This window comes from Salvelinus fontinalis, chromosome 19 (assembly GCF_029448725.1).
Source record: "Salvelinus fontinalis isolate EN_2023a chromosome 19, ASM2944872v1, whole genome shotgun sequence".
Taxonomy (NCBI): domain Eukaryota; kingdom Metazoa; phylum Chordata; class Actinopteri; order Salmoniformes; family Salmonidae; genus Salvelinus; species Salvelinus fontinalis.
The window spans coordinates 23,065,016-23,209,194 of record NC_074683.1 but is presented as its reverse complement, the minus strand read 5'-3'; the positions used below and the strand labels follow the sequence as shown (position 1 = coordinate 23,209,194).

The 144,179-nt window shown below is 43.5% G+C and overlaps 3 protein-coding genes across 6 annotated transcripts in view; 1 reads left to right on the top strand and 2 right to left on the bottom strand.

Moving 5' to 3' along the window:
* LOC129816507 (E3 ubiquitin-protein ligase SH3RF3-like) overlaps window positions 1–47,382 on the bottom strand; it is a 94,549-nt gene extending 47,167 nt beyond the window's left edge. The window contains exon 1 of one of the 2 annotated variants that reach the window (XM_055871068.1): window positions 46,708–47,382. In XM_055871068.1, the coding sequence (XP_055727043.1) occupies window positions 46,708–47,082 (375 nt within the window). In that variant the 5' untranslated portion in view covers window positions 47,083–47,382. The remainder of the gene's footprint in view (window positions 1–46,707) is intronic. The other variant, XM_055871067.1, reaches the window with a different exon arrangement.
* A 6,805-nt stretch (window positions 47,383–54,187) lies between these two features.
* Window positions 54,188–117,109, top strand: LOC129816506 (tumor necrosis factor receptor superfamily member EDAR-like). Of its 2 annotated transcripts, none has more exons than XM_055871066.1 (11): window positions 54,188–54,462; window positions 74,059–74,123; window positions 89,072–89,194; window positions 97,100–97,281; window positions 99,375–99,460; window positions 108,477–108,686; window positions 109,250–109,324; window positions 110,276–110,348; window positions 113,176–113,449; window positions 113,554–113,614; window positions 115,544–117,109. In XM_055871066.1, the coding sequence occupies exons 2-11, from the start codon at window positions 74,073–74,075 to the stop codon at window positions 115,870–115,872; spliced, it is 1,464 nt and encodes a 487-aa protein (XP_055727041.1). In that variant the 5' UTR covers window positions 54,188–54,462; window positions 74,059–74,072; the 3' UTR covers window positions 115,873–117,109. The 2 variants fall into 2 exon arrangements, with proteins under 2 accessions (XP_055727041.1, XP_055727040.1); XM_055871065.1 differs by lacking the exon at window positions 54,188–54,462 and adding an exon at window positions 56,331–56,549.
* A 23,323-nt stretch (window positions 117,110–140,432) lies between these two features.
* Window positions 140,433–144,179, bottom strand: part of LOC129816505 (5-hydroxytryptamine receptor 1F-like) — a 10,449-nt gene continuing 6,702 nt past the window's right edge. For both annotated transcript variants that reach the window (XM_055871063.1, XM_055871064.1), the window contains 3 exons: window positions 142,994–143,099; window positions 142,534–142,803; window positions 140,433–141,796 (listed from right to left, as the gene is read on the bottom strand). In XM_055871063.1, the coding sequence (XP_055727038.1) occupies window positions 140,938–141,796; window positions 142,534–142,802 (1,128 nt within the window). In that variant the 5' untranslated portion in view covers window position 142,803; window positions 142,994–143,099 and the 3' untranslated portion in view covers window positions 140,433–140,937. The remainder of the gene's footprint in view (window positions 141,797–142,533; window positions 142,804–142,993; window positions 143,100–144,179) is intronic.

Sequence of the window (144,179 nt, the reverse complement as noted above, 5' to 3'; positions counted from 1 at the left end):
AGAAAACGGTGTGACCACCATTTGCCTCATTCAGAGCAACACATCTCCTTCACACAGAGTTGATCAGGCTGTTAATTGTGGCCTGTGGGATGTTGTCCTACTCCTCAATGGCGAAGTTGCTGGATATTGGCGGGAACTGGAACACATTGTGGTACACATCGATCCAGAGCATCCCAAACATGCTCAATGGGTGACATATCTGGTGAGTATGCAGGCCATGGAAGAACTGGGACATTTTCAGCTTCCATGAATGTGTACAGATCCTTGGGGCTGTGCATTATCATGCTGAAACATGAGGTGATGGCGTCGAATGAATGGCACAACAATGAGCCTCAGGATCTGGGGCACTCAGTTCACAACGTTGACATCAGCAAACCGGTCGTCCACACAACGCCATACATGTGGTCTGTGGTTGTCAGGCCGGTTGGACGTACTGCCAAATGCAAATTGCACACTCCCTCAAAACTTCAGACATCTGTGGCATTGTATTGTGTGACAAAACTGCACATTTTAGAGTGGCCTTTTATTTTCCACAAGGTGCACCTGTGTAATGATCATACTGTTTAATCAGTTTTTTGATATGCCACACATGTCAGGTGGATGGAGTACCGTGGCAAAGGAAAAATGCTCATTAACAGGGATGTAAACAAATTTGTGCACAAAATTTGAGAGAAATAAGCTTTTTTGTGCGTATGGAAAATTTCTGGGATCTTTTATATCAGCTCATGAAACATGAGACCAACACTTTACATGTTGCGTTTATATCTGTGTTCAGTATAGATTCAGCCGCAGGACGAATTTTGTTGGGGTGGATGGTCAGGGGGCCGGAACATAATTACAGAAAGTAGTCACACCTCTTGCTTTTTCCACATTTTGTTATGTTGCAGGCTGAATTTAAAATGTATTAAATTGAGATTTGTTTTCACTGGCCTACACACAATACCCCATAATGTCAAAGTGGAATTATGTTTGTAGAATTTTACAAATATATTAAATTAGGAGTAAAAATGTGCTTAACAAGTCACATATTAAGTTGCATGGAATATGTGTGCAATAATAGTGTTTAACATGATTTTTAAATGACTACCACATCTCTGTACTCCACACATCTGTAAGGTCCCTCAGTTGAGCAGTGAATTTCAAACACAAATTCACCCACAAAGACCAAAGAAGGTCACCTATGGGTATATGGGTAAAAAAAAAAATCAAAGCAGACATTGAATATCCCTTTGAGCATGATGAAGTTATTAGTCACAATTTGGATGGTGAATCAACACACCCAGTCACTACAAAGATACAGGTGTCCTTACTAACTCAGTTGCCAGAGAGGAAGGGAACCACTCAGGGATTTCACCATGAGGCCAATGTTGACTTTAAAACAGTTACAGAGTTTAATGGGTGTAATGGGAGAAAACTGAGGATGGATCAACAACATTGTAGTTACTCCTCATTACTAACCTAAATGACAGAGTGAAAAGAAGGAAACCTGTACAGAATTTAAAAAATCCCAAAATATCCACAATAAGGCACTAAAGTAAAACTGCAAAATATGTGGCAAAGAAAGCATCATGTTATGGGTATGCTTGTCAGCGGCGAGGATTAAGAAGTTTTTTAGGATAAAAATAAACGCAATAGAGCTAAGCACAGGCAAAATCCTAGAGTAGAACCTGGTTTAGTCTGCTTTCCACCAGACACTGGGAGACAAATTCAGCTTTCAGCAGGACAATAAACTAAATCACAAGGCCAAATCTAGACTGGAGTTGCTTACCAAGATGACATTGAACGTTCCTGAGTGGCCTAGTTACAGTTTTGACTAAAATCGGCTTGGAAATGTATGGCAAAACTTGAAAATGGCTGTCTAGCAATGATCAACAACCAACTTGACAGAGCTTGAAGAATTAAAAAAAGAGTGTGAAAATATTGTACAATCCAGGTGTGCAAAGCTCTTAGAGACTTACCCAGAAAGACTCACAGCTGTAATCACTACCAAAGGTGATTCAAACATGTATTGACTCAAGGGTGTGAATACTTCTGTATTTCATTCTGAATAAATTTCCCAACATTAATAAAAACATGTTTTCACTTTGTCATTATGGGGTATTGTGTGTATATTAATATTTAAATGTTGAATTCAGGCTGTAACACAACAAAATGTGGAATAAGTCAAGGGATCTGAATAATTTGTGAAAGCACTGTATAATAAGTTGTACACTGCAAATTGACCACAACTTAGCCCAAAAAGAGATTGTATTTGAAAATAACAATACTTTTTTTATACCATGATTACATTGAGACATGATCACATACTGTATGTCTCTTTTTAATTCGTGGGAATAGTTGGGAATAGATGTCCTAAATTAAACTAATTTTTACCTGAATTCCTGGTGGTTTTACATTCTTAGAAATGAATGCTGTCTCGTGATTAATGGATTTGTCCATTCACATACAGTCATTGGCCTAGCTCAACAAGACAATGAAAGTTTTCCAAATCTGCCTGTCCACACTGGGAAGAACCAATAGTGTCAGCCTCTTGGCAGATTTGGGTTCTGCTGTTGTTGATGTCTGTAAGCAGGATGTCTCCCTGCTGCTTGTCTCCAGTGGTCATGTGATGTCAACCTGATGAAAGGACTGCCAGAGTGTATGTCCAATCCTGCTCTGAGACAGATAGACAGATACAGCCCGAGGCTCTAACTGATCTGACAGCAGCCTGAAGCTCTAACAGCAGCCTGAAGCTCTAACTGATCTAACAGCAGCCTGAAACTCTAACTGATCTAACAGCAGCCTGAAACTCTAACTGATGTAACAGCAGCCTGAAGCTCTAACTGATCTAACAGCAGCCTGAAACTCTAACTGATGTAACAGCAGCCTGAAGCTCTAACTGATCTAACAGCAGCCTGAAACTCTAACTGATCTGACAGCAGCCTGAAGCTCTAACTGATCTGACGGCAGCCTGAAACTCTAACTGATCTGACAGCAGCCTGAAGCTCTAACTGATCTGACGGCAGCCTGAAGCTCTAACTGATCTAACAGCAGCCTGAAGCTCTAACTGATCTAACAGCAGCCTGAAGCTCTAACTGATCTGACAGCAGCCTGAAGCTCTAACTGATCTAACAGCAGCCTGAAACTCTAACTGATCTAACAGCAGCCTGAAACTCTAACTGATCTGACAGCAGCCTGAAGCTCTAGGCACAGAAAACAGCACAAGAACACATCTAAAGTCGGAGCTGACGCAAGGCCAGTGTGTGTGTGTGTGTGTGCTCCCTCTCTTTCCACATCCTGCCACTGGCATGAACACCATGCAGAATGACAGATGAGAAGAGAGGGAGAGAGAGAGAGGGGGAGGGATAAAGAGAGATGGAATGACAGATGAGAAGAGAGGGAGAGAGAGAGGGGAAGGGATAAAGAGAGATGGAATGACAGATGAGAAGAGAGGGAGAGAGATGGAATGACAGATGAGAAGAGAGGAAGAGAGAGAGAGGGAATGACAGATGAGAAGAGAGGGAGAGAGAGAGAGGGAATGACAGATGAGAAGAGAGGGAGAGAGAGAGAGGGAATGACAGATGAGAAGAGAGGGAGAGAGAGAGATGGAATGACAGATGAGAAGAGAGGGAGAGAGAGAGAGGGAATGACAGATGAGAAGAGATGGATAAAGAGAGATGGAATAACAGATGAGAAGAGAGGGAGAGAGAGAGATGGAATGACAGATGAGAAGAGAGGGAGAGAGAGAGGGGGAATGACAGATGAGAAGAGAGGGAGAGAGAGAGAGGGAATGACAGATGAGAAGAGAGGGAGAGAGAGAGAGGGGGAGGGATAAAGAGAGATGGAATGACAGATGAGAAGAGAGGGAGAGAGAGAGAGAGAGAGAGAGAGAGAGAGAGAGAGAGAGAGAGAGAGAGAGAGAGAGAGAGAGAGAGAGGGAATGACAGATGAGAAGAGAGGGAGAGAGAGAGAGGGAATGACAGATGAGAAGAGAGGGAGAGAGAGAGAGGGGGAGGGATGAAGAGAGATGGAATGACAGATGAGAAGAGAGGGAGAGAGAGAGAGGGAATGACAGATGAGAAGAGAGGGAGAGAGAGAGAGGGAATGACAGATGAGAAGAGAGGGAGAGAGAGAGAGAAGGAATGACAGATGAGAAGAGAGGGAGAGAGAGATGGAATGACAGATGAGAAGAGAGGGAGAGAGAGAGAGGGAATGACAGATGAGAAGACAGGGAGAGAGAGAGAGGGGATGACAGATGAGAAGAGAGAGAGAGAGATGGAATGATAGATGAGAAGAGAGGGATAAAGAGAGATGGAATGACAGATGAGAAGAGAGGGAGAGAGAGAGAGGATATGACAGATGAGAAGACAGGGAGAGAGAGAGAGGGAATGACAGATGAGAAGAGAGGGAGAGAGAGAGGGAGGGATAAAGAGAGATGGAATGACAGATGAGAAGAGAGGGAGAGAAAGAGAGGGAATGACAGATGAGAAGAGAGGGAGAGAGAGAGGGGGAGGGATAAAGAGAGATGGAATGACAGATGAGAAGAGAGGGAGAGAGAGAGGGGGGAGGGATAAAGAGAGATGGAATGACAGATGAGAAGAGAGGGAGAGAGAGAGATGGAATGACAGATGAGAGGAGAGGGAGAGAGAGATGGAATGACAGATGAGAAGAGAGGGAGAGAGAGAGATGGAATGACAGATGAGGAGAGGGAGAGAAAGATGGAATGACAGATGAGAAGAGAGGGAGAGAGAGAGGGAATGACAGATTAGAAGGGGGGGCAGGTAGTACTCTTGCATTCCGTGGCTCATTACACACACATCATGAAGCTCTAATGTACAACACATTCCCCTGCATTATATCATTACATTAGCTCCAGGGTTACACTATCTGTTGATAAGGTTACGGTTAGGTTTTAGAATAAGGGTTAGGGCTACGGTTAGGCTAAGGGTTAAGTTTAGGGTTAGGATAAGGGTTAAGTTTAGGGTTAGTAGATAGTTAGTTGATATGCTACTGATAGTCTGTATACAGTACCTAAAATTGTACCACAAAGTCCTTCAAACTAGCTTTGGTTGTAGAATGTTGACAACAAAATGTGTAACACTAACATGCACACACTTCTGTGTGTGTGTGTGTGTGTGTGTGTGTGTGTGTGTGTGTGTGTGTGTGTGTGCGTGCGTGCGTGCGTGCGTGCGTGCGTGCGTGCGTGCGTGCGTGCGTGCGTGTGTGTGTGTGTAATGGTATAGTACAACCAGAGTGCAGTCTATTAATCTTCATTAACTCCTTATTGAGTACCTGCAGTCAGCTACATAACTAAAGTACTGCTACTGAACCAGTCAGTCATCTACACAACTAAAGTACTGCTACTGAACCAGTCAGTCAGCTACACAACTAAAGTACTGCTACTGGACCAGTCAGTCAGCTACACAACTAAAGTACTGCTACTGAACCAGTCAGTCAGCTACACAGCTAAAGAACTGCTACTGAACCAGTCAGTCAGCTACACAACTAAAGTACTGCTACTGAACCAGTCAGTCAGCTACACAGCTAAAGAACTGCTACTGAACCAGTCAGCCAGCTACACAGCTAAAGTACTGCTACTGAACCAGTCAGTCAGCTACACAGCTAAAGTACTGCTACTGAACCAGTCAGTCAGCTACACAGCTAAAGTACTGCTACTGGACCAGTCAGTCAGTTACACAGATAAAGTACTGCTACTGAACCAGTCAGTCAGCTACACAGCTAAAGTACTGCTACTGGACCAGTCAGTCAGTTACACAGATAAAGTACTGCTACTGAACCAGTCAGTCAGCTACACAGCTAAAGTACTGCTACTGAACCAGTCAGTCAGCTACACAGCTAAAGTACTGCTACTGAACCAGTCAGTCAGCTACACAGCTAAAGTACTGCTACTGAACCAGTCAGTCAGCTACACAGCTAAAGTACTGCTACTGGACCAGTCAGTCAGTTACACAGATAAAGTACTGCTACTGAACCAGTCAGTCAGCTACACAGCTAAAGTACTGCTACTGGACCAGTCAGTCAGCTACACAGCTCTTACTGCTAATGAACCAAACAATTATAAGACGTTCCTAAGAAATGGACTAGTTCTAGACTGACCCCAGCTCCCACCCCCGAACACCCCCCCGAACACACACACACACACACACACACACACACACACACACACACACACACACACACACACACACACACACACACACACACACACACACACACACACCCTCTTCTGTCCTCCTGGGCTTTCAGGAGAAACCCATTACTGATCCCCACTGGGCACACACACCTCTAATTACTGCACCACAGGCGAGAGAGAGCGGCCTGGTGTGTGTGTATGTTTGTGTGTGTCAGGGCAGCCTCGTCTCCCTGTGCAGCAGTGAGATCCCATCTGCTCCTGTGTCTGTCTCTTTAAAGCCTGATCTGCTAGCTGTTTTTTCTCCTCTCCTCCTTCTCTTAATTTCTCCCTCTCTTTCTCCTCTTTCTCTCTTCCTCCCGTTCTCTTCTCTCGCCTTTCCTCTGTTCAGGAGTAAACTCTTTCTGTCCTTGGAGGGGCACTAGGCACCTGTTACCTCTCTGCTACAGCTACTGGACAATCAGTGTGTGTGTGTGTGTGTGTGTGTGTGTGTGTGTGTGTGTGTGTGTGTGTGTGTGTGTGTGTGTGTGTGTGTGTGTGTGTGTGTGTGTGTGTGTGTGTGTGTTTACCTCCAGTAATAGCATAGTAAATCTGTAATGTTCCTGTTCCAAGACCAGCATTCCATAAAACCTGCTGTTTGTGAAGGAGATCACGTACAGTTGCCCTAATCCCGAGCCCGTCCCTAACACACACACACACTTCATTCAGACATAGTTGGTGATTCCTCACAAAACTAGAACAAAAGAAGACCATGATTTTGGGGATTTTCACGAAATTGATTCCAGAGACGGGTAGGAAAGCTTGTAGACATATATTTGACATTTGTATCTTAAAGCATAATTGAGAAATAATGAATTGAAGTTGATACATTTGTGACATTTTGGCCATACCGATGCCTCCTTTAAGGGCCAATACAGCTGTTTTTTTCTCAATATCAAATCATGTCTGGGTAAAAATTAGGTACTTTACTGTTATTGTTTTCAATTAAAATGGTAAAAAAATAAACCAAAATAGCTTCTAGGCAAAGAGCAATTTCTCAAGAAAGAATTTTGTTAGGACTGTCTGGGAGTTTAGGGAAAGGGAAAGAGGGATACCTAGTCAGTTGTATAACTGAATGCATTAACCTGAAATGTGTCTTCTGCATTTAACACAACCCCTCTATATCAGCGAGGTGCGGGGGGCTGCATTGGTCTGAGTGGGGAGTGGAAAACTGAAAACTAGCTGTTATTGGCAGAGATGTTAGGAACTCTCTTTCTTATTGGTCTAATTTACCTCCTGGTGATGTCACCAGGCAGACAAAAACTCAACCCTACAAAAACAGGCCTTCTCAAAAAGCTCTTACACTAAAATGGAATTATCATAACTTTCACAGTTTCACAGTATTATTCCAACCTCATAGTGTGGAAATATATATAAAACACTGGGAAATCATGTTTTTGATGGCACTGGGCCTTTAAGACTCCATAATGTTTCATCTGTATATGCTACAAAGCAAAAATGTGTGTCATATGTAGTATCCAATCAAAAACGCATCTTTTGACCAATGGGTAGGCATTTAGGTATTTTATTAGTATCCCATTAGCTGTTACTAAACAAAAGGCACACATAGCATACAGTCGTGGCCAAAAGTTTTGAGAATGACACAAATATTAATTTTCACAAACTTTGCTGCCTCAGTTTGTATGATGGCAATTTACATATACTCCAGAATGTTATGAAGAGTGATCAGATGAATTCCAATTAATTGCAAAGTCCCTCTTTGCCATGCAAATGAACTGAATCCCCCAAAATTATTTACACTGCATTTTAGCCCTGCCACAAAAGGACCAGCTGACATCATGTCAGTGATATTCTTGTTAACACAGGTGTGAGTGTTGACGAGGACAAGGCTGGAGATCACTCTGTCATGCTGATTGAGTTAGAATAAAAGACTGTAAGCTTCAAAAGGAGGGTGGTGCTTGGAATCATTGTTCTTCCTCTGTCAATCATGGTTAGCTGCAAGGAAACACATGCCGTCATCATTGCTTTGCATAAAAAGGGTTTCACAGGCAAGGATATTGCTGCCAGTAAGATTGCACCTATATCAACCATTTATCGGATCATCAAGAACTTCAAGGAGAGCGGTTCAATTGTTGTGAAGAAGGCTTCAGAGCATCCAAGAAAGTGCAGCAAGCGCCAGGACCGTCTCCTAAAGTTGATTCAGCTGCGGGATTGGGGCACCACCAGTACAGAGCTTGCTCAGGAATGGCAGCAGGCAGGTGTGAGTGCATCTGCACGCACAGTGAGGCGAAGACTTTTGGAGGATGGCCTGGTGTCAAGAAGGGCAGCAAAGAAGCCACTTCTCTCCAGGAAAAACATCAGGGACAGACTGATATTCTGCAAAAGGTACAGGGATTGGACTGCTGAGGACTGGGGTAAAGTCATTTTCTCTGATGAATCCACTTTCCGATTGTTTGAGGCATCCAGAAAAAAGCTTGTCCGGAGAAGACAAGGTGAGCCCTACCATCAGTCCTGTGTCATGCCAACAGTAAAGCATCCTGAGACCATTCATGTGTGGGGTTGCTTCTCAGCCAAGGGAGTGGGCTCACTCACAATTTTGCCTAAGAACACAGCCATGAATAAAGAATGGTACCAACACTTCCTCTGAGAGCAACTTCTCCCAACCATCCAGGAACAGTTTGGTGACGAACAATGCCTTTTCCAGCATGATGGAGCACCTTGCCATAAGGTAAAAGTGATAACTAAGTGGCTCGGGGAACAAAACATTGATATTTTGGGTCCATGGCCAGGAAACTCCCCAGACCTTAATTCCATTGAGAACTTGTGGTCAAGCCTCAAGAGGCGGGTGGACAAACAAAAACCCACAAATTCTGACAAACTCCAAGCATTGATTATGCAAGAATGGGCTGCCATCAGTCAGGATGTGGCCCAGAAGTTAATTGACAGCATGCCAGGGCGGATTGCAGAGGTCTTGAAAAAAAAGGTCAACACTGCAAATATTAACTCTTTGCATCAACTTCATGTAATTGTCAATAAAAGCCTTTGACACTTATGAAATGCTTGTAATTATACTTCAGTGTTCCATAGTAACATCTGACAAAAATATCTAAAGACAGTGAAGCAGCAAACTTTGTGGAAATTAATATTTGTGTCATTCTCAAATCTTTTGGACACGACTGTATATATATACAAAAGTATGAGGACACCCCTTCAAATTAGTAGATTCGGCTATTTCAGCCACACAGCCATGCAATCCCATAGACAAACATTGGCAATAGAGTAGCCTTACTGAAGAGCTCAGTGACGTTCAACGTGGCACCATCATAGGATGCCACCTTTCCAACTAGTCCATTTATCAAATTTCTTCCCTGCTAGATCTGCCCCGGTCAACTGTAAGTGCTGTTATTGTGAAGTGGAAACATCTAGGAGCGACAACGGCTCAGCTGTGAAGTGGTTGGCCACACAAGTTCACAGAAGGGGACCGCCGAGTGCTGAAGCGCGTACAAATCGTCTGTCCTCGGTTGCAACACTCACTACCGAGTTCCAAACTGCCTCTGGAAGCAACGTCAGCACCAGAACTGCTTGTCGGGAGCTTAATGAAATGGGTTTCCATGGTCAAGCAGCAGCACACAAGCCTAAGATCACCATGCGCAATGCCAAGCATCGGCTGGAGTGGTGTAAAGTTCGCCATCATTGGACTCGCGTTCCTGGAGTGATCAAATCACGCTTCGCCATCTGGCAGTCTGACGGACGAATCTGGGTTTGGCGGATGCCAGGAGAACGCTTCCTGCCCCAATGCATAGTGCCAACTGTAAAGTTTGGTTGAGGAGGAATAATGGTCTGGGGCTGTTGGAATGAGACGTTCGACGAGCAGGTGTCCACATACTTTTGGTCATGTAGTGTATCAATACAAAAACACAAACTATCTAGGTCAAATAGGGGAAAGGCTTTGTGCCGTGAGGTGTTGCTTTATCTGTTTTTTTAAACCAGGTTTGCTGTTTATTTGAGCAATATGAGATGGGAGTTCCATGCAATAATGTCTCTCTATAATACTGTACGCTTTCTTGAATTTATTCTGGATTTAGGGACTGTGAAAAGACCCCTGGTGGCATGTCTGGTGGGGTAAGTGTGTATGTCAGAGCTGTGTGTAAGTTGACTATGCAAACAATTTGGAAATGTTAAACACATTAATGTCCTCAACTTAGCCAAGTGATACTGGCATGCATAGTATTTATATTATCCCTCTGATTACAATGAATAGCTCTGTTCTGGAGCTTAACTAGGTCTTTGTTTGCAGCACTTGACCATACAACTGGATAATGATCAAGAAAAGTGTGGAGAAGCAGAGCTTTATTATTGACAGACCTCTCCCCATCTTCACAACCATTGAATCTATATGCTTTGACCATGACAGTTTACAATCTAAGGTAACAAACACCAAGTCACTTAGCCTGTTGAGGACAGAGGGCACTGTTTTCACTTTGGGGGAAAATCGTGCCCAATTTAAACGGCCTCGTACTCAATTCTTGCTCGTACAATATGCATATTATTATTACTATTGGATAGAAAACACTCTCTAGTTTCTAAAACCATTTGAATTATATCTGTGAGTAAAACAGAACTCATTTTGCAGCAAACTTCCTGACAGGAAGTGGAAAATCTGAAATCGATGCTCTGTTCTAGGGCCTGCCTATTAATGTCCTTGACATTTATTAGTATCGATGCACTTCATACGTCTTCCACTAGATGTCGACAGGCAGTGAGAGAAGAAATGGAGTGTATAACTTGATCTGGGGTCGAATAAAAGCTCTCGGCATGACGTGTCACCAGTTTCCTGTTTTCTGGAGAGCGCGTGAAGGGACCTGGTTTTGCCTTCTGATAAGCTGTCGTTATGGACGACTAATATCTCCGGCTTTGATTTTATTTGATACATGTGACAATATCATCGTAAAGTATGTTTTTTCAATATAGTTTTATTAGATTATTGAAATTTATTTGGGACGTTAGGCGTGTTGCGTTGTGTGCCTTTGTTCAGGAAGGAGAGCTTCGCGCTACTTTGCTAGCTTTCCGTGCTAATTGACTGGAGAAGAGGACATTCTAAATCCAAACAACGATTGTTCCCGCCAAAGGACCCCTTGTACAACATTCTGATGAAAGATCATCAAAAGTAGGACCCATTTTATGATGCGATTGCATTAAGAACTAGTGTATCTATCATTTCCTATACAACATGTATTTTTTAGTAACGTTTATGTATAGTTATTTGGTCAGAATAGTTGAGTGCCATAAAAATAGCCGCACATTCTGGGAAAAAGATGCTACGTTAGCACAATGTATAACCACTGATTTCAGCTCTAAATATGCACATTTTCGAACAAAACATAAGTGTATGTATAACCTGATGTTATAGGACTGTCATCTGATGAAGGTTTATGAAGGTTAGTGAAAATTTATATCTTTTGCTGGTTTATTACCTATCGCTAACGTGCCTATTGCTATCGCTAACGTGCCTTGATGAATGAATGCGGTAGTGTGGTAGGCTATTGTAGTAAGCTAATATAATGCTATATTGTGTTTTCGCTGTAAAACACTTAAAAAATCGGAAATATTGTCTAGATTCACAAGATGTTTGTCTTTAATTTGCTGTACACCATCGATTTTTCAGAAATGTTTTATGATGAGTATTTAGGTATTTGACGTTGGTGTCTGTAATTACTCTGGCTGCTTCGGTTCTATTTCTGACGGTAGCTGTGATGGTAGCTGCAATGTAAAACTGATTTATACCTCAAATATGCACATTTTTCGAACAAAACATAGATTTATTGTATAACATGTTATAAGACTGTCATCTGATGCAGTTGTTTCTTGGTTAGTTTGGTTGGTTCTTGGTTAGTTAGGTTGGCTTTGTGCATGCTACCTGCGCTGTGAAAAATGTCTGTCCTTTTTTGTATTTGGTGGTGAGCTAACATAAATATATGTGGTGTTTTCGCTGTAAAACATTTTAAAAATCGGACATGTTGACTGGATTCACAAGATGTGTATCTTTCATTTGCTGTATTGGACTTGTTAATGTGTGAAAGTTAAATATTTCAAAAAAATATCTTTTGAATTTCAGTGGAATGTGGGAGGAGTTCCGCTAGCGGAACGCCAGAGCCAGACAGGTTAGTCTCCTCAACTTGGTCAACAGCCACACCATTCATTACCTGATTCAGCTGATGTCTAAAGCGTAGGGAATGATTTGTACCAAATACAATGCTCTTAGTTTTGGAGATGTTCAAGACCAGTTTATTACTGGCCACCCATTCCTAAACTGACTGCAACTCCTTGTTAAGGGAGGAGATTATATTGGCTGGGTTAATTGGCAGATCTTCTCAGTTAAATTACCCAGAGCAGCTAATATACATCATGTCTGTTCATCACACTACTGTCTCACTGAGGAGGAAGTTCTGCTTTTATTTAGGAAGAGTGTGAATTTATAGTCGAGTGATGTTATTGTAGCAGCAATGTCACCCTTGACCAACCACTTCCATGTTACATTAACATTATTATAGTGATGTTAAAGTGATATGATTAATCTCAGTCCCCTCCCCTCTGGTTGTTAGGACAGTGGGATTCTGACTGTCACCAGAGCTGGTTGTCATGGTTTCACCTGGCTGGGTTGGTGACTATGGCTCTGCATATATTTACATGTACATTAACACATGCACTGTACCCTGCCTATGCCTGTATTTGCACGTCAATAGTATTCCCTGAGCTGAGGATGTGTGCGTAAGTGTGTGTTCACTTTGTCAGAGGTGACCTCATGGCACTCTGCACTTTCATGAAATGTGTGTGTGCTTCAGTTAGTGATGGATATTGTAAAGTGGTGTTGTGCTTCCCCTCTCCTTCCCATCTGGCAGAATGTCTGTCCATGTTGCCAAAGCAGCCAGTGTCTATAGTGGGAGACTAGGGGTGCAGGTGTGTGTCTGCAGGGGGGGGGGTAATGAATAATAGATGGAAAGTGGATCAATAACACAGTGAATCACTGGGAGCGATTAACAATTTAAGCTTGGCCAACATGGCAATTTGAATTTATAGGATTTATATAATGTTCAATAAATATAGTACCTAACACCAAACTGTTTTCTAACAATGAGTTAGAATCCAATGGTCAAAAGCCCCCCATGGACCCCCACACCCCATCCCACACCAAATATGAGTATATTGTACCAGTTCTCTATGTTGGACAAGTAGTATGGATCTGCGGCTCAGAGTATTGTTTGTTCATCCTATGTAATGTATTCTCAGTGAATTTGGTGGTGTATTCATTTTTTTCTCTTCAGGAAATTGGTGTGGGGGTCCATGGATGGCTTTTGACCACTTCTTTGTATTCCTCATGTCTTACTCATTGTTATGGAAAAGTTCTATCCAAATGGGATGTTAGGTAGTATAATTATTGGATATTAAATGAATCCTAAAAATTATATCAAATATAAATTACCTTAATTTCTCAGTGATCAAATCATATTTCAACAAAATAATGCTTCCGGATTGCCTATCTTTCAGAACAATCTGAGATGTGGGGGTCATGGTAGCTGAACTGACATGGAACAACCCTGCGTGTGCATAGAGCGTCAACATAACAGCGTACAGTATCCCACCACAGTCCACGGCTCAGCAGGGTGTGCGTGTGCATAGAGAGTCAACATAACAGCGTACAATATCCCACCACAGTCCACGGCTCAGCAGGGTGTGCGTGTGCATAGAGCGTCAACATAACAGCGTACAGTATCCCACCACAGTCCACGGCTCAGCAGGGTGTGCGTGTGCATAGAGCGTCAACATAACAGCGTACAGTATCCCACCACAGTCCGCGGCTCAGCAGGGTGTGCGTGTGCATAGAGCGTCAACATAACAGCGTACAGTATCCCACCACAGTCCACGGCTCAGCAGGGTGTGCGTGTGCATAGAGCGTCAACATAACAGCGTACAGTATCCCACCACAGTCCGCGGCTCAGCAGGGTGTGCGTGTGTGTGGGTGAAGCATGTTATGCGTATTAAACTGTGGGATAGAGAGATAGATCGGCGGAAGGAAGAGGAGGGAAATGAGTGAAAGGGAAAACTTGATCAAAGTTTCTCTCTATCCTCTCTCCCCCTCCCCAGTAGGGAACTGGCAGAGCCGTATGCAGCCCAGTGGCTCTCCTGCTCAGGGAAAACATGCCACTGAGACACAGGCTGAGATAGCTGCAGAGCCATTATTCACTCGTATAGAGAACAACGATCTAACACACACACACACGCACCGTCACAGAGTGTGTGTGAGGGAGAGACTAATCGCCTCTCTAATAGAAACCTCATTAGCACAGCTCTGTCCCTCTGAGCCATTTCTGAACCCCTGTGCTGCCCCAGAGTCAGCAGTCAGCCATAGAGCCAGACAGAGAGTGTGTTAGAGTGGACAGGCAGGGAGAACGTAACAGACTGCAGGGTTCTGGGTTCATATCAACTCTATTAAACCTGTTCTTCTCTGAAAATCACTCAGTTAATGACTGTCTGAAGGAGAGAGAAAAGGGACTCATTTCTGAAAGCCTTGTATTCCCACTCCCAGACTGCAAACCAACCGCTAATCAGTAACCGGTCAAAAGTTTGGACACACCTACTGAAAGGGTGGCTACTTTGAAGATTCTTAAATCCAAAATATATTTGGATTTGTTTAACACTTTTTTGGTTACTACATGATTCCATATGTGTTATTTCAAAGTTTTGATGTCTTCATTATTATTCTACAATGTAAAGAAAAACCCTTGAATGAGTAGGTGTGTCCAAACTTTTGACTGGTACTGTATAACCTGTCTTTCGCCATAGGAAACATGAAAATATATTTTCTGGTTTTATGCACGTCTTTCAAAATGCACAAATGCATACTTTTGTGTTTCTATGTACCTCTTTACTTTGAAATGCTAATTGTGTTGTGTGGTGCCTGTCTGCTGAATGGTGTTGTCGGATGAATGTGGTGTGTATGTGTGCACAGACTGCACAGATGAAGACAGAGAGGAGAGAGAAAGAAAGAGAGAGATAGAATATCACCATGTAATGGGTTAGTGACAGTGTCCTGGAGTGAGTTGGAGACTTGGAGCCAGATCTTATGACACATGACAGACTGTGGGTGGTCACAAGACTGCTTAGAGTGCACAAATCAAATCAAATGTTTGAGCAGGACACACACACACAGATCTTCCTGCTGACAGTGAGGGGTGATGATGAGGTCACTGAGGCAGCCGTGCTCCTGTATGTCCTGCTCAGTAGTGTGTGTGTGTGTGTGTGTGTGTGTTCTCCCTTACCCTGACCTCAGCTGCTCAGCTCAATCAGCTGGGAGACAGTCCAGAGCATAATAGAGAGCCGCTTCAGAGTAACACACACACACACACCTGTCACTATGCTGTAAGTGAGACCTGCCCTAAACTGAGTAACAGATAAATAAGAGAAGAGCTGTCTGTGCTGTGTTGTGTACGTGTGTGTGTGTTTCAAAGCGAATAAAGTGTGTGTTTCAGCAGGGGGTAGCCACCAACGTGACCTCACAGAGCCCAGAAAAGAGCAAGGCAATGATATCAACCACAAATATAAATCTATTAATAATGTTTAATTCATCATATGAATAATCATCATATGAATCATTCATCAAACCAGTCAAAAGTTTGGACACACCTAGTCATTCAAGGGTTTTTCTTTATTTTTACTATTTTCTACATTGTAGAATAATAGTGAAGTCATCAAAACTATGAAATAACAGAAATGGAATCGTGTAGTAACCAAAAAAGTGTTAAACAAATCAAAACATATTTTAGATTTGTCACGCCCTGACCTTAAAGATCCTTTTTATGTCTCTATTTTGGTTTGGTCAGGGCGTGAGTTGGTGTGGGCAATCTATGTTTTGTGTTTCTATGATTTTCTATTTCTTTGTTTTGGCCAGGTATGGTTCTCAATCAGGGACAGCTGTCTATCGTTGTCTCTGATTGGGAATCATACTTATGTAGCTCTTTTTTTCCACCTGTGTTTGTGGGAAGTTGACTTTGTTTAGGGCACATAGCCTTTGAGCTTCACGGTTTGTTTTGTATTGTTTATTGTTTTGTCGGTGTCATTTGAGTTAATAAAGAGAAAATGTACGCTCACCACGCTGCACTTTGGTCCGCTCCTTTCAACAGCCGTGACAAGATTTTAGATTCTTCCAAATAGCCACCCTTTGCCTTGATGACAGCTTTTCACACTCTTGGCATTCTCTCAACCAGCTTCACCTGGAATGCTTTTCCAACAGTCTTGAAGGAGTTCCTACATATGCTGAGCACTTGTTGGCTGCTTTTCCTTCACCCTGTGGTCCAACTCATCTCAAACCATCTCAATTGGGTGATTGTGGAGGCCAGGTCATCTGATGCAGCACCCCATCACTCTCCTTCTAGGTCAAATAGCCCTTACACAGCCTGGAAGTGTGTTGGGTCATTGTCCTGTTGAAAAACAAATGAATGTCCCACTAAGTGCAAACCAGATGGACGTAGGACGTAGACGGCGGACGTAAAGGTAACGTAAAGGTAATGGCGGACTGAACGAAGTTATGTAGAGCACCTCAAGATAAAACATAATATTCGAAATATCTGCTAAATTAGACTAAAATATTAGCACTAAATAATCTGGTGGGTGATAACCTTCAATCTGGATAATAACACAAAACAAATCCTAAGACTAGAAACATTTATCGACAAATATTACGAAAACAAGCAACACCCAAACATGACGGAGAATAAGACAGGGGAACCGAATCAAAAACGAAAACGTGACTCCTCAACCGACACGGATGATCTAATATTCTCAACACCGGCAATGGTAAAGGTCGAAACCGATCTGTTAAAATCAATAAATGACAAACTAGGTATACTTGAATTAGTTAGTAAAGATATAAAAGAGTTGAAGGCAAGCCTAGAGATGAGTGATGAAAAAGCTGCGACTTTGGAGAAGGAAACACACGCGCTAAAAGGGACGGTCAATAAGATTGAAACCGAAATGAATGAATTTAAAAAGGAGAACAACGTTCTGAAGGAATGCTTACTGGACATACAAACTAGATCCATGAGAGAGAATTTGGTACTTACAGGTATCCAAGAGAAAGAAGGAGAGGTTCCTGAATCTGTAGTTAGAGAGTTCCTTTTTGCAGCGCTTCAGATTCCACCCGAAGTTATCGATAAGATCCAACTTGAACGTGTACACCGCCTCGGACAGAGAGGGCAGAGGTACAAACGCCCAATCGTTGCCAAATTTGCTTCATTTAAAGATAAAATAATGGTTAAAAGCCTGGGTAAAAGACTTGCTGGAACCAAAATTGGCATGAATGATCAGTTTCCGGAAGAAATTGCAGAACTGCGCAAAGTTCTGTATCCAATTTTCAAAGAAAATAGATTAAAAGCGAAACGAGTAGCTCTCGTCGTTGATAAACTATATATTGATAACCAGTTGTTCAGAGACACAAAGATTACTCCATGGTTATTTTAAAAATTACAAAGTTCTCATAGATGAGGAAAATAAACACAATTCAAGCCCGGTTACTGATTGTAACAATACAATACAAAATATAGCTTTTCTATAAATCTTCACATATAACTAATTGAACACAAGCACTATTTCTACATAGTGAAGATAAATACTAAGTAAACAGAAGGCACAGTATGTGTGGATGGTGTGGTGTGTGTTTATTTTTATTTGTTATGTTTGGAAAGTTGAGTGAGTGAGTAATGAAATAGTTGCATATCCCAGAGCCAGTGTATTGCTGTGGGCCGGGTATGAGAGGGCTTTCAATGTTGTTCAAATGATGGATATACTTTTATAATGAATTATACGTCTTATTTATTTATTGTCCTATCATGGGGAACTACATTTTTAAAATAAATTATATCTAATTATTTATTATCCTATTTTAATGGTACGGTCCGTGGCCCTATACCCTAGACACCCACATGAATGGCCCAGATACTAAGGAGAAGTCCCTAACTGTTTTATGTGCATGCTGTAAACGGTCTGTATGCAGCCAAAATGAGGACAGGGACCATGAGCAGCACTGCCCCCTCAAGTTCCTGACCTGTTTTCTGTTGTTTTGTATGTGTGTGATGGTCAGGGCGTGAGTTTTGGGTGGGCAGTCTATGTTTTCTGTTTCTATGTTGGTTTTGGGTTGCCTGGTATGGCTCTTAATTAGAGGCAGGTGTTTTGCGTTTTCCTCTAATTGAGAGTCATATTAAGGTAGGTTGTTCTCACTGTTTGTTTGTGGGTGATTGTCGCTGTGTCTGTGTTTGTTGCACCACACGGTACTGTCTCGTTTCGGTCGTTCCTGTTCATGTGTTCTTCGTTTCATGTAAGTTCGTAGTTTAGGTCTGTCTAGTTCGTTTTGTTATTTTGTATATTTAGTCAAGTGTATTTCGTGTCTGTCTTCGTCTTGCAATAAAGCATTATGTATTCATCACCCGCTGCGCCTTGGTCTACTAACTGTCCGAAAGACGACCGTTACAGAATATGAATTCGGAGGGCAGAAATTATTAAATATTAAAGCATTAGACCTCTCACTAAAGGCATCAGTCATACAAAAGTTATACTTAAATCCAAACTGGTTCTCTAGTAGATTGGTACAAATGTCTCATCCTATGTTCAAGAAGGGCCTTTTTCCCTTTATTCAGATTACACCTGCTCACTTTCGGTTGCTTGAAAAGGAAATAATCTCCAAAATATCTTTATTTTTTCAACAAGCCTTAGAAAGTTGGTTGCAATTTCAGTTTAATCCACCTGAAAGGACGGAACAAATAGTACAACAAATCTTGTGGTTAAATTCAAATATAGTAATTGATAAAAAAACTGTATTTATCGAAGAAATGTTTAAAAAAGGTATAATTTTTGTGAATGATATCATAAATAGGACTGGTGGAGTAATGTCACACATGCAGCTAACACAGACATATGGAAATGTCTGCTCTACCCAAAATTACAACCAATTAATTGCAGCATTACCACAAAAATGGAAGAGGCAGGTGGAAGGGGATAAAAGTAAGGAACTTGTATGTCGGCCTTATATTAAAGAACATAAATGGTTAAAGAAAAGTGTGATAAATAAAAACATATACCAATTTCATTTAAGGACCAAAAAACTTACAGCTGTGCCATATAAATTGCAAAATAGTTGGGAAGAGATTTTCGATGTACCCATTCCATGGCACATGGTTTATGAATTGATACGCAAAACAACGCCGGATTCAAAACTTCGAATTTTTCAATTTCAATTATTGTACAAAATTCTTGCAACTAATAGAATGTTATATATATGGGGGATACAATCTTCCCAGCTCTGTAGATTCTGCTGTGAGGAGGCAGAGTCATTAGACCATTTATTTTGGTATTGTCCGCATGTAGTTCGTTTTTGGTCACAGGTCCAGGAATGGTTGAAGAATTGCAACATTTGCGTAGAACTAACGCTACAGATAGCAATACTGGGGGATCTGAAAAGCCATAGTCAATCAATCAATAATATAATAATTATTTTAGCAAAAATGTTTATTTTTAATTTACAATCCGTGGAAGCTATGAGAATAGGAAGATTCAAATCTTTTGTGAAGCATCACAGCACAGTTGAAAAATATATGGCAAATAAAAATCCGAAATGGATGATGTTGGAAGATAGATGGGAAAGGTTGAGTGGAGCTGAAGGGTGGGACTAATAACAAGATAAACAATGTAGGGCATACGGGATCTGTGAAATGTGTATAGGTGCGGAGCTATTGTGAAATAGCACAGTTACAAGTGGAAATCAAACTGGATGGACAACAGAAATAGAGGAAGGACTAAGAACAAACAAGAGAGAACTATTATAAAGTGGACTGTGTCTGTAAAATGTGTATAAGATGTATAAATTGAAGGTAAAAACAGAAATGTTTATCAGTTTACTCCAATTGGGGGATCGGTGTTAGGGTTTGCGGGGAATAATAATAAAGGTATACTCTTTAAAAAAAGTATGTATGTCTATGTAGGTATGTGTATGTATATATGTGTATATGTATGCATACGTGAATGGATATATATATTTACCCCCAAAAAATGGGGGATTGGAAATGATGCAGACAATTACATTGGAAGCAACATTCTTTCCGCAATATTAAGCTGATCCACCCCCCCCCCAAAAAAAAAAAAAAAAAAAAAAAGTGCAAACCAGATGGGATGGCGTATCGCTGCAGAATTCTTTGGTAGACATGCTGGTTAAGTGTGCCTTGAATTCTAAATAAATCACAGACAGTGTCACCTGCAAAGCACCACCACACCATCACACCTCCTCCTCCGTTGGGAACCACACATGCGGAGATCATCCATTCACCTACTCTTGCGTCTCACAAAGACTCAGCGGTTGGAACCAAAAATCACAAATTTGGACTCATCAGACTAAAGGACAGATTTCCACCGGTCCAATGTCCATTGCTCATGTTTCTTGGTTCCAAGCAAGTCTCTTCTTCTTATTGGTATCCTTTAGTAGTGGTTTCTTTGCAGCAATTCGACCATGGAGGCCTGATTCATGCAGTATCCTCTGAACAGTTGATGTTGAGATGTGTCTGTTACTTGAACTCTATGAAGCATTTATTTGGGCTGCAATTTCTGAGACTGGTAACTCTAATGAACTTATCCTCTGCAGCAGAAGTAACTCTGGGTCTTCCTTTCCTGTGGCGGTCCTCATGAGAGCCAGTTTCATCATAGCGCTTGATGGTTTTTGCACTTGAAGGAACTTGTCAGAACAAAACTGATTGGCTCAAACACATTTAGAAGGAAAGAAATTCCACAAATTAACTTTTAACAAGGCAAACCTGTTAATTTTGGGGCGGTAGGTAGCCTAGTGGTTAGAGCTCTCGCGAATCCCCGAGCTGACAAGGTAAAACAATCTGCCCCTGAACAAGGCAGTTAACCCACTGTTCCTAGGCCGTCATTGTAAATAAGAATTTGTTCTTAACTGACTTGCCTAGTTAAATAAAGGTTAAATAAATTAAAAATGTAAATGCATTCCACCTCATGAAACTGGTTAAGAGAATGCCAAGAGTGTGCAAAGCTGTCATCAAAGGGTGACTACTCAAAAGAATCTAAAATATATTATATATTGAGTTGTTTAACACTTTTTTGGTTACTACATGATTCCATATGTGTTATGTCATCGTTTTGATGTCTTCATTATTATTCTACAATGTAGAAAAGAGTAAAAATAAAGAAAAACCCTTGAATGAGTAGGTGTGTCCAAACTTTTGACTGGTACTGTATGATGTAAATAATATATTAATATTCAATATTAACAGTATTTGTGTATTTGAACTAGACTAGTACATGCAGCATACTTCTGCTAGCGCTGGGATGAATAATATTTCAAACAAAAAATAACAATATTTGATTATTTCCACATATGACCACCTCCAATGAAAAGCCTTCAAAGTAAAAGGCTTGGGTGTGTTGAGCTACAGTACAGCTGAGCTGTTTTTCAGTGAGAGGAAGAGCTAGCAGATCCAACTGTACCACTCTCACACACTCTCTCCTTCTCTCTGCATATCACTGAACTCAGTTAACACACAAACACAATCAGCAGGCATGTAGCATCTTGTCAGTGGACTGTAGCCCATATCAGAGCTGGGCATTTCTAATGCTATTTACCTTGTCTTTAGTTTGGTTAGAGAGAAAGGACACATAACTGTGTAAACAATCATTCAAAGCACTCAGCTGTGAATTCCCCAAGAGTTGTGTTCGGCTGAGTCGGTATGTGTGTATGTGTGTGCTAGCCGGCATGTGTGTGTGTGTGCATACTTGCTGAAACAAGTACATCTGATTACATCTGCCCGAGACACACACACACTTTTCAGGCTTTTTAAAACCCGTCCACAATTAATAAATTCTCCCAAAATATCAGAGTTGGTGTTGAGAGATGGATTAACACAATGTCCCTGGAAGAGTGTGTGTTGAGTCATATACACATGGAGAGGATTATATGTGTGTGTTTGTGAGAGACAGAGGGAGAGGGACTGGAAATAGAAATAGCTTTCAATGTATCTATTATACAATGCAAACTTGTCCTTGTGCTGACACAGTACCCAAACCCCTACACACCATAACTAATGGGATGACACAGCTAATACAGGACGAGAGAGAGATAGAGAAGAGATAGAGGGATAAGTGACGGGGAGAGGGAGAGAGAAAGAGATGAAAAGAGAGGGAGAGAGATGAAGAGAGAGGAAGACGGAGAGGGAGAGAGATGAAGAGAGAGGAAGAGGGAGATAGATAGAGAGAGAGAGAGAGAGAGAGAGAGAGAGAGAGAGAGAGAGAGAGAGAGAGAGAGAGATGTAAGGCCTAGCACATAAAGGGGGGATCATTCCAGCTGAGGATGTCAGACAGAAAAGGATTAATCTCCTCAAAGCGAATTATAATCTACACACACACTGATTGATTACACAACTCCTTTAGATCATTGCTCAGCACATTGCAGTTCTGGTCGTGGGATTTTATCATAAAAAGCGTGAGGCATGTGTGTGTGTGTGTGTGTGTGTGTGTGTGTGTGTGTGTGTGTGTGTGTGTGTGTGTGTGTGTGTGTGTGTGTCCGTGCGTGCGTGTGCATCCGTGCGTGTCCGTGCGTGCATGTCCGTGCGTGCGTGCGCGTGTGTGTGTGCGTTCGTGCATGCACATGAATGATTATGTGAATAGAATGGATTTTCTATAAGGAGAATGGAAATATAAATAGCTTTCAATGTATCTATTATACAATGGAAACTTGTCCTTGTGCTGACACAGTACCCAAACCCCTACACACCATAACTAATGGGATGACACAGCTAATACAGGACGAGAGAGAGATAGAGAGAGAAGAGATAGAGGGATGAAGAGAGGGAGAGAGAAAGAAATTAATAGAGGGAGAGAGATGAAGAGAGAGAGAGGGAGAGAAGAGAGAGATGGATGGGGAGAGGGGGAGAGCAAAAGAGATGAACAGGGAGATGGAGAGGGAGAGAGATGGAGAGAGAGAGAGATGAAGAGAGATACAGAGAGAGAGAGAGAGAGAGAGAGACAGAGACGGAGACAGAGAGGGAGTGAATGAGTGAAGGAGAGCAGCGTGTAAGCCTGCATGTAACAGGGCCAGTGGGTCAGATAATATATCTCTAGGAAAGAGAGAGAAACCTTATCCCTCTCTTACTGTTTCTGTGATGATGAGAAATGAGTAGAAACATATTACCTCAATTACCTTGTACCCCTGTACATTGACCTGGTACCAGCACTCCTTGTATATAGCCTAATTTTGGTTATTTTATTGTGTCACTTGTGTTATTTCCTTTTTTAATTTGCAAATGTTTCATACATTTTAACTCTGCATTGTTGGGGAAGGGGTTGTGAGTACGTATTTCACAGTAAAGTCTACAGCTGTTGTATTCAGCACGTGACAAATACGTTTGATTTGATTTGACAGTGGTATCATTAGGTCAGGGGGAGAGACAGAAAGAATGAGAGGGGGAGATAGTGGGGGAGAAAGAGTGAGAGAAAGAGAGAGAGACACACACATACAGGGATTTTAATGCAGGGAAACAGATCATCCGCTTTACCTTATTTTTACCAGAATGTCACCTGTGCAACTAGAGCAAACAAAACTCTAGATGACCTTTACTCCACACACAGAAATGCATACAAGGCCCTCCCTTTGGCAAATCTGACCAGAACTCTATCCTCCTGACTCCTGCTTACAAGAAAAAACTCAAACAGAAAGTACCAGTGAAGCTCAATACAAAAGTGGTCGGATGAAGCAGATGCTAAACTACAGGACTGTTTGACAGGCACAGACTGGAATATGTTCTGGGATTCATCCGATAACATTGAGAAGTTTACAACATCAGTCACTGGCTTCATTAATAAGTTCATCGACGAGGTCGTCCCCACAGTGACTGTGCGTACATATTCAACCCAAAAAGCCATAGATTACAGGCATCATCCACACTAAACTAAAGGCTGGTGCTGCCGTTTTCAAGGAGCAGGACACTAATCCGGACACTTATAAGAAATCCTGCTCCGCTTTCAGATGAGCCATCAAACAGGCAAAGCGTCAATACAGGACAAAAATCAAATCCTACTACTCCGGCGCTGACACTCGCCAGACGTGGCAGGGCTTGCAAACTATCATGGATTACAATGTGACGCGAGCCTATCAGACGAGCTAAATGGCATCTATGCTCGCTTTGAGACAAACAACACTGAACCATGCATGAGAGCACCAGCTGTTCCGGTCGACTGTGTGATCTCGTTCTCAGTAGCTGATGTGAGACCTTTAAACAGGTTAACATTCACAAGGCCACGGGGCCAGACGAATTACCAGGACCTGTACTCATAACATGTGCTGACCAGCTGGCGGGTGTAATTTTCAACCTCTCCCTGACCCAGTCTTTAATACCTATATGTTTCAAGCAGACCACCATAGTCTCTGTGCCCAAGAACACCAAAGTAACCTGTCTAAATGACCAGTGGCACAACTTTCATTTTTGACCCCCCCCCCCCCCCATTTTATTGCACTGTGAAACTAAAAGAGGTGTGCTTTAGGACCATGTGGACGCCTCAGAGCAGTCGGGTAGGCTGTTAACCTGTTCACACAGCGGACAGGTTGTGTGAAGGCATAGCTTCTGAAAGGCACGGTGCTGCTGTCTGCAGCTGCTGTCTCTGTGTGTGTTGCGCTTTTTCTCCAAGTTGTAAAAGCAAGCAGAGCAGAAACTGGCTACTCTTTATTTGACTGATGTAGCTGGCAAGGTATCTGCTGTTTGACTTAACAGGAAAAAAGTATTTATTCCCAGTGCTGAGTTAGTAGTGTAACTGACATGTAACGTTAGCTACAGTAATGTATCATCCCCTCTCGACTGAGGTTCTGTCTGAAGAGAATGAACTAGCAAGCTAGTAGCTACCACTGCCAGTTCAGATGTAACGTTAGTCTCTAGCTCTCTGTCAGGTAGCTGTTTCTAACAGCCTGTGTATGAAATGTTTTGTAGCCTTTTTGTCCAGTTTCAACAGAAGTAAATTAACTTGGCTAGTTTTCGGCAGTTGATGTACTATTAGTGCTAGCCAAAAGTTGGCTAATGTTAGCCAGTTAGCTATTATTTTTGCCTCAATCACACTAGACCTGAATCAAACAATGAAACCAGCAGCCAACTGATTTGAGTCAGCATAGCAATGTAGCGTTAATGACCTGTCAGTTTCACTAGCTAATTCCCTACTTTCACACTGTACTTTTCACACTGACATGGTATAAACAGCTCTACAGGCTATACTGTCATGGTGCACAATCAGTACGCAATACTATGCTCATCATGTCTTAGCAGACTCAGATGGTGACAGGTGTCCCAGCAGGGTCAAACAGCGAGGGAAGACCAGTCTATGGAGTTCAGGTGAATTTTGCAGTTTATTATAACAATCAGTGAATGGATACAAAGTTCCATCTTGAGTTGATGGGTAGACCTTCAGTAGCTACTGTCTGGGATCTGGGAATAATGGTATTTTCAATTATTGAACCATTGATTCTACTCTTGGATAATATAATGTATACATTTACACCAAGGTAATTATTTGCCATGCCTCATCTGAGCAGGATCAGATGGTGACAGCGGTCTCGGCAGGTTCAGGCAACCAAGTCCAGTTTGTGTCAGCGCTGAGATGAACATTTGCAGATGCACCACTTTATTCTCTCTGTGCAGCAAACACTGGCAAAGCCAGAACCTTCAAAGATTGAAACTATTTTAAGACAGTCTGACAAACCTCAAGTTGATTTCCAAACTGTATCAAGGGTTGATAGAGGCTCTTCCTGATGATGCAAAGCATGTCAAACAAAAATGTGAGGAAGACCTGGGAGACACTGTTGATGATGATGGATGGATACAGATATGATAGAATGCTCAGTCATGTTCATATAATCTCAGACATAAATTACTGCAATTTAATCCATCCATAGAACATATTATATACCATTGAAACTAGATATCATGCACTCAGAAATGTAATTCCTCTGCTGAAGGTGTATGTTATGGTCTTGTGAACGCTGGCTGAATTCCGTCAGAGTATGTTCTTTAATCTCAGCATTTCTACAGATTCTTCCTTCTCCCTGTTTTTCTTTGCTTGGAAATGTTGATACTGAAGACTGTTTTCAGAAGAAACTGTGTAACCTAGCATTTATAGCGGCTAAGAAATGCATTGCCATTAATTGGAAGGTTGGTTATCCTCCCTGAATGTCACAATGGATGGCAGAAATGTCACGTTATGTATCACTAGATTTGATTTATTACAGGATTAAGGGTATACTGTGCAACTTTCATAAGGTCTGGGTATCTTATATGGAATAGTGTACGACAAAAGTGGTCTGTATTGAAAACATAAGATTTTTTTAATCCAACAGTCGCAAATAGATTTTGTTCCATGGCACACGAGACTCCTGTCTGATTTGCCCCTATCTCAGTGAACTAATACATTGAGGAGGCCACAGGGATGACACGGTCCAAGAATATGGGGGATTGTGGCACAGATGTACAAGGCACGTCTCTCTCCAGAATGCGTCCTCTCCCGTCATTTTGTGGGTATTCATTGTTTCATAACTTTATTGTGTGCATTGTTTGCTGTGTCTATCAATTCCCCATTACATATATCACCAGTAGTAGCCTACATTTATCGTTAATTCCCATAATTTCTCATCTGCAATGTTTGTTTTGTTATGGTAATTTCTGTTCAATGCATTCAATATATATTTGTTATTATGAAATACTTTGAAAGGCTAGTCATGGCTCACATCAACACCATCATCCCAGACAACCTGTGTCCATCCGAGAGATCCACAGATGACGCAATCTCTTGTGCACTCCACACTGCCCTCTCCCACCTGGACAAGAGGGACACCTATGTGAGAATGCTGTCCCTCTCTCTCATTACTGTAACACTACTACTGTAATATAAACCTGGAGTGCATTTTATTACTATAGTACATTACTGGAAGTGGAACACAAGCCTACAGCAAACTAATGCCACACCTTACTGCCATAAAACAAAGTCCTAAATATAACCTCACCACAACACACAACTCCTCCCTCAGCTCCTTCTGACTCAAACTCATTTGCGAGTAATCTGGGGGGTGGGGGGTGTTGAAGAAAGAGTTGAGATGAGAGGGTAAGAGATGGGAGACAAAGAGAGAGAAAGAGGGAGGGGGAGAGATAAGTACAGGGATGAGAAAGAGGAGAGAGAGAGAGAGCGAGAGAGAGAGAGAAAAGAGGGGAGGGGGTTCCAGTTCGTCTAACAGTGTCGTCCCAGATGGAGGGAGCAGACGGACCGAAGACACAAAGCATGCTGGGTACCTCCAGTCACCACAGTGGTAGCGTGAGTCCTCCAAAGAGACACACACAAACAAAAATCTATGCAGATCCCTAGAGATCCACATAGGCCATAAAGTTACCTCCAGATGCTCCAACCCAGGACTCCCAAGTTCCACACCCTGACACAGCCCCCTGTCCTGGGCTTCATAGGACCCTCACCCCCTCTCCTCTGATTTCCCTTTCAGTCACCATGGAGATGGCTGCTAAGAGCTGATATCGTGATGTCATCACTGTGCTGCAGTTGTCCGGTGACATCACTAGCAGGGGACAGCTGAGAGCAGCTGAGAACTAAGAGAAGAGATCAAATGAAATGAATTGGTTGCGTACACATATTTTGCAGATGTTATCTCAGGTGCAGCAAAATATCTAGCTCCAACAATGTAGAAATACCTAACAATATAAAACAATACACACACCCCCCCCCCCCCCCCCCCCACACACACATTTTTTTAAAATAATTTAGAAATATCAGAAAGAGCAATGTCAGAGTCCAGAATATAAATATAGAGGAATGTAAATATACAGTACCAATCAAAGGTTTGCTCATTCAAGGGTTTTTCTTTATTTGGACTATTTTCTACACTGTAGAATAATAGTGAAGACATCAAAACTATGAAATAACACATATGGAATCATGTTGTAACCAAAAAAGTATTAAACAAAAATATATATAATAAAATAATATATAAAACATTCCTGGTGAAGCTGGTTGAGAGAATGCCAAGAGTGTGCAAAGCTGTCATCAAGGCGAAGGGTGGCTACTTTGAAGAATCTTGTTTAACACTTTTTTGGTTACTACATGATTCCATATGTGTTATTTCATCATTTTGATGTCTTTGCTATTATTCTACAATCTAGAAAATAGTAAAAAATAAAGAGAAACCCTTGAATGACTAGGTGGGTCCAAACTTTTTCAGAGGGTGCAGCACCCTCAGCACCCCTACCTCCTGCGTCTATGACTGAGAGGGACTAGACTAACTCAGGAAAACCTCTTCCTTAAAGAGATTCTCTGGTACTTTTGTAAAGTTTTTAGCCAGTAGTAGTTCTGAAAGTAGCACTCACAAGCCAAAAGTGGTCCCCGAAAATTGCATACTATGTCACATACGTGCATGTATGTGCTCTCTCACTCTCTCTCTCTGCTGTGTCCACTGAGCCATTGGGTAAGCCCTGAAACTTCATTGGATAACGCTGGGCAGGTCTCTTGCTAGCTGTCCCTCAAATGTGAGGCTGGCCGTAGTGGGGGTAAATGGCGTGGCACTGTTTTAAGAAAACAGGCGCTTTCAAACTAGGGATTTTGTGACTAATTGAGCTAAGACAGTAATTCTGCCCATAGATTATGCATGTTTAAACTACACATAGACACATCCATCCCAAAGCGGGAAGTATACAAAATACTTTCTTAGTCGCTAAAGTACCGGAGCTTGTCTTTAAGTCGCCTGCAGACACACAAACACCATGCAAACACACACATACACACACACTGATCTATCTCTGGTGCTAAATATAATATTTTCAGTAGTAGGATAAAGCAGACACAGTGTGTGTGTGTGTGTGTGTGTGTGTGTGTGTGTGTGTGTGTGTGTGTGTGTGTGTGTGTGTGTGTGTGTGTGTGTGTGTGTGTGTGTGTGTGTGTGTGTGTATCCAGTCTGGGCAGGAGTCCATACCACCGTGTAGTCTGGGGAAACCACACTGACATCTGAAACAACCACAACTCAGACAGACACTCCCTCCTGTGGGTTAACCCTGACCTGCCTAGTGGGAGGGAAAGGGAGGCAGAGAGGGAGAGAGAGGTCTTAAAATGTGGTCCAATTGTATGTGTGTGTGTGTGTGTGTGTGTGTGTGTGTGTGTGTGTGTGTGTGTGTGTGTGTGTGTGTGTGTGTGTGTGTGTGTGTGTGTGTGTGTGTAAACCAACTCTTGATTAAGGCAGTCATAACCGACATCCGTCCTGGTAGAGACAACTGCCACAACGTACTTGACCTATTATCCTTAAATGAAAAAGGGAATCTTTCATCTAAAGGGACAACACTACCAATATTAGAAGACCAACCTAGACCAACATTTGAACCAGGAAGCAAAGGGAGTCAACAGCCAGACCTCTGACTCCCAAATCGACCCCTAGATAGGTGGTTCTATAGGGCTGATGAGATTGACTCTATCTAGGTTTAGCCTAAGTTATAGTCGTAGCTCACCAGCCAGGTCTCTCAAGATCCACTTTCAAGATTCATCCAGGTACCCAGGACGTCGGGAGATTCCTTCAAAACCAGCCACTAGTGGCAACGATGAGCGCTATTACAATCAAGTAGGCTTGTTTTTTTTTAGGCATTATTGGCGGGGGTGGCGGATGGACGTAAGCTGCGAGCTCTGGCTCTGATGGTCACGTGTTCAATCACAGTTATAGGCACTTGTTTCAACCCTATCCAAAATCTTAACCCTAAACCATTCGGAATTCATGCTTAAACTTAACCAGCAGTAAAACTCAGGGTGCAGCCGCAGCAGGAGGAGCAACCCAGAATGTCCAAAACACCTAAAAATTTGACGTTAGGAGCAACTTCGAAATTTGACGTTTGGAGAAACGTGGGCAAACGTAGGAATCTGAAGTCAAATTGGTCAAACGATGAGATCTTGTTGGGCTCACACATTTGTATTGCCCTCAGGTTGTGAGGATCAGGTCTTCAGTTCCACTGAACCTTTCTCTCTAACCTGGCTCTCAGAATAGACTTACAGTAGAGAATAGACAGAACAGTAGATAGCTACACTCTTTGAAAAAAAGGTTCCAAAAGTGTTCTTCTGTTGTCCCATAGGAGAACCATTTTTGGTTCCAGGTATAACCATTTTTGGTCCCTGGGGAAAAGGTTCTACATGGAACCCAATAGGGATCTACCAGGAACCAAAAGGGTTCTACCTGGAACCAAAAAGGATCCTTCAAAGGATTCTCCTATGGGGACAACTGAAGAACCCTTTTAGGTTCTAGATAGCACATTTTTTTCTAAGAGTGTACATTAGAGAATGAGAGCATGATGTTGAAAAACACTCTGCTTTATCATGGTAATGAGATACAGAAAACAATAGAGGACATCAAAGACATTATGTGACAAGAGAGCGAGAGATCAGCAGGAGAGAGAGAGAGAGAGAAAGATCAGCAGGAGAGAGAGAGAGAGAGAGAGAGAGAGAGAGAGAAAGATCAGCAGGAGAGAGAGAGAGAGAAGTAGAGAAAAGTAGTACAATTCCTGAAGCTGTTGTCACGCACGCGCACCCACACACACGCACTCAACAGTGTGGGTGACTGTACATCTGTCTCTGTGAATATGAGTGACTTATTTGGAACGAAACATCACATGAACATTTCCATTTCACTATTTCCCTAGAAAACAGGTACAGTTCTATTATAAATATTTGACTGACTAGGAGTGACGCATCTTCAGATCTAAAGATGAGAGAATGTTTCTTGCTCATTCTGTGTTACATTTTTAGTGAGAGAGAAAGAGCTGTCAGCTGTATTCAGCAGATAGGCATTATAATGCCACACAGAAAAAGACAAAGAGAAGCAGAGAGATATAGAGGAAGAGGATAATAGGGAGAACGAGGGAGAAGGGAGACAGGGGTTGAGAGAAAAAAGGCAGAGAGCGATGAATAAGACAATTGGTGTACATATGGGGTAGAAGAGAAAAGTGTCTGCAGGGGTTTGCTGGTCTCAGTTTAACTCTGCCTTCTCCAGTAGCTCTCTATCGTAGCAGCTCTGAGTGTGTGTAGTGGAGATGGTTCCACGAACCACGCTCATGTAATTGGAAAGAGCAATTTCACACTGAGACTCCAATTTTTCATTTAAAATGTAGGCCAAACCAAAACCATTGATTTCAAAGTTCAACAAACCATACAACTCTATGGATTACTTTTAACAACTTACACTGAACATTTTATAAAAAACACATTTACTCAAAGAACTGTGTAGTTGCACATGTTTGGTAACAGACTTTCTGTAGAATCTCCATCAGTTTCTTTTGTGTCCATGTTTTCCAAAAACTCTGTTAAATATCTGCTCTGAATGAAGACTCAACATGTCTGAAGAAAGAATGGGGTGTCAGCTATGACATGATACCTTGACTTTGTCAAAATCTATTTTGGTTATTGAACAGTAAGTGAAGTGGATTTACACCCGGTGGCAGAATTGCAGAAACAGAACTTCATCATGATCTGATCAAAACAACTCATGATCTGATCTGGTACTACCCAGAAATGCATCATAATGCATATGAAGGTCATTCTCTTCATGGTGATGTATCCTGAATAGGTACACAAAGGTAGAAATATGCAATATCCTCCGTTGCATATTTGGGTATTATTCTAAACACAGGCTATTATTTTTATGAGCTCTTTAATGAGTAGAGTATAGTTCAGTACAGTACATTATAGTGTATTCAGCTGTAGTGTGCGTCCTCCACCAGCACACAGCATCTCTCCTCCGGACCATAACCCTCCCACTCCACGAGGTACTGAAGGCCCCTCGCCCGACGCCTCGAGTCCAGGATGGCTCGAACAGCATACGCCGGGACCCCATCGATGTCCACAGGGGGCGGAGGAACCTCCCGCACCTCAGACTCCTGGAGTGTACCCGCCACCACCGGCCTGAGGAGAGACACATGTAACGAGGGATTAATACGGGAAAGCTGTAACTTGTAGCATACCTCGTTCACTCTCCTCAGGACTTTGAATGGCACCCCAAACCGCGGGCCCAGCTTCCGGCAGGGCAGGTGGGGGGGGCAGGTTTCGGGTCGAGAGCCAGACCCGGTCCCCCGTGCGAACACCGGGGCCTCACTGCGGTGGCGGTCGGAGCTCGCCTTCTGCCGTCTCATGGCCCATTGCAGGTGCACATGGGCGGCGTCCCAGGTCTCCTCCGAGTGCTTAAACCATTCGTCCACCGCAGGAGCCTCGATCTGGCTCTGATGCCAGGGTGCCAGAACCGGTTGATACACCAGTATGCACTGGAAGGGGGAGAGGTTAGTGGAGGAGTGGCGGAGTGAGTTTTGGGCCATCTCTGCCCAGGGGATGAACGCCGCCCACTCCCCCGGCTGGTCCTGGCAATATGACCGCTGAAACATACCCACATCCTGGTTTACTCTCTCCACCTGCCCGTTACTCTCGGGGTGAAAATCCGAGGTGAGGCTGACCGAGACCCCCAGACGTTCCATGAACGCACTCCAGACCCTGGACGTGAACTGGGGACCCCGATCAGAGACTATGTCCTCAGGCACCCCGTACTACCGGAAGACGTGAGTGAACAGGGCCTCCGCAGTCTGTAGGGCCGTAGGGAGACCGGGCAAAGGGAGGAGACGGCAGAAAACCGACCCACAACGACCAGGATCGTAGTGTTGCCCTGTGAGGGAGGAAGATCCGTCAGGAAGTCCACCAACAGGTGCGAGGCTGTTGTGGAAGGGGTAGGGGTTGTAACTTCCCTCTCGGCAGGTGCCAGGGAGCCTTGCACTGGGCGCACACCGAGCAGGAGGAAACATAAACCCTCACGTCCTTGGCCAAGGTGGACCACCAATACTTCCCACTAAGACAGCGCACCGTCCGACCGATGCCAGGATGACCAGAGGAGGGTGACGTGTGGGCCCAATAGATCAACCGGTCGCGGACAGCAGACGGAACGTACAGACGCCCAGCTGGACACTGGAAAGGAGTGGGCTCTGTACGTAGTGCCCGCTCGATGTCCGCGTCCAGCTCCCAAACCACCGGTGCCACCAGGCAAGAGGCCAGGAGTATGGGAGTGTGATCCATGGACCGCTCCTCTGTGTCATACATCCGGGACAGTGCGTCTGCCTTAGCGTTCTGGGAACCTGGTCGGTAGGACAGGGTGAACACAAAACGGGTAAAAACATGGCCCATGTACTCCAGATGTACTCCAGATTGTGCTGGTCAGTCCAGATGAGAAAAGGGTGTCTCGCCCCCTCAAGCCAATGTCTCCACACCCTCAGAGCCTTGACGACAGCCAACAGCTCCCGGTCCCCCACATCATAGTTTTGCTCCGCTGGGCTGAGCTTCTTCGAAAAGAAGGTACAGGGGGTGAAGCTTCGGTGGCGTGCCCGAGCGCTGAGAGAGCACGGCTCCTATCCCAGCCTCGGAAGCGTCCACCTCCACTATGAACGCCAAAGAGGGATCCGGATGAGCCAGCACGGGAGCCGAGGTAAAAAGAGCTCTGTTGACCAAAAGCCCTGTCCGCCTCAGCCGAACATTGCAGTCGCACCGGTCCAACCTTTAGCCGTGAGGTAATGGGAGCCGCTACCTGACCAAAGCCCCGGATAAACCTCCGGTAGTAGTTGGCAAACCCTAGGAACCACTGCACTTCCTTTACCGTGGCCAATTACGCACGGCTGAAATGCGGTCACTCTCCATCTCCACCCCTGACGTGGAAATGCAGTACCCTAGGAAGGAGACGGACTGTTAGAAGAACAGACATTTCTCAGCCTTGACGTACAGGTCATGTTCCAATAGTCGACCAAGCACCCTGCGCACCAGGGACACTTGCTCGGCACGTGTAGCGGAGTTTATCAGAATGTCGTCGATATACACCACTACACCCTGCCTGCACAGGTCCCGGAAAATCTCGTCAACAAAGGCCTGGAAGACTGATGGAACATTCATCAACCCGTACGGCATGACGAGGTACTCATAGTGCCCTGAGGTGGTACTAAATGCCATCTTCCACTCGTCCCACTCCCGGATACGCACCAGGTTGTAAGTGCTCCTGAGATCCAATTTTGTGAAGAAGCGCGCCCCGTGCATTGACTCGATTGCACTGGCGATGAGAGGCAGCGGGTAGCTGTACCTCACAGTGATCTGATTGATACCCTGATAGTCAATACACGGGCGCAGACCCCCATCCTTCTTCTTCACAAAAAATAAACTCGAGGAGGCAGGTGAAGTGGAGGGCCGAATGCATCCCTGCCCCAGGGATTCGGAGACATATGTTTCCATAGCCGCCGTCTCCTCCTGTGACAGAGGATACACGTGACTCCTGGGAAGTGCTGCGTCTACCAGGAGATTTATCGCACAACCCCCCCGTCGATGGGATGGTAATTGAGTCGCCCTCTTCTTACAGAAGGCGAGAGCCAAATCGGCATATTCTGAGGGGACGCGCACGGTGGAGACCTGCTCTGGACTTTCCACCGTAGTCGCACCAATGGAAACCCCTTCACACCTCCCTGAGCACTTTTGTGACCACCCCTTGAGAGCCCTCTGTTGCCACGAAATAGTGGGGTCATGACAGGCCAACCAGGGTAGGCCCAGCACCACGGGAAACGGAGGAGAACCAATAAGGAAGAGACTGATTCTCTCCTTGTGACCCTCCTGCGTAACCATGCCTAGTGGAGCAGTGGCCTCCCTAATCAGCCCTGACCCTAATGATCGACTATCTTGGGCGTGCACAGGGAAGGCCATATCCACAGGAACAAGGGGGATCCCTAAACTATGGGCAAATGAACAGTCGATAAAATTACCAGCTCCGCCTGAATCTACGAGCGCCTTATGCTGGGAATGCGGGGAAAACTCGGGAAATTTAATAGACACATATGTGACAACAGGGGGCTCTGGGTGAGCCTGGTGCAGACTCACCTGGGGTGACACGATAGCGCCCTGCCTGCTTCCTCGACTCCCTGAGGAACCCCCCCAGCACCGACCAGCAGTGTGCCCTCTGCGGCCACAGATGGTGCAGGGAATGGCCCCTCCTCCGGTCACCCTAAGCACAGCACATCCCAGCTCCATGGGGGTCGGAGGAGAAGTGCTGGGGGATGGAACTGACAGGCCCCAATCCGGACGTCCGCGGGTAGCCAGCAGGTTGTCCAGCCGGATGGACAGGTCCACCAGCTTGTCCAACGTGAGGGTGTCGTCTCGGCAGGCCAACTCCTGACGGACGTCCTCACGCAGACTGCACCGGTAGTGATCGATCAGAGCCCTGTCGTTCCATCCCGGTCTGGCGGCCAGGGTCCGGAAGACCAAAGCGAAATCCTGCGCGCTCCTTGTCCCCTGCCTCAGGTGGAACATACGTTCACCTGCCGCTCGACCCTCAGGTGGGTGGTCGAAAACTGCCCGAAAGCGGCGTGTGAACTCTGCGTAATGGTCCAATGCCGTGTCTCCTTCACTCCATACGGCGTTGGCCCACTCCAGGGCTTTGCCTGAGAGGCAGGAGACGAGGGTGTACACGCTCTCATGTCCCGAAGGAGCCGGGTGGACGGTCGCCAGGTAGAGTTCCTGCTGGAGTAGGAACCCCTGGCATCCGGCAGCCATCCCATCATACTCCCTCGGGAGCGTGAGCCGAATCCCGCTGGGCCCAGTTGAAGGAGGGGTGGACAGTGGGGCCTGCTGGTGGAGGCGCTGGAAGACCTCCTCTTCTCTCCCAACGATCCATCGTCTGCAGCACGCGATCAATGGCGGTGCCCAGACGTTGCAACATGGTCGCATGCTGCTGAACGCGCTCCTCTATCGCCACAGGGAGGGCGTCTGCTCCTGCTGACTCCATTCGGTGGTGAGTGATTCTGTAATAGTGCCTGGTGTAGAGGAGTCAGGCGCAGGACAGCAGATATGAGTAATAAACGTAATTTAGTCAAATATTCACAAATACAACACAATAAATCGAGCCCACAATAACGGACCGTATTACAAACAAACAATCACTCACAAACAACCATGGGGGAACAGAGGGTTAAATAATGAACAAGTAATTGGGGGATTGAAACCAGGTGTGTAAGACAAGGACAAAACAAATGGAAAATAAAAAGTGGATCGGCGATGGCTAGAAGGCCAGTGACGTCGACCGCCAAACGCCGCCCGAACAAGGAGAGGGACCGACTTCGGCCGAAGTCGTGACACTGTATTCAAACCCACAAATGCTGTTGCTTCAGATACTCAACTAGTCTACTAGTTTAATCAGAACAACAGTTTTCAGCTGTGCTAACATTGTTGCAAAAGGGTTTTCTAATGATCAATTTCAAAATGATAAACTTGGATTAGCTAACAAAACATGACATTGGAACACAGGAGTGATGGTTGCTGATAATGGGCCTTTGTACGCCATTAAAAATCTGCCGTTTCCAGCTACAATAGTCATTTAAAACATGAACAATGTCTACACTGTATTTCTGATCAATTTGATGTTATTTTAATAGACAAAATATTTTATTTTATTTTAAAAACATGGACATTTCTAAGTGACCCCAAACTTTTGAACGGTAGTGTATATATAGGACAAAACACATCATGACAAGAGAGACACCACAACACTACATAAAGAGAGACCTAAGACAACAGCATAGCAAGGCAGCAACACATAAAAACACAGCATGGTAGCAACACAACATGACAACAACATTTTAGCAGCACAAAACATGGTACAAAGATTATTGGGCACAGACAACAGCACAAAGGGCAAGAAGGTAGAGACAACAATACATCACGCAAAGCAGCCACAACTATCAGTAAGAGTGTCCATCATTGAGTCTTTGAATGAAGAGATGAGGATAAAACTGTCCAGTTTGAGTGGTTTTTGCAGCTCGCTCCAGTCGCTAACTGCAGCGAACTGAAAAGAGGAGCGACCCAGGGATGTGTGTGCTTTGGGGACCTTTAACAGAATGTGACTGGCAGAATGGGTGTTGTATGTGGAGGATAAGGGTTACAGTAGGTATCTCAGATAGGGGGGAGTGAGGCCTAAGAGGGTTTTATAAATAATCATCAACCAGTGGGTCCTGCGACGGGTATACAGAGATGACCAGTTTACAGAGGAGTATAGAGTGATGTTCCCTATAAGGTGAATTGGTGGCAAATTTATGATGGTGAATGTTAAAGAACATCTAGCCGCTCGAGAGCACCCTTACCTGCCGATCTATAAATTACGTCTCTGTAATCTAGCATGGATAGGATGGTCATCTGAATCAGGGTTAGTTTGGCAGCTGGGGTGAAAGAGGAGCGATTACGATAGAGGAAACCAAGTCTAGATTTAACTTTGGCCTGCAGCTTTGATATGTGCTGACAGAAGGACAGTGTAACGTCAAGCCATACTCCCAAGTACTTGTATGAGGTGACTACCTCAACCTCTAAACCCTCAGAGGTAGTAATCACACTTGTAGGGAGTGGGACATTCTTCTTACCAAACCACATGACCTTTGTTTTGGAGGTGTTCAGAACTAGGTTAAGGGCAGAGAAAGCTTGCTGGACACTAAGAAAACTGTGTCGTAGAGCGTTTAACACAACATCCGGGGAGGGGCCAGCTGAGTATGACTGTCTCATCTGCATATAAATAGATGACAGAGCTTCCTACTGCCTGAGCTATGTTGTTGATGTACATTGAGAAGAGTGTGGGAACTAGGATCGAGCCTTGGGGTTTCTCGCGTTGGTTAGTGAGCGAAGCTGGGCAAAGTGTGCAGTTTGACTAGGCTACTGATATTGTCTGGGGTTGCTTGGCATGCAAAATTACTTGTAGATCAATGACTGTCAACACAGTTACTTGCAGTTTGACACTGAAATGTGAGAGGTATTTTCAAAAGGTAGAAAGAATATAATATGAGCAACAACAACAACGTGAAACATCCATTCGTAACGTTTGAATAGATTTTCTGACCGATGCATGCTACATTTGGATCAGTTAAGGGGTCTGCAGAACGATGCACTTGTATCTTAAACATTTGAATCGGGACTGATGGGTATCGGTGAATCGTTACATCCCGTAGTACTCTACTGTTCCCTACTGTAATGTAAGTACTGTAATGTCTAAACTTGTGAAACATAGACGTCTATGATTGGTTCAAATCTGAACCAATCATGGACACCAATGTTTGGGCCAAATGAATGCTGGTCCAGATGTCTGTGGACATTGAAATAAAGTCTTGGGTGAACTGACCAAATTTGAACTACTTTTAACGTCCATGGATGTCCGGTGTCGGTCGGTGCTCAGTGGTTGAGGATACTGGTTACAGTCAATGGTAAGAGAGGGGGCTCATTGTTAGGTGTCAGTTAGAGCCGGGAGAAGTGACATAAATTGGAGAGAGAGAGAAAGGAGCGAGAAGAGACAGAGAGAGAGGGTGAGAGAGGGGGGCGGGTTGTCACACTTGCTTAGACCACCAGATGACAGAAAGAGAAAGACAACAGTTATCAGCTGAACATAACAGTATGCCAGTGGAAGGGAGGACTATAGCAAGTGAACCAACTGTGGTTTGTGCCTACTATGATTTCCCATTGTAGCCAATTCAATTGCAGAAATGTTTGTCACAGATTTTTCTGAAATTCTGCTACCGTAAAAACATTACAACTAATTCATAGGTATACCTTAACTTGTTACTTCAGGGAACTTTAATTGTCCTCCCTCCTCATGAGGGACAGAAAATATCAAATGTCATAAAGATACAGCATGTGGGTTTTTGGTAACGGATTCAAGGCACAAGGCAATGTTTCTTAAACTTAAAAAATGTAGAAAAAAATGATCCGAAATGAAATATGTGTTGATATTAGTCTGCAGGGGTCTTTACTTCAACATTATTTAGTTTTGATGGATTTCTAATAATAAGACATTTTCTGATAGATGTTGTCTAAGACCTCTATTACATCTGTTTGACAAGAAATCAAAGCCATTGCTTGTTCCTATTTTTATCATGGAAAATTATTATATGCCTTCATTTGTAACAGCGGCCTTCCCTCTCTTCACTATAAGAGAGGGTGAAACAGGGATCGGACCAACACGCAGCGTAGCCAGTGCTCAACATGTTTAATTAACAAAAAACTACAGTGAACACTAAACAAATACAAAATAACAAAAGTGGCAAACCAATACAGACCAATCTGGTGCAGAACACAAACACAGAGACAGGAAACAACCACCCACAATCCCCAACACAAAACAAGCCACCTATATATGATTCTCAATCAGGGACAACGATTGACAGCTGTCTCTGATTGAGAACCATATTAGGCTGGACACAGAAACAGACAAACTAGACACACAACATAGAATGCCCACCCCAACTCATGCCCTGACCATACTAAACAAATACAAAAACAAGGGAAAACAGGTCAGGAACGTGACATAATTTCTCAAAAATATAGCCTCTTATCTTTCATTTGACCCCCAATTTGACATGCTCCTATGAACTTGTTGGTGAACACAGGTCCTTTTACATGGAAATTACAGTAACATTGTCTGAGACCTTAAAACTTGTGTTAGCTCCCCAATAAAATTCCTAGGCTTTATCTCAGACATACAGTTAAAGTCGGAAGTTTACATACACCTTAGCCAAATACATTGAAACTCAGTTTTTCACAATTCCTGACATTTAATCCTAGTAAAAATACCCTGTCTTAGGTCATTTAGGATCACCACTTTATTTTAAGAATGTGAAATGTTAGAATAATAGTAGAGAGAATTATTTATTTCAGATTTGATTTCTTTCATCACATTCCCTGTGGGTCAGAAGTTTACATTACACTCAATTAGTATTTAGTAGCATTGCCTTTAAATTGTTTAACTTGGGTCAAATGTTTCGGGTAGCCTTCCACAAGCTTCCCACAATAGGTTGGGTTAATTTTGGCCCATTCCTCCTGACAGAGCTGGTGTAACTGAGTCAGGTTTGTAGGCCTCCTTGCTTGCACATGCTTTTTCAGTTCTGCACACACATTTTCTATATGATTGATGTCAGGGCTTTGTGATGGCCACTCCAATACCTTGACTTTGTTGTCCTTAAGCCATTTTACCACAACTATGGAAGTATGCTTGGGGTCATTGTCCATTTAGAAGACCCATTTGTGACCACGCTTTAACTTCCTGACTGATGTCTTGAGATGCTGCTTCAATATATCCACATAATTTTCCTTCCTCGTGATGCTATTTATTTTTTGAATTGCACCAGTCCCTCATGCAGCAAAGCACCCCCACAACATGATTCTGCCACCCACGTTGGGATGGTGTTCTTCGGCTTGCAAGCATCCTCCTTTATCCTCCAAAAATAACGATGGTCATTATGGCCAAAAAGTTATATTTTTTGTTTCACCAGACCAGAGGACATTTCACCAAAAAATACGATCTTTGTCCCCATGTGCAGTTGCAAACCGTAGTCTGTCTTTTTAATGGCGGTTTTGGAGCAGTGGCTTCTTCCTTGCTGAGCGGCTTTTCAGGTTGTGTCGATATAGGACTCGTTTTACTGTGGATATAGATACTTTTGTACCTGTTCCCTCCAGTATCTTCACAAGGTCCTTTGCTGTTGTTCTGAAATTGATTTGCACTTTTCGCACCAAAGTACATTCATCTCTAGGAGACAGAATGCGTCTCCTTCTTGAGCGGTATGACGGCTGCATGGTCCCATGGTGTTTATACTTGCGTACTATTGTTTGTACAGATGAACGTGGCACCTTCAGGTGTTTGGAAATTGCTCCCAAGGATGAACCAGACTTGTGGAGGTCTCCAATTTTTTTTCTGAGGTCTTGGCTGATTTCTGATGATGTCAAGCAAATAGGCACTAAGTTTGAAGGTAGGCCTTGAAATACATCCACAGGTACACCTCCAATTGACTCAAATTATGTCAATTGGCCTATCAGAAGCTTCTAAAGACATGACATAATTTTCTGGAATTTTCCAAGCTGTTTTAAGACACAATCAACTTAGTGTATGTAAACTTCTGACCCAATGGAATTGTGATACAGTGAATTATAAGTGAAATAATCTGTCTGTAAACAATTGTTGGAAAAATTACTTGCGTCATGCACAAAGTAGATGTCCTAACTGACTTTCCAAAACTATAGTTTGTTAACAAGAAATTTGTGGAGTGGTTGAAAAACGAGTTTTAATGACTCCAACCTAAGTGTGTGTAAACTTCCTACTTCAACTGTAGTACTGTGCACACAAATAGGCCTATTTTTTTCTCCCTGCTCAATAGGAGATTACCAAACCATGTGAACTTGAGGTTGGGTGACGATATGTTAGGACAGGCTGGTTTGGTAAGTGGCCACTAGTCTCTCTGTCAAGCTGCGCAGATTGAATGAGTCTCTCTGGATAAACATCACTTCACCTCACACTGAGATGGAGAGAGAGAGAGACATAGAGAGAGAAACAGATAGAGAGAGAGAGATCCCCAGGTCTCCTGGAGAAACAGAGGTTTAATTTCCAGCAGAATAATCATCAGCATCACTCAACCAGGCAGAGAGAGGGATGGAGGAAGAGAGAGGCTCTAAAGATGATGGACTCTCCATTTCCCTTTACACGCACAGAGATATAGCCAATTACACACACACTGCATCTCAAAGCACAGAGAGGAGATAGCCAATTCCAGGCACTGTCAGGCAGCATACAGAGAATAGGTTTTAAATTCTATGGAACTCTGCTCAGCTGCAACCTGAGATCGGAGATCGGAGCGGAGGTGTGTGTGGGGTGGGGTGAGGGGGGGGTGTAGCAGCTGAATTAGGCTAATCAGCCTGATCAACGACATCATGTCCACATTTCCTTTGGCAATGTCTCTCTGTTTGAAAGGACTTATATCTCATAGCTCTGACACCTCTCTCTCTTTTGCTCTCTCGCCTTCTCTCCATCACTCCATCACACTTTTTTCTGTCTCTCTGTCTCTCCCTCTCTCCTCCTGTAGACTAAACAGAGAGAAAGCAGACCCTGGTCGCAACAGGATGTGACACACTGCTCTCACGCGCGCACACAGAGAGAGAGAGAGAGAGAGAGAGAGAGATGTTTCCACTATATACGAGAGATGTTTCCATGGTATAGCCTAATCCCTCAGAAAGTGTTCCACAGGAGACCATTAACACTTGACGTTCATAACAGTTTAGACCTGGAGGATGAATAACCATGTCTGGGACTTGAAGTCTCATGTTAGATCCTGTGATAATACATCAGGCTTTGGCTCAGTGGGCTGACACATTCTTGAGTTGCACAGAGAGGTGATCTGGTCAGTCACATTGGTAACAGATAATTTCTTATTATCCTCTCCTCCGTGTATGAATTCATTTTCCAGCACTAGGCCAGCCGCCAGACCTGACTGACTTCTCTCCCTTATCTCCATACTAACAATGGTGGGGGTTAACTTTGTGTGTGTGTGTGTGTGTGTGTGTGTGTGTGTGTGTGTGTGTGTGTGTGTGTGTGTGTGTGTGTGTGTGTGTGTGTGTGTGTGTGTGTGTGTGTGTGTGTGTGTGTGTGTGTGTGTGTGTGTGTGTGTGTGTGTGTGTGTGTGTGTGTGTGTTGTGGGGGGATGGGAGTTAACCCTTAACCCCATGGGAATAGCAGCCAAGCTGAAAGCTTGTTTAGCACACAACACCCCATCTAGGCCAATAAACCCATCTGCATCTCCACCCCCAGCCTATACACTATCTGCATCTCCACCCCCAGCCTATACACTATCTGCATCTCCACCCCCAGCCTATACACTATCTGCATCTCCACCCCCCAGCCTATACACTATCTGCATCTCCACCCCCCAGCCTATACACTATCTGCATCTCCATCCCCCAGCCTATACACTATCTGCATCTCCACCCCCCAGCCTATACACTATCTGCATCTCCATCCCCCAGCCTATACACTATCTGCATCTCCACCCCCCAGCCTATACACTATCTGCATCTCCACCCCCAGCCTATACACTATCTGCATCTCCACCCCCCAGCCTATACACTATCTGCATCTCCACCCCCAGCCTATACACTATCTGCATCTCCACCCCCCAGCCTATACACTATCTGCATCTCCACCCCCAGCCTATACACTATCTGCATCTCCACCCCCCAGCCTATACACTATCTGCATCTCCACCCCCCAGCCTATACACTATCTGCATCTCCACCCCCAGCCTATACACTATCTGCATCTCCACCCCCAGCCTATACACTATCTGCATCTCCACCCCCAGCCTATACACTATCTGCATCTCCACCCCCCAGCCTATACACTATCTGCATCTCCACCCCCAGCCTATACACTATCTGCATCTCCACCCCCCAGCCTATACACTATCTGCATCTCCACCCCCAGCCTATACACTATCTGCATCTCCACCCCCATCCCCAGCCTATACACTATCTGCATCTCCACCCCCCCAGCCTATACACTATCTGCATCTCCATCCCCCAGCCTATACACTATCTGCATCTCCACCCCCCAGCCTATACACTATCTGCATCTCCATCCCCCAGCCTATACACTATCTGCATCTCCACCCCCAGCCTATACACTATCTGCATCTCCATCCCCCAGCCTATACACTATCTGCATCTCCATCCCCAGCCTATACACTATCTGCATCTCCATCCCCCAGCCTATACACTATCTGCATCTCCATCCCCAGCCTATACACTATCTGCATCTCCATCCCCCAGCCTATACACTATCTGCATCTCCACCCCCCAGCCTATACACTATCTGCATTTCCACCCCCCAGCCTATACACTATCTGCATCTCCATCCCCCAGCCTATACACTATCTGCATCTCCATCCCCAGCCTATACACTATCTGCATCTCCATCCCCCAGCCTATACACTATCTGCATCTCCACCCCCCAGCCTATACACTATCTGCATCTCCATCCCCCAGCCTATACACTATCTGCATCTCCATCCCCCAGCCTATACACTATCTGCATCTCCATCCCCCAGCCTATACACTATCTGCATCTCCACCCCCCCAGCCTATACACTATCTGCATTTCCACCCCCCAGCCTATACACTATCTGCATCTCCATTCCCCAGCCTATACACTATCTGCATCTCCACCCCCCAGCCTATACACTATCTGCATCTCCACCCCCCAGCCTATACACTATCTGCATCTCCACCCCCCAGCCTATACACTATCTGCATCTCCATCCCCCAGCCTATACACTATCTGCATCTCCATCCCCCAGCCTATACACTATCTGCATCTCCACCCCCCAGCCTATACACTATCTGCATCTCCACCCCCCAGCCTATACACTATCTGCATCTCCACCCCCCAGCCTATACACTATCTGCTTTTCCACCCCCCCAGCCTATACACTATCTGCATTTCCACCCCCCCAGCCTATACACTATCTGCATTTCCACCCCCCCAGCCTATACACTATCTGCATCTCCACCCCCCAGCCTATACACTATCTGCATCTCCACCCCCCAGCCTACACACTATCTGCATCTCCACCCCCCAGCCTATACACTATCTGCATCTCCACCCCCCAGCCTTTACACCCCTCTCTTTTTTTCTGCATTTCTCTCCCTTTTTCTCTCTCCCTCTCTCCCACTACAAGTCTCTCTCTCTCTTCATACAAGTACAACAATACCATATTGTTGTATGTGTGTATTACATCAGGCCAAGCAGCAATGTATACTATGTCTCTGCCAGACAGCCGTAAGTCCTGTCAGTCAGTTTATTACCATGCAGATTAGCCAGATTCAACAACCAGACACTCATTACATTACAGATTCCCTTTACCAATACTTCATTAATACCACATGAATACTGCATTAATACTTCATTATGACCACATGAATACTGCATTAATACTTCATTATGACCACATTAATACTGAATGTGTCTGGCTCCCTCAATGGGCTCACCATATCATAGGCTCTCCCTGTGCGACTGTGTGTGTGTGTGTGTGTGTGTGTGTGTGTGTTTGAGTCAGCAAAGACAAAAGTTTCCCTCTGAATCCTCTCTGCTCTTCATCCTTCCAACTGAAGCAGCCACACACACACACACCCACACACCCACACACACACACACACACACACACACACACACACACACACACACACACACACACACACACACACACACACACACACACACACACACACACACACACACACACACACACACACACACACACACACACACACACACACACACACACACATACACACACACTAAATGAGATTCCTGCTCCTTAATAAATGTTGAGGGTGTCTTTGTCAGAGTGTGAGTGTTCAGAGGAATAAAGCACAGCTACGGCTGGCTGTCTAGTCTGAAGGAGACATTTTAAACTAACACGTCGAGAGAGAGAGAGAGAGAGAGAGAGAGAGCGAGAGAGAGAGAGAGAGAGAGAGAGAGAGAGAGAGAGAGAGAGATGGTTGCCTCGGAGCATTCCACACATCCACGATCAGTGTTTAGATTCTACTGCTTCTGCTGGTGGCTCTGGCAGGCCTGCTAGCTGCGCCCCACCAGACACTCTGTCTCTCAGTCCTGGACTGTCCGTATGTTCAATAGTCACCCTGCTCCCCTTCAGTGGACTGGGAAGTATGAGAAGAAGAAACACTGGTATGTTAATTATTTTTTAATTTTTTTAATTTAACCTTTATATTACTAGGAAAGTCAGTTAATAACACATTTTTATTTACAATGATGGCCTACCCCGGCCAAACCCGGACGACGCTTGGACAATTTGGCGCCACCTTTTGGGACTCCCAATCACGTCCGGATGTGATACAGCCTGGAATCGAACCAGGGGCTGTAGTGACGCCTCTTGCACTGAGATGCAGTCCCTTAGATGCTGCGCTACTTGGGAGCCGGAACTCACAATCAAAGAGGATTGTGAGTTACATTTTGTATACTATGTACACTACTTGGGCCAACGACATGACATGGCATGACATGACATTAACCTTTTCAAACAAACAAACATAATGGGCCCAAACATCTGTTATCATATAGGATACTGTTAATCAAACTAGACTGTGTATAAGGTAGAACCCCAACATCCAACCATGTCATTGTTCTGGCTGCTTTGTTCAGTCTATGTTATGAAACATGCTATACTGCTGCAGCTCTAGACTCTACACAGCCAGCCAATGAGGTAACTAAAACCATTTCTGGCTACACCTGGCTTGTCTGTCAAGCAACAACATGAATAGCACAGGTGAAGTACTCTCTATTTCCATTATTCCCCACCCCCTCTCTCCCTCCCTCTATAATTGTCTTTAGCTGCAGGGGCCAGGGGTGGATATCACTGATGTCTTTCAGCACCTTATTGTATTTAACATTGAGGTGCTTTCTTTTCTTCCTGATGTCACATTAGATTTCCCAAACAGATTCCCAGCTATAATGCAATATCACCCCCCACACATGTTTACAGCAACTCTGTTCTGGAGGACTCCAGCCAAGGAACATTCTGTACAGCAAGTTGGTAGCCAACCAGCCCAAATACGACGTCGGATTAGACCGTAGCAGAGCCACGTACCTTGACCGGGGGGCTTCGTGTGGCCACCGGCTGGTCCCTGATCCCACTGCCCGGGGGAGAGGCACTGATCCCGGCAGCACAGCCCAGCGACCGCCCGCCTCCCACCAGGGACTGCCTGGTACTACCTCCATTCCGTGGCCGCTGTTTGATCCCGTCCAGCAGGCGGACCAGCAAGATATTCGCGGGAAGATCATCCACCTCACAGCCGACTAGGATACGACATTCTGGGCATCTCAGTTCGTTCCTGGAGCTGACTATGTTCTCCAAGCAGCGGCGACAGAAGGTGTGTTGGCAAGGCAGGACTTTAGCTGTAGTGTCCAGCCGCTCCAAACACACTGAACACTCCAATAGATCCAACAGTGACGACTCGTCCATCTCACACTGCGTTATTAATGACGTTAACCGAGTGGGTGTTGGTTTCTTGTTGCGCGTGTAATGCACCAGAAACTGAAGAATGCATATCGGCGTAAGGCTGTTTAAATGCACAATTTCCCACAACAGAGCCTGTGCAGGGAACCAGGCAGCCCCTCTCGCTCTCTCTTCTATTTCTCCTCGCTCTCTCTCTATTTGCTCGCTCGCACAGCTGTGCAGAATGCAGTGAGGTCACGCTCTGCTGTGCAATTTCCCACAACGAAGCCCATGCAGGCAACCAGGCAGCCCCTCTCGCTCTCTTCTCTCTCTCTCTCTCTCTCTCTCTCTCTCTCTCTCTCTCTCTCTCTCTCTCTCTCTCTCTCTCTCTCTCTCTGTCTCTCTCTCTCTCGGTGTGTGGGTGTGTGTGTGTGAGAGAGAGTGTGAGTGTTACTGTGTGTGTGATAATGTTACTGTTATTCTATGGGGATGAACAGAGTGTGGATGCATTCAAGTGGTATAATGCAACACAGATTATCCCCAAAACCTGTCACCATCTCTGATGAGCTAGTAGTGTGGCTTATCTTTATAAATAAGGTGTCAAGTCAATAAGCAAACTGAACCAGATATTTGGTAGACTCCATTAGGAGAGTAGGTAATTCTACCACAGAATAACCAGCACCAGTGGCGGTCGGTGCCGTTTAAGATGAAGGAGAACGATTACATTTTTCATGAGCATGTCCTTATTTCTATTACAGCATATTGGATGACTGTCATTCATATTCCATTCACCCAGCTCAATGTAACATCAATACGTTTAGGCTACTACATGATACTCAAATTGTCCCTATACCCATCATGAGGTTGCTACAACCTAGCCTATGAAAAATTTGAGGTGTCAGGCAGTGACACATGGGCAGACACTATTGACTGCATCTAGCTGATCTAGGGTGTAATCATTAGTCCAACAGTTGCAAATGAGAGTTTCTATTGGACAAATTCAGGTTTGTTTATCCCCGTTTTGTTCCGTTTGCTTCCGTTTAAGAAATGTTTTTCAACAGAATCGGTGGAATCTCCTGATCACACGTAACCACAGTTCACTTTCATAGCAGCCAAGTTGTATTCCTTTTCGTGTCTATGTTCTCTCCTCCTCTCACCATTTCCTTTCGCTACTGGACTTCAATGCACAACACATCAGCTGTATGTGACCAGGCAAAAAAAAACTTTCCAAGCCAAACCATATCATAACCACAACACACAGCCTACATCGTTGTCACCATATTAGCTAAAGTAATGCCATAGTCAAGATAGCTAATAGACCTAACGCATTAGTAAACCCACTACAATCATGCAGTATACAGTCAGTAAGCAGTTTACCACTGACACAGGTGGGCCCCAGTGGAAATACATTTGTAAAATCAGGACATTTTCTGGAAGTTGTCATAATTACTGTGTAAGTCTATGGAAGGAGTTGAGAACCATGAGCCTCCTTGGTTTTCTATTGATGTCAATGTACCCAGAGGAGAACAGAAGCTAGCTGTCCTCCGGCTACTTAAAAAATGGTTCTAATAAATATTACCTTTATTTCACTAGACAAGTCAGTTAAGAACAAATTCTTATTTACAATGACGACCTACCAAAAGGCAAAAGGCCTCCTGCGGGGATGGGGGCTAGGATTAAAACATTTAATTTAAAAAATATAGGACAAAACACACATCACGACGAGAGACAACACAACACGACATAAAGAGAGACCTAAGACAACAGCATAGCAAGGCAGCAACACATGACAACACAGCATGGTAGCAACACAACATGACAACAACATTTTAGCAGCACAACATGGCAGCAGCACAACATGGTAACAGCACAAAACCCTTACAGCACAAAACCCTTACCTGCCGATCTATAAATTACGTCTCTGTAATCTAGCATGGGTAGGATGGTCATCTGAATCAGGGTTAGTTTGGCAGCTGGGGTGAAAGAGGAGCGATTACATTAGAGGAAACCAAGTCTAGATTTAACTTTGGCCTGCAGCTTTGATATGTACTGAGAGAAGGACAGTGTAACGTCAAGCCATACTCCCAAGTACTTGTATGAGGTGACTACCTCAACCTCTAAACCCTCAGAGGTAGTAATCACACTTGTAGGGAGTGGAACATTCTTCTTACCAAACCACATAACCTTTGTTTTGGAGGTGTTCAGAACAAGGTTAAGGGCATAGAAATCTTATTGGACACTAAGAAAGCTTTGTCGTAGAGCGTTTAACACAAAATCCAGGGCGTGGGCCAGCTGAGTATAAGACTCTATCATCTGCATTTAAATGTATGAGAGAGCTTCCCACTGCCTGAGCTGTGTTGTTGATGTAAATTGAGAAGAGAGTGGGGCCTAGAATCGAGCCTTGGTGACAGGCAGTGGCTGAGACAGCAGATGTTCTGACTTTATACACTGCATTCTTTGAGAGAGGTAGTTTGCAAACCAGGCCAAAGACCCCTCAGAGACACCAATACTCCTTTGCCGGCCCACAATAATGGAATGGTCTACCGTATCAAAAGCCTTGGCCAAGTCAATGAAAATAGCAGCACAACATTGCTAAGAATCAAGGGCAATGGTAGCATCATTGAGGACCTTTAAGGTTGCAGTGACACATCCATAACCTGATAGGAAACCAGATTGTATACCAGAGAGATTACTATAGACATCAAGAAAGCCAGTCAGTTGATGATTGACAAGTTTTTCCAACACTTTTGATAAACAGGGCAAAATAGAAATAGGCCTAAAAAAGTTAGGATCAGCTTAATCTCTCCCTTTAAATAAAGGACGAACCATGGCTGCCTTCCACGCAATGGAAGCCTCCCCAGAGAGGAGAGACAGGTTAAAAACATCAGAGGTAGGCTTGGCGATGATAGGGCAGCAACCTTAAAGAAGAAAGGGTCTAAACCATCTGACCCAGATTGCTTTTTGGGGTTATGCTTAAGGAGCTCTTTTAGCACCTCGGACTCAGTGACCGCCTGCAGGAAGAAACTTTGTAGCGGGGCAGCGGAAAAAGAAGGAGGAGCATCGGGGCTAGTCGCATTAGAAGGGGTGGGAGATGAGGAAATGTTGGACGGGCAAGGAGGCATGGCTCAGTCAAATGGTGCTACCCTACAGAGTACTGTTGAGGCTACTGTAGCCCTTCATTGCAAAACAGTGTGTTTTAATCAATTATTTGGTGACGTGAATACATTTAGTATAGTTTTATTTAAAACGGATAACTTTTTTAATGTTTTAAACATATCTTTTTATGAAATTCACTGAGGATGGTCTTCAGATTTTTTTTTCTCGCTACAGTTGGCTATATAGGTCTGCTAATACAGGACTTGTAAAGGCCCATTGCACTACTTTTGTGATTAATATTAAAATGTGTTTTCATTCAGATATTTCAGGGAGTGCTGCAGCACCCTCATCACCCCTACTTCCTGCGGCTACGCATCAGTCAGACCAGAGCAGACAAATGTGTGAAGATACTGCCACCCTGCTGACATCTAAAGAAATATCTGTTGTTTGTCTTGTGGACAGTAGGTAGCCTAGTATTGATGGTAACAGAGGGGTTCTAGCGGCGCCTGCTGGTGATATGTTGAACTGATCCATAGCCCAGATGTTTTGATGAAAAGTATTAATACTTGAGCCTACCCTGTAAGATCTAAGAGGTTGCTCTTGGACTGAACACACACACACATTCCTAGTTGCCACCCAAACCATGTTTATGGTTTGAAATGAAACCATAGTGCACTCCTATTTCCCAGAGCCTTACAGGGAACAGAGTACCACTTCAGATGCAGCCTAAGTTCCTGTTAGAGCCCCATGGCTGAGGAAGGAGAAGGTCTGTCAGCTGCACAGTACAGTTTGTCTCTGTCTCTGTCTGTCTCTACCTGTTTCTCACGTTTAACTCCTGCCCCAGGGTGTGTGTGTGTGTGTGGGGGGGGGGGGGGGGGGGCAGGCTGTGAGTTGAGTTCCACAGATCAGACATCCTGCCTGGCTAAGGGGCGGCACTGTTATCTACCACCCACAAAGACGAACACAGGGCCTAAACCAACTGACGTGCAGGTAGTGTGTGTGTGTGTGTGTGTGTGTGTGTGTGTGTGTGTGTGTGTGTGTGTGTGTGTGTGTGTGTGTGTGTGTGTGTGTGTGTGTGTGTGTGTGTGTGTGTGTTTGTGTGCAGAGCCACCTCTAGCTTTTTGGAGGGCCTAAGTGAGATTTGGTTGGGGGGCACCCCCACATCGCAGGCAAAACGTTTTAGTGTCCCCAATCTTGGTAATAGATAAAATGTTGGCAGTACATTTCCTGTAATTCTACACATTTTGTCATGGGGTGGTGAGAAGCTTTTGCAGTTTTAAAGCAAATTCTCTGCAATTCTACAAATTTTGCCATGACTTATGCCATGTTCATATCACATCTGTGTGAGAGTGACAAACAAAATCAAAAGGGATCCCTTGGAGGTCAGGGCCCATGAGCACATGCCCTGCGTGCCCGGTCGGTAATTTGGTGATGATTAGGTCTACTACAAGGTTTAGATAGCTGGTAGAATACCTTACCTAGTGTTAGGTTCTAAATGAACCTAGTAAAACTCACTGACGATTAGTAAAGCTTAAACCAAGTTTATTCACCCATTGGGTCATACAGCTGCATAAGACAAAGACATGGTTCCACCAGCGGTAGTACATAGATTTTATTTAACTAGGCAAGTCAGTTAAGAACAAATTATTTTTTACAATGACGGTCTACCGGGGAACAGTGGTTTAACTTGTTCAGGGGTAGAACGACAGATTTTTACCTTGTCAGCTCGGGGATTCAATCCAGCAACCTTTCAGTTACTGGCCCAATGCTCTAATCACTAGGCTACCTGCCGCCCCATATATACCCCAATTTGGGGTGGAATCTCCACCTTCTCTCTAAACATGACATCTTTGTTGCTAGGCAGGAAATAAACTATTCCTTCTCCCTTAACGTGATCTGACCTGACCTTGGCCCCTTTCCTCACTAAACCACATCTCTCCACCCTTATCAGTGCCTGCCAACATGTGATCGTCTTTCCTTCACTCAGTACAATCCAAGCATAATTGCCTCCACCATATTCATTCCTCATACAGATAACCATTAACTTCTAGTGTAGGTAGACCCTCCTAGACTATAGCACTCAATATTTCAATAGGATGCCTGATAATTAACACTATTCCAAGTTTAGGAGTCAGAACCCAGAACCCATCACTAGCAATACAAAATGTTTTTCTGACACGGGCTAATTGAGTGACTGACATAACAAGTGGGAAACTGCTGATGCACTACCAAATGAAAACATTGCACCTTGTGTATTCTACTTTTCAAACTATCTTAGTTTCTAAAAAAACACATTTGTATTACATTTATTTGGGTCGTGGGGCCCCCTAGCAGCGTGTAGTCTACGTATAGGAAGAGACGGCTGTGTGTGTGTGTGTGTGTGTTCACCTACACCCCCAGTCAGAGACTTCACATGCCCCGTCTGAAACAGACGATGTGGGTGAAGGATTGGACTTTACAGTCACACAAAGACTCACAAATAGAGGCAGATATGGAATGTCATCATCGATATGATGGCCCACCATAAGCAAGCAAGTAAGTTTATACGTGTGTATGTGTGTAACTAGCCCCTACCTCTCCTGCCCACATGTTATGCGTGTTTCATCTAACCATCCCAAACGCAATTCACCACTGAAAATCTGTGTCTGAGTGTTGTAAAGAAAACAGTTCTGAAGTTGTTATATTTCAAACTTACTGTACATCAATAATGTTACCAATAGGCTAGCCTTCTCTCTTCACCCAATGTCCTTCCACCGTGGAAACTAGGTTAGCTGACACTGCAGTCACCATGGTAACAGAATTTGCTCTCCTGTTGAGGAGTGCAGTAGTTAGAGGACAGCATACACGTATGTGTGTGTGTGTGTGTATGAGGACGTGTAGTTACAGGAGAGGATAGAATATGCCCACCTTTACAGAGTACCTATCATGCAAAGCGTCAGGAGCCCGGAACTCCTGTGACTTACATGGATGGCTAAATATACAGTTTAAACTTTAAATAGAGAGAAGAAGTCTGTGATATTTGTTTTGGCTTCAGTAGCTAGATACCTTCCTCCTACACCAGCTGTCTTTATTAAAGACCTGATATTGGCCTTATCGCTGTTGGCTTTAGAAGACAGCTGACTGGGGTTCTGTTTGCTCTGGCTGTGGTCCTGTGGTAATAGTCATCTGGAGTAATGTAATATGATAGGTGTTTTCATCCCAGTGAGGCTCTGTTGCTCTTCACTGGTCTCTTTGTTTGCCAGTCTGTCTGTCGGTCAGGAAGGAAGGAAGCTGCTCTCCTGTGAGGATCAGAGATGAGAGGATGAGAGGGCCACCGGGCTCAGGGCTGCCAGAGAGAGAGAGAGAGAAGTGAGAGGAGAGAGAGAGAAAGAGAGAGGGGGGCAGGGCAGAAAGGTATAATTATAGGACTTACATGAGTTAACTCTTCAAACACACCTCTCTCTCTCTCCTCAGAAGCTCTAAGCACATCTTTTATCTGCTCTTTCCTGCGGAGGAGCGGAGAGGAAGGGGAGAGGGAGACCGGGCAGAGTAAGGAGAGAAGACAGACAGAGAGACAGAGTGGTGGAGTCTCTTTGGTCAGTTCTTGTGCCTCAGGGAAAGTCCAGGGTTCGGTCCGTCCCAAACAACTGGCGCCGACTGGTAAACAAATAAATAAACATCACATCAATAACTCAACACTCATAAACCAGAAGGAACATTGGAAATCTTAGACACATGAACCAGAGTCTGAAGCTTTCATGTTCTTTAAAGGTACAAAGTATAAAGTTTAATGCTCCCCTTTTATTTATGGACCAACAACACGAATACCGGATACAAACCCCTCCTCTCCCTTCCGCTCTCTCTCTCAATTAGCTTGATTGCACACTGATGAAAGGATAGATGCAGATAAATGTGAGTAGATTTATTGAATGGTCTCCGTCTCACCACATCAGTAGCCTAACAGTAGCTAGAATACGTTAATTCAATAGCCTACCAAGAGGAGATGTATTGTTTGTGGTTCACCTCTAGATGTCGTCGTAGAGTTGTGGAGGCACATAAATACCATTCACTACCTGCATCAGGTTGATCCTCATCTTCTAGGGCGGAGGAAAATGATATTTTTTGTGAGGAGGAGCTACTCTGGATCACCGGCCATGCACACTGTGGGCTGAAAACAGCGAGATTAACGAAAGATTTGTTTAGCTGTTTAGATATTGGTGATGCCTGTCAGACTGCTCAATACAGTCTGATCATTAAACTACAGCAATCCGCGCAGAGAGCTAGGCTACACGCCGCCAGACCCGTCCCGTCTCAACTCGGCTCTACACGCAGGTAAAGTGCTTTGGAATGTAAAGCGGGATTGCTGCAAGATTTTAGGAAATTCCTGGAGCATTTATGCTGCAGACACATGTAACCTACTTAACTGTAATTTTAATTTTCGAAAATAACTGCATGTGTTACATTGTTTGTTGGTCGAAAATGAAGCAAATATTCAGAAAAGTTAGCCACTGTTGGAAAGAAATAAATGGACAAATGTCAAATGATCTACATATTTAAATAGGCCTGTTTTTCTGCCTTAAATATTTGATAATCTAGCCTAGTAATTGCTCTAAACCGGAGTTTTTTTATTTTTCATAGCGGTATTTCAGTTTATATTAGACCTGTAGTTAATTGCATGATAATAGAGCGCAGTGTCTGAGTGTGTGTGGTCGCTAAGTGGTGTGTTGGGAAGTAATAACGTTAGGCCACCAGGTTTATTACTGATCCATTAGGGATGTAGCCTACCATCTTGGAGGTAATTGTTACATGAAGAGAGCATTGGCTCTTAGTTCACCTCTCATCTCCCGAGAGGGACAGCGGGTTCTGAGACCAGCGACGGGTCCTGGTCGGTCCCGATCCCGGTGTGTGCTTTGCTCTTCTCTCAACCGTCTCCGCATAATTATTTTGACGGTGCCGCCTGGTTTTCGCCCTCCCCGGGCCCTGGGGGAACTCCTGGCCGCAGACAGGCAGCCTAACCCGGGCTCGACATGCTGGGTCCTGACGCTCTCTGAAGTCTGGAGCTTTGAACTACGGCTGCAGCGCTGAGGGTGGAAATCAATCCCCTCTCTCTCTGTGTCTCGGCTCTCTGTCCCTCTCCCTCTCCCCCCGGCACACCGCCGCACTTTTTCATGGTTGAGGTAGAAAGGATAAAGAAAGAAGAAACGTCAAAGAAAACGTGTAACTCATCTTCAAAGCTTTAGTATGGCGCCGCAGGATTAAATGAATGAAAGGAAATACTGATCATAATAACAACAAAAGTAGCAATGATAATATTCATATTTGCGTAGTAATAATTATGATAGGCTAATAGCTTTTTTAGTAGCATAGTAAGGAATTTAGCTGTATCACAGAAATTCTGCTGATAACATTTTAAACTTTAAAAAAGTTAGTTATATATATATATTTAAAGACGTCATACCTTATTTTGAAGGTTTAGAATATTCTGTACAAGGACAATGGTGACGTGTGCCTGACAAGCCTGCACTATAGACCTAATGGGCTATATTAAGTTTACAAATTAATGCAGATTTCTGGAGAACAAACACATATCCTGTCTCCAGATACATGGCAGAAAGTTGTCATTTTGTCAGATAATATTAAATTCAAACAATATGTATCCTAATATAGATTGAAATGTAACACTGAAGCTTTGAAACCGATATGTTTCACAGATATCTCCCTGTAAGGTGATTGAGCTCGTCTCAATAGAGGATGTTGAACTTATCATTAAATGTGTAAAGAGATAACGATACGAGCTGACCTGTAACAGATGTTGCTCTAACTTCCAAAATACACTGTAATCTAAGCAGATCCAATGTCCATATATTAACATGGTGTGTAATTGAAGGAGTGTATCCTCCATGCATCAATTCACTTTCAGTAATAATTGTGTTATAACCTAATGTGTTTAAGGAGAGAAGAGGGAGAAGGGTCAGAAGGGTCACTGCTCTCTCTCTCTTCTACTGTATGTCTGGCTGTTTGAGGCTAATGATACGTTGTCAGTCCAGTCCGTCAGACCAAAGCCCAGGGTCCCATAACCCACTGCTCGGAGTCCTCTACTCACTAGAGCCCAGCCCCTCTCCGACCCCTCGACTCTTGTGCTACAGACACCATAATCATCCCACACTAAACACAAATAGACTGACAGACAGATAGTCGGCCGTTCTGCTGTCATGCTAAAGACTAAGGAACAGAGAGACGCAGACCGAAACCGTTTTTCCCACTTGCTAATGAGTTAGACACAGTAAATGGACCCGCCCACCTACAATAACGCTCAATAGATAACACGAGAGACGAAGGTGATATGGAGAGAGAGACGTTCTGCCTCAGTGGAGGTAAAGAGAGGGATCAGGGAGAGGCGACGATGAAAGACAGATCACGTAAGACAGAAATCAAAGGGACTACTGAGTGGTGTGGCTGGAGGTGTGTGTATGTGTGTGTATGTGTGTGTGTGTGTGTGTGTGTGTGTGTGTGTGTGTGTGTGTGTGTGTGTGTGTGTGTGTGTGTTGCGACTCCTTTTAATGTGCATTAAGAGTTGGTTTTTCTTGCACTCTGAAAGGGGAAAGTCAGTCTGTAATTAAAGCAATCAGAGATGAAGAGAGATGAAGAGACTACACCAGATACACACACACACCCACACCCACACACCCACCCACCCACCCACCCACCCACCCACCCACACACACACACACACACACACACACACACAGTTGTATCAGTATAGCCTTGTGATGATATGAACCTGTTTAATAACTCTAGGAGTCTCTCTGAAAACATGGAAACAATCTGATATGAGCACCATAAAAAAAAGAAGAACAAATATATTGATTCAACGTACAATTGTAAGGCAACCAGCTCCAAAATGTTTGTGTGTGAACATTTTGTTGAGCAAACTCACAGCTGGTTGCCTTCCAATTGTACGTTGAATCAACATGTTTATTTTATTTTTACAGTGTAGTCTTTCAGTAAAGAAATCCAACTCTATCCTTTCAATCCCTTCTGCACCCACCTACTCACTTCCAACTGCTGTTAATGCCTGGGTGTATTTTCATGTGTATTTCAATGTGTATTTAATACTTGTGCTGTTTGTTGGCTGCAAAGTATTTAGTTCTAATGAGAACAAACTGTTTTCAGTACCCAATGTTCTCCCTTCCCCCAGCCCTCTTTATGATGTTTCTGCATGGAGGTTAGTTGTAGTGGTAACATGTGTTTGAGATATGAGAGGATTTGGCAGGTCTGTATGTATTAAAGAGGAATAATTGGCTTTAAAGGAGAAATCCTCCAGTATCTGACTGATTGTGTTTAGGAGTTGTTCATTAGTTGGAAGCAGCAGGATGGTGTGTTGTGTGAGTGTGTGTGTTTGTGTGTTCGTACGTTTGTGAGAGATAGACAGAGAGGAGAGGGCAAAATGTGGAGAGGAAAGTACAGGAGAAAAGGAGAGGAGAGAAGGCTTTAGAATGAAAAACAGACATTGACAGACATTAGGTTGAGACTAATGCCAAGAGTCCAGAACTTCACTTCATTAAAGTATTTGTTTAATTGTCATCAGAATTAAACCACAGGCATATGAACCACATAGCGCTTTGTATTTGTGCATGCACATATGTGCACACGTGTACTTGTATGTATGCGTGTGTGCGTGTGCGCGAATATGCACGCGTCTGTGTGAGAAAGAGTTTAATTGGGTTCTTGGCTTCATCTCCTCCCTGATTGCTTTGTTAGAGAAGCCACATCCTAATCTGACAGAGTCATTATCAACTCACAGTAAATATCCATTACGGGGTTAAACATTCATTTCCGTTGCGTCCTTTAGATGATAGATCACATGTGTTACCACAGAGTGATCAGGGGACGGGGGTTGGATTTAGAGAGAGAAAGGGTTCATGTAGAGGAAGGCAGCTTGGGATAAGGCCCGGGGTTCATGTAGAGGAAGGCAGCTTGGGATAAGGCCCGGGGTTCATGTAAAGGAAGGCAGCTTGGGATAAGGCCCGGGGTTCATGTAGAGGAAGGCAGCTTGGGATAAGGTCCGGGGTTCATGTAGAGGAAGGCAGCTTGGGATAAGGCCCGGGGTTCATGTAGAGGAAGGCAGCTTGGGATAAGGTCCGGGGTTCATGTAGAGGAAGGCAGCTTGGGATAAGGCCCGGGGTTCATGTAGAGGAAGGCAGCTTGGGATAAGGCCCGGGGTTCATTTAGAGGAAGGCAGCTTGGGATAAGGCCCGGGGTTCATGTAGAGGAAGGCAGCTTGGGATAAGGTCCGGGGTTCATGTAGAGGAAGGCAGCTTGGGATAAGGCCCGGGGTTCATGTAGAGGAAGGCAGCTTGGGATAAGGTCCGGGGTTCATGTAGAGGAAGGCAGCTTGGGATAAGGCCCGGGGTTCATGTAGAGGAAGGCAGCTTGGGATAAGGCCCGGGGTTCATGTAGAGGAAGGCAGCTTGGGATAAGGCCCGGGGTTCATGTAGAGGAAGGCAGCTTGGGATAAGGCCCGGGGTTCATGTAGAGGAAGGCAGCTTGGGATAAGGCCCGGGGTTCATGTAGAGGAAGGCAGCTTGGGATAAGGCCCGGGGTTCATGTAGAGGAAGGCAGCTTGGGATAAGGTCCGGGGTTCATGTAGAGGAAGGCAGCTTGGGATAAGGCCCGGGGTTCATGTAGAGGAAGGCAGCTTGGGATAAGGCCCGGGGTTCATGTAGAGGAAGGCAGCTTGGGATAAGGTCCGGGGTTCATGTAGAGGAAGGCAGCTTGGGATAAGGCCCGGGGTTCATGTAGAGGAAGGCAGCTTGGGATAAGGTCCGGGGTTCATGTAGAGGAAGGCAGCTTGGGATAAGGCCCGGGGTTCATGTAGAGGAAGGCAGCTTGGGATAAGGTCCGGGGTTCATGTAGAGGAAGGCAGCTTGGGATAAGGCCCGGGGTTCATGGTTCGGGATAAAGTTGGAGCACAGAAAAAAACAACAATCAAATCTGTTTACCAGGTTTACAGAAATAACTCCAAAACATATTTTGCTGCATGAACATTAGGATTCACATAGAAAGTTAAACTAGACTGGATATTTAGAATTATTCTGAACATTCTGTCAATTTATGGTTTGACTTCAGGAGATAAAGGTTCTCTAAATTGACCCATTTAGCATACCCCACCATGAGACATCCATGTCTTCATCACTGCAAAATATAAACGGTTGAGATTGATATTATTTTAAAGCTTACAAACAGTGTTGTCAAAATATTATATTATTTCATGAAAATAATGTTTTTAAATTAAAATGTCATCATTTTTAACGTCAAATCAAAAGTGGTGCTGTCAAAAGGAGATTGAATTCAAATAGATTTACCCAAGAGAGAGAGAGAAGACAGATGCTATCTGAAGACAGCTGTTGTTCTGGCGCTTACCTTCTGTGTTTTTCTGTGTGTGTGTGCGCGTGCGTGTGTGTGTGTGTGTGTGTGTGTGTGTGTGCGCGCGCGTGCGTGCGTGTGTGCGCGTGAGTGTGTGTATGTGTGTGTGTGTGCGCGTGCGTGTGTGTGTGTGCGTGCGCGTGTAGTAGATGATTGCCCCTGCTGGGTCTCTAGGGGGATATTCCAATAAATCAGTCTGTCTGTAGACCAACACTGACAGCCCTGACAGGTCCAGGACCAGTAATGACTTAATAACAGTTCATAGTTATAGATAGTTCTGTCGGGTTAGATCAGATCAAGTGTCAGCTGGCTACTATTCACTCTGCTTAACTGCTGTAATGGAAAACTTTTGTTGCATATGACTAATGCTTATGATGACACATAATGGATTGGAGTTATAAAGCACTTTTTCCAGCACTCAAAGCATTTTACATTGCTCATTGACGGGTGAGGATACATAATTAATGAAACTGTGTGCCAGGGATGTTACAAGAATACTAGATCACCTTCAATCAATGTGATACTGATAAATCCACATCTGTTGATGAATACAGCAGCTCAACTTGCTCCCTCCTGCTGATTAGTGATGGTTATTGAAGAGAGACGCACAAGTGGTTATTTCCACCCTGCTAACACGAAAATACTTTCACCATGCCACCATACAGCGGGTGAATGCAAGCATTTTACGAGACTGTGCCTTAAAACCTAATGTCTACCTGGCCCACCACTCCACCCTGGATTTGAACTGCCTTTACGACCAGGTCCACCTCTACAAGGCAGCAATCCCAACTTTTGCCAGGACCCTGAAGGACGTCACCCTCAACCGTAGCCCTAGCACCTCATACAGGAGCAACAGACACCCCGCCCAGACCAGCGAGACATCCTCCCAGACCTACAAGACCCGCTCTGGAAGGACCTGCACCAAAAGAACCCATGCCAAGAAGACCTACACCCAGACCACAGCATCACCAGGCAAATCCCAACCAGCTAAGACTACCCCAAGCAAACCCTGGCCACACAGAATATAGGCCACACCATATCAGACCTATGCCCCTTCTGCTCCTGCGGCACGGACCTCAACATGAGAGCAGGACATAATTATGCCCAGGCCGTGAGCAGAGCAACAGGCCCAACCTCCACTATTACACCAGAACAATCCCCATCCTGCAACCTAAGAGGCATGTATCAGATGCTCAACATGCTCTGCTCACACCTACTGTGATGGTCCGGCCCTAAACCACACAAAAACAACACTAGACATTATGGAACAGAAAGCTTTTACTATCTCATCCTTGAATATACAAGGTCTGAGGTCATCTGCCTTTGGCCTAAAGAGCCGGAACTCTGACTTCATCATAGAAATTGGAAATATAGACATTGTCATCCTACAAGAAGCATGGTATAAGGAGACGGACCCATTGGTTACAGAGAATTGGAAGTCCTATCCACCAAACTATCAGGTGTGAAACAGGGAAAAGACTCAGGAGGTATGCTAATTTGCTATAGAGTAGACCTAACCCACTCTATTAAATTAGTCAAAACAGGAACATTTTACATCTGGCTAAAAATTAATAAGGAAATGATCTCAACAGGGAAAAATGTCCTCATCTGTGCTACCTATATCCCCCTAATAGAATCCTTATACTTTAACGATGACAGCTTCTCCATCCTAGAGGGGGAGATCAACAATTTCCAAGCTCAGGGACATGTACTAGTCTGTGGCGACCTAAATGCCAGAACTGAACAAGAACCCGACACCCTCAGCACACAGGGGGACAAACACCTACCTGGAGGTGACAGCATTCTCTCCCCCATATGCCTTTTTTTTAATGGCCTTTTTTTTGCCTTTACCTCCCTTATCTCACCTCATTTGCTCACATTGTATATACTTATTTTTTCTACTGTATTATTGACTGTATGTTTGTTTTACTCCATGTGTAACTCTGTGTTGTTGTATGTGTCGAACTGCTTTGCTTTATCTTGGCCAGGTCACAATTGTAAATGAGAACTTGTTCTCAACTTGCCTACCTGGTTAAATAAAGGTGAAATAAAAAAATAAAATAAAAAATATGCCCCCCTAGACACAACTATGACAACATAACCAACAAAAATGGGTCACAACTCCTGCAGCTCTGTCACACGCTGGGTATGTACATAGTCAATAGTAGGCTTCGAGGGGGCTCCTATGGTAGTTACACCTATAGCTCATCTCTTGGCAGTAGCACTGTAGACTACTTTATCACTGACCTCAACCCAGAGTCTCTTAGAGCTTTCACAGTCAGTCCACTGACACCCCTATCAGATCACAGCAAAATCACACTTTACAAATCATGAGACATCAAAGGCAAAGGAACTGACATGCTATAAATGGTGTGGAAATCTACCCCCCAAAAATTAGGCAACAACAAATTCAATCCCTTCTAGACATTTTCCTGGACAAAAGGTTTCACTGTAATAGTGAAGGTGTAAACTTGGCAGTAGAAAACCTAAACAGTATATTTGACCTCTCAGCTTCTCTATCAAATCTAAACATTTCAAGCAGATAACTAAGAAAATGAGCAACAATAACAAACGGTTTGATGAAGATTTGAAAAACCTAAGAAAGAAATTGAGAAACCTATCCAACCATAAACATTGAGACCCAGAAAACCTGAGCCTACACTAAAACAATACAGAAATACACTATGGAAAAAGAAGGAACAGCACGTCAGAAAGCAGCTCAATATAATTGAAGAATCCATAGAGTCAAACCACTTCTGGGAAAATTGGAAAACTCAAAACAAACAACAACACGAAGCGTTATCTATCCAAAACTGAGATGTATGGATAAACCACTTCTCCAATCGGTTTGGCTCTACCAGAAAGAACAAACAGTAAAAACATATACATAATCAAATACAAATCTTAGAATCAACTATAAAAGACTACCCGAACCCACTAGATTCTCCAATTACATTGAATGAACTACAGGACAAAATACAAACCCTCCAACCCAAAAAGGCCTGTGGGGTTAATGGTAACCTCAATGAAATTATAAAATATACAGACCACAATTCCAATTTGCTATACTTAAACTTTTTAACATCATCCTCAGCTCTGGCATCTTCCCCAATATTTGGAACCAAGACTGATCAAACCAATCCACAAAAGTGGAGACAAATTTGACCCCAATAACTACCGGGGGATATGCGTCAACAGCAAGCTTGGGAAAATCCTCTGCATTATCATTAACAGCAGACTCGTACATTTCCTCAGCGAAAACGATGTACTGAGCAAATGTCAAACTGTCTTTTTACCAAATTACCGTACGACAGACCACATATTCACCCTGCACACCGTAATTGACAAACAAACAAGCCAAAACAAAAGCAAAGTCTTCTCATGCTTTGTTGGTTTCAAAAAAAGCTTTCAACTCAATTTGGCATGAGGGTCTACTATACAAATTGATGGAAAGTGGTGTTGGGGGAAAACATACGACATTATAAAGTCCATATACACAACAAGTGTGCGGTTAAAATTGGCAAAAAAGACACATTTCTTTCCAAATGGTTGGAGGGTGAGACTGGGGTACAGCTTAAGCCCCACTCTCTTCAACATATATGTCAACGAATTGGCGAGGGCATTAGAACAGTCTGCAGCACCCGGCCTCACCCTACTAGAATCTGAAATCAAAGGTCTACTGTTTGCTGATGATCTGGTGCTTCTGTCCCCAACCAAGGAGGGCCTACAGCAGCACCTAGATCTTCTGCACAGATTCTGTCAGACCTGGGCCCTGACAGTAAATCTCAGTAAGACCAAAATAATGGTGTTCCAAAAAAGGTCCAGTTGCCAGGACCACGAATACAAATTCCACCTAGACACCGTTGCCCGAAAGCTCATAAACTATACATATATCGCACTAAAAATCAGCGCCATGGGTAACTTACACAAAGCTGTGAACGATCTTAGAGACAAGGCAAGAAGGGCCTTCTATGCCATCAAAAGGAACATAAAATTTGACATACCAATTAGGATCTGGCTAAAAATACTTGAATCAGTTATAGAACCCATTGCCCTTTATGGTTGTGAGGTCTGGGGCCCGCTCACCAACCAAGAATTCACAAAATGGGACAAACACCAAATTGAGACTCTGCATGCAGAATTCTGCAAAAATATCCTCTGTGTACAACGTAAAACACTACATAATGCATGCAGAGAAGAACTAGGAAGAGACCCGCTAATTATCAAAATCAAGAAAAGAGCCGTTAAATTCTACAACCACCTAAAAGGAAGTGATTCCCAAGCCTTCCATAACAAAGCCATCACATACAGAGAAATTAACCTGGAGGAGAGCCCCCTAAGCAAGCTGGTCCTGGGGCTCTGTTCACAAACACAACAGACCCCAGAGAGCCAAAGGACAGCAACACAATTAGACCCAACCAAATCATGAGAAAACAAAAAGATAATTCCTTGACACATTGGAAAGAATTTACAAAAAAACAGAGCAAACTAGAATGCTATTTGGACAGAGAGTACACAGTTGCAGAATACCTGACCACTGTAACTGACCCAAAATTAAGGAAATCTTTGACAATATACAAACGAAAGGCCGACAAAGGCAGACCTGGCTCTCAAGAGAAGACAGGCTATGTGCACACTGCCCCACAAAATGAGGTGGAAACTGAGCTGCACTTCTTAACCTCCTGCCAAATGTATGACCATATTAGAGACACATATTTCCCTCAGATTACACAGACCCACAAATAATTCAAAAAACAAATCCAATTTTGATAAACTCCCGTATCTTTTGGGTGAGATACCACAGTGTGCCATCACAGCATCAAGATGTGTGACCTGTTGCCACAAGTAAAGGGCAATCAGTGAAGAACAAACACCGCTGTAAATACAACCTATATCTATGTTTATTTATTTTCCCTTTTGTACTTTAACTATTTGCACATAGTTACAACACTGTATATAGACAGAATATGAAATGTCTTTATTCTTTTGGAACTTTTGTGAGTGTAATGTTTATTTTACATTTTTTTTGTTTATTTCACTTTTGTTTATTTTCTATTTCACTTGCTTTGGCAATGTAAACATATGTTTCCCATGCCAATAAAAGCCCTTAAATTGAAATTGAATTGAGAGAGAGAGAAAGAGAGAATGAATGAGAGAGTGAGAGAGTGGATTCTCCACTCCAACAGTGACCCCTGTATAATTGTGTCCGTAAAGGTATCTGTGTGTGAGCGCCTCTGTAAACTGTGTTGTAACAGGAACTCTGTGGGGTCTAGTAGAGTATTATAAGCCATGCCCGAGGTGTCGATCTGTAGAAAGTATTGATTTGTGCCTGGGGTGTGGGTCTGTCAGGCCGTTAATGACACAGATAATGACTCTCAGTGTGTTTATGTGAGATTAACTCTCGTTAGAAGATTAATTCCCCGGGGCCTTGGGAGATTGAGGTTGGCTTTCAACACAGACATGTCCCAACAGGGAGGACAGAGAGAGAGGGAGGGAGAGGGAAGAAGGATGACAGAGAAAGAGAGGTGGGGGACAGACAGAGGGAGAGGTGGGGGACAGATAGGGAAAGGAAATGAGTGAGAGAGGGGCAGAGAGAGGAAGGGGGAGAGAGAGAAAAGGGAGAGTGAGACGGAGCAAGAAGGATAGGGGATAGAGAGAGAGGGATAGAGAAAGAAATGGGGAGAGAAGGGAGAGAGAGAGACACACTTCAAATAGAGAAGTGCATTCCAGTGTGAGTGTGTTGGGTGTGTGGGGCGCCGAGGACTCGCAGGGGAGTGAGGAGCTGGGCTAGAGCCTGATGAAAGCTTCTGGGTGTGTGTGTGCTGAATGTGTTCGGTTAGTCTGATAATGAGGTGTTCGTGGCAAAGTTAAAATTTCTTATCTTTATCCTGAAAGCCCAGCAGCGCCACTGGGTCTCTCTCTCTCACACACACACACACACACACACACACACACACACACACACACACACACACACACACACACACACACACACACACACACACACACACACACACACACACACACACACTCACACTCACACTCACACTCACACTCACACAGGTTGTGGTTCAATTAAGCTAATTTCAGCCCCCAACCGCCTCCTATCACCACTTATCCACCACTCCCCCATCCTGTCTTCTGAAACAATGAATAAAAGAGGGCATGGACTCAATCTCCCTCTTAAAGTAGTGTAATCAATCTCATCTGTGTCTGATTGATTGACAATTTATAGTGTAATAGTTAGTGGTGAACTCTATCTCTGATTCCCATCAGTTGTTTAAGTGATCGTCAATGTGTCTCTCAGACACTTCAGTTGAGCTGTCACACAGAGAGAGAGAGAGAGAAGCATTTCCCAAGTGTGCATGTGCTTGTGTGTGTGTGTGTGTGTGTGTGTGTGTGTGTGTGTGTGTGTGTGTGTGTGTGTGTGTGTGTGTGTGTGTGTGTGTGTGTGTGTGTGTGTGTGTGTGTGTGTGTGTGCGCATGTGTGTAGTACCTGAGTTAGGGTGACATCCGGACCCCTATAGCAGACTAGCTAAACACGTTCTTACTTTATGGATCATCTGATACAATAACAGCTCCATGACTATAACTATTACACACACTGCATGGTGCTGCATACAGTACACACCAACATTACAGTACACCAACTCTACAGTACACCAACTCTACAGTACACCAACACTACAGTACACCAACTCTACAGTACACCAACACTACAGTACACCAACTCTACAGTACACCAACTCTACAGTACACACCAACTCTACAGTACACCAACTCTACAGTACACCAACTCTACAGTACACCAACACTACAGTACACCAACTCTACAGTACACCAACTCTACAGTACACCAACACTACAGTACACCAACTCTACAGTACACCAACATTACAGTACACCAACTCTACAGTACACCAACTCTACAGTACACCAACACTACAGTACACCAACTCTACAGTACACCAACTCTACAGTACACACCAACTCTACAGTACACCAACTCTACAGTACACCAACACTACAGTATACACCAACACTACAGTACACAAACACTACAGTACACACCAACACTACAGTACACAACAACATTACAGTACACACCAACACTACAGTACACCAACACTACAGTACACACCAACACTACAGTACACCAACTCTACAGTACACCAACTCTACAGTACACACCAACATTACAGTACACCAACTCTACAGTACACCAACACTACAGTACACACCAACACTACAGTACACACCAACACTACAGTACACACCAACACTACAGTACACCAACACTACAGTACACACCAACACTACAGTACACACCAATACTACAGTACACACCAACATTACAGTACACCAACACTACATTACACCAACATTACAGTACACCAACTCGACAGTACACCAACACTACAGTACACACCAACACTGCAGTACACCAACACTACAGTACACACCAACACTACAGTACACACCAACAATACAGTACACACCAACACTACAGTACACCAACACTACAGTACACCAACACTACAGTACACACCAACACTACAGTGCACACCAACACTACAGTACACACCAACACTACAGTACACACCAACACTACAGTACACCAACACTACAGTACACCAACACTACAGTACACCAACACTACAGTACACACCAACACTGCAGTACACCAACACTACAGTACACACCAACACTACAGTACACACCAACAATACAGTACACACCAACACTACAGTACACCAACACTACAGTACACCAACACTACAGTACACACCAACACTACAGTGCACACCAACACTACAGTACACCAACACTACAGTATACACCAACACTACAGTACACCAACACTACAGTACACACCAACACTACAGTACACACCAACACTACAGTACACACCAACACTACAGTACACCAACACTACAGTACACACCAACACTACAGTACACACCAACACTACAGTACACCAACACTACAGTACACCAACACTAGAGTACACCAACTCGACAGTACACCAACACTACAGTACACACCAACACTGCAGTACACCAACACTACAGTACACACCAACACTACAGTACACACCAACAATACAGTACACACCAACACTACAGTACACCAACACTACAGTACACCAACACTACAGTACACACCAACACTACAGTGCACACCAACACTACAGTACACCAACACTACAGTATACACCAACACTACAGTATACACCAACACTACAGTACACACCAACACTACAGTACACACCAACACTACAGTACACACCAACACTACAGTACACCAACACTACAGTACACACCAACACTACAGTACACACAAACACTACAGTACACCAACACTACAGTACACCAACACTAGAGTACACACCAACACTACAGTACACACAACACTAAAGTACACCAACACTACAGTACATCAACACTACAGTACACACCAACACTACAGCACACCAACACTACAGTACACACCAACACTACAGTACACACCAAGACTACAGTACACACCAACACTACAGTACACAACAACACTACAGTACACCAACACTACAGTATACACCAACACTACAGTACACCAACACTACAGTACACACCAACACTACAGTACACACCAACACTACAGTACACACCAACACTACAGTACACCAACACTACAGTACACACCAACACTACAGTACACACCAACACTACAGTACACCAACACTACAGTACACCAACACTAGAGTACACCAACTCGACAGTACACCAACACTACAGTACACACCAACACTGCAGTACACCAACACTACAGTACACACCAACACTACAGTACACACCAACACTACAGTACACACCAACACTACAGTACACCAACACTACAGTACACACCAACACTACAGTACACACCAATACTACAGTACACACCAACATTACAGTACACCAACACTACATTACACCAACATTACAGTACACCAACTCGACAGTACACCAACACTACAGTACACCAACACTACAGTACACCAACACTACAGTACACCAACACTACAGTACACACAGCACTAAAGTACACCAACACTACAGTACACACAACACTAAAGTACACCAACACTACAGTACACACCAACACTACAGTACACACCAACACTACAGTACACCAACATTACAGTACACCAGCACTACAGTACACACCAACTCTACAGTACACCAACACTACACACAACACTAAAGTACACCAACACTACAGTACACCAACACTACAGTACACACAACACTAAAGTACACCAACACTACAGTACACCAACACTACAGTACACACCAACACTACAGTACACCAACACTACAGTACACACCAACACTACAGTACACACCGACACTACAGTACACACCAACACTACAGTACACACAACACTAAAGTACACCAACACTACAGTACACACCAACACTACAGTACACACCAACACTACAGTACACACCAACACTACAGTACACCAACACTACAGTACACCAACTCTACAGTACACCAACACGACAGTACACACCAACACGACAGTACACACCAACACTACAGTACACCAACATTACAGTACACACAACACTAAAGTACACCGACACTACAGTATACACCAACACTACAGTACACACCAACACTACAGTACACACCAACACTACAGTACACACCAACACTACAGTACACCAACACTACAGTACACTAACTCTACAGTACACCAACACTACAGTACACACCAACACTACAGTACACACCAACACTACAGTACACACCAACACTACAGTACACACCAACACTACAGTACACACCAACACTACAGTACACCAACACTACAGTACACCAACTCTACAGTACACCAACACGACAGTACACACCAACACGACAGTACACACCAACACTACAGTACACCAACATTACAGTACACACAACACTAAAGTACACCGACACTACAGTATACACCAACACTACAGTACACACCAACACTACAGTACACACCAACACTACAGTACACACCAACACTACAGTACACCAACACTACAGTACACCAACTCTACAGTACACCAACACTACAGTACACACCAACACTACAGTACACACCAACACTACAGTACACCAACATTACAGTACACCAACACTACAGTACACACCAACACTACAGTACACCAACTCTACAGTACACCAACACTACAGTACACACCAACACTACAGTACACCAACACTACAGTATACACCAATACTACAGTACACACCACCACTACAGTACACACCAACACTACAGTACACCAACTCTACAGTACACACCAACACTACAGTACACCAACACTACAGTACACACCAACAGTACAGTACACCAACTCTACAGTACACCAACTCTACAGTACACACCAACACTACAGTACACCAACACTACAGTGTACACCAACACTACAGTATACACCAACACTACAGTACACACCAACACTACAGTACACACCAACACTACAGTACACCAACTCTACAGTACACCAACTCTACAGTATACACCAACACTACAGTACACACCAACACTACAGTACACACCAACACTACAGTACACACCATTACTACAGTACACCAACACTACAGTACACACCAACACTACAGTACACACCAACACTACAGTACACACCAACACTACAGTACACACCATTACTACAGTACACCAACTCTACAGTACACCAACACTAGAGTACACACCAACACTACAGTACACCAACACTACAGTACACCAACACTACAGTTTACACTAACACTACAGTACACCAACTCTACAGTACACCAACACTACAGTACACACCAACACTACAGTACACACCAACACTACAGTACACACCAATACTACAGTACACCAACATTACAGTACACCAACATTACAGTACACCAACACTACAGTACACACCAACACTACAGTACACACCAATACTACAGTACACCAACATTACAGTACACCAACATTACAGTACACCAACACTACAGTACACACCAACACTACAGTACACCAACTCTACAGTACACCAACACTACAGTACACACCAACACTACAGTACACACCAACACTACAGTACACCAACACTACAGTACACACCAACACTACAGTACACACCAACACTAAAGTACACCAACACTACAGTACACACCAACACTACACTACACACCAACACTACAGTACACCAACATTACAGTACACCAACACTACAGTACACACAGCACTAAAGTACACCAACACTACAGTACACACCAACACTACAGTACACCAACATTACAGTACACCAACACTACAGTACACACCAACACTACAGTACACCAACACTACAGTACACACCAACACTACAGTACACACCAACACTACAGTACACACCAACACTACAGTACACACCAACACTACAGTACACACCAATACTACAGTACACACCAACACTACAGTACACACCAACACTACAGTACACCAACTCTACAGTACACACCAACACTACAGTACACCAACACTACAGTATACACTAACACTACAGTACACACCAACACTACAGTACACACCAACACTACAGTACACCAACTCTACAGTACACACCAACACTACAGTACACCAACACTACAGTACACACCAACACTACAGTATACACCAACACTACAGTATACACCAACACTACAGTACACACCAACACTACAGTACACCAACACTACAGTACACCAACACTACAGTACACCAACACTACAGTACACACCAACACTACAGTACACCAACACTACAGTACACACCAACACTACAGTACACCAACACTACAGTACACACCAACACTACAGTACACCAACTCTACAGTACACACCAACACTACAGTATACACCAACACTACAGTACACACCAACACTACAGTATACACCAACACTACAGTACACCAACTCTACAGTACACACCAACACTACAGTACACCAACACTACAGTATACACCAACACTACAGTACACACCAACACTACAGTACACCAACACTACAGTACACACCAACACTACAGTACACACCAACGCTACAGTACACCAACTCTACAGTATACACCAACACTACAGTATACACCAACACTACAGTACACACCAACACTACAGTACACACCAACACTACAGTACACACAAACAATACAGTACACTACAGTACACAAACACTACAGTACACACAGCACTACAGTACACACCAACACTACAGTACACACAAACAATACAGTACACTACAGTACACCAACACTACAGTACACTACAGTACACCAACACTACAGTACACCAACACTACAGTACACACCAACACTACAGTACACACAAACACTACAGTACACTACAGTACACCAACACTTCAGCCTCGTAATGTCTGTGAAACCACCGTGAAAAGCCAGTCACTTCTCTCTCTCTCCTTCCGTCTCTCTCTTTCAACCTGTTGTTTCTTGCATATGCTGCAATTATCTGCCAGAGACTCCATGAGAAATTTACTTGATAACAATAATTACAGTATGTGTGTGACACAACCTCTCCAATGCAGAGACTGTGTGTCATAGTTACTATTCAAATACATATTCGCAGTGAATATAATTACCCCTATAGACAGGCAGACTTAGATTGCTGTGAGCTATGGGTCTGAGACAGAATGTCTTACATGTGAATTTCCCCATCCGATCCTGGGTTTGTCTAATTGACTTTTTGTTCTGTATGTTTGTTTAAGAGAGTGATCTACACTTCCGTAGTACTACATTTACATTTTAGTCATTTAATAGATGCTCTTATCCTGAGCTAATGTCTTGCTCAAGGGCACATTGACAGGTTTTTCACCTAGTTGGCTCAGGGATTCAACCCAGCGACCTTTCGGTTACTGGCCAAACGCTCTTAACAGCTAGACTACCTGCCTCCCATGCCACTAGGGAGGGAGGGAGGGAGGGAGGGAGGGAGAGAGGGACCCACTGAGACACTGACTGACTAGTGGATCATTCTCTTTGGCTGGTGTGGCTCACTTAACACTGAATAAGGTACATTCTGAATACGATTGCACGTGCAACGCCAAAAGGCCGATTTATGATGTTTGTTGTGCAACCATAGTGGATGTGAATAAGCCCAGTGGTCTGTCAGAAAGTTAGCTCTGTTTATGTGTATGCATGCTATGGTTTATAACGGAGGTAAACAGGCAGGTAAACAAGGCAACAGCTCAGTCCTCCTTCTGACTGCAGGGCTGCAGGATTTACTGCCTGCCTGCACACCCACTCTTCAGCACGCCAGCACACACACGTGTATGCACAAACACACACACAGCCTCTGAAGGAGAGAGAGAGAGAGAGCACATTAGCTGTGGTGGGAGCAATTAGCCTGCAGTAAAAGTCTGTGTTTGTTTACATCCAATAATACAGCTCCGTTAAAGGTTGCAGTGGGTCATTAATGTGGTGTGTCAGAAAACCAGCACTCTCACAGAATGAGACAAGACTGGATCTGTTTATAAAAGCACTTTAAACTGCACAAATAATCAAACCTGTAACTAAGAATGTCCCTAATGACACAGAGTTTCCCTGAGCCTGGACAGTGTTGAAACTGATCTGAGATCCTGTGTGTTTATTGACCTACTGTTAATGTCTCTGTTTAAATCCGCTTTACATAGTTGGTGTTTCTGGGGGAAAAGATTCTCTCTCACCTTCCAATAACACTGACGACATTATTTATACTTTATTGGCACACACGCTCACATAATTTATTTAGAGAAATACGAGCTGACTGTTATTGTAGCGCTTGGAGTGGGCCAATAAAAATCAGTCTCCTGTAGGTAAGGGCTGAGCCTGGCAACATACACACACAGATGGACACAATACACACATAAGAACGCACACAACCACACACACACACACACGTAGTGTTGCTATAAACAATTAAATCCTTTACATTGACATTATTCCTTAAATTCATGAATAAAAAGGTATAAATCATGTTTGAAGTTTGATCACATTTTTGTTTTATATGTTCTTCAATGTAACTGTGAATGCTTGTATACCTTAGTAAGTACAGATCGGAGAGAGAGAGTGTATTTCCCTGTGACATACAGTGCCTGTATAAGTGTAGTAAATATGTGCTACCAGAGTAGTTAAATAGGTTTCTAGATATGTGACAGTAACTAAAACAAAAGCAAATAGCACAGTCCCTCTAATGACTGTTTACCCATAATACATCTGTGTCAGAGGTTTAACAGGCTGATCCTCTCCTCCTCTGCCAGGCTGCTCTCACCCATTAACACACTCCCTCTCTCTCTCCTCAGTGACTGAGCTTTAATAGAGGAATTGTTAATGATCTCATCACATCAGTAGGGCAGAGGAATAATAACCTGAAGTAGAGAACGGTATCACAAACACACAATGGAGTGTAACCCACACGCACTATGAGACATGGTAGGGGTATGAGGCATGGGTTTCAAAATGCATGTACTGTACATCTGACTCTCTTTCTTCCTCTCTCTCTTTCTCAGGGGAAGGTGTGAAGATGTTCCAGAAAGGAAGTCAGAAAGAGTCTCTCTTCCTCTGTTTGTTATTGGTGAGTATCTCTTAAATTACTCCTCCATTTCCTGTCTCTCTCCTCCTCCCCCTCCTCTCCTCATCCTCGTCCATCTTCAGCATTGAAACAAACTGAGGATAAAGACAACAGTGTAACAGATACACAGACACACTGGCAGAGGTACAGCCAGACTTTAGCAGGTCTTTGCCAGAGGTTGTGAAACATCAAAGGTTTCTCAGTGGAGCTCTAAGAGAGTAGTTATAATCTGGGTCTGAATCGCTCCTCTCTTCCTCTGATGTTGAAACCTGTAGGTTGTGCGTATGTGTGTTAGTGAGCATGCATATCTGTGTTGGCTGTATTCCCAGGAGTTTAACTTCCCTCAGAGCTCAGTTAATGATCCCCACTAAAGCCACTCCTGGGGAGGGAAGGGAGGGAGGGAGATATCTGCAACACCAAGCCTACTTGATGGTAATAGTCCTCACTGTTGCCCCTAGAGGCTGGTTTTGAAAGCATCTCCCAATGTGCTGGGTCCTGGGTACCTGGAAGGACAAAGAATTTCGCATAGGATCTTGAGCGGCTTGGTTGGAATAACTACTGTCACATGTTGGGGTTTGAGTGGTTGCCCATTGGTATCCCACATCCTTTCATTCTCACCAGCCACACGCTCCCTCCTCCTACCTTTTTCTCCTGACGCTTCCTACTCCTCCTCCCATCTCCTCTTACTCCTCCCACCTCCTCCCTTGATCTTATCTTCTTTCTTCCATCTCCTCCTTATCCCAACTAATCCTTCTTCCTCCCCCTTCCACCACCTACCATCTCCTCCTTATCCCAACTAATCCTTCTTCCTCCCCCTTCCATCTCCTTATCCCAACTAATCCTTCTTCCTCCCCCTTACAGCTCCTTATCCCAACTAATCCTTCTTCCTCCCCCTTACAGCTCCTTATCCCAACTAATCCTTCTTCCTCCCCCTTCCACCTCCTCCGCCTTCCACCACCTACCATCTCCTATTCATCCTCCCATCTCCTCTTCCTCCTCCTCCTCTTGTTTCTACAACTTAATGGGAGTCCACCTGTGGTTAATTAAATTGCTTGGACATTATTTGGAAAGGCACACACCTGTCTATATAAGGTCCCACTGTTGACAGGGCATGTCAGAGCAAAAACCAAGCCACGAGTTTGAAGGAATTATCCGTAGAGCTCTGAGACATGATTGTGTCGAGGCACAGATCTGGGGAAGGGTACCAAAACATATCTGCAGCATTGAAGGTCCCCAGGAACACAGAGGCCTCCTTCATTCTTAAATGGAAGAAGTTTGGAACACCGAAACTCTTCCTAGAGCTGGCCGCCCGGCCCAACTGAGCAATTGGGGGAGAAGGGCCTTTGTCAGGGAGGTGACCAAGAACAGATGGTCACTCTGACAGAGCTCCAGAGTTCCTTTGTGGAGATGGGAGAACCTTCCAGAAGGACAACCATCTCTGCAGCACTATACCAACCAGGCCTTTATGGTAGAGTGGCCAGACGAAAGCCACTCCTCAGTAAAAGGCACATGACAGCCCGCTTGGAGTTTGCCAAAAGGCACCTAATGGACTCTCAGACCATGAGAAACCAGACTCTCTGATGAAACCAAGGTTGAACTCTTTGGCTTGAATGCTAAGCATCACGTCTGGAGGAAACCTGGCACCATCCCTACGTGGAAGCATGGGGGTGGCAGCATTATGCTGTGGGGATGTTTTTCAGCGGGAGGGATTGGGAGACTAGTCAGGATAGAGGGAAAGATGAACAGAGCAAAGTGCAGAGGGATCTTTGATGAAAACCTGCTCCAGAGCACTCAGGACCTCAGACTGGGGCGAAGGTTCACCTTCCAACAGGCCAACGACCCTAAGCACACAGCCAAGACAACACAGGAGTGGCTTCGGGACAGGTCTCTGAATTTCCAACCTGACAGAGCTTGAGAAGATCTGCAGAGAAGAATGGAAGAAACTTCCCAAATACAGGTGTGCCAAGCTTGTAACGTCATACCCAAGAAGACGCAAGGCTGTAATTGCTGCCAAAGGTGCTTCAACAAAGTCCTGAGTAAAGGCTCTGAATACTTATGTAAATGTGATATTTCAGTTTACACTTTTATACATTTACAAAACAAATCAAAAAACCTGTTTTTGCTTTGTCATTATAGGATATTGTGTGTAGATTGATGGGGGAATAAAACAATTTAATCCATTTTAGAGTAAGGCTGTAACATAACAAAATGTGTTTTAAATTCGTGAGGTCTGAATACTTTCCGAATGCATTGTATACTGCATCTATCGACATGTCTGTGGACAGTTATCACAGTGACATCATGAACCTTCTATTGTCGTCAAACATCAAATTTGTCGTTGTCATTATGAAAAAGCATAAACACAAAATGAAATACATCAGCAGCCTAGCCTGGTGGTCCAAAATAGCATAACTGGTGTATTTTAACACCAATAAACTTGTCCGTTTAAAAATGTATTTAGTATTTGTCAATCTAGCAAACCAGTCAACTAAAAGCAACTTTCTAAATAATGTTATGGTTCGTTTCTAGCTTGTAAGTTAGCTGGGTAGCTCGTTCTGGGTAGCTGGGTAGCTCGTTCGTTTCTAATGGTAAGTTAGCTGGGTAGCCAGTTAAAATAATGACCATATCATATAGCTGACATTGTCTTAACTTTAGGTAATTTGTATTCGTTATTATAGGAAAAGAAACTCACAGCAAGTTAATGGCGAGATAATTACAGAAAATAGTTTAGGTTGTGAGTCTGACGAATTAAAAGCAGGGCATTCTAATTTTAGAACTTGGACACTTTCTCGTTGACCTAACGTTACATCCGAATTTGACTTTGGTGCAGGTCATGTTCTTCACATTACCGTCTCTGGTAACACACCCTATATCAAATAAAATCAAAGTTAATTTGTCACATGCACAAGATACAGAAGGTGTAAATGGTAAAGTGAAATGGTTACTTGCATAGTGGAGTCTTTTGTTTAGACATGTAGCTAGCTAGCTAGCATGAATCTAATGGTAGCTAAAGCTAACTAACTAGCTAGGTTCAATGTTAGTTAGCTAGCTAACATTAGGCTATAACTAGCCACGCAAATGGCTCTGAGATACGAATAATATTATTATGCAGATCATACACATAATGTCATCTAGCAAGCCAGCCAGCTAACATTAGCTAGCTAGCTAACAGTTTGTTTTAACTTGCAATGAAAACAACTTTCGGACAAAATTAGAAATGTATAACATCTGAAAAGTTAGCTAGCTAGAGTCTCTTACCCGAGTACATGGATGAACACTTCTCCCTCTCTGTTATGGATGCCATTGTTACCCTTAGTTTGAAGATGTAATCCGGAGACTTCTTCACAGCCTTCTTCTGTGTGCTCTCTTTTCGACTCTCTCCGCATTATTTGCGATCAAACGGCAGAATTTTCTCCATCTCCTTAGCTATCATACTCTGCTTCCACCGGGCATTCAACTGATTTTAAAACTCGGTCCTCCAGAAAGTGGAGAGCATTAGCAACACTTATGCAGTTCTTCGTGATATCTTTCAAAATAGCCACGTTAGAAAGGATTACCTACACACACTGAGCTCATGTTATAGACAGAAGCGTGCTACATAACAGACCAATCCGAACTCATCTCTCGACGTGTCCATTATCACAGCCAATCATGGCTAGTGGGAAGGTTCCTGGCTTTTTCCGTGGCTAAACCAACTAGGCTCGTAAGTTAATAATTTTATTCCTATTTAGAGATGGCATACAAGTTTGCATTTTGATAAAAAAATATATGTTTATGTTTAAATGCCTTACCTGTATGCGCGACCTAAGCCTGAAACGAGTAACAGTTAAAGATTTGTTTTAAATTCTAAGAGTATTATTATATTATTTATCAATTGACTATGACTTTTCAAATCACCCAGCAGTGCTATTTGCAGAGTTAGCTCCAAGAAAATGTTAGAAATGTTCTGCCATTCCTGAACCTGCGACCAAAAACAAGCTACATATGGGCAGTACCAAAACAAGTGATCTAATGATTCTGTGTCTTCGCAGCAAATTCTGCAGGGATGGTTGTATCCCCCTTATATATAACATTCTATTGGTTGCTAGACTTTTGTATAATAATTTAAATAAAAAAACTCAAAGTTTTGAATCTGTCTTGTTTTGTGTATCAGTTCATGTGCCATGGAATCGGTACATCAAAAATCTCCCCCCAGCTATTTTGCAACTTGTTTGGCGCAGCTGTCAGTTTTTGGTCCTTAAATGAAACTGGTGTGTTTTTTTTATTTATCACAATTGTCTTTAGACAATTTTGGTTTTTAATGGAAGGCAGAGAGACAAGTTTGTTACATTCTCCCCTTTCCACTTGCCTCCTCCATTTATGCGGTAATGCTGCAATCAGTTGGTTGTTATTTTGGATAGAGCCGACATTTCCATATATTTCTGCTAACGCAGTGTGACAACTCCACTAGTCCAATTCATTATATAATTTACAAAGATTATATGGTTGTTTTTTTATTCAAAAATAATGTTTTTTTATCAATTCATATATTTGAGTTTAACCATAATATTTAAAAAAAAATATTTGTTCTGTCTTTTCTGGTGGATTAAACTGAAATTGCAAACATCTTTCTATGGCTTGTTTTAAAAACAGAAATCTTTTGGAGATTAATTCAAATAACCGAAAGTGAGAGGTTGTAATCTGAATGAAGGGAAAAAGGCAATTCTTGAACATGGAGTGAGCCATTCTTACTAATCTGCTAGAGAACCAGTTTGGATTTAAGTATAGTTTTTGGATTACTAAAGCCTTTAGTGAGAGATCCAATGCTTTAATATTTAATAATTTCTTCTCTCCAAATTCATGTTAATCATTATGAGGTATTGCATGTAGATTGATGAGGTAAGAAATACATTTAATCCATTTTAGAATATGGCTGTAACATCACAAAATGTGGAAACGGTCAAGGGGTCTGAATACTTTCCAACCGCCTGCATGACCCATGAACGTCTGATTAATTCAGTTCCTAACAGTTGCATTAATGGAATTCACTACACAATATAATAGACACTGTACTAACAGGACCCCTGCACTGTTTACCATCTGTCAAGGTGAGGGTTATAATGCCTGTGTATAAAGACAACAAATTAACAACATTATAACTAGTGATGCACTGATATGACATTTTTGCCCAATACCGATATTTTCCTTGCCAAAAAAACCCAGATACCGATAACCCATATTTAGAATTTTAGCGGCCTTTTAAGCATTCTAGTACAGTTAAATAGTTAACTGTAGTAAATAGTTAACACGGACGCAGCGGTCTAAGGCACTGCATCTCAGTGCAAGAGGTGTCACTACAGTCCCTGGTTCGAATCCAGGCTGTATCACATCCAGCCGTGATTGGTAGTCCCATAGGGTGGCACACAATTGGCCCAGCGTCATCCAGGTTTGGCTGGGGTAGGCCATCATTGTAAATAACAATTTGTTCTGACTTGCCTAGTTAAATAAAGGTTAGACACACACACACACCACATTGACCAAAAAGTTATTTGTTGGCATTTACTTATGTCCCCATTACCAGTAAAACATAATCAAAACCTATTGATTTCACTTACTTGCTGTGCTGTTTCGTTGTTCATTTGTTCAGTCGTTTCATTCTCAACCAGGATTTCCGTTTTGGTCTTTGCGTGTCAAAAAACACTATTTAATTAATATTGTTGACCAATCAATTAAGCTTGTTGAGCAATCAAGACCTGAACATGACTGCATAATACATAATGATACATAATAATTAAACACGTTCATAAATTTTTTCGTAGTTATTACACATTGATTGCACTATCACTTGTAGTTCATATGTCACAGCGATTTATCGACACGTATGCTATGATGCTGGTAAAGTTGTCTCGCGGACCTACAGTGCTGGTCATAAAAAAAGCTAACTAGCTCATGGATGCAAACAATGTTCTTCCCCCAAAACATAGCAAAACGATATCTGTTTCAGTAGCTATAGTTAGCTAGCTAGCTAACTATATAGCTAGGTGTCATCATCTAAAATAACCCTAATTTATAAGACAGCTCTTATTTGATTAATGGTGGTCGGACCATCTATGTGAAGCTAGCCACAATAAGGATTAGCCACAACAGTGGACTTTGCGGTTAGCAACAGGGTTAAGTAACTGGCTATCTATTTATTTTCATGAACTGAAGTTCAATTTCAATAGGCGAACAACAAGTGGCAACCTAGCTAATACGTCCTCACAAAGATTCCTAAATCATTGCTAAGAATAATGAAAATGACTGCAGTTTCTACTGGTCATTGTTTTCAGGCTGGTTGTATTGGTGCTAGCTAGGTACCAAGCTAAATCTAGCTACCCCAGGAGTTGCAGTCGAACAAATTATGCTTCAAATCAAATCTAATTGTATTTGTCACATACACATGGTTAGCAGATGTTAATGCGAGTGTAGCGAAATGCTTGTGCTTCTAGTTCCGACAATGCAGTAATAACCAACGAGTAAGCTAACCTAACAATTTCACAACAACTACCTTATACACACAAGTATAAAGGAATGAAGAATATGTACATAAAAATATATGAATGAGTGATGGTACAGAACGGCATAGGCAAGATGCAGGAGATGGTATAGAGTACAGTATATACATATGAGATTAGTAATGTAGGGTATGTAAACATTATATGAAGTGGCATTGTTTAAAGTGGCTTGTGATACATTTCATCAATTATTACCAAAGCGGCATTGTAAACACATCGTTCGTGGCCAGTGTTTGCAGACTTTTTTGTACAGTTTTGGCAGTGCTACTGCATATTTTTGAACATGCAAAGACCCAAACGGCGTTCCATAGTATGTATGTCGTGAAGCTAATAGCAGTGACGCTATTACTGTGTAACTCCGGTAAGGCAACATCTGAAAAATAGCGCACTTGTTAGTGTGTACCGGTGCTAGGCCAGTTGGCGAAAGCCAATACCACCCACGACAGAAAATGGTTGATTGTCAAGGGCAATGATTTCCATTATCTTGGTGTTAATGGTTTTCGCCTTTGAGTTGTCTCGCTGAAATGTTCTTACTCTTTCAAATGACTGCTCGACTTATTGATTGCTCAATCCACACAGCAGAAATTGTGGGCTGAGTTAAGAATGCTGTGTTGCACGTGTAGCGCAAAAGTTTGCGTGGCATCATTACGTCATGTACCTACATTATATAGGTATGCACGTCAGCTTTGACATCGGTTTTGCACATCGCCGTTAAACTAAACATCGGGCCAATACCCATGTTGGCATTTTTAGCTAATATCGTCCGATTCCGATATGTTCACCGATATATCGTGCTTCCCTAAATATAACATTGTTCATTGACCTGTCAATTCTTTCATGTTAGGCTATTACATTAGCTATAAAGCAGGAACATATAGCAATACTCCATCAGATTTGTGAGTTGAAACATGTTTGAATCTTTGCCATTCTTGGTGTCTTCACATATTTCGACATAAAACATTTATGTTCTTACATTTATGTCAGTGTAATGATTTTACAGATAAGGCTGAGAAGACGATGGCTGCTGAGAGGTGCAAATTCCCTACAGGTGTGCTGCCTATATGAGTTGGCTTCTCCAGGTCCTACGACAAGGGTGCAATTACGGTCTGCAATCCGGGGCATTTCTGCATGTGCAGGAACCCCTCTTTATACTAAGTCTTTAAGTTAGGACAGGGGCTGCTCCAGTAGAATAGGTGGGGTTAATGCACATTAATGTTGGATGCCAGCCGCCGATAAACCCCACAGAAGAAGGAGCCGTACACCGGTAGACACAACGGCGAGGGCAGGTGTTCTGCGGGCAGGAGCGAAGGACATTGTGTGCTAGCTCAGTCAGCTTGTCCTAAGGAGGACTCTGATACACAGCAGGTGGGAGGCTGGGGCGACAAGCTAGCTAGCACACAGTGTCTCTCACTAGCAAGCTAGCTAGCACACAGTGTCTCTCACTAGCAAGCTAGCTAGCACACAGTGTCTCTCACTAGCAAGCTAGCTAGCACACAGTGTCTCTCACTAGCAAGCTAGCTAGTACACAGTGTCGCCCTAGCCTCCCACCTGCTGTGCTGGCAGGAGGCGGTGGCGACAGGTAGACAGTGTCCTTCGCCTCTGCCTATCTAGCACTGTTTCCCATGGTTCTGTTAACAGCAGTGAGGGTCGGTGTTTGGCAGACAGGAGTGAAGGACATTCAGAAAGTACTTTTATTTTCCTTTTGACCCACATTCAAAACTGTCACACAAACTTGAAGATGTCATGCTAAAGGTATTTGATATTTTATTGGTATTTTATTAGGATCCCCATTAGCTGTTGCAAAAGCAGCAACTGCTCTTCCTGGGGTCCACACAAAATATGAAACATGACATAATACAGAATATTAATAGACAAGAACAGCTCAAGGACAGAACTACGTCAATTTTAAAATGGCACACGTAGGCTACATATCAATACATACACACCAACTATCTATCTAGGGGAGTCTCTGAGTCACAACTATGAATGTCCCTGAAGTAGATCTGCGGTTCAAATAGAGCTACACAATTACACACACAGTAGTCAGAAGTTTTTGAGGAACCATTGTTGTATTTTCAAGTACATTTTCAGCAATGGTTCCTAAAAGGAAATAATATTTTATCGACAACATTTCAAAGAAATTAACAACAATAATATTCAATCAATGAAAAATATTACATCTATAAACAGGGATATTCAACTCTTAACATACGAGGTCCGGAGCCAGCTGGTTTTCAGTTCTACATGATAATTAATTGCACCCATCTGGTGTCCCAGTTCTAAATCAGTCCCTAATTAGAGGGGAACAATAAAAAAACGCAGTGGAACTGGCTTCGAGGTCCAGAGTTGAATTTCAGGGATCTAGATAATAAAAAAATATGAATAAATAATATTGTAAAAGGATCTAATGAATGTCAATATAAACAAACAAATTGTCTGTTAAACACACACCAGTCCACACATCCACTTTTTTGAGCTGAAAGACAATGTCTAGAGCCTACTAATGATGTTGAACAACAACGTAAGTCAATAAGTTATCGTTTTAGTCAAGGTTTGATATATTTGGGCTTGAAGTGCAAAACCTGAATGTGTGACTTCGGATGTTTCTTGTGAGATGAAGTGCAAATTCTTTTAAGTATACATTTCGTTTCAGGGCTGGGTTTTATTTAAATGTTACCACCCACCAGCATAGCAACGTTTATTAATCAGAAACACCTGCTGCAAAGTTCATCTTATTCGTGAGTTGTCTGAGAGACAAACAGCTTTTCTATGTAGCCTACACTTGGGTTTCCACTACATAAAATAGCCACAAAATTGTCTATATCGCACAAATTAATGAAAAGAGCAATTCGCTTTTTGGTTTTAATTTAAGGTTAGGGTTAGGCAAAGTTTAGCAGTGTGGTTAAGGTTAGGGTTAAGGTGAGAGTTAGGTTTAAAATACGATTTTAAGAAGAGAAAATGTGTAAATAGATTTGTTAACTAGTGACAAACACAGACTTGGTCACCATTGCCATAAAGAAAAAGCAAAAAAATAACATTTGCACCTACCCATTTTAAAATTATTATCCATTGGATCATTTGTGAAGTTTCACTTATTATTTTAGCTAGTCTGCATAAAAAAATATGACAATACAGTATATTGCATTTTAGATCCCCGGTCCCCCAAAATTAATGGTTTTGGCCACTACGGTTTTACACTAATTCGTTTTGCATGGCCTGGTGCCCCCTGGTGTGCAGGCTTTGCTCGTTTTCAACAATAGAGCCCCAGAGTGGAGGTATCATAATATCCATAAAACCTAGCGGTCAAACAGGGAAATGGTTCCAATCATTTTCCCAGCATTCATTTTTCCCATAATGGATTTTATAAACACTTAAAAGTGCTGTGTTTCGTGTAGGCTTACCCTGGCGTGACGCTTTGATATCCATGTTAATCTCTGTCGGACAAGGTGACTTTTATCAATATATTCGGCTCTATTTACTTTCAGCTTCGAAATGCTAATTAGCATCAAAGTAGACCTCATGCAAGACTACAAATCCCTGCAAGATCCTGCACGTCAATCCTACTAGCTGACACCTTTACTAACAGGTATGGTGTCAATTTAAAACTTGCATAAGACAGTTTTGTCAGTTTAAAGACATTTTGCCAATGTATTAATTACTCAATTTGGCTAACATTAGATAGTTAATCAAGAGATTCTTACCTTTGTCTCGATTCGGCAGTCTTGTCCAGATCATTAAATCTTTGGGGGGTAAATACCTGCGAATATATTGATAAAAGTCACCTTGTCCTAGAGAGATTTACACAGTTAATGAAACATCACACCAGGGTAATCCTACATGAAACACAGTCCTTATTTCCCCTATGGGACAAATGTATGGTGGAAAAATGATTTGGAACCATTTCCTTGTTTGACTGCTAGGTTTTATGGGTATTATGACTCATACTGTGGTGCTCTATTCTCATTTATACTAAAGAGACATCTCCACCCACTTGGGGCACCAGGCCAGGCAACAAAAAAAAATCACATTGCTTCTATGGGCCCATATGCTCCAAAATGTTCAATTGTTAGTCTATCCATATTACCAGAGCTAATATTCTTTCTATTTCTATGACATTTGGAATCCGAAACAGTTTCACTGGAATGATCAAATGGCAAGAGTCAGAAAAACGTCAAATCTCAAGTTCAACACATCAACAGCTTGTATAGGCACGGTTTAGCTGAGACAGACACAGCAAACCTTTTTGCCACAGCTCGCATTGATGTGCCATCCTGGATGAACTGCACTACCTGAGCCACTTGTGTGGGTTGTAGACTCCGTCTCATGCTACCACTAGAGTGAGAGCACCGCCAGCATTCAGAAGTGACCAAAACATCAGCCAGGAAGCATAGGAACTGAGAAGTGGTCTGTGGACACCACCTGCACAGTCACTCCTTTTTGGGGGGTGTCTTGCTAATTGCCTATAATTTCCACCTTTTGTCTATTCCATTTACACAGCAGCATGTGAAATTTATTGTCAATCAGTGTTGCTTCCTAAGTGGACAGTTTGATTTCACAGAAGTGTGATTGACTTGGAGTTACATTGTGTTGTTTAAGTGTTCCCTTTATTTTTTTTGAGTAGTGTATGTCCGTAAACACTCCAGCCAGCTGGTCTGCGCATGCTCTGAGAACGCGGCTAGGGATGCCGGCAGCCTTGCGAGGGTTAACACGCTTAAATGTCTTACTCACGTCGGCCACGGAGAAGGACAGCTCAAGCTTAGTTCTCTAAAAATGTGTTTACATCCCTGTTAGTGAGTATTTCTCCTTTGCCAAGATAATACATTCACCTGACAGGTGTGGCATATCAAGAAGCTGATTAAACAGCATGATCATTACGCAGGTGCACCTTGTGCTGGGAACAATAAAAGGGCACTCTAAAATGTGCAGTTTTGTCACACAACATAATGCCACAGATGTCTCAAGCTTTGAGGGAGCGTGCAATTGGCATGCAGATAGCAGGAATGTCCACCAGAGCTGCTGCAAGAGAATTTAATGTTCATTTCACTACCATTAGCTGCCTCCAATGTCGTTTTAGTGAATTTGGCTGTACGTCCAACCGGCCTCACAATCGCAGACATATGGCGTCGTGTGGGCGAGCGGTTTGCTGATGTCAACGTTGTGAACAGAGTGCCCCATGGTGGCGGTGGGGTTATGGTATGGGCAGGCATAAGCTATGGACAATGAACACAATAGCATTTTATTGATAGAAATTTGAATGCACAGAAATACCGTGACGAAATCCTGAGACCCATTGTGAGGCCCATTTCTTTTAAGGTATCTATGACAAACATAAGCATATCTTTATTCCCAGTCATGTGAAATCCATAGATTAGTTAAATAAAGGTTAAATTAAAAATGCAAAAATTAGGGCCTAATTCATATATTTCAGTTGACTGATTTCCTCATATGAACTGTATTTCAGTAAAATCATTAAAACTGTTGCATGTTGCATTTATATTTTTGTTCAGTATATTTCTCTGCTACAAGTGGAAATCACCACAATGTTCTCATCTCCAATTAATGAATATCCCTGCTCTGCCAACCTGGTCTCAAAGCATTTTGTATTATTCTGTATGTAAATCAGCGATACCCATTTTGTATGATATGCTAAGTTTCTTATGGTATTTTATTACTTTGCGGATGTCCATCACCCATTTCGTATGATATGTTACGAATTATAGTTCTGATGATATATTATGGATTTGTATAACGCATGATATGTTACGAATTCTAGCTAGGTGGCTAACTAGCTAACGTTAGCTAGGCTAGGGGTTAGGTTTAAAGTTAGGGTTAAGTTTAGTCGTTAGGGCCAGGACTATACCAGTATCGCTATATTTTTACCATGGCAAAAAAGAAAACACGAAGCAGATTTCTGTATGTAAAATATTCTCTGCTATAGCATGGAAAATAAATAAATATGACTCTGGATGACAACATAATAATGTTTGTTTCTAACATTAGGGTTGTTTTCCTAAAGAAATTAAATCTACTTCGTGTTTTGTTTCCTTGCCACACTACTAACGAGTATTGTGCTAGTGGTTTCGTCCTGGCCCTAGCAGTCATGGTCATAAAATGCAAGGCAAGAAAATTGAGACAATCAGCATCCCATTCAGTTCACATATTTTGTAGCTAGTTTTTGTACAATGCATAGTTACACCTAGAGACATAAATGCATAATATGTATCTGTAATGTTATAACCATATCAGTAGAATGTAGGCTAATTCTTTGGGGGTGGTCACAAAATGTATCATAGCCTACCGATACCTTCTAGATAGCCTAGTTAAGAAGTTTGGAATAGATAAGCCAATATAGCAATAATAGAGGCAGACAGACACCTTCACTTTTTTTTTACTAAATACATGGATATTTAACACAGAATAAAGGCATTACCATTTTTGTGTGAGAAAAAATGTAATTCAATTTTTTTACATTTCTTTTTTTTCTTTTAAAACAACAAATAATCTAATTGAAAGCAATGTTAATGAAATGGCGTGTTGCTGCACACAGAAACCAGTCATTTAATTTCATTTTAAGATTTATTTTTATTTAACAAAGTTAATTATTTTTTCACATTTATTTAAACAGGTGTGTGTCATTGAGATGAACATGTACCAGTAATAAAAACATATAGATTTTTTTTTCTCTCGATAAAACTGTTAATATCAAATAAACGACAGGGCTGGCTAAAAACACTGCTCTTGTTTAATGAAAGAATATTCTAGTCCCCACATTCTAAAATAGCACTTTTGTCCCCCCCAGTTTTATCATTGGAATGTGATACAAAATGAGACAACGGTGTGCTTTAGGACCATGCGGACACATCCGAGCGGTCGGGTAGGCTGTTTGGAGTGTTAAAAAAAAATGATGTCCCCCCTACTTCTAAAACCAAAGTCGCACCCCTGTCTAGTCATAATGAGCACTTTGGTTGCCATCATAAGCTGCTCATGTGAAGTTTCCTCAAGCATCTTTATCAATTCATGCAATTTATGTTTATCAATTTATGCAATCAATTCAAACAATTTATGTTGTTTGAGATCACTTGTTTTGTACTGTTTTAACTTGCAAGATTTTACAATATCATGGAAAGAACAAATATAGTTTAATGAAACCTTTGTGTTTGTAGCCGGCATGCAGTGAAAATCACCCCTGTGGTATATTTCTGTAGGCTATAGGTTGCTTGCATGAGATTAACTGTTTTGCTCCGTTTTAACGAGAAAAAAACAACAACTATTGAATAGGTTATTATTACATTTTCATCTCAATTAGACCATCTGGTTGAATAAAGATGAAATACCTGGTTAAATAATTAACCTGATTAAATAAAAATAAAGCAAACCTATAGGCATATGAGCTTTCATGATCAAACATATTATGTTTTTGCCTTTGTTGCTTTTGTAGAGCAGTGTAAAATTTACTCTGACACCAAAAAATGCCATTCTAATGAAAACATGTTTAACAGCCTATAATTAAATACTTATTATTTTAATCAGCTCACCACGCACTGGCTATCACAGCGCGCAGGCAGCCTCCATTCGCGCACACACAACCATGGTGTCCCAAACTGAGAACAGGAGACAAATTAATGAACAATGAAGTTGCGCAAGCAAGACTTGTGTGAATAATGCGACAAAGGTGACTTTATAGCCTTGAATATAATGACCAACAAATAGAAAGACACTTGTTTTAAAATCAGCAGGACAACAAACAAAAAATATCCTGAGTTGTGGTCTGACTTCCTGCTCCCGCCCGCAGCATGAAAAAAAGGCCTCTACATGATCAACCCATGATAACTGAGACATGAAAAACACAAGGCAGCGGCAATTCTAGCAGACATATGTTTTCATTTATTCCAGCATTCACGTGTTCACACGTGCGTTCACACACTGACCCGTTCAACAAGGCATGTAAACGTGTCAACGCATGTGTGAAGATTGAAGGCCACGTTAATGGTTCAAAATTAAATCAAGTGTAGAGTTTACCGTGAAATGCTTAGTTAGAAGCCCTTTCCTAACAATGCAGTTAAAAAAGTAAGACAATTAACAAACAGATAAAAAATAAAATAGTAACACAATAAAATAACAATAGTGAGGCTATATACAGGCTATATACAAGCAGTACCCATACTGAGTCACTGTACTGGGATATGAGGTAGTTGGGTTCCCAAGGGGATTAGTATATTCTCTTTGAATTTAATTAGAATGACTTATTAAAACCTGTAGTAAATAAAATCTTAGCAGAATCAAGCGTATGTAGAATCCTGTAGTAAGTTGAAAACAGAACAAAAAGTTTCATCTTAATTTATAACCAAGAACCTGAATAAAGCACACATTATGACTCTGTACGCTTTTATCTTTTAACCCCACTCCTCTCTCTCTCAGGTATCCTGTCCTCCCTCTCTCAGGTCAGAGTACAGTAGTTGTGGAGAGTTTGAGTTCTACAACCAGACCCTCAGTAGCTGCCAGCCCTGCCCACCATGCCAACCTGGACGGGAGCCCCACATGGTGAGACACACAAGCGCACACACAAACTAATGAACAAGAGCACAACTACACACACACACACACACACACATTTCCTGAGATGAAATGACTTGAGTGTAATGAGTAGATAATGTAGCATGTCAGGTGCATGTGAACCCTGACCTCTGCTACTTGCCCCCCAGCCCTACTCCCAGCCCTCCCAGCCCTACTCTCATTATTTATTTTAGACAGGTCTAAAGAAACATGATATAAAGAAAATGTAGTCTATTTCAAAAGAACAGAATAGCATACTCTGAGTTGTCCATATGTTAGGCCCTGATATGGCTATGCCTAGTTCATTTAGCGGACAAGGTTTGCTTAGAATTCGGTGGCATACATTTTTATTATTTTATAGTATGAAGAATACAATTGAACATAGCTGAATAAAATAAAATATATATTTTCTCAAAACAATTTCCAAGGAAGTGCACACATGTGGTTATTCTGTGTTGAGCAGTTAACAAAGAAACAGGTCCTCCTATATGCTTAATTTAGAGTTATTTATGCAACTTTAGTTGTGATACAAATGTTGGGCTATATGTTTCGATTTTTTTATACATTCTAAGGCTGCATGATGCGACTCTAATGATGATTTTAAAAAGTTGGAAGAAAGGCATGAGCTCTGATTTGTTTCTTGTCCAGGCTGCACACACTTCATCAGTCTATCATTCACAATTTGACAAGCACTTGATAATATTCTCACCAGGCCTCGAATTTCCCAGCGGCATCCCCCTCGTGCCCCCTAAAAAATCCATGCCTTTTGTGCCCTTGGGCTGAATATAATAATTATAATTCCCGGCTGCCGTCCTCCGAAGCACTTCTCACTCACATGGCGCTCTCAGATATCTACATTCTTATTAACCAATGCCCGTCACATGATCGGGTCCTTCTCACAGCTAAGAAGTAGGCTACAAGCGAAGAGACAGATCAACTGCGTCCCTCTCTGAGGCACATATTGAAGATATTGAAAGAACTGTCCACATTTACTTTTCGTTAGCCAACAAGATGAGTAGGCCTAACAAACAGCAAAGCACTAGCCTATGTCAATCTACTATCCCCCATAGTACAAAGTTGATCTATTCTATTGGTCAACTTGTCCTTCTGTGCAATAAATAAACATTCCAAACATACTCTAAGACAGTTGTGGGACGCGATAGATCCCAAATTAATACAACCACTCGCATAAAAAAAAATACATTTTAAAAGTAATGAGGCTGATGCAACAGATCAGAACGTTTAGCTTAAAATATTGATAAACTATTAGGTTATTTCTTCACATTATAAGCGCAGCAATGCGCACACGGCAGTAGGCTATAAATGCAAACGTTTCAAAATGCAATCAATTAGTGGGAAAACACTGTTCTCAAAAGTGATAGCAAATCCGATTATGCATGTAATGCTTTTATTATAAAGGTGCATTTTTATGGTGAAAATGATCTTCCCCAAACTTGAAACTCATGCATCGCCTATGTAGGCCAGTTAGGCTCTACACCAGTTGTAAAGCGGAATAATGTGCTTAATTTTAAGAACTTATTTGGCAACTTTAGCTGTGTTACAACCATTATCAAAACATATAGGCCTATGTGCTAGGCTACATAAGGTGTGCGACTATGATTTATCACAAGTGATAATACATAATTCACAATGATAGGCTGATATTGTCACCCATCAGACTATTCTTAATTTAATGTTGTCTTTACATATACTAAATAATATATGTGTGGAATTCATTTTGATTTAGAATGGACCATTATCATGCACCTGTCTTGGAACAGGGGCACGGGGAACAAATACATGTCATCTATACACTTAAATAGCGAATGGAGAAGACTTTTTACGTGTTTAATTTTCATGCCAGCTAGGTAGGCTATACTCCTGTTGTAAAGTGAAGCAATGTGCTTAATATTAGGAAAGTTGAGAAATAAATATAGTAGGCCTAGCCTATAGAAAGAGGACGGGATCCTTTTTTTAATAGAGGCCATGAAAACATTTTTTTTTCTCACACAATTGCATAGCCTATAGAAATGTTGAGCAACATGAGCTCATGGGCTCTCATGAAGTGTTTGATTCGATTTTTATAAAACATTTGCATTGGTGTCAGGGTGATTAGAGGGACAATAGCGTTTTGAGTACCAAGCAGTTATAAAGTTTGGTAGGCTACTAATGACCATCAACAGCATCAGAGCTTGGAGAAGCCTAGTTACCATGACTAAGCGGTAACAGCCCTACTCTCTAGTCTATCTGTCTGCTCAGACCACCCAAGAAGTTTACCTGACTCACTGGTATACACAAAGGTACACCTCCCACATCAAAGAGTTACCAGCTAAATCCCAGAATGCATGCTCAGATTCAGAAAGGGGAATGAACAATTTTCACGGTTTGTCATTCCATTTGGATTTTTCCCAAATATTGAAGCCCCTTTGGTACGATGTAGTATTCTGTCAGTAGGCATCAGTCCCCGGCCAAAATAAACAGAGCCTCACTGGGCCTTAATAAGGAAACACACACACACACACCTCACACACACCTCTCTCACACACACACACACACACACACACACACACACACACACACACACACACACACACACACACACACACACACACACACACACACACACACACACACACACACACACACCTCTCACACACACACACACACACACACCTCTCACACACACACACACACACACCTCACACACACACACACACCTCTCTCACACCTCACACACACACACACACACACACACACACACACACACACACACACACACACACACACACACACACACACACACACACACACACACACACACACACACACACACACACACACACACACACACACACACACACAAAACAAAAGGAGCCCTGCTTTTCTCTTTCTCTGTAAATCTAAACAACAGTCACAGACATAGCTAACTGTTTGAATAGTCAGTTCTTTAAACTTGTAAAGTTAAATTGTAGTTATTCAACTCTCCTGTACAATTACAGAAAATGTTAATATCTGCTCATGATTGTAGATTTGGGTAATGACTTACCAAACAGAGCAGCAACATTGTCATGTGTACTCCAGCTCTCCCTCTCCAGCGCTCCACATCGCCAGATTATTACGCACACCTGCCACCATCTTTACATGCTGTCCAAACCGCACGCGCATCTGCGTGCGCCATCGCGCCCAAATTGATTTTGTTCACCCACACCAGACGCGATCAGGACACGCAGAATGAAATATCAAAACAAACTCTGAACCAATTATATTAATTTGGGAACAGGTCAAAACCATTAAACATTTATGGAAAATTAGCTAACAAAGAGGAGATGGGAGAGGCAGGACCTGCAGCGCTTTGAGCATCACAAATAGAACCAAGTTCTGTTTTAGGGACTGGCCATGCAGACGCTCGCTGGAGCGAGCGAGCAGTGTGGTTGCAATGATTGAATAACATGTATGTGTACATTTATTTTGCAATGCTCGCGCACTCGACGCGAGCGGTGTGGTCAGCTTGTAATAAGAAAAATAAGCCTGAAGGAAGTAGGAGAGATGATGAGAAACAAATTCGGTTTACCGTTTTATCTGTGGATTAATTGTCAGAGTAGAGGATCTTGTGCATTTCTGGTAAAAAAGCTACCCGATGTTAATATCCAAGTAAAAATTAGCTAGCAACAGCAAGCTAGCTAGCTAAATTTCCATAAATGTTTAATACTTTTTGACCTGTCCCCAAATTAATATAATTGGTTCAGAGTTTGTTTTGATATTTCAATCTGCATGTCCTGATCGTGTCTGGTGTGGGTGAACAAAATCAACTTTTGGTTTGGTCAGCATGTTACGCGCACCTGCGCCTCATGAGATTCACCTGGACTCCACACCTTCCTGATTACCTTCCCTGTATCTGTCACTCCCCTTGGTTCTTTCCTCAGATGTTATTGTTTAAGTTTCATGTCTGTATGCTATTCAAGTTTCTTGATTGTTCCATGTTTTATTCATTATTACATTTTCACTTCCTGTACTTGCTTCCCGTCTCCCAGCGTACACGTTACTAACATTACTAACTTGGCATTTAGTAAATTTTTCATATGTGATCAGTAGTAGTAGAAGTGTTGGGAAAGCTCCTTAAAAACTTCTTATGGCTGCAGGGGCAGTATTGAGTAGCTTGGATGAAAAGGTGCCCATTTCAAACGGCCTGCTCCTTAGTCATAGTTCCTAATATTTGCATATTATTATTAATATTGGATAGAAAACACTCAAAAGTTTCTAAAACTGTTTGAATTATTTCTCTGAGATTAACAGAACTCATATTGGCAGGCAAAATCCTGAGTTGAAATGAAAACCGGAAGTCAGAAATCTGAGATTGTCTGTATTCAATAGAGTACCAAAATAATTCCAAATGACGCATGGCAGGGGTTGCACTGCCTAGGAGTTCCACTAGATGTCAGCAATCAATAGAAATTCCAATGAGACTTCTATGGTGTTGTTGGAGAGAATGAGGGCAGAATCAGTCAGGTGTCCATCAGCACCCATTTCCTGATCATGCATTTTCTTCATGCAAGTCACTTGCGTTCCATGGCTCACGCAGACACGAAGGAATACTCCGGTTGGAACTTTATTGAAGCTATATGTTGAAAACATCCCAATGATTTATTCAGTACTTAGTTTGAAATGTTTCTTCGACCGGTAATATCACATTTTGAAGTTTTTGTCCGATATGAAGCTGACCAGAATTAGCGTTTGGATATGTTTACCAAACGCGCTAACAATTGGACATAAATAACAGATTTTTTTGAACAAAACAAACATTTCTTGTGGACCTGGAGTTTCTGCTAAGCCTTCTGATCGAAACCAACAAAGGTAATGAAATATTCATATCATATTTTGTTGTTTATGGTGACGCTATCTTTGCAGCTGTGATATGCTAATTTGAGCGCCGTCTCAGATTATAGCGTGCAATTATTTTTCCTTAAAGTTTTTTTAAAATCTGACATTGCGGTTGCATTAAGGAGAGGTATATCTATAACTCAATGTGTATAACTTGTATTATCATCTATATTTATGATGAGTATTCATGTTGAAACGACGGGCTATGCAACGTCACTTGATGTTTTTACATTTAGTGATTCTTGTAGCCTCAATGTAAACTCAGATTTTTTGATATAAATATGAATTGAATCAAACAAAAAACGCATGTATGGTGTAACATGAAGTCCTATGAGTGTCATCTGATGAAAATAATCGAAGGTTAGTGAATCATTTTATCTCTATTCTGGTTTTTGTGATGCTATCATTAGCTGGGAAAAATGCTATGTTAATTTTTAGTTTTGTGGTGACCTAACATAATCGTTTGTAGTGCTTTCGCTGAAAAGCCTATTTGAAATCGGACAGTTTGGTGGGATTAACAACATGATTACCTTTAAAATGATATAAGACACATGTATGTTTGAGGAATTTTAATTATGAGATTTATGGTTTTTGAATTTGGCGCCCTGCACTTGGACTGGCTGTTCTCATATTGATCCTGATACCGGCTTGCAGTCATAAAAGGTTAAAAAACATTGTTTACCAATCCACCATTTCACACTGGAAGAAGTTAAGCTATAATAAAGTGAGGCGTCCCGTCAACGGGACAGTTGTAAATTCAGCGCCTTGTGTCACGATCACAGATTTTAGAGAAACAACAAATGTCGGTACATATAAGTGTCTAATATCGACTGAAAGCTTAAATTCTTGTTAATATAACTGCACTGTCCAATTTACAGTAGCTATTACTGCGAAAAAATGCCATGCTATTGTTTGAGGAGAGCTCCTAACAACAAAACACCTTTTTTCACCCCGATAGGTTTGATAAATTCACCTCTGAAGGTGAAATGTGTACTTAAATCAGAGCAAAATTTCAGAATGTATCATCCAAAGGGTCCCAGAGATAACATGAAGTGTCGTTTTGTTAGATAAAATAATTTTTCATATCCTAAAAAGCTCCATATAGCATGCACAATCAATTTTGTATTTCCACTCGTTCAATTTGCAGAGAAAGGAATCTGTGAAAATATAACCCTAAAAGTTGTTACAACTAGTCAAATCACGTTCATATTTATTCCTCAGAGATCCTAGAACGTAACCAGACTTCACTATATAATTAGGGGTGACGTATATCCTATAGGACACCGAATTTGGTCAGAGAGCGACGCCTTCATGGCACGCCGATGACGCGGGCGGTATTCAATTGAACGACTGTATCTTTGTCAAATAAGCACTAATCGGGGTCAAACAAAGCTAGCTAGATAGCCAATGAGCTGGGCTTTACGAGAAACACCGTATCTGTCGCAAAATGTAGCTGCTAACCTTGTGCGACAGCAAGCCTTTTCCCTTTGGACAAAAATTATAAGAATATGGAGAGTTATGAAGTTATGAAAACTAGGTGTTTTTCAAATGTTGAAAAGCTCAATCAAAGTCCAAGTATACAGATTTGACAATATTCTTGTAGAAAAATGTAATGTGAATGTAAACGTCTCCTTCACGATTTTCCCAAATGTACCTGGGTGACTTCAAACTAAATGTCATGTAGTTTGCTCATACTTCAAGTTATCCGTCTGAAACTTTGCACATGCTGCCATCTTGTGGACACCATCGGAATTACAACCAGAGTGGCTAGATGTGGGACCTTTCTGTTGGATTTCAAAGATGGTGGTAGAAAAAATATATAAAATATTTTTTTATTTTATTTTTTTTACATTTTCTTCTACCAGATCTATTGTGTTATATTTTCCACAAACTTCAAAGTGTTTCCTTTCAAATGATGGTACCAAGAATTTGCATATCCTTGTTTCAGAGCCTGAGCTACAGGCAGTTAAATTTGGGTATGACATTTTAGGCGAAATTTAAAAAAAAAAAAAAAAAAAAAAAAAAAAAAAAAACGGGGGGCTATCCCTAAGAAGTTTTAAGAAAAATATAGTTTACTTAACTAGACGTTACTTAGAAAAAGTAGATCACTACATCCAAACTACTTTGGGTTAAATTATCATATCGACAAATTGCAACAATAGATCACTCTGGAGTCAGCTGTTAACAGAATGTGTAATTTAGCCTATTAAACACAAAAACCATGTTTCAAGTGTGAATTATGCAGGTCTGATGGCAAAAAAGAAAGGAAGTTGTCTACTTCACCCATATTTTATTTTGCTAAAAAAGTAGTGTGTAGTTCCAGTAGTTAGCTACACTAAGTTCCTAGCTACACTAGTTCCCCCACATACACATGAAACAGCACTCTCCCACATAGATCTGATGTGATCTGATACAGCAGATGGTTTTAATGCAGTGATACACGCTGGTTTACAACGACCATGGAGACAGGACAAAAATGTTTCTATTGGATTCTATCTGGAGAAGGTTTATATGAACCAACAGAAGTAAAGTCAACCAGGAGATCTAAAGCTGGGCTGATCCACCCTGACAGAATCCTACTGATAAATTAATCCAGCTTTTATCAGAGGATCAAAGTGGATATATTGGACAAGCCAATAAAGTAGGAAGTCGGAATATAGTGTTTCTGAAGTCTGTAGGACAAGTAGCAGCTTGGCCCTCAGGATGGAGCTTCAACTGTTTTAATAAAGGTAGATCAAACAATGGTCTGCCTGTCAGACTATGCAGGGTATTGGTTGTGTTCACAACTCCCCACTGTGAGAAGTGTATATGTCTGGGACTGTTTAAGATGACCTCCCACTTTATTCCATACTAGAACATCAATTTCCTCTTCTTCGTCGCCACACACACACACACACACACACACACACACACACTAGACAAACTACACCAACACCCCGAATGAAAATGTTCAGAACAACTCATGTCCTGTTCTTGTAACCAATCACATTTTATTGCCTGTTTGTGATGTTGCAGAACTGTGGCTATGGGACTAAGGATGAGGACTTTGTGTGTGTGTCGTGTCCGCCGGGGAAGTACTCGAAGGGAAAGTATGAGATCTGCAGGAGACATAAGGACTGTGAAGGTCTGTACCGTGCTACAGTACTCAAACCTGGGACACCAGACAATGATGCAGACTGTGGACCCTGCTTACCTGGGTATGTACACACACACACATAAGACAACACACACACACACACACATTTGAAGGCACGCAGGCATGCAAATTTACACACATACATTACCGTTCAAAAGTTTGTGTCACTTAAAAATGTCCTTGTTTTTTAAAGAAAAGAACATTCTTGGCCATTAAAATAACACCAAATTGATCATAAATACAGTGTAGACATTGTTAATGTTGTAAATGACTATTGTAGCTGGAAACATCAGATTTTTAATGGAATATCTACATAAGCGTACAGAGGCCCATTATGAGCAACCATCACTCCTGTGTTCCAATGGCTCGTTGTGTTAGCTAATCCGAGTCTATAATTTTAAAAGGCTAATTGATCATTAGAAAACATTTTGCAATTATGAAAAATTAGCTGTTCTAATTAAAGAAGCAATAAAACTGGCCTTTGGACTAGTTGAGTATCTGGAGCATCAGCATTTGTGGGTTTGATTACAGGCTCCAAATGGCCAGAAAGAAAGAACTTTCTCCTGACACTCGTCAGTCTATTCTTGTTCTGAGAAATGAAGGCTATTCCATGCGAGAAATTGCTAAGAAACTGAAGATCTCGTACAACAGTGAAGAGGCGACTCCGGGAGGCTGGCCTTCTAGGCAGAGTTCCTCTGTCCAGTGTCTGTGTAATTTTGCCCATCTTAATCTTTTCTTTTTATTGGCAGTCTGAGATATGGCTTTTTCTTTTCAACTGCCTAGAAGGCCAGCATTCCAGAGTCATCTCTTCACTGTTGACGTTGGGACTGGTGTTTTGTGGGTACTATTTAATGAAGCTGCCAGTTGAGGAATTGTGAGGCGTCTGATTCTCAAACTAGACACTCTAATGCACTTGTCCTCTTGCTCAGTTGTATTAACTGAGATTATCTAACTTGGATTATCTAACATAACGTGCCATAACGTGCCATTGGAACACAGGAGTGATGGTTGCTCATAATGGGCCTCTGTACGCATATGTAGATATTCCATAACAAATCTGTTTCCAGCTACAATAGTAATTTACAACATTAACAATGTCTACACTGTAGTTCTGATCAGTTTGATGTTATTTTAATTGACAAAATTATTTGCTTTTCTTTCAAAAAAACAACGACATTTCTAAGTGACCCCAAACTTTTGAACGGTAGTGTACATTTATGCACACACATACATACCACCGCTGCCAGAGAGTGATGTTGATAAGACAGTACCACTCCATAGGACACTTCTGTCACATCACCCCTGTTTCCCCCCCACGTCTTCATATCACACAGCCACAGCCTGGTCTAACCCTCCATTGGCCACGCTATCTGCCTCAATTACCCAGTTACCATCTGGTCACCCACAAACATGGAGGCAGGAGAAGATATAAACTGTTACAGGACCGGCTCAATGCTCTGATCTTCTCCACCCCCCCACCCCCTCTCTCTCACTCTCTCTCTTTCTCTCTACCATATGATGTTGTTCAGTGACTGTACCACCTCAAAGACATTCTTGGGTTTCAATTGAGTTTAAAGTCAATATACAGACTAGAGTGTTTTAGCATTACTGGCTGCTTTAATAACTCTCTCACTGTACTGTACTGGGGGAATACTGAACACTGCCTGCCTTTGTCGGGGTTGGAATCGAAATGCTTCTTTATTAAATCATACTTTACTTAAGTCCTCACCAAACACATTTTTAGTAGAATGGCATTTTAATCTCAGATTTAATGCTTTTGTGGTCCTGGTTTTCATCCTGGAGATCTGGTGTGCATGTTTGATTGAAAGTGGTTTAATTGTCCTCTCTGATTAATGGTAGATGGTCTGCGCTAGAGGCCTAGAGGACTCCACGCTCTGAAGCAGCCTCCCTTCTCTTCCTCTGTCACAGCTCAGGGCTAAATAATATCTCTATCTAACCTAATGGGATACAGTACTCTCCCCTCTAGGCATCAGTTTAACCTTTTCACCTCCAGCTATTATTGAGACACTTCTCCTCTCTAATACTTACATATTTACACTGTGTATCTTAATAACATATCTCTGTGTATAATAAGAGAATAATATGTATCAGTATTGTTCTCTAAATGTTCTCTCTGTGCTTCCTCTCTGTCAGGTATTACATCCAGGAGAACCGGCCCAGGAACCTGTATGGAATGGTCTGTCACTCGTGTCAAAATGCACCGCGCAACACTAAAGAGTGTACGTTTTCTTATACCTGACAAGTTCTACAACACAAACAGAACCAGAACCCAGGCCAGAGAGGGTCAGAGACAGTCACAGAGGGACCGAGAGAGATACTTGTAAGGTCAGGCGAGTGAGGGCTGCAGAGGGCTGGGACCAGTTAATGAACACAGACAGACAGAGCAGAACACAGGGAGAAACAGCATGACATTATCTCACCATAGTCTGGAACTGCTTCCTCATAGTGGTGCTCGACCCCAGGAATTGTTTTTAGTGTACGTCGCTCAAAGCAACACTCCCTGGCATATTGTTTTGCCCGGAAATTTAAATCATTATTATTGTGTCATTTTAATGACTGTGTTTTGATATATAACAACCTTAAACAGACTGGAATCTGCTGTGAGGAGGATGGGAGAGAGAGGAGGGAGGGATGTGAACAGACTGGAATCTGCTGTGAGGAGGATGGGAGAGAGAGGAGGGAGGGATGTGAACAGACTGGAATCTGCTGTGAGGAGGATGGGAGAGAGAGGAGGGAGGGATGTGAACAGACTGGAATCTGCTGTGAGGAGGATGGGAGAGAGAGGAGGGAGGGATGTGAACAGACTGGAATCTGCTGTGAGGAGGATGGGAGAGAGAGGAGGGAGGGATGTGAACAGACTGGAATCTGCTGTGAGGAGGATGGGAGAGAGAGGAGGGAGGGATGTGAACAGACTGGAATCTGCTGTGAGGAGGATGGGAGAGAGAGGAGGGAGGGATGTGAACAGACTGGAATCTGCTGTGAGGAGGATGGGAGAGAGAGGAGGGAGGGATGTGAACAGACTGGATGGAATCTGCTGTGAGGAGGATTAGAGAGAGAGGAGGGAGAGATGTGAACAGACTGGAATCTGCTGTGAGGAGGATGGGAGAGAGAGGAGGGAGAGATGTGAACAGACTGGAATCTGCTGTGAGGAGGATGGGAGAGAGAGGAGGGAGAGATGTGAACAGACTGGAATCTGCTGTGAGGAGGATTGGAGAGAGAGGAGGGAGAGATGTGAACAGACTGGAATCTGCTGTGAGGAGGATTGGAGAGAGAGGAGGGAGAGATGTGAACAGACTGGAATCTGCTGTGAGGAGGATGGGAGAGAGAGGAGGGAGAGATGTGAACAGACTGGATGGAATCTGCTGTGAGGAGGATGGGAGAGAGAGGAGGGAGAGATGTGAACAGACTGGAATCTGCTGTGAGGAGGATTGGAGAGAGAGGAGGGAGAGATGTGAACAGACTGGAATCTGCTGTGAGGAGGATTAGAGAGAGAGGAGGGAGAGATGTAAACAGACTGGAATCTGCTGTGAGGAGGATTGGAGAGAGAGGAGGGAGGGATGTGAACAGACTGGAATCTGCTGTGAGGAGGATTGGAGAGAGAGGAGGGAGAGATGTGAACAGACTGGAATCTGCTGTGAGGAGGATGGGAGAGAGAGGAGGGAGGGATGTGAACAGACTGGAATCTGCTGTGAGGAGGATGGGAGAGAGAGGAGGGAGAGATGTGAACAGACTGGAATCTGCTGTGAGGAGGATGGGAGAGAGAGGAGGGAGGGATGTGAACAGACTGGAATCTGCTGTGAGGAGGATTGGAGAGAGAGGAGGGAGAGATGTGAACAGACTGGAATCTGCTGTGAGGAGGATGGGAGAGAGAGGAGGGAGAGATGTGAACAGACTGGAATCTGCTGTGAGGAGGATGGGAGAGAGAGGAGGGAGGGATGTGAACAGACTGGAATCTGCTGTGAGGAGGATGGGAGAGAGAGGAGGGAGAGATGTGAACAGACTGGAATCTGCTGTGAGGAGGATGGGAGAGAGAGGAGGGAGAGATGTGAACAGACTGGAATCTGCTGTGAGGAGGATGGGAGAGAGAGGAGGGAGGGATGTGAACAGACTGGAATCTGCTGTGAGGAGGATGGGAGAGAGAGGAGGGAGAGATGTGAACAGACTGGAATCTGCTGTGAGGAGGATGGGAGAGAGAGGAGGGAGGGATGTGAACAGACTGGAATCTGCTGTGAGGAGGATGGGAGAGAGAGGAGGGAGAGATGTGAACAGACTGGAATCTGCTGTGAGGAGGATTGGAGAGAGAGGAGGGAGGGATGTGAACAGACTGGAATCTGCTGTGAGGAGGATTGGAGAGAGAGGAGGGAGGGATGTGAACATACTGGAATCTGCTGTGAGGAGGATGGGAGAGAGAGGAGGGAGAGATGTAAACAGACTGGATGGAATCTGCTGTGAGGAGGATGGGAGAGAGAGGAGGGAGGGATGTGAACAGACTGGATGGAATCTGCTGTGAGGAGGATGGGAGAGAGAGGAGGGAGAGATGTGAACAGACTGGAATCTGCTGTGAGGAGGATTGGAGAGAGAGGAGGGAGAGATGTGAACAGACTGGAATCTGCTGTGAGGAGGATGGGAGAGAGAGGAGGGAGAGATGTGAACAGACTGGAATCTGCTGTGAGGAGGATGGGAGAGAGAGGAGGGAGAGATGTGAACAGACTGGAATCTGCTGTGAGGAGGATTGGAGAGAGAGGAGGGAGGGATGTGAACAGACTGGAATCTGCTGTGAGGAGGATGGGAGAGAGAGGAGGGAGAGATGTGAACAGACTGGAATCTGCTGTGAGGAGGATTGGAGAGAGAGGAGGGAGGGATGTGAACATACTGGAATCTGCTGTGAGGAGGATGGGAGAGAGAGGAGGGAGGGATGTGAACAGACTGGAATCTGCTGTGAGGAGGATGGGAGAGAGAGGAGGGAGGGATGTGAACAGACTGGAATCTGCTGTGAGGAGGATGGGAGAGAGAGGAGGGAGAGATGTAAACAGACTGGAATCTGCTGTGAGGAGGATGGGAGAGAGAGGAGGGAGAGATGTGAACAGACTGGAATCTGCTGTGAGGAGGATGGGAGAGAGAGGAGGGAGAGATGTGAACAGACTGGAATCTGCTGTGAGGAGGATGGGAGAGAGAGGAGGGAGGGATGTGAACAGACTGGAATCTGCTGTGAGGAGGATGGGAGAGAGAGGAGGGAGGGATGTGAACAGACTGGAATCTGCTGTGAGGAGGATGGGAGAGAGAGGAGGGAGGGATGTGAACAGACTGGAATCTGCTGTGAGGAGGATGGGAGAGAGAGGAGGGAGGGATGTGAACAGACTGGAATCTGCTGTGAGGAGGATTGGAGAGAGAGGAGGGAGAGATGTGAACAGACTGGAATCTGCTGTGAGGAGGATGGGAGAGAGAGGAGGGAGAGATGTGAACAGACTGGAATCTGCTGTGAGGAGGATGGGAGAGAGAGGAGGGAGAGATGTGAACAGACTGGAATCTGCTGTGAGGAGGATGGGAGAGAGAGGAGGGAGAGATGTGAACAGACTGGAATCTGCTGTGAGGAGGATGGGAGAGAGAGGAGGGAGGGATGTGAACAGACGAGTGTATAACAACAAACACACACTTTTCAACAAGCAGCTAATTGTTTCTTGCAGGCAGAGTTAGGGAGGGAAAGAGGGAGGGAGAGACGTGTGAGGGTCCATTTTGATTAACCATTTTAAAAGTCTTTAAAATACCCAAACCAGAAATATGTAGTTGAAGCGTGGAGTTACTAGCTCGGGGTGAAGGCAGGCCAGCACTCACCAAGTAATCTGTAAATTACCCCGGCTTCCAGCTCAGTGCGTGTGTGTGTGTGTGTGTGTGTGTGTGTGTGTGTGTGTGTGTGTGTGTGTGTGTGTGTGTGTGTGTGTGTGTGTGTGTGTGTGTGTGTGTGTGTGTTACCGCGGCTCCCAGCACCGCGTGGTGTAATAATTAAAACGTTTGGAGGGCATGAAAAAGATTATTAACATGTTTCTGCCTGTCCTGGGCTTCTCTTCAGCAGCAGCCTGTCATCTCTAGGATATATACGGCGGGGTCCGAAATTATTGACACCCTTGATAAAGATTAGCAAAAATGACTGTACAAAAGAAATAATTAAAATACTGAGCTATGGTGTATGCACACATTTTTTGGGAAATTAGATTATTTTATGGAATTATAATTGATCAGAGAAGTGATATTTTAGTTTTCTCAAAAAGGTAAGGGTCAAAATTATTGACACCCCTGTTTCCAATACCTTTCAATACCTCAACTTGTGAGGATAATGGCACTGACCCTTTTTCTAAAATGTTTTATGCGTTAGAGAAAACATTAGGAGGGATCTTAGAGCATTTCTCCATATAGATTCCTTCCAGATCCTTGATATCCTTTAAAAAAAAAAAAATGTTACCCCCTTTTCTCCCCAATTTTCGTGGTATCCAATCGCTAGTAATTGCTATCTTGTCTCATCGCTACAACTCCCGTACGGGCTCGGGAGAGACGAAGGTCGAAAGCCATGCGTCCTCCGAAGCACAACCCAACCAAGCCGCACTGCTTCTTAACACAGCGCGCCTCCTACCCGGAAGCCAGCCGCACCAATGTGTCTGAGGAAACACCGTGCACCTGGCCCCCTTGGTTAGCGTGCACTGCGCCCGGCCCACCACAGGAGTCGCTGGAGCTCGATGAGACAAGGATATCCCTACCGGCCAAAACCTCCCTAACCCGGACAACGCTAGGCCAATTGTGCGTCGCCCCACGGACCTCCCGGTCGCGGCCGGCTGCGACAGAGCCTGGGCGCAAACCCAGAGACTCTGATGGCGCAGCTAGCGCTACGATGCAGTGCCCTAGACCACTGCACCACCCGGGAGGCCCCGATATCCTTTATCTAAGCTTATGGACTGCCCTCTTCAATTCAAACCACAGGTTTTCAATGGGTTTAATGTCTGGAGACAGAGAGGACCATTGCAAAATGTTGATTTTGTGGACAATTAACCAGTTCTTTGTGGATATTGATGTGTGCTTGGGGTTGTTGTCTTGCTGGAAGATCCACTTACGGCCAAGTTTCAGCTTCCTTGCATAGGCAACCAGGTTTTGGCAAAAATGTCCTGGGTAAAGTTCATGATGCCGTTGACCTTAACAAGGGCCCCAGGACCAGTGGAAGAAAAATAGGCCCACAACATCAAAGACCCCCCCCCCCCACCATATTTTACAGTAGGTATGGGGTTCTTTTCTGCTTATGCATTCTCATTTAAAACGCCAAACCCACCACTGGTGTGCGAGGCCAGAGCTCTTTTTTCATGTCCTCCAACTAAAGTAAACACCTGGAGTTGGCTAAACGGCATAAGCATATGGATTGGAACCGGGGCTTTGGTCAGATGACATGAATATAGACCTCTCTGGCCACACACATCAGTGGTGGGTTTGCCGTTGAAATTAAAATGACCTTTTTGAGAGAATAAAAGTATTACTTGTTAAACAAAATATATTTCTCTGAGCAATTGTATTAGTATAAAAGTATAACAAAAAATGTAAGCATACAGTATTGTTACGCACGCCTCTGAGAAGAGGGAACGCAACTCCCTGCTACAACTTAACTCTCTGAAGTGCAAGAGGTATGGACTGTAGGTGCGAGTAAGGATGACACAAAAGCAGAATTTACCGTTTACTAGAATTTATTTTCTTACACGGTAATATGGGGAAAAGGGGCTGGACGGAACCAAAGCAAAGAAAGTAAATATCAAAATTCCCCCTCTCCTATCTAACCTACCTACCCACTTAACTTACCTAACTTAACACCGCCTGGTGCCCTAACCAAAATACAGGGGGTGGTCCGCCCAGGTCTTACCTAGTGTGCCTAGACAGTAAATATACTACGGGTATATGTATGCCCGCGGGCCTCTTGCCTAAGCACTCCCAAAGTGCCTTCTCCTTCCCCCCCTGGGAACAAACGAAACAGAGTAATTATTAACGATTTCACAAACACAGGACATAGAAAAACTGCTACCAACAACAACAGTACATACCACACTTTCTGATACACAACCAACACTATATCACAATCTAATTTCTCTCGATCTTTCCAAAATATTCAATTCTCTCTCAATCTCCAAATCTCTACTCCTTATCTCATCTCCTCTCTCTCCTCTCAATCTCAATCTTCTCTCTCTTGGCAGAACACTGGCTTTTATCTTCAGGTGGCAATGGTGATTAGAGTCAGCTGCTTCTTGACGAGGGGGCGGGGTCAGCTCCAATCACCAATTAGCCTGGGGTTGACCAATCAGCTGGTTGGGGAGTACTTCAGGACGCCATCTCCTGAAACACACACTCAAATACAAAACAGAACACAGAAACTGGGGAACGTAACAGTATAGCTAAGTATTTGAATAATTTATTTTATAAACAGTCATTTTTGTTCATCTTTATCAAGGGTGTCGATAAGTTCGCACCACGTACGTCTGGACCTCCTCTCTAGGCTATATACACCTATACATATCTATACCATCTGTCTGTCCCCTGTTTACCATCATGTACTCCATATACTGTAACAGGCTAGCTTTGAACTTTGAACCCAGGTCATCATCTAATATAACTGCAGCCGTTTCATACAATAATATATTGAATCTGTCTGATCTGATCAGTGAATAAACAGTCTGAAGCAGCATGAAGATGTCCAGAAGCTTTAGAGGAGATGAAGCTGAAAGCCTTAGTCTATTCTAATGTCTGCCTGTAGGAAAGTCTTGGTCTATTTTAATATCTGCCTGTAGGAAAGCCTTGGTCTATTCTAATGTCTGCCTGTAGAAAAGTCTTGGTCTATTTTAATATCTGCCTATAGGAAAGCTTTGGTCTATTCTGATGTCTGCCTGTAGAAAAGTCTTGGTCTATTTTAATATCGGCCTGTAGGAAAGCTTTGGTCTATTCTGATGTCTGCCTGTAGGAAAGTCTTGGTCTATTTTAATATCTGCCTGTAGGAAAGCCTTGGTCTATTCTAATGTCTGCCTGTAGGAAAGCCTTGGTCCTTTATGATTGCCAGTAGGAATGCCTTGGTCTAGTCTTCCTGACTCTAGGGTTCACAGCAAAGAAACAGAACAGTGATTAAGATGTGAAATCACGCTCCACTAAACAAACAGGATTCGTATTCTACCCACAGAAAATAAACAAACACCCAGAACACTGATGACTCTGACCACAAAGAGGGGGGGGGGGGGTGTGTGTGTGTGTGTGTGTGTGTGTGTGTGTGTGAGAGAGAGAGAGACTACAGGGACTCGGTAGTGCCAGGCCGGATGCCTGATTAAAACGAGAATAAAAGTAGATTTAGGACCTGTCAGGAGTTTACAGCTCCATTAAAGCTGAAGAAAACAGTCAATCAACAACCCCGAAGGGCAGCGTTTCCCAAACTCGGCCTCGGGACTCCAAGGGGTGCACATTTTGGTTTTTGCACTACACAGCTGATTCAAATAAAATAAAATAAAATTGTATTTGTCACATGCGCCGAATACAACAGGTGTAGTCCTTATAGTGAAATGCTTACTTACAAGCCCTTAACCAACAATACAGTTTTAAGAAAAATAAGTGTTACGTTTACTAAAATAAACTGAAGTAAAAAATAATCAAATCAAAAAATTAAAGAGCAACAATAATAAAACAGTAACGAGGCTATATACAGGGGGTAACGGTATAGAGTCAATGTGCGGGGGCACAGGTTAGTCGAGGTCACTGAGGTAATGTGTACAGTAAAGTGACTATGCATAGATAATAAAAAAAGAGTAGCAGCATAAAAATGGGGGGGGGTGGGTCAATGCAAATAGTCTGGGTAGCCATTTGATTAGCTGTTCAGGAGTCTTATAGCTTGGGGGTAGAAGCTGTTAAGAAGCCTTTTGGACCTAGACTTGGCGTTCCGGTACCGCTTGCCGTGCAGTAGCAGAGAGAACAATCTATGACTAAGGTGGCTGGAGTCTTTGGCAATCTTTAGGGCCTTCCTCTGACACCGCCTGGTATAGGGTATAGAGGTCCTGGATGGCAGGAAGCTTAGCCCAAGTGATGTACTGGGCCTTACGCATGACCCTCTGTCGTGCCTTGCGGTTGGAGGTTGAGCAGTTGCCATACCAGGCGGTGATGCAACCAATCAGGAGGATCTCGATGATGCAGCTGTATAGCTTTTTGAGGATCTGAGGACACATGCCAAATCTTTTCAATCTCCTGAGGTAGAATAGGCGTTGGGCGTGCCCTCTTCATGACTGTCTTGGTGTGTTTGAACCATGTTAGTTTGTTGGTGATGTGGACACCAAGGAACTTGAAGCTCTCAACCTGCTCCACTACAGCCCCGATGAGAATGGGGGCGTGCTCAACCCTCCTTTTCCTGTAGTCCACAATCATCTCCTTTGTCTTGATCACGTTGAGGGAGAGTTTGTTATCCTGGCACCACACTGCCAGGTCTCAGACCTCCTCCCTATTGGCTGTCTCATCGTTGTCAGTGATCAGGCCTACCACTGTTGTGTCATCGGCAAACTTAATGATGGTGTTGGAGTCGTGCCTGGCCATGCAGTCAAGGGTGAACAGGAAGTACAGGAGGGGACTGAGCACACACCCCTCAGGGGCCCCCGTGTAGAGGATCAGTGTGGCGGATGTGTTGTTACCTACCCTTATCACCTGGGGGCGGCCCATCAGGAAGTCCAGGATTCAGTTGCAGAGGGAGGTGTTCAGTCCCAGGGTCCTTAGCTTAGTGATGAGCTTTGAGGGCACTATGGTATTGAACACTGAGCTGTAGTCAATGAATATCATTCTCACGTAGGTGTTCCTTTTGTCCAGGTGGGAAAGGGCAGTGTGGAATGCAATAGAGATTGCATCATCTGTGATCTTTTGGGTATATATGCAAATTGGAGTGGGTATAGGGTTTCTGGGATAATGCTGTTGATGTGAGCCATGACCAACCTTTCAAAGCACTTCATGGCTACAGACGTGAGTGCTACGGGTCGGTAGTCTTTTAGGCAGTTTACCTTGGGGTTCTTGGGCACAGGGACTACGGTGGTCTGCTTGAATGATCAAAGCTTGATGATTAGTTTATTATTTGAATCAGCTGTGTAGTGCTAGGCCAAAAACCAAAACATGCCCCCCTTGGGGTCCAAGACATGGCTTCCTTCAGATGCAGAAGTAGTATCTGTGTTGTAACTGTGTAGTATCTGTGTGTTCCAGGCATGCTTACCAAAGCTGTGTTGTCAGGCAAAGCCCCCAGTGTCTCAACCAGCAGTACCACCATGTTCCCTCACCCTCACAAAGACCCCACAGGACAGGGTCACCTAGCAACCGCTCTCATCATCGCCATGTCAACCATCTTCATCATGGCCATCGCCATTGTCCTCATCATCATGTTCTACATCCTCAAAGCCAAGCCCAGCGGACAGGGTAACACTCACACACACACACATGCTCACACCCAGATACCCAGCGGGCAGGATAACACTCACACACACACATGCTCACACCCAGATACCCAGCGGGCAGGATAACACTCACACACACACACACACACACACATGCTCACACCCAGATACCCAGCAGGCAGGATAACACTCACACACAGACACCCAGCGGGCAGGATAACACTCACACACACACATACTCACACACAGACACCCAGCGGGCAGGATAACACTCACACATGCTCACACCCAGACACCCAGCAGACAGGATAACACTCACACACACACATACTCACACAGCCACCCAGCAGGCAGGATAACACTCACACACATATACTCACACCCAGTGGGCAGGATAACACACACACACACATACCTGTACTCACACATAGTGGACAGGATAACACTCACACACACATACCTGTACTCACACACAGTGGACAGGATAACACTCACACACACATACCTGTACTCACACACAGTGGACAGGGTAACACTCAGTGTGCACGTACACTAAACTTTCTCTCTCTCTCTCTGTGTTCACAGCATGCTGCTCTGGTCAGGTGGTGAAGGCTGTGGAGGCTCAGACCAACAAACAGGAGGACAAGAAAGATGTTCCAGGTGAGGCTACATATACACAACACAACACAGACACAGACACAACACACACACAACACACTACCTTAGTTAACAGAAAAACACACTACAGAACACAAACTTTTACTTACAGTACCAGTTTTGGCCTCAGACATAATATATAGTCTGGTTTATTAGACTAACATAAAGAGACATTCTCATACCTGATGGCTGTCTGTCAGGCCTGGGGTCTGTGGGTTTGACACTGTGTGTGTGTGTGTGTGTATGTGTGTGTGTGTGTGTGTGGTTGACAATGGTGAGGAGTACTTTCCGTGTGCAGTGAGCGCAGCATGGTGGAATGTTTAGATTAGACTGTGGCGCTAGCTCTAGGCCGTCAGTGTTCCCCTCTCACTAACTTGAATGTTAACAACCGACTGACTCCTTCAGGGGTTATCAACCTCACGATAATACATCTACTGTCATCTCACATAGGCCTACCATTTTACCTCCAGTATGGTAATAGATATACATACAGTCATTTAGGTTTAGGAATCAAACCTGCGTGTTTGGGTTTGCAAATTAAGAATCACAAACATAAGTGTTTTATTCTTAAAACGGAATGTCTGTTTACATTTTCTCCGTGTATTGGTGAAAGCATACTGTATCGTGTGTGTATGTTTTGGGGAAAGTGTGCGTGCATTAAGCAGCTGTCTCATAAGTCTCTATGATTGACATTTCCGGTAGAGCTGGGAGCTATGAGTCTGAGACGTCTCCGAGGCGTACACCATCTAGGCTGACAGTGCCAGACACTTACAGGCTTTAAACTTTGATATGATTGCATTTTAACACTACAGTCTTGTTAATTGATTTATTTTGAAAATAATGGGCATTTTATGCCCCAGGTTATTTTGATGATAATTTCTGACTTTTACCAGCGTTAAAAGAACTGTGTGAGAAATAACATTTGATAAACAAAATATGTTTTCTTTCTTTCAGACAATGTTGTAATTTTCTCTGAAAAGGATGAATTTGACAAACTCAAACCTACGCCTCCGAAGACGGTGAAAAGGTAAGGTATCTTGATCACCTACCTGCACACATGACAAACATCAAACACACAATCTGAACAAACAGACACAAAAGGTGTGCAATATCTCTAAGATCATGTGTGTGTGTGTGTGTGTGTGTGTGTGTGTGTGTGTGTGTGTGTGTGTGTGTGTGTGTGTGTGTGTGTGTGTGTGTGTGTGTGTGTGTGTGTGTGTGTGTGTGTGTGTGTGTGTGTGTGTGTCTGCAAGCTTTGTTTTGTGCATGTCTAAGTTGCGTAGGGGTTGTGTAGACTGTAAAACCAAGTGTTTAGAATCTTAACACATAAGTAAATCGTTTTCTGTAAGACCTTTTAAACCTGTCAAGGTATTTAGAGTTTCTATGACAACACGTCACAGTGTAGATTGTAAACATGAAAACATGTTTATTCTCTGTAAGACTTTTTAAAAACATGAACACATTTATTCAGCACAAGGCATTTAGCGTTTAAACTCTAAACACTGGGGGTGTTGTTTTAACACTGTAGGGTGTAAAGCCGTATTTGCACATTTCTCAGCATGCCTTTCGAATGAATGTGAGAGATTCTGACCCTTGACTGTGATTGTTAGTGACAAGAGACATAGTTGTTGCATTCAATCATTTCACCAAGTGACTGCCTAAGTGAATGTGTTTGAATTAAAAGTAAACCCTTTATGACCACATGTACATTTCATAAAGCCTTTAGTTATGGCCTAGTTATCCTCAACATTGTGGTCTGAAAATCCTGGCTCATGGGCCACATCAGACCTGCAAGTCACAATACGCTGGTTTTTGAAGTGATTTGTAATTCCTATTGGAATCCAGCCAGAGGGAGGATATCCATTAATTGGAATATTTTATCAGACACAACCTGCACTCAGAATGGCTGCTATGGTGAAGGACTTAACAAACAAGACTACCTAAACCACGTGTCAAACTCATTCCACAGAGGGGCAGAGTGTGTGCTGGTTTTCACTTGATTGATGAATTAAGGTCACTAATTAGTAAGGAACTCCCCTCACCTGGTTGTCTAGGGCTTACTTGAAAGTAAAAACAAAAAAACAACAGACCCTAGGCCCTCCATGGAATGAGTTTGACACCCCTGACCTAAACCATCTAAACTGGAACAATTATCTCAGTAACTAGTGCAATAAATCCAACCTCTTACAGATTGGATTAGTTTAGAAACATGTTCGTTATTTATCTTTGTATAGTATAAGATAAATGAATCAATCAATATGCACGAGTAAACATAGATATTGAAACAAACTATTCTAAAGATCAACCTACAACAAAGCATGCTGGGAAATATGATAATGAGGCACCTCCCACATCTTTTTCACTCAGAGTTAACGGAAATGAACTCAACGCAGTTGAGTAACAACACCACCACTTGATTTAAAATATTTCTTGAATCAAATGTCCTGTTCAGTGCTGAAATGTAGGTACGGTGACAGACATTCCTAACACTGATCTGAATAAAAAGCAAGGAAAGTCACATCAATTTCTAATAACTAAAGTCATTCTAAACAGTGGTTAAAACACTAGTGGTTAAAATCTGAACACTAAGGAGATATGGGTGTTCTCATGGTTGGAAACTGACTGGAAAAAGCTGACTATCATGTTTAATCTTGCATTCTAAACGCCTGTGTTTTAGGTGAGAACACTTATTGGCAGTTCTAAATGCCTAATGTTTCAGTTTTAAACACTGATGTTTAGGTTATGAACATGTCACATGCTTCCTGGTTGTACAGTGTAGTGGTTGACTGGGGGCCTCAAAGACAGAGGTTCTTTTATCTGTTTTTCAGAATCTGCCTGTAATTAGACTACCACAGGACAAGTCACTGCAGCAGAGCATCGCTGCTAGCCCTTTAGTGGGGAGACAGTGTGTGTGTGTCCCCTTGCGTGGGCATGGAAAAAACAAGTTCACTTGAGTATTTTTCTGAAGCAGAGTGATTATGTGGCTTTGGAGGGTGAGGTAGCTGAGCACAGATTGGCCCTGGAGGAGGGGAGGGAGAAGGGAGTGGGGGATGAATTTAAAGAGAGCGAGGGGAAGATGGGTGGAGAGAGAGGTAAAGAGAGGTGAGGAGAGATTGGGGGTAAAGAGAGAGAGAGATAATTACTCTAGCGCAGCCAAACCACCAGGTGGATGACAGCTCCTCGCCCTTCCCCTCTCTGTCCTCTGCTCTCTTTCCCCCTCTCTCCTTTCTTCGGTCTCAACCCCACACTCGCAGACAATGAAGCCTTATTCATTATGACAGACAGCAATGAGAACAGACATATACACTCACATAAACATGGATAGACACAGACGATGTGTTTGTTTCATACAGTATCACAAGTCACATGTACACACACTGTATATGGTCTGTATGAACAACTTACATGTCAACACACACATTAACATTAGCATTACATCACCTAGCTAGACTCAGAGAGGTAAACAGTGTGGCTAACTGCATTCCAGAGGATGTGCTAACTCACAGTCTTAGCTTCCAGAGTGGGTGTAGGGTGACTGAGAAACAATGTGTGTGTGTGTTCGCGCGTGAGTACGTGCACACATGTAAAAACAATGCTATTGTGTGAGCATCTCTGAGAATATTTGTCAACAAGGTGTTTTTGGGAGAAAATCCCAGTGTTACACACACTGTCAGTGGCGTTCTGTGGAACCGAAGCTAAATATGCAAGCTAAAACAAGAGACTACTCACAGTATAACAATTAGGCTGAAGCTACATAACATTAGCATAACTAGACACAGCTAAATATCATTTGAAAAGGTCATGAAGGCTTAGTGTTATTATGCTGACTGATTGATTTTCTCTCTCCTCCCCAGTGAGAATGATGCATCGTCTGAGAACGAGCAGCTGTTGAGTCGTAGTATGGATAGTGATGAGGAGGCAGCCTTGGAGAGGCAGGGGGCAGCTGATCCTAACCCCAGCCTCTGTCTCCTGAACCTGGGAACCAAGCCGGACATCTGCCTGCTTTCCCTGGGGCTCCTCAACAGGGATAAGACTGTATCCAACCCCACCGGCCCTATCAACGCTAACAACATTAGCAATGGCAATGCTAACATCGTCAATAACAACAACTACAACAAGGCTACAGGGGTGAGAGAGATCAGTCATTCACATCCAACTATGTACTTTTACAATGTATTGCAATGTAATTACTTTGTAACTTACTTTACCTTTCTCTCTGTTTCTTCCTACAGATTCAGAGCCGGAGGAAAAAGATCCTGGATCTGTATGCTAGAGCCTGCAATGTGGCCGAGGGTGAGAACTCACACGTACACCCCCAGGTTTCAGCCCTATAGATCTGCCCTTCGGCTGGTTTCAGCCCTATAGAACTGCCCTTCGGCTGGTTTCAGCCCTATAGAACTGCCCTTCAACTGGTTTCAGCCCTATAGAACTACCCTTCGGCTGGTTTCAGCCCTATAGAACTGCCCTTCGACTGGTTTCAGCCCTATAGAACTACCCTTCAACTGGTTTCAGCCCTATAGAACTACCCTTCGGCTGGTTTCAGCCTTATAGAACTACCCTTCAACTGGTTTCAGCCCTATAGAACTACCCTTCGACTGGTTTCAGCCCTATAGAACTACCCTTCGACTGGTTTCAGCCCTATAGAACTACCCTTCGACTGGTTTCAGCCCTACAGAACTGCCCTTCGGCTGGTTTCAGCCCTACAGAACTGCCCTTCGGCTGGTTTCAGCCCTACAGAACTGCCCTTCGACTGGTTTCAGCCCTATAGAACTACCCTTCGACTGGTTTCAGCCCTATAGAACTACCCTTCGACTGGTTTCAGCCCTATAGAACTACCCTTCGACTGGTTTCAGCCCTATAGAACTACCCTTCGGCTGGTTTCAGCCCTATAGAACTGCCCTTCGACTGGTTTCAGCCCTATAGAACTACCCTTCGACTGGTTTCAGCCCTATAGAACTACCCTTCGGCTGGTTTCAGCCCTATAAAACTACCCTTCGGCTGGTTTCAGCCCTATAGAACTGCCCTTCGGCTGGTTTCAGCCTTATAGAACTACCCTTCGACTGGTTTCAGCCCTATAGAACTACCCTTCGACTGGTTTCAGCCCTACAGAACTGCCCTTCGGCTGGTTTCAGCCCTACAGAACTGCCCTTCGGCTGGTTTCAGCCCTACAGAACTGCCCTTCGCCTGGTTTCAGCCCTACAGAACTGCCCTTCGGCTGGTTTCAGCCCTACAGAACTGCCCTTCGGCTGGTTTCAGCACTATAGAACTGCCCTTCGACTGGCTTCAGCCCTATAGAACTGCCCTTCGACTGGTTTCAGCCCTATAGAACTACCCTTCGACTGGTTTCAGCCCTATAGATCTGCCCTTCGACTGGTTTCAGCCCTATAGATCTGCCCTTCGACTGGTTTCAGCCCTATAGATCTGCCCTTCGACTGGTTTCAGCCCTATAGAACTACCCTTCGACTGGTTTCAGCCCTATAGAACTGCCCTTCGGCTGGTTTCAGCCTTATAGAACTACCCTTCGACTGGTTTCAGCCCTATAAAACTACCCTTCGGCTGGTTTCAGCCCTATAGAACTGCCCTTCGACTGGTTTCAGCCCTATAGAACTGCCCTTCAACTGGTGTCAGCCCTATAGAAGTTCAAACACAAGGCCAACGGGCCGTTTCCGGCCCGTGATACATTTCTTTCCGGCCTGCGCAATGATTTGGGTTGTCAATTAATTTTGAGTGCAACATACAGCAATGCTGCATTCAACCGCATCGGTGATCCATTCATTGCAAAACATTTTTTTACATATTTTAAGTTTAAATGTTACAACAACCTAGCTACGTTTTTGTTATTTGGGGTTATTAAATAGGCTACTTTTTGATTAGAGTCGCAGTATATTATGCACATCTGTAAGCGTAGCAGCAAAGGCTGGACAAATATTATTTCTCTTCTTTTGTTTTAATATGTTAAAATAATATATACAGCATCCTTTGTACGTAAGTGGACATTTTAAACAGCCATATTCTTTCTTATAAAACAATGGCTAATTATTTTGTAAAAACAAACATACTAGGCTCTGTCTGGCCTGCGAATTCCTTGTGTTTCTTCAATGTGGCCCTTTATAATGAGTGTAACACCCCTGCTATAGAAGTACTCTTCGACTGTCTAGCAAAGGAATCTTGTATGCTGATCTCTAGCCACAACACACACATCCTAACCCTCCTTCTCCCCAGGTCTGAGTCCTACAGAACTACCATTTGACTGTCTGGAGAAGGCCAGTCGTATGCTGAGCTCCTCCTACAGTAGCGAGGCAGCTGTGGTGAAGACCTGGAGACACCTGGCAGAAAGCTTTGGCCTGAAGAGGGATGAGATCGGAGGGATGAGTGACGGCCTGCAGCTGTTTGAGAGGATCAGTACCGCCGGATACAGCATCCCAGACCTGCTCACCAGACTGGTGCAGATAGAGAGACTGGATGCTGTGGAGTCACTATGTTCTGATGTACTGGGAGGAGGAGATACACACACTGTCCCTCTGTCCTCACCACGCTGTGCAAGCGTCTGACTCACGTACACACTAATGTTCACACACACTCATATACACACATGTATGCACACATGCAATAGACGCATGTGCATATACCCGCACATACATTCAGAAACAAACAGTTTTAGCTCTCAACATGAAGAATGTCAGCAGGCCTCTCCAGATCTCAGATCTCTCTCCTTCTCGTCTCTCTGTCTCCCTCTGGCAATGGACTGGCAATTAACCTTGCTCTAGATGCCTCGACAAAAGCTTTTTATAACCTTCTTTAACATTTTTGCTTTTGTTTACATAGATCACATGTAGTACTAATAATAATATAATAATATTAATATCAGATTTTAAAAATGGCATAATGGACCTCTGCCAGGACCCCTGTGGACCCAGACCCTCTATTACCCCGCCTGCCCCCAGCGGTCAGCTGCTGCCACTGGCTCTAATTGGTTATCGTGTGGCGGTCTGGTATAATAGTGTTGTGGTTTACAGTCGAGACTTTCAGCACCTAATTAACCACTAAAACCAATGAACCAGTAAAGACCAGATGCCAGAGACTATTAAAGAGACTGCTAACAGACTAGGCCTACTGCAGCCTGAGGAATGCAGGGAGACAGAACTCCAGGAGACCCAGCACTGAGCTACGCTATGGTCAGCCGGGCTCTGACACTATGCTGGGTGATTCCACAGGATGGCAGCCATTTTGTGCCAAAAAGCTCAGCACATATCAGCTAATGGTGATAAGCTCCCAGCTACAGACATTTCAGGAACAAGAGAAGCCTCCTGTGTGTTTGGTTTATAGTGTTTTAACAGTGCCTTTCTATACCTGCAAGAATGCTTTTTCGGTTGAGTGACTGGGGAGGCACACTCCCATCGCTCAGTGTGTCTTCCTTCACTGCTCTGGTGTTTTAAGTTAGCCACGTTTAAAGGGGCTGGACTCCGGTAGTGTATATGAATAATAAATGTGCATGTACAATGTTCATCATTTAGCACGTGTCCATAACAGCTTCTTTAAGTTTCTCCTTGTTATTTTCAATTCAAACACAGCGTCAAGAGAAGGCTAGTGGTTCAGGTAGGTAGTGACAGAAGATGACTGACTGTATGTGCAGAACTTGGTCCTCTTACCTCAAGATCACAACGCTCCACAGACTAGACTTTAGAAACAATGGAAACAAAAACTATTTTATGGAAACAAATGGAAATGTATATATAACTTATTATTGTACATACTGTATGCATCAATAAAGAAGTATCAATTTAAAAAGTCCAAGTTATTATTTATTTACAGTAAAAAGATATAATTATCTTTTTGGATAATGATTTGGTAACAGTAATGTTATTCCAATAATAAGACCACTCCTTTTCCCTTGTTGTTTACATAAAGGATGTCATGTTTTCTGTGGTTGATCAAACTATTCTCTCAAAGAGGAATCTGTTGGAACAGCTGATTACCATATATCTCCGATTACTAGAGAGGTTTACACTACAACTGGGCACTGGTGTAAATCTGGTTACTCTATATCTATTTCAGTATGACGTCAAACCTTGGAGCATCATCTGTACAATAACCAGGGTATGCCATGTTAGTCTCTCTGCCAAGACATCACACAGCCATTGTTTGTGATAAATAATGATGTTCATCTATCTGCTGGCCTGAGATGTGAGGTGTACAGAGAATAGACTGTCAAAGGTGACTAGGCTGGAGTAGACTTGGATCATTAGATTTCTAAACAGCTCAGCTATAGAGTGAGTGTATGTGTGTTTGTGTGAGGCCCCTGAGGGCCAGTTACTAGCGCTTGGCTTGGCGTGAGTGTAGTGAAACGAGACAGAGAGTTGGACTCCTGAGGGCAGGGAGTGCCAACAAATAGTCAAGCTTCATACAGCTACTGTACCTGGTAACACACACACACTTTCCATCATTAAATACTTATTCCTTAAACAGGCCTCCAAAACCTGAGCTTGTTCCATATCTCTCATACGTCCGATATCTTTGTTGCTACAGTGACATCCTATAGTCTAATGTTGGTAGAGTAGTATCTACTGATGATATAATGAAGGACCAGTTATGTCTAATCCCAGAGCGTGCAGGGACACATCCAACACTGTGAAAGTCATTAATCACTGTCAGACAAATATGGCAAACACTATATTCTCTCCAGCCAGCCAAGGTTTGCAGCAGCATAGAGAAAGCTATACTGGACAAAAATATAAAGAAAACATGCAACAATTTCAAAAGATTTTACTGAGTTACAGTTCACATAAGGAAATCAATCAATTAAAATAAATAAATTAGGCCCTAATGTATGATTTCACATGACTGTTAGTCACAGATACCTTAAAAAAAACATGACTGGGAATACAGATATGCATCTGTTGGTCACAGATACAGTGTCTTGCAAAAGTATTCATCCCCCTTGGCTTTGTTCCTATTTTGTTGCATTACAACCTGTAATTTAAATTGATTTTTATTTGGATTTCATGTAATGGACATACACAAAATAGTCCAAATTGGTCAACTGAAATTTAAAAAATTACTTGTTTAAAAAAATGTAACAAACTAAAAAACGGAAAAGTGGTGCGTGCATATGTATTCACCCCCTTTGCTATGAAGCCCCTAAATAAGATCTGGTGCAACCAGATACCTTCAGAAGTCACATAATTAGTTAAATAAAGTCCCCCTTTGTGCAATCTAAGTGTCACATGATCTGTCACATGATCTCAGTATATATGCACCTGTTCTGTAAGGCCCCAGAGTCTGCAACACCAAGCAAGCGGCACCATGAAGACCAAGGAGCTCTCCAAACAGGTCAGGGACAACGTTGTGAAGAAGTACAGATCAGGGTTGGGTTATAAAAAATATCCAAAACTTCTAACATCCCACGGAGCACCATTAAATCCATTATTAAAAAATGGAAAGAATATGCACCACAACAAATCTGCCAAGAGAGGGCCGCCCACCAAAACTCTCGGACCAGGCAAGGAGGGCATTAATCAGAGAGGCAACAAAAATACCAAAGATAACCCTGAAGGAGCTGCAAAGCTCCACAGCTGAGATTGGAGTATCTGTCCATAGGACCACTTTAAGCCTTACACTCCACAGTATTGAATTTGGGGGTGGCTTTACGGAAGAGTGGCCAGAAAGAGCCCTTGCTTAAAGAAAAAAATAAGAAAACATGTTTGGTGTTCGCCAAATGGCATGTGGGAGACTCCGCAAACATATGGAAGAAGGTACTCTGATCAGATGAGACTAAAAATGATTTTTTTGGCCATCAAGGAAAACGCTGTCTGGCGCAAACCCAACACCTCTCATCACCCCGAGAACAGCATCCCCAACACTGAAGCATGGTGGTGGCAGCATCATGCTGTGGGGATGTTTTTCCATCGGCAGGGACTGGGAAACTGGTCAGAATTGAAGGAATGATGGATGGATCTAAATACAGGGAAATTCTTGAGGGAAAGCTGTTTCAGTCTTCCAGAGATTTGAGACAGGGACTGAGGTTCACCTTCCAGTAGGACAATGACCCTAAGCATACTGCTAAAGCAACACTTGGCTGGTTTAAGGGGAAACATTAAAATGTCTTGGAATGGCCTAGTCAAAGCCCAGACATCAATCCAATTGAGAATCTGTGGTATGACTTAAAGATTGTTGTACACCAGCAGAACCCATCCAATTTGAAGGAGCTGGAGCAATTTTGCCTTGCAGAATGGCTAGATGTGTCAAGCTTATAGAGACATACCCCAAGAGACTTACAGCTGTAATTGCTGCAAAAGGTGGCTCTACAAAGTATTGAATTTGGGGGGGTGAATAGTTTTTAGTTAGTCATATTTCTTGTTTGTTTCACAAGAAAAAATATTTTGCATCTTCAAAGTGTTAGGCATGTTGTGTAAATCAAATGATACAAACCCCCCCAAATTCCATTTGAATTCCAGGTTGTAAGGCAAAAAAAATTGAAAAATGCCAATGGGGGTGAATACTGTCGCAAGCCACTGTACTTTGGATCAGAAAACCAGTCAGTATCTGGTGTGACCACCATTTGCCTCATGTAGCGTGACACATCTCCTTCACATAGAGTTGATCAGGCTGTTGATTGTGGCCTATGGAATATTGGCTCACTCCTCTTCAGTGGCTGTGCAAAGTTGCTGGATATTGGCGGGAACTAGATCACGCTGTCGTACACGTCGATCCCGAGCATCCCAAACATGCTCAATGGGTGACTTGTCTGGTGAGTATGCAGGCCATGGAAAATCTGTGACATTTTCAGCTTCCAGGAGTGTACAGATCCTTGCGGCATGGGGCTGTGTATTATTATGCTGAAATATAAGGTGATTGTGGCAGATGAATGGCACGACAATGGACCTCAGGATCTCATCTCTGTTTCTGACAGTTTGTGCATAAATTCATCCGTTTTGCAAACTCATAGTTTCATCAGTTGGCCTGTGCTGGCGTGGTTACACGTAGTTCGCAGTTGTAAGGCTGGTTGGACACACTGACAAATTCTCTAAAACGATGTTTGAGGCAGCTTATGGTAGAGCTATTAACATTAAATTATCTGGCAAAAGCGCTGGTGGACATTCCTGCAGTCAGCATGCCAAATGCACGCTCCATCAAAACTTGAGACGTCTGTGGCATTGTGTTGTGACAAAACTGTTCATTTTAGAGTGGCCTTTTATTGTCCCCAGCACAAAGAGCAACTGTGTAATGATCATGCTGTTTAATCAGCTTCTTGATATATCACACCAACAGGGATGTAAACAAATTTGTGCACAAGATTTGAGAGAAATTATATTTTTAGGTGTATGGACAATTTCTGGGATCTTTTAGTTCAGCTCACGAAACATGGGACCAGCACTTTACATGTTGCATTTATATTTTTGTTCAGTGTAAGAGGAAGAATGTGCTCACTACACAGCAGGTAGCCTAGTGGTTAAGAGTGTTGGGCAAGTAACTGAAAGGTCGCTGGTTCGAATCCCCAAGCCGACTTGGTGAATATTATGTTGATGTGCCCTTGAGCAAGGCACTGAACCCTAATCGCTCTGGATAAGTGTGTCTGCTAAATTACTAAAATGTCAAATATAGAGGGCTTTCTAGCACACATACTTAATCTAAACAAGCTTTTATCTGACACGACAGCACAATGACAGATCGCTTACATAAGAAGCAAAGGCAGGAGAGGACAGGGCATCTGAGGACTACCGTGTTAAACTAGGGCTGTATCAACCAGCTACTGTATGTTAGGACTGGATTCAATCAGTATCGCGGAAGATCTGTGTTAAAACGTAAAGCTAATTTCCGATTGAGCCGAAATATGCAGTGTTAACTGTAATGCAGTCTCCGCGACCACGGGAACATTGCCTTTAATTGTCAATCGTGCTATAAACATGGATCTTCAGCGCTATCGATTGAATAGAGCCCGTAGTCTCTCTAGTTCTGCACTATAAGCAAGTAGAGAAGTAGAGGGAGAGACAGAGAGCTCAGGACCAGACCCAGTCCCCTTCATTAATAAGGAGTGAATGCCCAGGTTAACAGGCTGCTGTGGCCATGCTCTCTCTCTCACCAAGCACTCTGCCAACCACATGGTTCCACTCTCTCAGGACTAGAGGCATAAACTGCTGCACAATGCTTTTACTGCATCACACACCACTCTACTGCCATCTCATAACTCAGCCAACTCAGAGAAATAATATACATTTGGTGGTCTGTAACGTCCAACATGATTGAATGACTTTATATCTGTGGCAAAGCGTAGCCACTAATGTTAAACAGGTAAATAGCGTTCTAATGAGGTAGACTGGGCAAATTGTAGGCCAGGGAATCTTTAACTGAGTTTCCACTGAGATCTGCTCCACTGGGAAACACTAACATAAATTACAGGGACCGCAGCTCAGGGCCTGACGCTGCGCAGGGGCTGTCTGTGTGTGTGTGTCTGTGTGTGTCTGTGGAGGACACATAGCAGACCCACTGTGGGCCCATAGTGAGTAATGAAAGTTGATAAATCAGTTAGTGACAGGTCCTGAAGCAGTAAGGAGTGTTTAGGACCGTTACAGAGCCTTATTAAACTAACTGGTACCAGCACCCCCACAAGACTGTTCTGCAGCATTCACTTGCGCATGCTGTTCTTATGCAGGCACACACTTATGCGGGACTTTTTTTTTTCCCCGATGTGAGGTGACGTGATGAAGAAACAAACATGCAGACCAACATTTTAGAAAAGTCTGTATAGTAATAGGCAAACCTGTAAACAAGGAGTGACCTGAGCAGGAACCAACACGCAACGAGCAGCATAGTAAGTTGAATTGTATTCAACGCGGACTTGCAGGGATCTTTCAAGAGGAGAGATCAGATATGACATGTCTGTGTGATATTCTCTTCACCATCACCACACAGAAACATTCTGGACTGGTTAGAAAACTCAGGTTCTAATTTTCAGCTTCAGTCCATAACAAACAAACAGGCTTATATAAAACACATGAGACTCATATAAAACACATGTATCTCATAATTATATGACAGAGGAGTCAAACACTGTTTCCCGTCATTTCTTTGTTTATTGCTTCCTAGTGAAATCATCTGTACCTCGGAATGCATTAGACACACATTATAGCCAATCCCAACATGATGCTCATTTCATAGCAGATGGTATATAGGTTGAAAATTATATATAGTTGGATAAAATATAAATGTTAAGATCATATCAAAACAAATTACCAAAATGGACAAAAATAAAAAGGTACCACTTCAATAGGGGGGGGTTGTGTGTGTGTGTGTGTGTGTGTGTGTGTATATATATATATAGATATATATAGATATATAATGGGTCATGGATGCTGTTATTGATCCTGAATAGAGTAGCAGGGTAATGGAGGAAAATTGGGTGGTGTGATAACATAATATAAGATACTATAAAATAACTTTATTCATCTCCAAAGGGATGCTTGATTGCACCAGCCTATAGCCAAAGCAGACACAACATACTACAGAAAGACATAAAGACTATGAACTCAGGACACAATATGGCAGTTTAGAAGTATCTGGTGTGTTTACGACAACTGCTGGGAATACCACTGTTTTATTTGTATGCCAATGAAGGCTATGTAATAGATGCAGGGCTACTGATGATTTGCTGTAGAAGAGAGCTTTGATGCAGCAGTCTGAAACTAATCACCAAGTCTCACAGTGTACAGCACAGTCTGCGATACTGTAGTCTTTACTATTTTTTATTTTATTATTTTTTAGGGGGTAGATCAGCTTTAATATTGCAGATAGATTGTAGCTTCCTTCAATTAAAATGTCTGCATAACTTCAAATCCTCCATATATATACACTGCTCAAAAAAATAAAGAGAACACTTAAACAACACAATGTAACTCCAAGTCAATCACACTTCTGTGAAATCAAACTGTCCACTTAGGAAGCAACACTGATTGACAATAAATGTCACATACTGTTGTGCAAATGGAATAGACAACAGGTGGAAATTATAGGCAATTAGCAAGACACCCCCAATAAAGGAGTGGTTCTGCAGGTGGTGATCACAGACCACTTCTCAGTTCCTATGCTTCCTGGCTGATGTTTTGGTCACTTTTGAATGCTGGCGGTGCTCTCACTCTAGTGGTAGCATGAGACGGAGTCTACAACCCACACAAGTGGCTCAGGTAGTGCAGCTCATCCAGGATGGCACATCAATGCGAGCTGTGGCAAGAAGGTTTGCTGTGTCTGTCAGCGTAGTGTCCAGAGCATGGAGGCGCTACCAGGAGACAGGCCAGTACATCAGGAGACGTGGAGGAGGCCGTAGGAGGGTAACAACCCAGCAGCAGGACCGCTACCTCCGCCTTTGTGTAAGGAGGTGCACTGCCAGCGCCCTGCAAAATGACCTCCAGCAGGCCACAAATGTGCATGTGTCAGCATATGGTCTCACAAGGGGTCTGAGGATCTCATCTCGGTACCTATTGGCAGTCAGGCCAATTTTTTCTAAGGCTGCCCATGCTTTCCACCTGGCTACCCCTACCCCGGCTAACATCTCAGCACCCCTGCAGCAACTTGCCCAAGCACCCCCCACCCCACTTCCCCACTTCTCCTTCACCCAAATCCAGACAGCCAATGTTCTGAAAGAGCTGCAAAATCTGGATACATACAAATCAGCTGGGCTAGACAATCTGGACCGTCTCTTTCTAAAATGATCAGCCGAAATTGTTGCAACCACTATGACTAGCCTATTCAACCTCTCTTTCGTATCGTCTGAGATCCCCAAAGATTGGAAAGCTGCCGCGGTCATCCCCCTCCTCAAAGGGGGAGACACTCTAGACCCAAACTGTTACCTATATCCATCCTGCCCTGCCTTTCTAAAATCTTCGAACGCCAAGTTAACAAACAGATCACCGACCATTTCGAATCCCACCGTACCTTCTCCATATGCAAACTGTTTTCCGAGCTGTTCATGGGTGCACCTCAGCCATGTTCAAGGTCCTAAGCGATATCATAACCGCCATCAATAAAAGACAGTACTGTGCAGCCGTCTTCGTCGACCTGGCCAAGGCTTTCGACTCTGTCAATCACAGTATTCTTATTGGCAGACTCAATAGCCTTGGCTTCTCAAATGACTGCCTTGCCTGGTTCACCAACTACTTCTCAGATAGAGTTCAGTGTGTCAAATCGGAGGGCCTGTTGTCCGGACCTCTCTCAGTCTCTATGGGGGTGCCACAGAGTGCCACTTTTCTCTGTATATATCAATGATGTCACAATTGCTGCTTTCTCTGATCCACTTCTACGCAGACGACACCATTCTGTATACATATGGCCCTTCTTTGTACACTGTGCTAACAAACCTCCAAAGCCATACAACTCCTTCCGTGGCCTCCAACTGCATTTAAATGCTAGTAAAACTAAGTGCATGCTTTTCAACCGATTGCTGCCCGCACCCTCCCTCCCGCCAGACTAGCATCACTACTCTGGACGGTTCTGACTTAGAATATGTGGACAACTACAAATACCTAGATGTCTGGTTAGACTGTAAACTCTCCTTCCAGACTCACATTAAGCATCTCCAATCCAAAATTAAATCTAGAATCGGCTTCCCATTTCGCAACAAAGCCTCCTTCGCTCATGCTGCCAAACATACCCTCGTAAAACTGACTATCCTACCGATCCTTGACTTTGGCGATGTCATTTACAAAATGCCTCCAACACTCTACTCAGCAAACTGGATGTAGTCTAACACAGTGCCATCCGTTTTGTCACCAAAGCCCCATATACTACCCACCACAGCGACCTGTATGCTCTCGTTGGCTGGCCCTCACAACATATTCGTCGCCAAACCCACTGGCTCCAGGTCATCTATAAGTCTATGCTAAGTAAAGCCCCGCTTTATCTCAGCTCACTGGTCACCATAGCAACACCCACACGTAGCACGCGCTCCAGCAGGTACAGTTGAAGTCGGAAGTTCACATACTTAGGTTGGAGTCATTAAAACTTGTTTTTCAACCACTCCACAAATGTCTTGTTAACAAACTATAGTTTTGGCAAGTCAGTTAGGACATCTACTTTGTGCATGACACAAGTCATTTTTCCAACAATTGTTTACAGATTATTTCACTTATAATTCACTGTACCACAACTCCAGCGGGTCAGAAGTTTAGATACACTAAATTGACTGTGCCTTTTAAACAGCTTGGAAAATCCCAGAAAATTATGTCATGGCTTTAGAAGCTTCTGATAGGCTAATTGACATCATTTGAGTCAATTGGAGGTGTACCTGTGGATGAATTTCAAGGCTTACCTTCAAACTCAGTGTCTCTTAACTTGACATCATGGGGAAATCTAAAGAAATCAGCCAAGACCTCAGAAAAAAATTGTAGACCTCCACAAGTCTGGTTCATCCTTGGGAGCAATTTCCAAATGCCTGAAGGTACCACGTTCATCTGTACAAACAATAGTACTCAAGTATAAACACCATGGGACCACGCAGCCGTCATACAACTCAGGAAGGAGACGCGTTCTGTCTCCTAGAGATGAACGTGCATTGGTGCGAAAAGTGCAAATCAATCCCAGAACAACAGCAAAGGACCTTGTGAAGATGCTGGAGGAAACTGGTACAAAAGTATCTATATCCACAGTAAAACGAGTCCTATATCGACATAACCTGAAAGGCCGCTCAGCAAGGAAGAAGCCACTGCTCCAAAACCGCCATAAAAAAAGCCACACTACGGTTTGCTACTGCACATGGGGACAAAAATCGTACTTTTTGGAGAAATGTCCTCTGGTCTGATGAAACAAAAATAGAACTGTTTGGCCATAATGACCATCGTTATGTTTGGAGGATAAAGGGGGAGGCTTGCAAGCCGAAGAACACCACCCCAACCGTGAAGCACGGGGGTGGCAGCGTCATGTTGTGGTGGTGCTTTGCTGCAGGAGGGACTGGTGGACTTCACAAAATAGATGACATGAGGCAGGAAAATGATGTGGATATATTGAAGCAACATCTCAAGACATCAGTCAGGAAGTTAAAGCTTGGTCGCAAATGGGTCTTCCCAATAGACAATGACCCCAAGCATACTTTCAAAGTTGTGGCAAAATGGCTTAAGGACAACAAAGTCAAGGTATTGGAGTGGCCATCACAAAGCCCTGACCTCAATCCTATAGAAAATGTGTGGGCAGAACAGAAAAAGCGTGTGCGAGCAAGGAGGCCTACAAACCTGACTCACTTACACCAGCTCTGCCAGGAGGAATGGGCCAAAATTCACCCAAATTATTGTGGGAAGCTTGTGGAAGGCCACCCCGAAACATTTGACCCAAGTTAAGCAATTTAAAGGCAATGCTACCAAATACTAATTGTTTGCATGTAAACTTCTGACCCACTGGGAATGTGATGAAAGAAATAAAAGCTGAAATAAAACATTCTCTCTACTATTATTCTGACATTTCACATTCTTAAAATAAAGTGGTGATCCTAACTGACTTAAGACAGAGAATTTTTACTTGGATTAAATGTCAGGAATTGTGAAAAACTGAGTTTAAATGTATTTGGCTAAGGTGTATGTAAACTTCTGACTTAAACAGTATATTTCACTAGTCATCCCCAAAGCCAACACTTCCTTTGGCAGCAAATCACTGAAGCTGGAGTCTCATCTCCCTGTCTAACTTTAAGCATCAGCTGTCAGAGCAGCTTACAGATGTGCTGCTCAGAATGAATAAATTAAATGTGAGTCCTGTGTGTGTTATATAATACTACTTACTCTATTTTATTAAGCACTTAATTTAACATGTTATTTTTTTTCGATGGCCGTGAGGTGTTTTGGGATTTTGAGTTCCTCCTGTGTGCATTTTTGTTTTTAGACTTTTTTTTTTGTACCTGTACAAGGCCCATCTGTAAATAGCACACCCAACTACCTCATCCCCATATTGTTACTTATCCTCTTGCTCTTTTGCACCCCAGTATCTCTACTTGCACATCATCATCTGCACATCAATCACTCCAGTGTTAATGCTAAATTGTAATTATTTTGCCTCTATGGCCTATTTATTGCCTTACCTCCCTATTCTTCTACATTTGCACACACTGTACATAGATTTTCCTATTGTGTTATTGACTGTAGAGTTTGTTGATGTGTAACTCTGTGTTGCTGTTTTTGTCGCACTGCTTTGCTTTATCTTGGCCAGGTCGCAGTTGTAAATGAGAACTTGTTCTCAACTGGCCTACCTGGTTAAATAAAGGTGAAATAAAAATCTAATAAAAAAAACTCTCAACTAGATGACTGAGTATTTAACCCAGACTGACAACCTGTCTATAAAGGAAACCATGACATAATCTCCCAACAAAATGACCTGGGGTCTACTACTGGGGGTTCAGGCTTTTGTTCCAACCCTGCAGTAACACACCTGATTCAGCTAATCATGATTCTGAGTCCAGACTGAAGAACATGATCAGTTTGTCTCACCTGATCTTAGGGAGTTTCTGGAGGATGATGGAGAGTTTCTCCAGAAGAGGAAGTTCTAGTCTGGGGTTATTCACAAGAACAGCTGCTGTATGGAAGTCCTCAGTGGTGCGCGCAGGCCGGAACTCATACAGATACCCTGCAGAGGGAACCACTAAGATAAGCATACAGACAGATGGACGGACAGACAGTTCCACTGAATTACCCTACACAGTCCAACGGTCTACTCCTGTTAAGGCTTTTGGAGATTCATGTGAAACCTGCCCAGTCCGCCCACAATCTGACCAGTCAGCACTCACACTATAACCAGTCTCTGCTGTCAGTAAACTGGATCAGGAACCCAGCTGAAGTCATGCAGTCGTGCAGATGCTGTTCGACTCCACTCAGCCAACAATAATAATTCTACATGATTTCACTTCAAGAAGAGTCCATTTTGTCAGTGTTAACTCTAGCCTCTGGATACATAAACAGAGAGAGATGAAACAGAGAGGAGAAGGGAGGCATAGATCTCAGCAGATGTGAGCTGCATATTTCTCTCCGTTTAGTAAACACAGAGCTCATGGATCTAGTCAGGTCAGTATGGTAAGAGTCTGGACAGAGTACAATCACAACATTAAGTGTAGAATACGTGCCAAAGTCATTGACCCGACATAACACAGTACCTCTCATAACCAGCATCAGATACAACTGCCAAAAAACATGTATATTTCACAATCCACACATTTACATTTACATTTAAGTCATTTAGCAGACGCTCTTATCCAGAGCGACTTACAAATTGGTGCATTCACCTTATGACATCCAGTGGAACAGCCACTTTACAACAGTGCATCTAAATCTTTTAAGGGGGTGAGGGGGTCAGAAGGATTACTTTATCCTATCCTAGGTATTCCTTAAAGAGGTGGGGTTTCAGGTGTCTCCGGAAGGTGGTGATTGACTCCGCTGTCCTGGCGTCGTGAGGGAGTTTGTTCCACCATTGGGGGGCCAGAGCAGCGAACAGTTTTGACTGGGCTGAGCGGGAACTGTACTTCCTCAGTGGTAGGGAGGCGAGCAGGCCAGAGGTGGATGAACGCAGTGCCCTTGTTTGGGTGTAGGGCCTGATCAGAGCCTGGAGGTACTGAGGTGCCGTTCCCCTCACAGCTCCGTAGGCAAGCACCATGGTCTTGTAGCGGATGAGAGCTTCAACTGGAAGCCAGTGGAGAGAGCGGAGGAGCGGGGTGACGTGAGAGAACTTGGGAAGGTTGAACACCAGACGGGCTGCAGCGTTCTGGATGAGTTGTAGGGGTTTCATTTCTTATTGTCCTTTATTTTCCTAATTCAGTTGACTGAGAACACATTCTATACATAAATGAGCTGTGGGATAAAATTCAAACACCTTTATTATCCCTGTGAGAAGTTCAATGGGGAATAAGGGACTAATAGAGTAATTTGTGTGTGAAAAAGTCTCACAGTGTTACTGTAGCTACATGTCTGCTACTGTAGCAGACTGGCAGAGACCCAGGAGGTCCATCCCTGTTACTGTAGCAGAGACCCAGGAGGTCCATCCCTGTTACTGTAGCAGAGACCCAGGAGGTCCATCCCTGTTACTGTAGCAGAGACCCAGGAGGTCCATCCCTGTTACTGTAGCAGAGACCCAGGAGGTCCATCCCTGTTACTGTAGCAGAGACCCAGGAGGTCCATCCCTGTTACTGTAGCAGAGACCCAGGAGGTCCATCCCTGTTACTGTAGCAGAGACCCAGGAGGTCCATCCCTGTTACTGTAGAAGAGACCCAGGAGGTCCATCCCTGTTACTGTAGCAGAGACCCAGGAGGTCCATCCCTGTTACTGTAGCAGGGAGCTAGACACACACCTACATCTGGCCCCTAGCCTCTCCTCTCCTCAGGCCCCCTCGGCCCCATGTGGGACAGATAGGATAGAAACTTCAAACACTATGGGTCAGTGGTGGAATGGTCCATGTCCAGGCCGATTTACGGGGGGTGGGGGGGTTCCCCTTGGTTCTCCCCCATCTATAAGACACATGGACTAGATTACTGTAGAATAGCCTGAGCCCTGAGAGAGTTATATGGGGGCTTTGCCTTGGGCACAGACACAAAGCAGGCCTACAGTAAGACAGGACAGGAGACACTTGGGACAGGGTGACCCGCAGGTGTGAACCAGACCCCCTGTTTGTGTGTCAATGAAACAGGGCAGGCTTACAGTATAACAGGGCAGCCACAGAGGGGAAGTTGAGTTGACCTTCAGGTGTGAACTGAATGAAGGGGCCGAGCCATACCGTACTGTACAGGGGGTTGGGGCGGCTGCCTTGGGGGCATTGAGCAGGCCTACAGTAGTGCAGGACGAGGTGTGTGTGTGTGTGTGTGTGTGTGTGTGTGTGTGTGTGTGTGTGTGTGTGTGTGTGTGTGTGTGTGTGTGTCAGGGGAGCTTTTATGGTGACCTTCAAGTGTGAACCCCAAATTTCCCCCATGGCCTCACTCACACTCACTTCATTACTCCCCTGTAAACCACGCTAATCACCAGCTCTGGCCCTCTCCCTCCCTCTGTCTGTCTGTCTCATGTATGGTGGGGTGCTGTGATCTCTGCCTGCCACACTATACTTAAGGGGACCAAGAGCTTAGCTCTGCTCAGTGTCTCTCTCACGCACGCACGGCGCCACCAGCAGCTCTGTTCAGTATCCACCAATGACATGGTTCCTTGCCACAATCAGCAGTCATGAATTAGTCAAACGTAAAACACATAATAAGAGCATACTCTAACTGTACTGTTATGGAGGGACAGTACATAATGGTGGTAATCCGTGGGACTCATGGGACTGTACTGACTGATTCATGGTGAGAGTAGTAGTGTGCTGTATACTTACGTGACTCTGCACTGAGCTGCAGTAGGATGTCTATGGGGGTCTGCAGCCCCTTCTTCCCCCTCAGAGCAGGGCTAAGAGGACAGACACTCCCCCATACTGCAGAAACAGTCCCCTGACATCCACACACACCAGGTCACTGTGGAGGGAGTAGCATGTCAGCTGGGGGAGAGGAGAGAAATAGCCCTTAGATCCCACAGACACACCACACAGACACCTTGGACACTGCCACTGAAACCCAACCAGGCTCCCACCCCCATCTCTGCTACCAACACTTATCCCATCCAAGCTGGCGGCTCACTTAACCTTTACCCCTTTCATACACAAACATGCATTTTTACAGACCCTGTAACCAAAATACAGGTATGGGGTCTGTGTGAATGGTTCTCTGCTTTTTTGCAGGTCAATTCATTAACACTTCCATAATTTGAATTGCAAACAACCCCCATGGGTTAACCCACTGATATGTAAAAGGGTATGCATGCAAGAACCTGGTCATATAAGGGGCTGTTTAAAAGGGGGCAATAAAAACATTGCCTTATATTTTTTTTTACAGGTAACATACCACATCTTCTGTCTGAAATAGGCATTAAACATGTTAGGTTCTAAGTTCAGAGTAAATAACTCACGGACTCTAGAGAAGCTAAACCAAGTTAAATTCTGAAGGGTCGACACAGCTGTATTCAGACAACAAAAAAACATTTCTCACCATCACAAGTATACAGTTGAAGTCGGAAGTTTACATACAGTCATGGCCAAAGGTTTTGAGAATGACAAATATTAATTTTCAAAAAGTTTGCTGCTTCAGTGTCTTTAGATATTTTTGTCAGATGTTTCTATAGAATACTGAAGAATAATTACAAGCATTTCATAAGTGTCAAAGGCTTTTATTGACAATTACATGAAGTTGAGGCAAAGAGTCAATATTTGCAGTGTTGACCCTTCTTTTTCAAGACCTCTGCAATCCGCCCTGGCATGCTGTCAATTAACTTCTGGGCCACATCCTGACTGATGGCAGCCCATTCTTGCATGATCAATGCTTGAAGTTTGTCAGAATTTATAGGTTTTTGTTTGTCCACCCGCCTCTTGAGGATTGACCACAAGTTCTCAATGGGATTAAGGTCTGGGGAGTTTCCTGGCCATGGACCCAAAAAATGTATGTTTTGTTCCCCGAGCCACTTAGTTATCACTTTTGCCTTATGGCAAGTTGCTCCATCATGCTGGAAAAGGCATTGTTCGTCACCAAACTGTTCCTGGGTGGTTGGGAGAAGTTGCTCTCAGAGGATGCGTTGGTACCATTCTTTATTCATGGCTGTGTTCTTAGGCAAAATTGTGAGTGAGCCCACTCCCTTGGCCGAGAAGCAACCCCACACATGAATGGTCTCAGGTTGCTTTACTGTTGGCATGACACAGGACTGATGGTAGCGCTCACCTTGTCTTCTCCAGACAAGCTTTGTCCAGATGCCTCAAACAATCGGAAAGTGGATTCAGAGAAAATTATTTTACCCCAGTCCTCAGCAGTCCAATGCCTGTACCTTTTGCAGAATATCAGTCTGTCCCCGATGTTTTTCCTGGAGAGAAGTGGCTTCTTTGCTGCCCTTCTTGACACCAGGCCATCCTCCAAAAGTCTTCGCTTCACTGTGCATGCAGATGCACTCACACCTGCCTGTTGCCATTCCTGAGCAAGCTCTGTACTGGTGGTGCCTCGATCCCGCAGCTGAATCAACTTTAGGAGACGGTCCTGGCGCTTGCTGGATTTTCTTGGGCGCCCTGAAGCCTTCTTCACAACAATTGAACCGCTCTCCTTGAAGTTCTTGATGATCTGATAAATGGTTGATTTAGGTGCTATCTTACTGGCAGCAATGTCCTTGCCTGTGAAGCCCTTTTTGTGCAACGCAATGATGACGGCATGCGTTTCCTTGCGGGTAACCATGATTGACAGAGGAAGAACAATGATTCCAAGCACCACCCTCCTTCTGAAGCTTCCAGTCTGTTATTCGAACTCAATCAGCATGACAGAGTGATCTCCAGCCTTGTACTCGTCAAAACTCACACCTGTGTTAACGAGAGAATCACTGACATGATGTTAGCTGGTTCTTTTGTGGCAGGGCTGAAATGTAGTGGAAATGTTTTTTGGGGGGGATTCAGTTCATTTGCATGGCAAAGAGGGACTTTAAAATTAATTGCTATTCATCTTATAACTCTTCATAACATTCTGGAGTACATGCAAATTGCCATCATACAAACTGAGGCAGCAGACTTTGTGAAAATTAATATTTGTGTCATTCTCAAAACTTTTGGCCGCGACTGTACACCTTAGCCAAATACATTGAAACTCAGCTTTTCACAATTCCTGACATTTAATCCAAGTAGAAATTCCCTGTCTTAGGTCAGTTAGGATCACCACTTTATTTTAAGAATGTAAAATGTCAGAATAATAGTAGAGAGAATGATTTCTTTCATTTTTTTTCTTTCATCACATTCCCAGTAGGTCAGAAGTTTACATGCCAGTCAATTAGTATTTGGTAGCATTGCCTTTAAATTGTTTCACTTGGGTCAAACATTTCGGGTAGCTTTCCACAAGCTTCCTACAATAAGTTGGGTGAAGTTTGGCCCATTCCTCCTGACAGAGCTGGTGTAACTGAGTCAGGTTTGTATGGCTCCTTGCGCACACACGCTTTTTCAGTTCTGCACACAAATTTTCTATAGGATTGAGGTCATGGCTTTGTGATGGCCACTCCAATACCTTGACTTTGTTGTCCTTAAGCCATTTTGCCACAACTTTGGAAGTATGCTTGGGGTCAGTGTCCATTTGGAAGACCCATTTGCAACCAAGCTTTAACTTCCTGACTGATGTCTTGAGATGTTGCTTCAATATATCCACATCATTTTCCTGCCTCATGATGTCATCTATTTTGTGAAGTGCACCAGTACCTCCTGCAGCAAAGCAGCACCACCACAACATGATGCTGCCACCCCCGTGCTTCACGGTTGGGATGGTGTTCTTCAGCTTGCAAGCATCCCCCTTTATCCTCCAAACATAACGATGGTCATTATGGCCAAACAGTTCTATTTTTGTTTCATCAGACCAGAGGACATTTCTCCAAATAGCACGACCTTTGTACCCATGTGCAGTTGCAAACCGTAGTCTGGCTTTTTTATGGCGGTTTTGCTGAGCGGCCTTTCAGGTTATGTCGATATAGGACTTGTTTTACTGTGGATATAGATACTTTTGTACCCGTTCCTCCAGCATCTTCACAAGGTCCTTTGCTGTTCTTCTGGGATTGACTTGCACTTTTCGCTCCAATGTAGGTTCATCTCTAGGAGACAGAACGTTTCTTCTTCCTGAGCGTAATGACGGCTGCACGGTCCCATTGTGTTTATACTTGCGTACTATTGTTTGTACAGATGAACGTGGTACCTTCAGGCATTTGGAAATTGCTCCCAAGGATGAACCAGACTTGTGGAGGTCTACAATTTTTTTTTCTGAGGTCTTGGCTGATTTCTTTTGATTTTTTCCATGATGTCAAGCAAAGAGGCACTGAGTTTGAAGGTGGGCCTTAACATATATATCCACAGGTACACCTCCAATTGACTCAAATGATGTCAATTAGCCTATCAGAAGCCATGACATAATTTTCTAGAATTTCCCAAGCTGTTTAAAGGCACAGTCAACTTAGTGTATGTAAACTTCTGACCCACTGGAATTGTGATACAGTGAAATAATCTGTCTGTAAACAATTGTTGGAAAAATGACTTGTGTCAGGCACAAAGTAGATATCTTAACCCACTTGCCAAAACTATAGTTTATTACCCAAATATTTGTGGAGTGGTTAAAAATGAGTTTTAATGACTCCATTCTAAGTGTATGTAAACTTCAGACTTCAACTGTATATACTCCACTTTAGACACCCCACCTTCTCTCCAATCCTTACATCTTATGGTTCGATAATATAACCATTATTTCTCCCTTCAGGGGATCTGACCTAACCTCCTGACCTCAACCCCTCCTTCGCCTAATTCACAGACGTCCTCTCGTATCACCTATTGCACTCTCGTGACTCTCTCCCGTCCATCCAGCACATTCCACAGCCACTCTGTCTTTATACAGATCTCACTCCTTTATATACTCTGCGTCTGATCTATCATGTCTTTAATATCTCAATGTTCAAAGTTTAGCCCGAATCCAACACACATTTGAGATCAGTTAACAGTAACAGCTCTGTTTAAACCCTACTGGAGGTGACACTCTGAATGTGGCCCTGACAAAATGCTTGTCTAGACTCATACATCTCTGCCCTTCACGTCTCTCTCTCTCTCGCTCTCTCTACCACTCGTGTTGGTCCCATGTTTCATGAGCTGAAATAAACAATCCCAGAAATGTTCCATATGCATAAAAAGCTTATTTCTCTACAATGTTTTGTACAAAGTGTTTACATCACTCGTTGTGAGCATTTTCATCCACATGACAGATGTGGCATATCTGGTGCACCTTGTGCCGGGAACAATAAAAAGGCCACTCTAAAATGTGCAGTTTTGTCACACAACACAATGCCACAGATGTCTCAAGTTTTGAGGAACCGTGCAATTGGCATGCTGACTGCAGGAATGTCCACCAGAGCTGTTGCCAGAGAATGTAACGTTAATTTCTCTACCGTAAGCCGCCTCCAAAATAGTTATAGAGAATTTGTCAGTACGTCCAACCAGCCTCACAACCGCTGACCACGCGTAACCATGCTAGCCCAGGACCTCCACATCTGGCTTCATCACATGCGAGATCGTCAGAGACCAGCCACCCGGACAGCTGATGAAACTGTGGGTTTGAACAACCAAAGAATTGCTGCACAAACTGTCAGAAACCGTCTCAGGGAAACTCATCTGCATGTTCGTCGTCCTCACCATGGTCTTGACCTGACTGCAGTTTCGGTGTCGTAACCGATTTCAGTGTGCAAATGCTGGAGAAGTGTGCCCTTCACAGATGAATCCTTGTTTCAACTGTACAGGGCAGATGGCAGCGTGTATGGCATCGTGTGGGCGAGTGGTTTGCTGATGTTAACGTTGTGAACAGAGTGCCCCATGGTGGAGGTGGGGTTACGGTATGGGCATGCATTAGCCACAGACAACAAAGACAATTGCATTTTACCGTGACGAGATCCTGAGGCCCATTGTCGTGCCATTAATCCGCCGCAATCACCTCATGTTCCAACATAATAATGCACGGTCCTATGTCGCAAGGATCTGTACACAATTCCTGGAAGCTGAAAAATGTCCCGGTTCTTCAATGGCCTGCATACTCACCAGACATGTCACCCATTGAGCATGTTTGGGATGCTCTGGATCGATGTGTACGGCAGCGTGTTCCAGTTCCTGCCAATATCCAGCAACTTTGCACAGCCATTGAAGAGGAGTAGGACAACATCCCACAGGCCACAATCAAAAGCCTGATTAACTCTATGCGAAGGAGATGTGTCGTGCTGCATGAGGTAAATGGTGGTCACACTAGATACTGACTGGTTGTCTGATCCAAGGTATCTGTGACCAACAGATGCATATCTATATTCCTAGTCATGTGAATTCCATAATTTAGGGGCTAATGAATTTATTTAATTTGAATGATTTCCTTATATGAACTGTAACGCAGTAAAATCTTTGAAATTGTTGCATGTTGCGTTTATATTTTGGTTCAGTGTATGTTTAGCGGATGTATAAAGTGACTCAGGGGGGGAAATAGATCTAACGATGCACTTAGGTGATCTAGGAGTGGTCTGAGGCAGTTGGTAAATAACAAGCGCTTTCAAGTGCAACTTCAGAAACAAAGGATGAACTTAGCCTTAAGATGCTTTTGGGAAACTGGGCCATGGCTACGGAGAAGACATGTTTATGAGGCCTGTGTCAATGATGCTCTCCAGACACACAGCACTGTGCAGTCTGTGACTGGCTTGGCCAGGGTTGTGGGGGACGGGGCTGGAGGGTTACGCCAGGGAACACCAGAAACCCCCTGACCCAAAGCCTGCCTGCCTCTCTCTCTCTGGTCCAAACCAATTTAGGGGTCTGGGTTTCCTGAAAACTTCGTAAGCAAATGTGGCAAGAGATATTATATGGCTCTGATGCAGACAGTTTTTTTATTTGTTCAGAAATGTTTCTATAGTCAGTTAAAAGCTTTTTGGGCCAGATACCGTTGTCTGACATGATAACATCATTTTGAAGAAATAAGAAGAAATATTCTTCCAATATGAACAAACCAATTTCATGTCCATTCAGATATAGAACTGAGCCAACCTGGCAGAGAGCTTGCACTGTGGGGTTTAGGTCTGGGTTGCTGCTATAAACTTGCTTACCAATGTATTTTTGAAAAGCATGATACAAATAAAAAGTGATTGGTTGGTTATTTGATTAATGTAAACCTGAACGGCTCCCCATAGAGAGCACAGTACTACTGTATGAGTTATATAGTCACAAATAAAATAGTATATTATAAACCTGTATTCATATCCAAAGGAAAACCACAACACGGTGGGAGGGTCCTGGTCTTCAGGGGGCCGCTGGGGTCCTGCTGCTGGGTCGGGGCCCTGGATACCTCTTCACCAGACGCCGCAGAGTGGACGACAGAGCCACGAGCTGCATACACAGAAGCACACAAAGTCACAAATACAAATGCACCCACAGTCAGTGGGAGACCAGCGTTGTAATTAAATCCACAGAGATTATGTTTCTGGCCTGTTTTCTGGTTCAAACTCAACATGTTGCAGTAATACTACACCATGTGATTCCAGTTTAAACATCAAGCATGTCAAATAGCTGCCCTGACACTGCCTGACAAACACACACAGACACACGCACAGACACACACGTTTCAGTTCTGCGTTGTGTTGGATCCGGGATGGCATCTATGCTGGTTGTTGACTCACTGGGCTGGGCATGTTCTCATTGAGAACCAGACAGAGATGCTGGGGCCCATTCTATTCAGCAGGGTCTGAGCCTCTGTCAGTGAGATTTCTGTTCCCCAGCCACACACACAGCCTGTTCTAATGTACCCCACACTAATAAACCACATACTGGCCAGGCCAGCACAGGACACAGTCCAACACAAAGGATTTAATAAAATAATGTTGAAACTCAACTGGACGTTAAATCAAAGGCTTTCTCACAGCTGGGAGAAGAATATGGTCTTATATTGTTTGTGGCGTTGTGTTGTATTGTGTAGTGTTGTGTATTACCTGTGTGCTGTTGTCTATCTCTCTCAGGCTCCATTATATAAACTTGATCAGGGACAGGGTGACAGAGGGGTCTGATGATGCAGAGACCTGCTGCAGCTGCTCTACCAACAGAGGCAACACCTAGAGACAGGACAACACAATATCAACAAAACAATACAAACAACAAAACAATACAAACAACAACACAATATAAACCTCAAAACAGAGGATCAACACAAAGCCTGGGATATCATAACAGCACAAACACATGGCTAAACAACCCAAAACAACTACCAACCCCCTGGCTTAGTTCAGTCCTCCCACCTTAGAGCACCTGTCGAGAGGGCCAGCTGGAGACGTGTGCTGCTGACCCTGGGCTGTCCAGCAGTCTCCTTGCTACTGGAAGAAATGCCTGTCCATCTAGAACTCAGTCCAATAGCAATACCAGCAGCCTGAGATGGGCAGGGCTTACACTGCCATGCAGAATGAGACAACCAGAAACACTCATTGTCATCATCATCATTATTATTATGTATGGTTGGGGCAGTGGTATCCAAAGTCGGGGTCGTGACCCTGCAGTGGGGAGGCCAATTTTTTAAATTATCCTTTTTTTGTGCAGGGACAAAAATGTTAGAGTACAGACTTAGGCCTATGGGAAAATTTACAAACGTTTTTGAGAAATATATTTTTTTCTTTTCATTTGATAAGAGATGAAAATGCAATGAATCGAAGGTTATTTGTTGATGTAAAAATCTAAATGTACACATTTTAAGGCCTATGAGCCAATTTACAAATGTTTTTGAGAAAGATCATTTCAATCATTTGTTTTCATTTCCTTTTTGATAAAAGAGATGAAAATTCAATGAATTTTAAGGTTGTGTTATTAGATTTGGGATGGGGTTGCAAAAACATTTTGGGGAAAAAAATGGGGTCCCCAGAAAAGAAAGTCTGGGATCCCTGCTGAAAATATTTGAATAACACTGTGTGGTTCTGACTATACTCACACACAACACTTCAAGTGTGTGTACCTCCTCATGCTGTAGCGGTGTTTTCTGTCCTGGAGCTGGGCCGACCACTGTTGCTAGCTCAAACGCTATGCCTGTAGTTGTTCGTAAATGTGCAGCATCTCCTGGTAGTACTGTCCCATCACTGAGGGGCAGGAGGAAGAGAGGACAGGGGATGACAGCTGCTGCCTCACCTCTCTCCCCCCTGGGTTGGTGACAGCCTGGAACAGCTCCGTTGTAACCTCTCATCTTCCTGGTGGTGGTTCGTCTAGACCTGGGGGACTTCACCACTCTCTGCTGCTCAACATGTTAGCGTCTTCCACTCAGCCCAGCTGCTTTCTGCTCTGTAGAGACCTAGCGATCATATGCCAATAGTTAGCTTAATAGTTAGCTATAGTATGTTCAGTCACTGCATGTACGTGCAAAACCTAGTAGTATGTTTATATAACTAGATAGCTAGCTCGCTAGTTGTGCTTGTTCCGTTGGTAACGAGTGATCCAGCAAGCTAAATAATTAAGCTAAGCAGGCAAACTAACCCGTTTCCTCTCCAGATATTTTATTTTCAGCCTCTAAATAGTAACGTCCACATCGCTCTCTGACGATTCGTTGTTCATCTTGAGGTTTCACAGAGATGGATGGTTGTTCAACGAACTCCAAAACAAAATCACAGTCAACAAGTTGTTAGTTTGAATTCTGTGCATTTTTGATAAACCGGAATTGAAAAACCTTCTTTCGTCCTGAGGAGGGCGCCATTACACAACCATTCTGACACTGTGCTCGTGCTGTCTGTGGGACGGTCACTGCTGTTGTAGCCTTCTGTGTTCAGTGCTGGGATGAATCTATCAACCTGTTTAAACATGCTGTCAATTTATAAACTCACATGCATAGGCTATATTCAGATACTGTTAAGACCAGCTATCCCTTGCCTCAGAATGATTTAAAATTGTAGTATTAGTTCCCCACACAGATGCTATTTAGCAGGTTAAAGGTGAGATACGATTCATACTGTATGAATCATAGAATAGCTCATCTCTACCCTGCTATACTGTAGATACCATCTGTGTGTGGAGGTAGGAACCACAGTTTGATGGGACTGTACCTTCAGAGGGGAGGCACGTTCAATAAAACCATCCCCTCTTTCTAGCATCATTGTATCACATTCTCATTTTAAACTATCATTTTGTTATCAATTTAAAAAACAAATCTCCCTACATTTGCGTCACAAAAAATGCCCTGTGGTCCTACAGTAAAGAAAATATGTGCTATTCTAAGTGTATGAGTGGGAGTAAAATAACGAGTTTTCCAGCACTTCCTGTGCACTCATTATCCTGCTGTGCTTAGGAGTGTTCTGGAACAGAGTTCGCTGTGCTACGGGTGGAATAACTCTCTTACCTCCTTAATCAGCTATACAGCTATAGAGGTCTCTGTATTAAAGACCATAGAATATAAAGTGCCCATGCCGCATATAAGATCAACGTTGAACTGTATAAGTGGAATTTATACTGTAGTTTATTAATAACACTGACTGAGTATCATAATATCTTTAATTACTACTTTGGTAGGTTAAACAAAAACAATGACCACAACAAATATTGTTTTGATAGGTTTTATTTCAGAGCAGACTAGCTTGGGGAGGTTGATAGTTATAGAACAGACAGAAACACCATGATAAGCTTTTCTGAGACCTTGGAATGATCGAGGCCGATGGTCTATATCCAGAGTTTCACCCTAGCGCCTCATCTGTTTCAGTCTGTTCATTTAAACATTGTCCTTTCAATGTCATTAAACACCATTCCGGCCACGTCAATAACCCATACAAACAAGAAGATGATGATTGCAGGGCTCCATAAACAGACTCTTATGGATCTGAGGTCCTCCGAACTTCCCTCCAGACCTCAGCAATGTGCCAGTCCCATTAGACTGACCTGGCTGGAGTGTCTCATAGTCTTGACATAGTCTTAAAGGTCTTTTCCTCCGGTTAATATTTTAAAGTCTCTTGTCGATAGTCTCTGATCTCAGGCAATCAGATGCCATCCCGGGCCCAACACAACTCAGAACTGAACGCCGTGCACGTGTGTGTGTGTGTGCATGTGTGTCCTCTCCGTCCGTGTCAGAGGCGATGCCTACACCTGACCAGTCTCTGGAAGGCCTTCTTAAAGTCCTCATTGAAGATAGTGTAGATGAGAGGGTTGATGAGGGAGTTGAGGTACCCCAGCCAGGTGAGGAAGTCAGCCAGCTCTATGGATGTGTTGCAGGAGCCACACGTGTTGACGATCACCTCCTTCAGGAAGAAAGGCAGCCAGCAGACCACGAAGGCCCCCAGTATCAGTCCTAACGTAGATGCAGCACGTCGCTCCCTGGTCCCTGAGATACGCTGCCGTCTCAACGAACACTCACGCTCCCGCCTCGACTCGCTGTGCGGACTCTTTACGGTAATGCGCACGCGGTCTCCCTCCGTGGGAGGGTCTGAGTAGGACTTCTCCTGGAGGTTCAGGGTGTCGGGGCCCCCATCAGGGGGGCAGGAGGGGAGGGTGGTTCCGTTGACCATGGAGGAGTGTCGGCTGGCCCTGCTGGCCCCCCTGCGGAGGTACAGAGTCTGAGCTGCTCTGTAGATCTTGTAGTATAGGATGAGGATGAGGAGCAGGGGGATATAGAAGGCTCCCAGGGTGGAGTAGAGGGTAAAGGCGATGTGGTGGTGAGTTATCAGACACTGGTTCTCTTCTGGCTCCCCGCCATGGTTCCTCCACAGGAGAGGGGGTAGGGATATGAGTATGGACAGAAACCAGACCACGCCGACAGTGATCCCAGCTCGGAGTCCAGTGCGTTTGCGTGAATACTCCACGGCGTCAGTGATGGCCCGGTAGCGGTCTAGAGCGATGGCTGCCAGGTGGAGGATGGAACAGGTGCAGCAGGTGATGTCAACACTCAGCCACATGTAACACACAGCCTCTCCCATCTGCCAGCTCTCCCTGAGGATTCAGACAGAATAATGAAAGTGATTATGTTTGTTACTGAACTTCATTATTAAGTACTTTATTATTATGCTCACAAACTGTACACTGAGTGAACAAAACATTAAGAACATCTGCTCTTTCCATGACAGACTGGCCAGTTGAATCCAGGTGAAAGCTATGATCTCTTATTGATGTAATTTGTTAAATCCACTTCAATCAGTGTAGATGAAGGGGAGGAGACAGGTTAAATAATGATTTTTAAGCCTTGAGATAATTGAGGCATGAATTGTGTATGTGTCATTCAGAGGGTGAATGAGCAAGACAAAAGATGTAAGTACCTTTGAACAAGGTATGGTAGTAGGTGCCAGGCGCACCGGTTTGTATCAAGAACTGCAACTCTGCTGAGTTTTTTACGCTCAACAGTTTTCCGTGTCTATCAAGAATGGTCCACCACTCAAAGACCAGCCAACTTGAAACAACCGTGGGAAGCATTGGAGTCAACATGGGCCAGCATCCCTGTGGAACGCTTTCGACACCTTGTAGAGTCCATGCTCCAACGAATTGAGTGAGTTCTGAGGGCAAAAGGGGGGTTGCAACTCAATATTAGGAAGGTGCTCTTAATGTTTTGTACACTCAGTGTATAGTTTGATAAAATAAGTATTTTAAACATAAATGGCATGTGAAATGCTGTAAGACACTTTATGCTGCAAGACAAATCAATCAATTGTGCAATAATGAATCTATGTTGTGACCTCTGTATGTAGAGGATGCTGAAGGGCATGACCAAGATGGCCACCAGCAGGTCTGTCACTGCCAGAGAGCAGATCAGGTAGTTGGCCGGGTGATGCAACTTCCTGGTTACGATGATGGCTGTGATCACCAAGGAGTTGATGGCCGTGGTCATGACAGCGAGCAGGGACAGGGTGAAGGTGAGGAGGATCTTACTTGGGGGGATTATAGAAACCTCTTCACTCCCATCGCCCAGGGAGAAGAACCCCTCTGTACAGTTAGAGAAGTCCATCCTAGAGGGGAGGGGAGGGGAGGGGAGGGGAGGGGGATAAGGGTTTACACCAAGGCTAGCTGTATATAGATGAACGGTGCTTAAGAGTTTAAAACGTACTCACACACAAACCATGAAGGTAAGGACTTCAAAAAGACCAGACAGATGATGAATGAACCTTAATCCTCCATAACTGTAAAAGCTGTGTGTACCTCTGTAAAGTGTGTTCATTGGTGTGTGACCTTCAGCAGTAACCCTTGTATCAGTAGCTTCTGATCAGCAGGCTCTCTGGTCTCAACAATGATGTTACACACACACCTGGAGAGAGAGACAAGAGAAAGAATCAACAATGAGAGTCCAGCCGCTGATTTCATAACCCCCACCCCCCAACCACCCACACACATACTCACCCTTGATGCAATCACTGATCAAAGCCATGACCCTCATCACATGCACGCGCACATGCAAACACACACACGCATACACACGGTGTAATCGCTGATCAAAGAGAGTACAATGTGTGTGTGTGTTTTGTGTATGTCTGCGCATTTGTCTGTGTGCGTGTGTGTGTGTGTGTGTGTGTGTGTGTGTGTGTGTGTGTGTGTGTGTGTGTGTGTGTGTGTGTGTGTGTGTGTGTGTGTGTGTGTGTGTGTGTGTGTGTGTGTATACTTGTCCCTGAAGACAGTATTTCTGTACTCTAGCTACAACTTCTTTAGAGTTTATCAATCAAGAAGTGAAACTAAGTGCCTTTAATAGCTTTCAAAAGACATTGAAAGCACTCATCATGCTGATTTCCTTTTATTTCTACAGTTAGCTGTGAGAAGCCTGTTTCAAGGTGGAACAGTTGTCATAGCAACTATGACTTTCTTTTTGTGAAGGATGGATTTGAAGAAAAGCACAACTCAAGTTAGATAAACTCTCAGACATCATTAGTTGCACACATACGCATGCACGAACACACACAGCTGCATCACACATCAAAAACATTGCCTAGTTAAACATTGTCTCTCTCTCTACCTCTTTCTTTCTCTCCCCCTCTTTCTCTACTTCATTCTCTCTCTACCTCTTTTTCTCTCTCTCTACCTCTCTCTCGCTCTCTACCTCTCTCTACCTCACCTGCTGTCTCGGCCTCTGAATTTTGGGCTGTGAAAACCCAACTGACATTTACTCCTGAGGTGCTGACATGTTGCTCCCTCTACAACCACTGTGGTGATTATTTGACACTGCTGGTCATCTATGAACATTTGAACATCTTGAAGAAGGATTTGGCCTTAATGGCCATGTACTCTTATAATCTCTACCCGGCACAGCCAGAAAAGGACTGGCCACCTTTGAGAGCCTGGTTCCTCTTTAGGTTTCTTCCTAGGTTCCTGCCTTTCTAGAGAGTTTTTCCTAGCC

Excerpts from the sequence above, each read along its gene's own strand:
- LOC129816506 (XM_055871065.1), top strand. The coding sequence starts at position 56,474 with ATGGAGAGAGAGACGTTCTGCCTCAGTGGAGGTAAAGAGAGGGATCAG. Across the intron at positions 109,325-110,275 it reads GGACAAGAAAGATGTTCCAG|ACAATGTTGTAATTTTCTCT; the intron begins GTGAGGCTACAT and ends TCTTTCTTTCAG. Across the intron at positions 110,349-113,175 it reads CCTCCGAAGACGGTGAAAAG|TGAGAATGATGCATCGTCTG; the intron begins GTAAGGTATCTT and ends TCTCCTCCCCAG.